The sequence below is a fragment of the Nomascus leucogenys genome, chromosome X (genome assembly GCF_006542625.1).
Source record: "Nomascus leucogenys isolate Asia chromosome X, Asia_NLE_v1, whole genome shotgun sequence".
NCBI lineage: Eukaryota > Metazoa > Chordata > Mammalia > Primates > Hylobatidae > Nomascus > Nomascus leucogenys.
The window spans coordinates 136,689,568-136,823,447 of record NC_044406.1 but is presented as its reverse complement, the minus strand read 5'-3'; the positions used below and the strand labels follow the sequence as shown (position 1 = coordinate 136,823,447).

General features: G+C 40.8%; 1 protein-coding gene across 1 annotated transcript; it reads right to left on the bottom strand.

Annotated features, from left to right (window-relative positions):
- Positions 1-12,989: 12,989 nt before the first annotated feature.
- On the bottom strand, positions 12,990-118,517 carry PASD1 (PAS domain containing repressor 1). Its single transcript, XM_012498767.2, has 16 exons — positions 118,284-118,517; positions 82,739-82,794; positions 77,191-77,279; positions 70,185-70,274; positions 60,207-60,306; positions 59,645-59,755; positions 58,180-58,310; positions 55,605-55,687; positions 32,997-33,084; positions 29,930-30,053; positions 25,397-25,608; positions 18,513-18,671; positions 17,929-18,135; positions 17,056-17,525; positions 15,535-15,793; positions 12,990-13,718 (listed from the first exon to the last, which is right to left on the bottom strand). Exons 2-16 carry the CDS (start codon positions 82,764-82,766, stop codon positions 13,587-13,589), a joined length of 2,283 nt encoding a protein of 760 aa, XP_012354221.1. The 5' UTR covers positions 82,767-82,794; positions 118,284-118,517; the 3' UTR covers positions 12,990-13,586.
- Between the last annotated feature and the right edge of the window lie 15,363 nt (positions 118,518-133,880).

Here is a 133,880-nt window from a genome sequence, read left to right as displayed (position 1 = left end):
ATCTTGAATTTCTTCGGGTTTCCTCAAAACAGTTATTTTGAATTCTCAATCTGAAAAGTCACATATCTCTGTCTCTCTGGGATTGATCCCTGGTGCCTTATTTAGTTCATTTGGTTAAGTCATGTTTTCCTGGAAGGTCTTGATGCTTATGGATGTTAGTCAGTGTCTGGGCATTGAAGAGTTAAGTATTTATTCTAGTCTTTGCAATCTGGGCTTGTTTGTACCCATCCTTCTTGGGAAGGCTTTCCAGGTATTCAAAGGGATTTGGGTGTTATGATCTAAGTGTTTGGTTACTGCAGCCATATCTGCATCAGGGGGCACCTCAAGCCCAGTAACACTGTGGCTCTTTCAGACTTGTAAAGGTACCACCTTGGTGGTCTTGGGTAAGATCCAAAAGAATTCTCTGGATAACCAGGCGGAGACTCTTGTTTTCTTTCCTTAATTTCTCCCAAAGATATGAAATCTCTCAGTCTCTCTCTCTCTCTCTCTCTCTGTGTGTGTGTGTGTGTGTGTGTGTGTATGTGTGTGTGTGTGTAGATATGTATCTGTGCTGAGCTGCCTGGAACTGGGGGAGAGATGACACAAGCACCCCTGTGGCCACCACAATTGGGACTGCACTGGATCACACCTGAAGCCAGAATGGCACTGGTGCCTCACTCAAGGCTTGTGATAACCACTGTCTGTCTACTACCTATGTTTGCTCAAGGCCCTAGGACTCTGCAATCAGCAGGTGGTGAAGCCAGCCAGGCTTGTATCCTTCCCTTCAGGGCAGCAAGTCCCCACAGTCCCAGGTGGGTCCAGAGATGCCATCAGGGAGCCAGGGCCTGGACTCAGAAACTTTAGGAATCTACCTGGTGCTCTATTCTACTGTGGATGAGCTGGCACCCAAGCCACAAGACAAAGTCCTTCCCATTCTTGCCTCCTCTTTCCCCAAGCAGAGGTCATGCCTTCCCCACGGCTACCACCACCCAAGGCCCACGACAAGTACAGTCTGGCTACCACTGATGTTCCTTCAAGGTCCAAGGGCTGTTTAATCATCTGATGTTGAATACTGCCAGGCCTGGGACTCTCCCTTCATGGCAGTGGGCTCCCCTCTGGCTCAGGGCAGGTCCAGAAATGCTATCCAACAACTAAGGCCTGAAATTGGTAATCTCATGAGCCTCTTTGGTGCTCTACCCCATTGTGGCTGAGTTGGTACATAAGCTGCAAAACAAAGTCTGCTTTACTCTTCCCTCTCCTTTTCTCAAGCAAAAGTAGTCCCTCCTCATAGTCACCACAGCTGGGGATGTTCTGGGTCACACCTAAAGCCAGCATGGTACTGTGCTTTGCCAAAGGTCTGTGGTGACTGCTGCCTGGCTGCTGTTGATGTTTATTCAAGAACCAAGGGCTATTTAGTCAGAAGCTGTTGAATTCTGCCAGGACTGGGTCCTTCCCTTCAGGGCAGTGGGTTCCCTTCTAGCCCAGGGTGGGTCGAGAAATGTTGTCCAGGAGCTATGACCCACAGGGGCTTCAGGACTCTGCTTGGTACTTTAATTTGCTGTGGCTGAGCTGGTATACCAGTTTCAAGAAAAAGTCCTCTTTACTCTTCCCTCTCCTCCTGGAGCTGCAAGCTGTGCTGCCTGGGGTTAGTGGAGGGATGACATAAGCACTCCTTAGGCCACGTCAGCTGGCATCTCACTAGGTCACGTGCACTCCAAGTTCACTGATTCTGGGCCTCGTTCAGCACCAGGCCTTGCCCAGGAATTGCAGTCCTTGTGGCCTAGACTGCCTTTCAAGTTTATTTAGAACCCCAGAATGTTAGCCCAGAGTGGTGGGGCTTGCCAGAACTCAGGTTCTAACTGTTGGGATGCGTTATTCCCCTCTGGCTAGGGCTGGTCTAAATGCTCCTTACATAGGTGCCAGCTGAGCTGTGCCCGGTGTTGCTTTCCACTTGACAAGGCAGCACTGAGTTTCAATGTAAAATCTCACAATCACTGCACTCTCCCTCTACCAGGTTCAGAGATTCCTTCTCCATGCCAGACTACTGGCCACTGCCAGGGGATGGGAGAGAAGTGGCATTGGTGACTCAAGACTGTCTTTCCTACCCTCTTCAGTGCCTCTTTCAGTGATATCAAGTTAAAACTAGGAACAATAATTACTCACCTGATTTTTGGTTCTTATCAAACCAGGACCTGTGATTGCTCACTTGATTTTCAGTTATTATGAAGGTGCTTTTTTTGTGTGGACAGTTGTTCATTTCAGTGTTCCTGCAGAGAGGATGATCAGTAGAGTTTTCTATTTGGCCCTCTTGCTCTGCCTCTGGATTGCAGTTTTAAACTAGTTGGTCAGGGAAGGACTCACTGAGAAGTAACATTTGAGAAGCATTTAAAGGAATAACGGTGATAGCTGTGTAGATAACTGGGAGAAGAGTATTCTTGTAAAAGGAAATGGCACGTGCAAAGGCCCTGGGACAAAAGTGTGGTTGGCATGTATGAGGCACAAGGAGTGCAAGGGAAAGATTTCACACAGGCCACAGAGGCAAGGCTCAACCACAGTCTGAGTTCAGTCTTGGCGGAGTGCCTGATGATCCTCCCAGGAATGTCAGAAGATGGGAAGTCTTGTGAGGAGCTGCCACAAGACCCTTTTCCACTCTCCTTTCTATTATGCAAGGCTACCATGAAGCAATTCTTCACCCACTTCCCTGGTTCTAGTGAGGGATGGGACCTTCCACCTAGCCCCCTGCTTTGATCTGAATATTTATGTCCCTCAGAAAATTCATATGTTGAAACCTGATTAACAATATGATGTGATAGTACTAAGAGATGGGACTTTAAGGGATGATCAGGCCATGAAAACAGAGCCATCCGAAGACAGCCCTCACCAGACACTGAATCTCCTGGTGCCTTGATCTTGGGTTTTCCAGCCCCCAGAACTGTGAGCAATAAATTTGTGCTGTGTATAAGTTACCCAGTCTAAGGTGTTTTGTTATAGCAGCCCAAATGGACTAAGACACCTCCCTCCCTACCTTAGAGTATAGTTTTTAGTATGGTATTGGCTCCTTAGCAACAGAGCACCCACCTCTTGTGTTACCCATAATCTGATCTTTGGTTTGGCACTGTCCTGTGGAACTAGGGACACAGGAATCTGACAGAAGCTCAGTGTGTCTACATCAAATATCACCATAAAAGAGTGATAGATTAGCTCAGATGATTCTCCCTTAAATTTTCTATAGCTGGCTCCCTCTTGCCTTTTAGCTTTTTGCTCTAATGTCACAACCTCAAAGGAGCCTTCCCAGATATACTCTGCAAATAGCTCATCCCCTTCTACATTGTATCTCAGATCCTGTTTTCTTTCCTCCAGAGCATTTGCCCTCCGACATTTTTCTGATTCACTCATATTTCCTTGTGATTGGTCTGTCTTTCCCACCAGATTATTGGTCTCATGAGGGCAGGGACATGTCTGTCTTGTACATTTCTGTAACCCCAGCTCCCTTCCGCCTTTCTCATATCATTCCACACCATGTAGCACAGGAATTATATATGTATCTTTTTGTTCTGATTCTAAAAATAATATGCTCTCATGGTGGCAATTTTGAAAACGACCACTCACAATTCCACCAGCCAGAGAAAGCCATTATTAAAATGTTTACATATCACTTTACTTTTCACTCTACAAATTCAATTTTACATCATTTATTTCATACACTGTAAAAAGTTTTTTAATTTCCTTTTTTATCTAACTATAAAATTCATAAAGTATACATTATAAAATATTCAGGCAAAACACAAATACATGAAATAGAAAGTTAAAATTCACCCATAATCCCCTGATCTGTTGAGAATCACTTTAGTACTTTCCTATCTATCCTTCTGTATGTTTTCTACCCTTCTGTATGTTTTCTTTCACGTACATTTTTTTCACACACACAAAGGAATTGTGAACTGCCTTTTTGCCCTTAACAATATCTCGCGATCTCATGGGCGTCTCTCGTTGTCACGGCAGTACAGAGTATGGCTGAACTAATACTTCTTTACCTATTTCCTTTTTTTTAACCATTGTACACAATGCTGTTATGGACCTGCTTGTACATGCAACTTGGACATTTCACCACTTTCTCCCTTTGCTTTCATGCTTTGGTTTTCTCCACTTTCAACATTTAAAATATTTGTTATTTTCACCTACCTTTTTATGTTTTCATTAGATAATGTGTAAATTTTTAATCCCTGTATGAAATTGAATTTGGCTTAAGATTTAAGCTAGGGATTAACTGTATTTTTCTAAGTGTTTATTCTGTTTGGGAACTGTTATTTCTCCACCACTGTTGGAGAGAAGGGGTAGCTTGGGAGACTTAATATCCATTAACCACCTTCTCAGTGTCTCTTTCATATGGACAATTAATATTTCCTCAGCCTTTAAGAAACTTCTCCCCTCCCTACTGACCAGAGAGCCACCATTCAGATCTGTCTTTAAAGCTATTTTGAAGCCACAATTCTTCCACACTGATGGAAGCACTAGTTTTACCAGGTATTTCTTTTTTGTATATTATTGGTTCTGTTTCTGGTCTAGTCCATTGCTATAGCCCGTCTCTTCCTATGTCAGTAATACACTGTTGAAACCAGTGTAGCTTTAGCACAACTTTTATTATCTAGTGGATCAATTACCTTCTCTCCTCTTGTCCCTAATCATTTCTGCTTCTTTCTCTCCAATTTTCTTGTTCATTACTGCTTATTCATTATTGCTTTTTTATTCTGTTATCTAACCTCTAGAATAGTTTCATAAAGTTACAAAAGAAGAAATACCATTGATATCTTGGTTGCAATTGTATTAAATTTTTGGATTAAAATTGGGAAAAACTGGTATCTTTACAATATAGATCTTTTCAATCAGTCTCTTGGTGTTCTTAATATTTTCCTATATCTTGTTTAATATTCCTAGGTAAGTTTTCTAGTTTTCTTCTTATAGATTAGATGTTGCACATTTTAAAATATTTCATGCACAGTTGTTGTATATATATATATTTTTTTTTGTTGTTGTTGTTGCAATTGTGATTTCCATTATAGTTGCCAACTGGTTATTGCTAGTTTGTGAGAAAGATGCTGATTTTTGTAAAATTACCTGTATCTATCAGCTTTGCTTAAAAACGTTTCTTAGTTAAACATATTTAGTTTTCTAAAGGATGAGTATACAATTTGCAAATAATGACGAACGTGTCTCGTCCATTTCAGTATGTATGCTATTTGTTTCTTGACATAATCTTACTACATGATCCTGTCCCTAGCTTTCAGGGCAATGCCTCTTGTGATTCGATTTACACCAACGTTTACCATTGGTTACGATACACTGAATGCATCATATTGAGAAAGAATCATTTGATTCCTAGTTCACTACTATTTGTCATTTTAATCAGAAATAGAAGTTAAATTTTATTAAATGACTTTTGTTTATTTGCAGTATTTTTAATGGATGCAAAGTATTCCATTTTATGGAGGTTTCAAAATTTATCTAAGAATTCCTCAGGTAATTGGGGGCTCATGCTGTTTCTACTTTTTATTACTGTAATTGATGCTGAAAATGAATATCTTTTTATAAATATTTACCCACTTTTAAAAGTAGAATTATAGATCTCTAGCAATAAAATTACTGGTTTAAAGAATATGAGCCTTTAAGAGGCTTTACTCTGTAGATCTGATTTGCTATACAACAAGGTTGTACCACATCCCAGTGCATAAAAGTGTTCATTTCACTTCACCCTTGCCAGCAGGAAATATCACGATTTAATAGTCCTTGCAAAATTTATTAGTATTTCATTGTTTTAGTTTGCATTTTTAATCAAGCTTATATTTTCTCATGTTCATTCACCATTTTCCTTTTATTTTCTGTGCATTAACTGTGTGGCCTCATTTTTCTGTTGCAATCTTAGTGTTTTTAAATTAATTCTCATATGTTCTTTGCACATTATATAGCACATATTTATGCTTTGGTTTGCCTCTTATTGGTGCTTATATGTTTGACATGCAGAAGTTTACTATTTTAATGTAGATAAACGTATTGCTTTGTATTTCCTTCGTGATTCTTTCCATTTCTTTTAAACGTAGAAAGCCCCATCCACCCATCCACCTATCCATACAGGGATCAGAAAGATAATTCACACACTTTGTTTCTTAGTTTTCTTGTGGTTTTAGAGTTAGAGGAAACAGGAAATCCAGAGGCCCACAGGTGTGGCAGCCCATCTGGCCAGGTGGGCTTTATAAGGCTTTGCCATGGCTGCTTCCTCTCCCTGTAATGTGCACCCCGCTTCTCTACCTGGCGACATCCATTTAGAGTTGAGATCCGGTAGAAACCTGTGCTGACACTCCCCTTTCACCTGGAAATGGTCTTGTTGTCATGTTTTACCTCCACTCAACAAGCCATTACATGCTTCTATTAAAGCATCTTCATTTATTTCCCTCTTTTTTTTTCAATAGACATCGAATGACTGTCCACCTTGTTGCCTGAACTCAATCACTGTCCCCACTTTATGATACTTGTAGTTCAGAAGGGAGAGCAAAAGCCACACAGTTACTCATTCAATCTGTTTCAGTGCATGTATTCACTTACCTATTAGACACAACAGCATATAAGTACAGATTAAGATGTTAAGATGTGCTGTGTTGTTAGGAGCACTTATGACAAGGAAGGGGATCTTATTTAAAACGAGGAAGGGGATCTTACTTAAAACAGGGAAGGGGATCTTACTTAAAGTGATGCAGTAAGATTTGGACAAGAAACAAGATGCAAACCTATTAGAAATGCCCCACTATAAAAATGTATTATTACTTACAAATTATATGATTAGCTGCTTAGAAAGCTAAAGATGATTAACTAAGAACTGTGTTTAGCAAGGCAGATGGAATCAAGCCAATTTTACAAAACTCAGCACCTTTCCTACAAATCAACAATAACAAGTTAGGAAATAAGATGAGAAAAAATCCATTTTTGGATCTCACAATTGCAACTTCCCCTTTGAAGAAGTGACAATTAAGCTGATACCTAAAGGGAAAGAGTCAGTCATGTGACGTGAGTTTGAGGCTCGATGTCCAGAAAGGAGGCCAATGTGGCTGGGACGTAGTGAGCAAGGGTGGGGGTAGTAGTGGGAGATGGTTTGGAGAGGAGCCCTAGAGAACTTTTCGAGGGGTTGACTCTCTTTCTGAGAATAATGTAATGCACTGGAGAGTTTTAAGCAAGAGAATGACATGATCAGCTTTATACTTTGTAAAGATCACTGTGATATTGTGTGGGGAACGCACTCTAAGGAGCAAAGATGGAAATAAGGAGACCAGCTAAAAGAGTTTTACCAGCAATACATGTGACAGATGATCATGGGAGCTTTGGGGATGGATAGCAATAGACGGATTCCAGATGGATTTTGGAGGCACAGCCAACAAAATGTGAACATTAATTGGATATTTGGAGTCTAAGAAAAGGATGTAGTTAAGGATGATCCCAGTAGTATTAGTTTGCTAGGGCCACCTAAGAAAGTACCACAAACTAGGTGGCTGCATTAGTCAGCTTAAGCTGCCACATCCAGGTACCACAGACTAGGTGATGTAAACAACAAGCATCCATTTTTCTCACAGTTCTGGTGGCTAAAAGTCTATGGTCAAGGTGTCTGCAAATTTGGTTCTTGGTGAGGGCTCTCTTCCTGGCTTGCAGATGGCTGCCTTCTTGCTGTGTCCTCATATGACCTTTCCTCTGTGCATGTGTGGAGAGAGAGAGAAAGAGAGAGAGAGAGAGAGAGACTTCTTAAAAGGACACAAGCTGAGCTTGTTGGGTATACTGGGAAGACGAGATGAGGAGACAGTACATGCAGACAAGTGCCTTGAACACAGGCAGAGAAATGTGACGCTTACTGGAGAGGGATGTGGGAGTCAAGGATTGGTTTTTTTGTAAAGACAGAAAATATCGCAAGTTTCTATGGTGATGGGACTGGTCAAGTAGAAAGGGGGGATTCATTGATGGTGGAGGGAGGGGCAAGTGGCACGGGATGGGATCCAGAACACAAATGAAGACATCAGCCTTAGAAAGGAGAAGGGATACTTCTGCCATTTTAGCTTGCGGAAAGCTGAGTTCAGTCGGAGGAAAGCATAGGAAGGATTAGTGATGGGAGGATGAGGGAATTTCTATTCCGTATCTTGTAACATCTAAATTGAGTATTAACAAAGAAAGCAAGAGGGAAATGGAAAGACATGGGGAGTTTGAGGAAAGGGCGAATCACCATTCTGAGAACCGGACTGGAAAGACACCAAACACGGAAGTCCTGAGCAGCGAGATGTGCCTTGGTGAGGCTGAGGATCATGAGCCTATAGCGGTACACAGTCTGCCGACGTGTGTGATTTTCTCTAGAAGCATGGGGATGCATAAGTGCAGACACACAGAGGGCATAGTTGAGTTCATCCAAGGGTGGGAATTTGTCAGTCAGTTGTGACAGAGGCAAAAAAGAGAAAGAAGATGATTATATGATGGATCATGGCCTCGGGGTGCTTGAGGAGAATAGAGAAGGAAGATTCATCAGAAAGTTGACCAAGGGCTGGACTGAAACCTTGGGAACAGAATTCTGTATGGCTTAGGGCCTGACCTGGAATAGGTAGTCAGAAAATGTTAACCGAATTGGTCACAAGGGAGGACCCTGGAGAGCTGCAATACTGTGACCATGCACCAGGGGGCAAGAGATGACAAGAAATGAGTTTGACCACACCCAACCTAGGGCTTGAGGGCTGTGTGTCCTGAGCGCCACTGGCCTACCTGACTGCTCCTAGGGCTTTGGGGTGCAGGTTGCTGCCGACCTGAGCTGGAGCCGGCTGTATCTACCACCAAATTGGTGGCGGTGGGGTGTGTGGGGCAAGGACAGATGAAGCCATGAATCTAAGACACAGATACAGGAACTTCCTTTGTTTCCACCCATCCTGTGCTCTTGTCCATGTCTGGGCGCTGGGCAATGCCCCAGCCCTCAGCAACCCCAGGAAGCTGACTCTGAGTGTTATGGGAGCACCCTGAGATATGGTACCAAGAATCCCAATCTATGTGCTGGCCCTGAAGAACCATCGAACATCTTTCCCAAGGCTGGTACCATAGGTTATAGTCTTAGGGGCTGGCCCTAACCTAGAGGTCTCCTAGAGCTAAGAGCCCTGAGCCTGGAAAAAGTGTCCGTGCCTAAGGAGGGGCATGGGAAGGCTCTGGTGGAGAGAACCCATTGACCACCAGATCTCCCCTGATGCCTCCTGTAAGCCCAGCCCATGCTGAACCTGGGAACAGAAAAGAATGGAGACTGGACAGTCATCTGTTCATTTATTTACTTCCTCATTAATTCACACTTTCATGCTCCCTTCCCCGTGCTAGTGGAAGACACAGACAATTATGTCTAAGGTGATAGATGGAAGAAAGGGAGGATTCAGGCAGAGTCTGCGTGTTAGCTTGGGTGACTCAGAGGATGGAGGTGCCTATCCAAAAGAGGAGGCAGTGCAGGAATTAAAGGAGGGGAACAGCGTGCTGATAAAGACCAGAAGAGAAGTCGCAACTGGCCCGAGAAGAGAGAGGGGGAGGTGAATGCAATAAGGGTGGAGATGCACTCTGTGGTATGGCCATCTTCCAGGAACCCATGTTGTATCTTCATCAGAGCTGAGAAGGAGGACATAGGGCTCAGAATGGCAGGGAGACAGGCTGACATTTGTTCTCTCACTCATTCACTGGTTCCTTGATCCAGGAGGGCCTCTGGATTCTAGCCTCACTCTCAAGCAAGTGTCTTGTCTTAGTCCCTATGTTCCAGTGAGTCAGCAGAGACAGGGAGCGGTACAGTGATTTGCCCAGAGTTTCACAGCAGGTGGGTAGCAGGTAGAAGCCTAAACATTCAATGCCTTGCCTCCATTGGCACCACATCCCACATGGAAACTGGGGGGCACTGCCTACTGACAAGTGAGGGGAACAATAAAAGAGCAGCACTGAACTCAGTTCAAGACCCCCGTTTTGAGTCTTCTGCTGTCCCATTACCCCTTTCGCAGGCAGTTCTAGGTTGCCTTTCCTAGCAGACGGCATGTCCAAGGTTTGGGGCGTAAATGGCCTCAAGAGCATGGCTCTTACCTAGAGCCCTGAGCCTCTGTCTCTGCTGAAGTCCGCCCCACTCCTAGTCAGCCAGATTTCCAGCCCCTCTCCCACCTACTTTCCCCACATGGTAGAACTGGAAATAGATTGCACAAACACTTGACTGCACCATTCCAAATACTGCAATTTGTCTGTCCTGTCTGCCGACCTTTGCCTCTCTGTAATTGACATGTTTTGATTCTGCAGGGTTGTGGGTTTTGTTTCATCAACAAGGTGACCAGGTGGTTAATTACCCTTCGACCTTTGGGGTCAGGGCCTCCATCTGGGCAGGAAACATCCATGGCTCCAGGAGTTTTGGACCTCTTGGCATTTAATTGTCACCGTCAATTCCCGCTACACTTCCCCACAGCCCCCATCTGACTTCCGTGTGCCACAAAGGGATTTGCAGAGGCTAATTGGAGCCACCACCATGGATGCTCACCAACTTGTGTGCAGTGCTTTGCACTTCATGACTTACACCCTGCTGTCTCATCTACCAAGTTCCCTTGTGCCCCCAGACCCATAGGAAAGTTGTAGTCCCAGGGCCAGAACTGCATCCCCACTGCAGGGCATGCCCACAGGTCTGACAGACTCTCATCGAGGAGCTCCTCCCTGAGGAAGAGCTGCAAGGTTTCTGGTTAATGTTCAGAAGCTTAAGAAGGGCTCTACCTAAATAGAGAATGAGCACTGGAGGAAGTCTTTCCTGGGGCCTGGGAGCTGCGAACATTCATAGAGGGAAGGCTTACCTGCAAGGTACTGTGTTACGGGGGCATCCAAGATCTCTCCCAATCTCTGCCCACTGTAGCTCAGTCTAGAAAGGCAATGGCATGTGTGCTCCAAGTGAGGTAGAGGCAGGGGTAGAGGCACATGGAGCAGGGCTCCTTCCCAGCCAGGCTCTGCATGGTGGTGGGCAAGGGTTGAAAATATAGAGCTGGGAGGCAAGGGCATAAGAGAATACGGAATAGTGACAAATGTACGAGGGCAGAAAGGCCCAGGACTTCTATGAAACCCAAGGGCTCAGGGGACTGGGGGCAGAGTGCATGACTGGAGGAGAGAAATGCAGCTGCAGAGGAAGGGCGAGGCCAGGCCAGATGGAGAATCTGGATTCTATTTGATAGGCGATGGAGAAGCACTCAATGCTGTCTTCCCCACCCATTAAAACAAACCAAACAAAAATCCCAATTATTTAATATCCCCTAGGGAATATTTAATTTGGCCCTAGCTGTAAACCAGAGTCTTCATTAAGGTTGATGTGGCCCATTTTAAGAGATGCAGGTGAAGTTTACTGCAGTCTTCTTTGAGGCTAGAGACGCATTCCAAGGCCTTGGAGGACCAGCTCCCTCCTTTCACCTCACAAGCAGTTTGGCCTGAAGCTGCAGTTCCCAGTTCCCATGTTTGCCTGGCCCACTTCCTGTCACTCCAGCCCTTCTTCCCCAACCTTTCCTTCCCGGTGATTTTGGCAGAGATGAACAAAAGTCATACCCAAGAACATTCTATAGCTACCTTCCTTTTCATTGTCTCCAAAATACGCATCAAAACACACTAAAGACACCACAGTGGGCATCAGCCCATGCTGTGGTGTGTGCTGCAAACATGAACTGGAGCTGGTAGTTTTAATAACTCTTCCTTCTTTATTAGAAAATGCGCTCGGGAATAGGAACATTTATGAATGTTTGATGTGTTTAGAAAACATGAATATTCAGCTTTAAGTCTGTGCACGCAATGTTCTATTACGTACATACAGACTGAGCACTGCTCAGTGAGGATTGCTGTACTGCCCACCTGGGAATGAACTGATGTGGAGGTTGCGGTGGCTGTTTCTGGAAGCTCTGCCATGTGTGGTGGCTTGATCTTGAAACCCAAGATCAAGTCTTTGGCAAGGTAGGTTTTGTCCTGGACCCGCTTCCCTTGGCTTGCAGGCAACCACAATCTTGCTGTGTGCTCACATGACCTCTTGTGTGTGTGTGTGTGTGCGTACGTGTGTGTGCATGCGCCCATGTACACGTGAAGGGGCTTGGTGGGCACAGCAAGCTTCCTGGTGTTTCTTCTTTTAAGGGCACTAATCCTGTCATGACAGTCTCACCCTAGTGACCTCATCTAACCTTAATCACCCCTGTCAAAGGCATCATCTTCAAACACTCTGACACTGGGTAGTTACAGCTTCAATATATGAATTTGGGGTGGGGCACAAACATTCAGTCCATAAAACCATAGTGGAGATCACACTTCCTAAAGAATCTCTGGCTCCTCCTGTGATGTGAGGCCTAATGTGCCTCCTTTATTTTAACTTGTCACTAGAGACTGGGGTCTCCTTTGCTTTCTCCAATCAATGGTTCATTACCTTAAGAAAGGCACACAATGACGTCTGGTTTGGCTATCCGAACCTCTCTCTGCACCATGCAGACAACTGCGAAGATGTCCTTCTTGGTGCTTGACTTGTAACCAAAATCATTTTCCCTCTAGGAGGTACTGCTGTCCATTAAAAAGTCTACTGATGGGAGAGAAAGAACCCACATGTAAAGGGTGTGGGTACACTGTCCTTTAGTGTCCAGGCTTACTTCTGAAGTAATATGTGAGGCACAAACACCATCCACCCTGAGAAGGTAGCCCCTAGGCCAACTGTTTCAGAGTTCAGTGGGCCTGTGGCTGCCCTTGGTGTCAATGAAGGAGCCAGCATGCCTGAGCTACACGAAGAAAAGCTACACAGCGGGCCTGGGCACACGGCCATGTGGGAAGGCCGCAGTCGCTGGCCTCTGCAAATGTGGCATGGAGCTGAGGTGTCAACAAGAGACTGAGGGGAGCAGGGTCCGCAAAAGGGGCCTAACTGTAGGGAACGAGCCCTTCACCAGGGACCTTGGCACGGTCGGGTTCCAAATGTCACTCATCAATTCACAAAGTTGCAGCGAACGAAAATGTTTATTAAGCAAGAAAGCCATAATTATTTTAGCTCTGAAGTGCCTCCCCATTGAGCTGATTTCAGGTTCCCTTAGTTGGAGTCCCATTCTCTCTGGGCTTCTCCAACAAGACTATGGAGGGGAGGCAGGGCTTGATCATCAGGGTCAAGACCTCAGAATTCTTGTGGCTAAGACGAAACACCCTCTAGATTTACTAGATTGAAAAGCACTCTGGCATTTTTTTTTCTTTTTTCTTTATGTTGAAAACTTTGAGCAGACTCTTGGCAGGCCCCCTTCCTGTGGTAGAACATGGATATGCAAAGCTGGGCAGGGCAGACAAGACATCAGATCCAGCTGTGGCTGGCTGCTGTCACACCCTAGCATACTACGGATCATAGGCTGCCTCTGCAGCATAACTTTCAGGAAACAGGCTGTGCTTAACAAACAATTACAAACAACCTATCAGGAAACAAGTAAGTCTCCACCTACTAACCCCTACCCTAAGGGACTTTATGCACCTTGAAGGTCCCCTGGCCATGCAGACCTCATTGGCCTGGCCCCTCCCCCCATTTCCCCTCATCGCTGGTCATGAAAGTACTGTTAGCGCTGGTTATTTGAGTCACGTTGCTCCGCAGGCATCAAGTATCTCATCTCATCTGGCTGGTATGCAGCAGGGCCTTGGAAAGCCTGTGGATTGGGAGGCCCCTCGGCTCCTATCTCAGACACTTGCACCTGCCAGGAAAAAGTGAAACAAGGTGGAATGTTTTGCTAGAGTCTGTGGGCCCATTTTTTGGCGGTGGGAGGAATCCTTTAGTTCAAATACACAAGCTGCTGAGAAATACTTCTTTGGAACATGAGCCTGCAAAGTGATGGTAGACGGAGGAGCTACAGAAGATAAGGTTCCTCTCGTCTTCTCTCTCCCAGCAGCACCTTGGCTTAAAGAGCAGCAGAAGCAGACCCGGGCTTTCTCAAAGTTGCCTTAAGGCTCCTGGGTCTGTGTCTGGCCCTCCCTTGTCCAGCTTCTCTGCCAGCCATGGCCAGCCAAGGCCACCAGCCTTGGGTCCTGGGCTCAGTCATTTCCATGCTGACTGATTTGCAGCTATTTGGCCCACTTTAAGAAAGTGACAGGAGAGGTACCAACCCACACTGGAGTGTGGAGGAGGGAGAAGGAATAGATACAAAGATGGTGTTACAAAGTATGGCCTGAGGGGGTCTTTTCTGGTTAAGGAGGAGGGATTCCTTGGGTTATGTTGCAAAGTGATGCAAGATTTCAAGGAGTGGAACCCAAGGGAGCGAAGAAGACACAGGGAGCAAGAGGAGCAGGGCTGGGCTCTGGACAGGCAGCTGGAGGTGTCTGGGGACCTGCAGGCAGAAAGGTCCCAGAAGGCAGTAAGGATAAGCCAGGGCAGGCAGTGAGGGCTGGGAAGCTAAGAAGAGGAGCTCGGGCTTCATCCTGAGGATAGCAGGGAGCCCCTGAGGATTTGTGGACAGCAAAGCTCCGACTTGGTCCTGCCCTGCTTTCTCCCAGCTGAGCAACCTTGCAGAATCTGACCTTTCCCATTTCCCTGGGCAACGTGCTCAGCCTTGTGCTGGCTTGGTCTCTCAGGAGCCCTCTAGGAGGGAAAGTGCCTCAAAAATAGGCATGAAAAATGTTCTCAACAAAGTCTGGCTTGGTAATGGAACCATAGGAACCATAGGACCTACTGCCCACTCTGATCTCTCCGTGTGAGCAGTCCCTCTAGGTGACCAAGTTTCTAGCAGTACTGGTGGCACAGTTAGTCAAGGGGTATATGTGAAAATAATCATACATTTGCTTGCCTAAAGTATTTAAACTCCTTTCTGCCTTAGCTTACTGTTTGTTCTGGTTATTTTTGTTTGGTTTTGTTGTTTGAAAAAAAAAAAAAGGTTGGGCTATAATAAGATTTTTAAAGCTAGAATGAAAACACCTTTTGTAAGTTCCATTCATTAGTGAAATTGTGTGTGTAGGGGGGGCCTGCGGGGAGCAAAACCTGCTACATAACTGCCATCTGGACTAGCTTCCATCCTGGAAACATGGCCACTGCAGATAATCCACAAGGTAGGCCTGCCCTTCCAAATACGGGGTACCCCATAAATGGATACCAAGCACATTCAACAGAGGGGCCCTAAGTTTATTCTTAGTACAAGGAAACATACCTACACTAGGTCTTAGATTTTGTAGCAGAACTAAAGATCCCTAAGTCTGGAAGGAGGCTTGGGATCAGACGATGAGCTCAGATTAAAAACATGGCATGGCTCACTTTGCCCATGAAACATAGTTTTGAGAGAAGTTTCAGTCAGATTGCATCTGAGTTTCACTAGGCCAGCTCACTTTTTTGAGGAACCCCGTAGAGAATATTTTTACTCAGCAATGAGTGCTACCATCATGTGACTGACTGCCATCAAATGTACTGAGTTTGAAGTCTGGCTCTCACACACTGCATGCACTTGGGGTGTGTGCCTTATGTAGAAGGGGCCCAGAATCCCTCTTGACCTGCGCTGGAAGGAAAAGGAGGGGGCTGTCCCATACCTGATGGTAGGTGGGTTGGCCGTGCAGGGTGCCCTGCTCATTGCAAGACCAGGTATTCACTTGGACAACAGGACCAAGTGAATCAGACAACTCTTGCCAAAGCCGGATGTAATCCTGTGGGGTCTCCAGGGTGCTTAAGGTTGAGTTTGAAGTTACGGGAAACTGAGGAATGCTGGAAGAATAAACTGCCTCAGAGTTTGAGGTATCCATCAATGGCAGCTGGTTCATGGGGGGCCCTTGATATGCCTCAGGATAAAACCTGTAAAGAGAAGAAAGCTGTTGCAGTGACGTGGATCTGGACATGGTAACCGATGAGACACTCACGTGGTCATCAGTAGGTGCTTCAGGCACATTTGGTTTTGGTGGCTACACCACAGGATTCACTTGTTTGTATTCTCACTTTGGCCTGACTAAGATTCAACTTGTCAAAGTAAAGTGAATGTAGACACTGAGAGAAATTACAATCCCTTGTCTCACCTGGTTTTATTTATATTACTTGGACAGTCTTGTTCCTGCTACAACTATGCTCTCTGTGGCCTTGGAAAGTCGTTTCAGCTACTTTGAAAGCACTCAGGGAGCTAATGGCTGAGCGGAGACTGTAAGGCAGATTTCCAAACTCCAAATCCAGTGCTCTCTCCACAACCCTAAGCCTGGGAGTCTTGTGATCAATATAGGTTCTTGAACCCCATCCCAGACTCTGAATCTATAGTTTCCAAACCCTCCTCAGGTGGATTCTGACGATCAGGTCAGGTGGGCAATATGGCCCTAAAGCAGTCTGCATGTCAAAGTCACTGATTCTAAAGCAAGGCCCAGAAGGAAGTCCAGAGAGCTTTGGGAGGCCCATCTCAGAAAGCTAGCATTCATTCAAAACTATTTAGTGGGCCCCAACTATGTGCTAAGCAATCCTTTCATTGCTGGGCAGAACCTTCTCTTTCTAGCATTTGGAACTGAAGACCTTATTATTGAGCAGAAATGTGTTCGTGTCCTTATATTGCCACTCAGGACTTAGCCTTCATGTGTTCTTGGCTGATCTTAGCGATCTAGCAATTGTTTCACACTCGCTTCCCTCCTACTGTTCATAAATGCCAGGGAGATACCTGCACTTGGCCTACTGCCATCACCAGATTCCAGGAAAGTTGGGGAATGAAACTGGAAGCCCAGAAGTTATTCAGCTGTGGGCACTTGTCCATAGACACCCTGTGCAAGAGACTGGGCTTGGGGAATCCAACCAAGTGATTTCAAGGTTTGTGGGCTAATTCCCTAGCATGGAGGCTTCCTTATCTAGTCCTCTCTTCATGGGTACCCCTTTGTTCCATCAATGGATGCTCATCCATGAACCACACATGCAGAAGGATGATGGCAGTGGCCACAGAGAAGGCAAGTTGAGAGCAAGTTGCTATTGATGAGAGGCATGCTGGTGCCACATGGACAGGTCATCTGTCTGTGATCTCAGGCATGGGATCCAGCCATGAGGGAAAAGCAATAATCACAGCCACTATCACCATTCTATGCATGTCTTACCTTTGACTCTCATCTTCCTGTTGCCCCCAGTTTTCATCTTGATAGAAGCCAGAGGGCTGTTGTTCAGCTACTATCTGGATAGGAACAATGGGTTGGGTCTGCAAATATCTAACAGGGTTATTGCAGAGGGGCACAGATACGTCACTTGGGTTTTGCAGGCATATCTGCGCCCTCTGATTCCCCACGATGACATTATGCTTCAGTGGCTGCTCTTGCAACTGCTGCTTCTCCTCTGGCTCTTTCTGTGGCATCTGCCCCTGCCACGTCTTCCGCTCCAGCAGCTTCTTCTTCTTTTGCCGCCTCTGTTCCTGCAGCTTCTTCTTCTCCTGCATTTTCTGCTCCTGCAGCTTCTTCTTCTCCTGCATCTTCTTCTGCTTCTGCACCCTTCTTTGCTCCCTCAGCTGTTGCAGCTGCTTTCGCAGCTGCCGCTGCTGCTCCTTCAGGCGTTCTTCTTGCTGCGCCAGTTGCTGCTGCATCAAAAGGCAACAGATAAAAGCACCCTGGTGTCTGCAAGAGCCTCCTAGAAATTTATTTAACACTCCCATTCAATTCTCGCAAAGCAAAAGGCAACAACAGTTGAGCCTCTCTGCACATAGTGATCTGTGTGACTGTCTACCTTAGTTAGACTGGATACTAGTTGCAGCCATGCACCTGGCAGCAAGAGTCTGCTAATCCAGCACATATGTACGTGTAGGTATACATGGTGTAGCGTGTGCATTCAGGTCTAGGTAGCCCAGGATTTTTTACTATCTTGGGCAAATAAATTGCAGCCAAGTGGATAGTCACTATCCCCTAAGGAGAACCAAGTGAGTCAAAGTCCTCAGGAAAACAAAATCCCCTTTCAGATACACAGTTAAAACAGCCTTTCCATACCTGGTTGAAGGCAACACAAGGCTCCTGAAGCTCCCCAGTGTTTTCGAGAGAGTTGCATAAAGATAAACCACAGAAACACTTGACCTCCTTGGGATGTGGGAGAGGCTGCTTCACTTGCCCAGCGTGTTGTTTCTGTTGTTCCTTGGGCACTGCCTCCGAAGACTGGAGATCAGGAATGACAATGTGGTGTAATGTGTTTGGCAGCTTCTGTAAGGACACAGTATCACAAAGGTCTTATTCACAGTCCACACCTTTCCTTAGGGCATAAGACAAGCTGGGCATGGAGCAGGACTGCCCACAGGCAAGCCTACGGGAAGCCTTGGCTATATATAAGCCACATCTACCATTGCCAAGGCCTGGCTGGGCCAATCTCAGCTCTTGTAGCCAGGAGAAAAAGGGCAAAACTCTTAAGTCCCTGCTGGAGATCACATTAGATATCCCATATCACCCTGTGGGCAGCAGCTGTCACTACCGGCAGGCACCATTGACTAACTCCTTAAGGCTTGCTAAGGTCCCTCTCTCCTCTTCCTTCTTCTACTTATATAGAACTGGTATCTGACCTGAAACCTAGCATCCTGACTGACCTGAAGCTGATCCATCATCAATTCCACTGCATTCTGCTGGTTTTGGATGGCATCATGCAGCAACCGAGTCCTCTTTTTTAGCTGCTCCTTCAACTTCTTCATCAGTTCCAGTTCCCGGCTAATGATGTTATATGCAACCAGTGATGATGGCTGTGATGGCTGTAATGGCTGTGGGGAGGGATTACTTATGGTTCATGTATAGCAACACTGGTTTCTCCAAGTCTTGCCATCCTGTTTCACTTCAAAATTTCTGAAAGACTGAGAATGCAAACGGTAGCTCTCAAATCCTAATTTCATTCATTACTAGAAAGTTTGAAAAAATGGTTAGAGAATTTAGGAATTCTAGATAAGAAATGGACCACGGAGATCATTTAGCCTGACTCTTTTCCCAAAAAGAAAGAAGTGGAATTGGCCCAGAGACATGAAGCAACCTGCCCAAGGTCCTTAGTGGAAGAGTCGTGGGCCAGTGCCAAAGTATTCTGCGCCTGGGTCAAATCACAAATGACAGTCCACCAATAGGGCCCCTGTTAGCAATGCAATAATGAAAACCATCAACTGGCACTTCCTTTGTTCCAGGCACTCTTCTAAGCACCGTACGAAAACTCACAGGTCTGATCTTCACAGAGCCCTGAAAAGCAGGTACTATTATTGTTCTCATATAGTACTTAGATGGACTCTCCTCTAGGTCCTGGAACTCTAATTTTAACTTGGATAACAGCTTCACATCTGGAAAGAAGCAAATGTACAGGTTTATAAAAGTAGAGAGTGTGCTATGGGGCAAACGATGCTCCAAACTGGCTGGAATGGAAGGAGTAAGGCAGGTCACATGCAGAGGAGAAACCAGAGTTTTGTACAGGTTCAGGCAGCCGAGGAACTTGGATTTTATTCATCAGTCACCTGGCACTGCTGCTAGAAGATGTGTTCTACAACCCAGATCTTATCAGGGATGTAACATGCTCAGATCTCAGTTGTAAAACATGCCTTCTGGCAGCTGTGCAGAAGATCAAGTGGTGGCAGAAATGAAGCGTGGAGTTTGGGACAAGTCAATTTGAAGGCTGTGGGAGTAATTCAAGGTAGAGATAATAGGGGCATGGAACAATCCAGAGGTAGACGACATAAAAAGGAAGAGACACATTTGAGAGAAATTAAGAAAATAACAAATGCTGGTGAGGATGTGGAGAAAGAAGAACGCTCATACACTGTTGGTAAGAATGTAAATTAGTACAGCCACTATGGAAAACAGTATGGAGGTTCCTTATAGAACTAAACATACAACTACCATATGACCCTGCAAATCCCACTGCTGAGTATACACCAAAAGAAAGGAAATCAGTAGATCAAAAAGGTATCTGCACCCCCATGTTTGTTGCAGTACTATTCACAATAGCCAAAATTTGGAATTAACCCAAGTATTCGTCAACAGACAAATGGCTAAAGAAAATGTGTTATATATACACAATGGAATATTATTCAGCCATAAAAAGAATTCACGTCACGTGCAGCAACACGGATGGAACTGGAGGTCATTATGTTAAGTGAAATAAGCCAGGTACAGAAAGACAAATATCACATGTTCTCACTCATATGTGAAAGTTAAAAATGTTCATCTCATGGAGGTGGAGAGTAGAATGGTGGTTACCAGAGGCTAGGAAGGGAATGTGGCAGACGGGGATGAAGAGAAGTTGATTACTGGGTACAAAAATACAGTTAAACATCAGGAACAAGTTCTAGTACTCAAGTAGGAAAATTAGAGTTAAAACAATCTATTGTATATTTTAAAATAGTTAGAAGAATTGTAATGCTCCCAACACAAAGAAAAAACAAATATTTGAAGTGATGGGTGTCCTGATTACCCTGACTTGATCATTACACATTGTGTACATGTATCCAAATATGTACATGTGTCCAAAACTATGTACAGCATAATATATATAGTGTGTATATACATACACTATATATAGTGTATATATAATATGAAAACCATCAATTGGCACTATACTATGTATACTATATACATAGTATATATATATATACACACATACACGTATAGTATATATAATATGTACAACTGTAATATATAAAAAATAAATAAACAAAATTCTAAGAAAAAGATTAACAGCCACAATATCTTAAAGTAAAATAAAGTTTGAAAAACAGTAATAAAAAAGAAGCTGAGCTGGGTGTGGTGGCTTGCATCTGTAAACCCAGGTACTCAGGAGGCTGACGTGGGAGAACTGCTTGAGGCTTGAGACCAGCCTGGGCAACAAAGCAAAAACTCCATCTCTGGAAAAAAAAATTCTCTCTTTTTTTTTTTTTGTTGTGTCTCTGCCAGGCTTTGGTATCAGGATGATGCTGGCCTCATAAAATGAGTTAGGGAGGATTCCCTCTTTTTCTATTGATTGGAATAGTTTCAGAAGGAATGGTACCAGCTCCTCCTTATACCTCTGGTAGAATTCGGCTGCGACTCCATCTGGTCCTGGACTCTTTTTGGTTGGTAAGCTATTAACTATTGCCTCAATTTCAGAGGCTGTTACTGGTCTATTCAGAGATTCAGCTTCTTCCTGGTTTAGTCTTGGGAGGGTGTATGTGTCGAGGAATTTATCCATTTCTTCTAGATTTTCTAGTTTATTTGTGTAGAGGTGTTTATTGTATTCTCTGATGGTAGTTTGTATTTCTGTGGGATTGGTGATGATATCCCCTTTATCATTTTTTATTGCATCTATTTGATTCTTCTCTCTTTTCTTCTTTATTAGTCTTGCTAGCGGTCTATCAATTTTGTTGATCTTTTCAAAAATCCTCAATAAAATACTGGCAAACCGAATCCAGCAGCACATCAAAAAGCTTATCCACCATGATCAAGTGGGCTTCATCCCTGGGATGCAAGGCTGGTTCAACATACGCAAATCAACAAATGTAATCCAGCATATAAACAGAACCAATGACAAAAACCACACGTTATCTCAATTGATGCAGAAAAGGCCTTTGACAAAATTCAACAACCCTTCATGCTAAAAACTCTCAGTAAATTAGGTATTGATGGGACGTATCTCAAAACAATAAGAGCTATCTATGACAAGCCCACAGCCAATATCATACTGAATGGGCAAAAACTGGAAGCATTCCCTTTGAAAACTGGCACAAGACAGGGATGCCCTCTCTCACCACTCCTATTCAACATAGTGTTGGAAGTTCTGGCCAGGGCAATCAGGCAGGAGAAAGAATCAATATCGTGAAAATGGCCATACTGCCCAAGGTAATTTATAGATTCAATGCCATCCCCATCAAGCTACCAATGACTTTCTTCACAGAATTGGAAAAAACTACTTAAAAGTTCATATGGAACCAAAAAAGAACCCACATTGCCAAGTCAATCCTAAGTCAAAAGAACAAAGCCGGAGGCATCATGCTACCTGACTTCAAACTATACTACAAGGCTACAGTAACCAAAACAGCATGGTACTGGTACCAAAACAGAGATACAGACCAATGGAACAGAACAGAGCCCTCAGAAATAATGCCACATATCTACAACTATCTGATCTTTGACAAAACCTGACAAAAACAAGAAATGGGGAAAGGATTCCCTATTTAATAAATGGTGCTGAGAAAACTGGCTAGCCATATGTAGAAAGCTGAAACTGGGTCCCTTCCTTACACCTTATAGAAAAATTAATTCAAGATGGATTAAAGACTTACATGTTAGACCTAAAACCACAAAAACCCTAGAAGAAAACCTAGGCAATACCATTCAGGACATAGGCGTGGGCAAGGACTTCATGTCTAAAACACCAAAAGCGATGGCAACAAAAGCCAAAATTGACAAATGGGATCTATTTAAACTAAAGAGCTTCTGCACAGCAAAAAAAACTACCATCAGAGTGAACAGGCAACCTACAGAATGGGAGAAAATTTTTGCAATCTACTCATCTGACAAAGGGCTAATATCCAGAATCTACAATGAACTCAAACAAATTTACAAGAAAAAAACAAACAACCCCACCAACAAGTGGGCAAAGGATATGAACAGACACTTCTCAAAAGAAGACATTTATGCAGCCAAAAGACACATGAAAAAATGCTCATCATCACTGGCCATCAGAAAAATGCAAATCAAAACCACAATGAGATACCATCTCACACCAGTTAGAATGGCGATCATTAAAAAGTCAGGAAACAGCTGGTGCTGGAGAGGATGTGGAGAAACAGGAACACTTTTACACTGTTGGTGGGACTGTAAACTAGTTCAACCATTGTGGAAGTCAGTGTGGGGATTCCTCAGGGATCTAGAACTAGAAATACCACTTGACCCAGCCATCCCATTACTGGGTATATACCCAAAGGATTATAAAGCATGCTGCTATAAAGACACATGCACATGTATGTTTATTGTGGCACTATTCACAATAGCAAAGACTTGGAACCAACTCAAATGTCCCTCAATCATAGACCGGATTAAGAAAATGTGGCATATATACACCATGGAATACTATGCAGCCATAAAAAAGGATGAGTTCATGTCCTTTGTAGGGACATGGATGAAACTGGAAACCATCATTCTCAGCAAACTATTGTGAGGACAAAAACCAAACACCACACGTTCTCACTCATAGGTGGGAATTGAACAATGAGAACACATGGACACAGGAAGGGGAACATCACACACCGGGGCCTGTTGTGGGGTGGGGGGAGGGGGGAGGGATAGCATTAGGAGATATACCTAATGTTAAATGATGAGTTAATAGGTGCAGCACACCAACATGGCACATGTATACATATGTAACAAACCTGCACATTGTGCACATGTACCCTAAATCTTAAAGTATAATAAAAAAAAATAAGGAGAAAAAAAAGGTGGATGAGACTTCTCAACTGATTGGCTGAGAGGGATAGAAAAGAGATGAGATTCTTGGAAAATAATTATCTTTCAAGGCTGGAAGTAGGGCCTGGGAACAATTGCTATTTGCCCTGAACTGTGCTGGATACCATGCATATAAACAAGGTCAGAGAGCCACAGTCCTGATCGATAAAGAATTTACAACATTAATGATAAGAAAAAGGTACCTATACTTGCAACTTCCAGAAACCAAAAATAGACTTATACTGTGGTTCATCAATACCCTTTATGAGTAACGTAAGTACATAGATGAGTTGAGAGAAAGAGAGAGAATACCCTACAAGCTGTTGTTTTCATTATTTGGAATAAAAATTATATATGTATTTTTAGTCCACTGAAAATTGTTCAACTTGTCCTTCTTTCACTATGTATTGTATGTCTCTTCCTATAAGAAAGCAGACATTCATTAGACCAAAAAAAAAAAAAAAACCAACACACACACGCACGCGCGTGTACACACCCACACAGACACACACACACACACACACACACACCTCTAAACTCAGGACCGGAAGAGACAAACCCTACAGGTTATCACATCCTCTCACCCTCTCCAAGCAGAAATCTTCTTTGCTGTTCCTGGAAAAGGAGGTGCCAAGCATTGACTCTCACCATTCCATTAAAGGAGAGAGGACTTACTATTTTGAGAGGTGACCTAATCCGTCTGAGAAGGGCTAATAGTGCCAGACTGCTTCCTTGATCCTCTGGAACCGTATCTTCCACTTTATGACCCTTCAACTGCTTGGATAAAGCTGTCCTGTCCCTTCCCATTCTTCCCTTCTCAGTGTCTTCGGCAACTGATTAAGATGCTTTCCAGCCCCTTCCTCGTCCTGATCTCCATCTTCTGGATACACTCCAGGTTGCTGATACATGGCACCCAGAAATAAGCCTAATACACTAGCACATGCAGAGCCAGATGACACACATTCATTGCTGGTTATTTTGGTGATTTTTTAAAAGTTATACTTAATTTAATTACAAGTTAATTCAAAAGAGAAGATAAACCTGTCAACAGTGAAAGGGGGACCACAAGTTTTTGGCATGATAAGGACATAAATCAGGCCACAGCAGATTTTCACAGAAATTTCCTTTTAAATAGCTCAAAGAATTTTCACAGCAGTCTGCAAATCCCTGCAAGGCAAGACCATTTCAACATGGAGAAACTGAGGATCAGTAATTTGCCAAGGCCACACTGCTGGGGCCAAACTCAAACAATTGTGTTCTAGCCCTTAATTATTTTCATTAGATGAGGATCCTTTTGAAACGGAGTCACTCATCTTAGGCTCAGTGATGAACGCATACAATTCCAGGTAACTGACCATAAACTCATTAGCTTGGCTTCTAATCCTGATTTTAATAATCCTGTCTAATATAAAAGATGATCGTCGAAATCTGTGGTTATGTACACACATTTCGGGGTAGAGGAACTACACAGTAGTTAATCCAACCATTTTGGTTTGGCCTTGGACTGTACATTGGTACTGATGTTTCAAGGTTGGGTATATCTAACGACTCTGAAATGTATGTTCTAACCTAATAAAAATTCCACTGGGAAAACCTAGCTTGTGGTGCAGGGAGAGGGTTGGTATGGGTAGGCCAGAAGGTTGTCTTCCCTCTAGATGGTTAGCATGCTCTCACAGGTGATTAAAAGCAGGGCTCTTAAAAATACCATCTTTTCTTAGTAGCTAAGCTTCTTATTTGGCTCAAACTTTCCCTCAAGTACAAAGTGTCCATGGGATTTCATATTAAGAAGAGCACAGGGATTTGGTCTTACTTAGAGAACCTCCAATCTCCCTGTTTGTGAGGGTCCATTGAGTTCTCAGCGGCATCTGAAAATCCAGTATAACAGAAATAGTGATATAGTTTTGAAAAAGTAGCAAACATACTTTCTGTGAAGTGAAACTGGTCACAAGAGTGTAAATTTGGACTTTGCAAGGTTAGCTGTCTAGACAAACATGTGAAGCGAGTGAAGCGAGACTTTCAGAGGTACCTGAGCACTTGCGCCAGCAGCCCCCAGGTCCACTGGATCCATCAGGCCTGCCTTGTCCAACAGGTCCACTGGGTTCTCTGGGTCCTGCTGGTCCATTGGGCCTTCCTGGTCCACTGAGTCCACCTGATCCACTGAGAACTCCAGGTCCACTGGGTCTGCCCTGTACAATGGATTCACCTCAAGATCACCTTGAAAGTCTTGCAAGGCTAAGGCTGAGGAAGAAAGCACAGGGGAGTTATGACTTAAAAAGCAAAAGTACTAATGTTATCAAAAAGACTGTACGAGGGTCATTTTAGCCCATGTTAAGGATGAGACGTGTCAGGTGCCAGGAATCATTCAGAATATTATGTTTAAAATCTGTTCATATTTGAAAATGAAGAAAAGGGAGAGAGTGTTTGAAGTTAGCACTGCCTACCCTCCAGCTTAAGCTACTGCCTAAACCCACTGCATTTGTTAGTGTCACTTCATTCATTATAAAATTATTTTGGCTCTGCTTTTGGAGATTTAGTACCATCCAACTGATAAAACCAAATCAAATCTAGTCATAAATCACTTCTGCACAATTGGGTTACCCAGAATGTGGGACCTCGGGAGTGCTCAAAGTGCTCTGGGAGGTGTTATGACATGACTTGGTTTCAACAGCCCTGAAAAGCACAGTGGAGAACATTATTTGAATAATGCAAAACGGTACAGACATTTTTGAAAACATTTTGTCAGTTTCTAATAAAGTTAAACACATACTTCCCAAATGACCCAGCAGTCCCACAACCAGGAGTTGAAAACTTATATTCATACAACACAAAAACTTCTATGCAAATGTTTAATGTAGCTTTATTCATGATCAAAAAACACTTGGAAACAACCCAGATGTTCTTTTACAGGTGAATGAAGTTTTAAAACCTGATATATTCATAAGATGTAGTACTACTCAGCAATAAAAGGGAATGAACCGTTGATTCATGCAAACATGGATGATTCCTAAATGCATTTTGCTAAGTGAAAGGGGCTAGACCAAAAAGGCTAGATGTCGTATGATTCCTCTTACATGACATTCTGGAAAAGGGAAACCTGCAGAGGTGAAATACAGATCAATGGTTGTCAGGGGATGGGAGACAAAGGTTGAGTACAAAGAGGGAGCACAAAGGAATTTCAGGGGTGATGGAACTATTCTGTTTGGTACTGTGGTAATGGATACATGACTCTTAACATTTGTCAAAATCCATAGAACTGTATATATCAAAGAGTGAATTTTACTGTATATAAATTTGAAAATAAATTGATCAGGAGGTAGGAAAACCTAGGCGAAAATACAGACTGTAACAAATGAATCTAATTCTATTACAGATAAATGACATACCCACAGTGACGGGGGAGAGAAATAAAGAAGCTAACACAGGAACTTCAGAAAAGAGATGTTTGCCTGGATACTGCAAAGCTAAAGACAAAAAAAATGCACACACAAAGTAATTCCAAATGGTAAATTTGTTCCTTAAGGGGTACAGGTTAGCAATTGTGAAACTACTTTTTATGAATGTTTATGTATTGGAAAAATCAATAAATATACTATAGATAATGAAAGCCAGATTTCTCACTGCCAGAAATACAAATTACAAATAAGCAGACAGAAAAGGCTAGAATGAACCCTATGATACTGGGCTGGAGTGGGAACTATCACTGAACTCCTGTTGTTGTTGTTGTTGTTGCTGGTTGTTACATGCTGAAATAAATACAGATGGTTGTATATGGTTGCATGGGTTAGTATGAATAGACATCTTTCCTAGTCCACTGAGAGGGTTTAGAAGTAGTGACACACCTGTAACAATGAGTACAACTAGCACCCAGATCTTTGTTTCTAAATACCACTCTCGAAATAAAGGACCTAAATAAGGTTCCTTAAAGAAGGGGTTGATTTCAATGACAACATGTAATAATGGAAATAAGGAAGTGAAGGGAAAAAAAAGATACAGACATGAAAAAGGACAAGGGGGCCAACCTAAAAGAGCCCCATGAGCCAAAGCTGGAACAATTTTTTTTTAATGACGGTATTGGATCGCAAACCAAATAATAAAAAAATGCCCATGGATTCATCCTGATGTAAATGAATGTATGAATAAATGAATGAAAGAGAGACAAGGAGCAAGTCTTTCTTACAGCAAGATTGCAGTTAATAAATATACAAAAAACAAGGGAAATAAAAAATTGGCATTAGAAGTAATTGCTGTAGGCCAGTTTCACTGATGATGCTACAATGTGAAGGAGAGCTTAAGGAGAAACAGAAAACATTATTTGCATGTTCTCAACGTAGCTCCCCTCAAATATTTGGTAAGTACAAAGGGGAAAACAGTACCACCTTAACCAAACAATCAAGTTAACACTACCAGCAATAAAATATACCACCATGTATATTCTGATATGATGCACTGAGGAAGGCACATCACATCTGTGGTATTCTTCCCCAAAATGCAAGACCTCAATCTCATCTTGAAAAATCATCAGACGAACCCAAATTGAGGGACATTCTGTCAAATGCCTGGCCCATATCCTTCAAAAGTATCAGATGACAAAAGAAAAAAGGCAAGAATGAGACACTGTCAAAGACTGGAAGAAACTAAAAACACGTATTATTTAAATTCAATGAGGGATCCTGGATTAGTTATTAGAACAGAAAAACAACTTTCTGGGAAAACTGAATAAAGGCTGAAGCTCACTTAAAAGTATTGCATCAATGTTAACTTCTTAGTTTTGACAGCTGTACTGTGGTTGTGTAAAATGTTACATGAGGGGAAGCTAAATGAAGGTTATCCTAAATGGTATCTTTCCCTTATTTTTCTATTTTTTTCTTTGTGCTATTTTTGAAACTCTTCTTTAAGTCCAAAATTATGTCAGGATTAAATAATCTTGAAATAATTTTGGAATCTGGAAAAGAGAAACATCTGGATTAGGCAGAATGAACCACTCTGTCACTTCCTATCTGCTCTTTGCAGCCCGGGGTTGCAGGGTTGCATACCTTACCATGCTACGGTCATGAGCAAACTGTCCTTCAATCATAGCATGAGTTTGGGATGACCATTGAAAATATTTTGAAAAATTCTGGTTTCTGGATACTTCCAGTGTTTAGACCGTTGGCTAAATTCTTCTGCTTAACTCTTTTTTCCACTAAAAGCAATTTTCCAAATCAGTTCAGCATCTTTTTTTTTTTTTTTTTGAGACGGAGTCTTGTTCTGTCACCCAGGCTGGAGTGCAGTGGCAAGATCTTGGCTCACTGCAAGCCCCGCCTCCCAAGTTCACGCCATTCTCCTGCCCCAGCCTCCCGAATAGCTGGGACTAAAGGTGCCCGCCACCACGCCCAGCTAATTTGTTGTATTTTTAGTAGAGACGGGGTTTCACCGTGTTAGCCAGGATGGTCTCGATCTCCTGACCTCATGATCCACCCACCTCAGCCTCCCAAAGTGCTGGGATTACAGGCGTGAGCCACCGTGGCCGGCCCAGTTTAGCATCTTTTAATTTTCTGATTCCAAGTAAACAAAGCTACTAAATTATCTGTAAGTGATAGCGAGAAACCTAGGAGTTACTTGACTTCTACCATATCAGCCATAAGCTGCTAGCCATTTCGATATGCTCATTTTGTTGAAACAGTCATCTGTGGAAGGTTATAAGGATTTCTCCATCATTGGCTTAACAGTAGTGAATACAAGTAATTCTCTATAGCAAAGTTACAATGGTAGGTCCAGATAAATAGGTTTAAAGCAATCAATGCTCTTATAAATTTTAGAAATCAGAATTATGAGTTCACGGAGTTTGACCTCTCCTGCCAAAAATCCATTGTTTTGGAAGGGATTTTTTAAACATAGCTTTGAGATCGACAGCAACAATGGAAAAGTTGTTAACTAAGAATTTTAAAAGTGGAGATATTAAAATTGGATTTAAAAACTGAAAAAGAGTGAAATAAAAATTAAAATAGAGCTTATTGCTTCTATATAAGAAGATTCCACATACCAATTATTTATGATAAGATTAATTAGGAGATATAATTTGCGTTATGCATCCACCATTTCCTGAAGTTTTGTACTTTTTAAACAATTACGGTTACGAAATATCTTTAATATTGAAACTCATGAAAGAAATATCACTGTTTCTGAGAGACTCTCACTTTCCCCCTTTATTGGCATGAAAACTCAATAACAAGAGGTTTCTTTGGAATCCAAATACTGTGTGATAGCAGAAGAGACTACACGAGTATAAAAAGATAAAACGCTATTCCTTCAAGGACTGAGATCCAGCGCCCATTTTTAGAAGATTAAAATTAAATAGGAGAAGAGACCGTTTCCAAGCACGTGAATCTGTGATGAAATACTCATTTTTATTATTCTCAAATCATCACCTCAAATATTTACAGAAGATGAAGAAAGTTGGAATTCACTCTGTGATTTCACACTATTATAGAGCATTATATTCATCTGAAAAACTGTAACTACCCTGTAGGTCACTGTTTTTCTTCTAATAGTCCCTATCCAAATGCATAAATGTACCTACCTGGAGATTCAGGAATAGCATCCAGGAAAACTGTGCTGGAGCAATAAGTTGAATCAGAATCTTCAAACATATCAACGTTTTCTTGTGGTCCATGCTGCTTAACCTCTGCAGTATCGATTTGGTCCTGTACATTTCCAAAAGAGAAAGATAGGACATTGCATTTTGGAGTTAGAAAGAATAGGAAACACAGGCAGAATACAAACTTTGATGCATTTCACATCACAATTTCTAACACTGCTGCAATCAACTGAAAACATAACAAAAATCATCATCAAATACCTCCTTAAAAATATTGCTGGAAGATAACAAGCAGAGATTATAGATGCCACAAGGTATACATTGACAAACTCAAGAAGAGAAACACAGTATACATAACACTAAACATAAAGGCATCAAAAAATGTTTATAGATCAAAAGGCATGGCAAAAACAATTCTGCCTTTCAGTGGTGTCAGCAGGATGCTGTCATGATAGTAGCCAAGGATGGTAGTCACCTCATCTCCCATTCCTCATGATTAGACCCAAACACACTGGTTCACAGAGAAATGGGACAGCAGTGGGAGACCTGCACCACCACTGATAAGGCCATTTTCCCAGAGTTCCTGCACTTGCATCCTAGGCTTAGAGCAAGAAAAGGCCAACTCTAAAACTTAAAGTATAATAATAAAAAAGAACTATTACCAACCCTTTGTGAGTACTAGTATTGTTCTCTGTAATCCTCTGGAATGGTTTTCCCCTAGCCCCACTTCAAGTAGCTTCCTCAAGTGAATATGCCAATCAATATGCTGCTGAATACTAGAAGGGGCCCCTCACAGATCTGTGGCATTCTTTCTCCATGCAGCTCTCTCTTCTCTAGGACTCCACTAGCAAACTTAGTCTCCCTATACTCTCACCTCAATCTCAACTCGGGCAGTCCACTGGGCTCCGTATGTGTTCTCCCTCTCTGCAATGTGGCCTAGAAACTTGCTATGTAGTAAGCTCTGGTGACTGTGGAGTTCCTCTCATTGATTTCCAATTGCTCAAGAATCCGTGGCTTTTGCTGCCTGCTGGCCATTATCATGAAAACCGTTGTGTCATATATTTTGTCTGTTTTATTTTTGCCCGTTTCAGGTAGGCAAGTTAACCTGGCCCCCTCACTCCATCTTGGCTGGAAGCAGGTCTCACAATTTCATGGAATATTATACAGTTTTAAAAAATGATCAATGTGACTGTAGAAAAAAATGGAACTTAGTGATAAGTGGAAGCCAAGGGTATGCAGTAGAGTGTGAGCTCTATTTTTCATTGTAACTACATGAAAAATATGTATGTTGGTGGACTAAGACTGAATGGGAATAAGCAAAATTAAATAGCAGCTGTGCCATAGCAGTGGGATTATGTGTTTCTTCTTTTTTAAAAAAAGCCTACTTTTCTCTAAATATTGTAATTACTTAGGCATTATATATTTTGTAAAATGAGAATATTTTAATCCAGCTTTCTTCAACACATACTAAGTTTAAGGACTCTGGATTCTTCACACACAGTACAGTATAAACCCTGGGTAAATATTTTTTTACTGACGGGCTGATGAAGCAAGCCTGACAGCTGTGTAGATGTTACACTGATGGCTAGAGCTATACGGTTGGCTTGGCCCCTTTTCCTAGCATACCTGTAATTAGTTTGTGTGTAAACAGAACATTGCTGTGTCTAAATTAGCATTCTTCTACCTTATTTCCTCTTTGTTTCATACTTCTTTGAACAGAATATTAGGTTAAGCAGAGGTACTTATTCAGAATGGAGAAAGTTTATTCACATAGACATACTTTGTTAAATGAGCAATACTTGGACAATTCAATACAAAATCAGCACTTCATGTTTAAAATATGTGCTCATGGCATCTCCATGTTACAGGAGAACTTAAATACTGAAAAGACCTGCTGTCTGCACTGATCCCAGTACAAATTCATTCAGGCAAAACACATGGAGGCCTGAAAACCAAAGTTAGAGTCTGTGCATGCAGCCTGTCTATACTGCTCTTGAAATCCCTTTACCAAATATTTGAAGAGTTCTATAAAAATAAGAGTGCTTTAACATAGAGTACTCATTTGTGCATCTAATATTTATGACTGCCTACTATGTGTAACAAGCCTTGTTCAAAATACTGGGGATATGCTGACCAACAAGACAGCCAATGGTCTCTCCTCTCACAGAGGTTTCATTCTATTATAGGAGTAAAATAAATATCCCGATAAGATTCCTTTGGGCGTTATTATATCCCTATGAGGTAGCCTGGCAGAGATTATTATTACTACTTCCATTTTACAGATGAGGAAACTGAGGCTGTCTGAGGTAAAATAACTTTCCCCAGGCTACGTAACTGGTAAGTGGCAGAATCAGGAATCAAACCCTTGTCTTCTGATGTCTCGGTCATGTTTTCTCTCTGTAGCACTGTTACCACTGTGGTGATCCAGCCTATCAGCTGTGGTACATATACCCATGGAGTGGCATGTAAGGTGAGGAACCACCCTGTCACTTTTTAACGTGGGAAATGCTTTCTGGGATACCTCTTCTGTTCTTCTCTACCTTTCTCCTTGCAGTTTGATTTCATGTCCCAGTCTAGAGTTTCATCAGATCACTGAGGGTAGACCCAGGTAGGTTTCTATTAATGTATGTCCCTTAAGGATTCTTTCTAGTGATATCTGGTCAATGAATAAATTGATGATACATTCATTGTCTTAGAGAACGGACGCAGACAACCTAGGCTAATTAGGCGCTAGGTTCTGGCCTTCATGGCTTTCTACACCAGGCAGGTCAGTAAACTTCCATTATGAAATGCACTCACAAGGCAAAAAGACCCCGAACAACATCTGAGATAGCGCTTAGCTTAATTCTTTTTCAAGCACTACAGGGACCATTCCAAGTCTGGCAGTTACTGGCTCCTAATAAGAAATGTCTACAAGATGGCAACTGTGGAACACTGCTCATGTGTCACATCCATATGACATACTTCTTAGTAACACACATTAACTAAATAATCAACATCACATGGATAAGGGTCTAAGATTGTAGTCTATGGTCCTCAATGTACATACGTCTGAGATAGCAGCAGCAGCAGCAGCAGCAGCAGGTTCAACATACGTGACTTCCATGCTAGTATGTCCTCTTTGACCTTGAGAGCTACTATGAATAGGTAAAAAGAGAGATGGTAAGTATATCTCACTTGCCATTTAAATCAACACTTTCTATCATACAATAAAAAGGTTCAAATAAAAACTATTTGTTTTATTTTTCCTACTACAGAACATCATTAATCTTTGAGGTATCAATTTTCCCGCAAAGTTGTTCTGCACATCTACAAAAAAAAATCATCTGGGCCCTCATTAGAATGAAGTTTGCTGCAGGTCTCAATGCCTTTTTAACAGTGGGGAGCAAACCAATATTTTTAAAGCCAAGGTGTATGAGTGAATATTCTTTTTCAATTTTTAAATCAACTGCAATTACAAAAAAAATGCCTTTAGGCCCAATTTAATTTTGTTTCCTGTAATTAGAGAAACTCTCCATTCTCGGGGCTCATTAACAATTCATTTCTATCAAAATTAGAATTTCGATGCCCAAGGTGAGATGCAGCTTCATGGCACACTAGAGTCTAAATACTAGCTTACTTTTCACGAATTAAGTATGGGGGGGAGAAAATATGAATGAATGAGAATCTTATTTTTAATATTGATAATAGTGTTTCAAGCCTTAAAAATTTCATAACTGAGAGTCTGTTATTGAAATGTATTTTGTTTTCACGAGTTTTTCTTTAGAAAAGCCCCTATTACTCCACAAAATGAGAAATTAAAGTCTGATAATAAATATTATAAAAAACAAGACCTCAGAGCAGCAAGACAGTGGCAAAATGATACCTATAAAACTTTCCAAGCATATTCAGAAGACACATAATTAAGAGAAAACCTGGGTTATGCCACATGGTTTCAAAAAGTGAATTCTGATCCAACGGAGATAAATTTTCCATTCTGTATTTCAGAGGACCCTGACAAAAAGCCATTTTATTTATATCATTTATTTCTAAGACTAAAAAATTAAGAGCTTGAAAAATGTATTTCGGATATCCAAAATGTGTAATATTTAGGAAGTATTGCTTTACACAGCATAAAACAACTAGTTAATGAGTTAAGTCAGTCATTTGCATGTATAACTGGCCTATATCGAATATAGAATGTTTAAAATATATAAAAAGTATATATTGAAATATATTTATTAAAATTTTATGTTGTTAACATTAATTTAATTAAAATAAATATGAAATATGTAAAATATAAAATATTTCTTACTGATTTGATTTTCAGTGTCATGAAACAAACATAAATGGAGTCACTTGTAAATCTGCCCACATATTATTTAAAAACAAAATTACTATATTATATATTTTTAAAATAATTTTTCAATCTCCGACTAAATTTATAAGCCACGTTAGTCTAATAGAATGTTTTCTCACATCATAAATGCTGGTACCTCTTCACGGCCGCTCTTGGAGTTCTGTTATTTCTTTATATTACCTGCCTTGCAGACCGTGTCGTATCCCTTGGCTTCAACTATGCGTAACTCCCACAGCTCTACCTCAAGACCTCTTCCCAGGCTGTGGACGCACATATCCAACTGCCTTTAGCACATGCATGTGGATATCTAACCTCAATTCAACATGGTATAGACTCCTGTTCCCCCCTCCAGTGTCTCCTACTTGGTGAATAGTGCAACCCTCCACCCAGTCACTCAAGACTGAAATCTACAGTCATCCTAGACTCTTCCCTCTTTCTCAACTCTCTTCTGCCTTATACGAATGTTTCTTATTACTTTCGTTTTTTTTTTATTATTATACTTTGGGTTTTAGGGTACATATGCACAATGTGCAGGTTTGTTACATATGTATACATGTGCCATGTTGGTTTGCTGCACCCATTAACTCGTCATTTAGCATTAGGTATATCTCCTAATGCTGTCCCTCCCCCCACCCCACAACAGTCCCCGGAGTCTGATGTTCCCCTTCCTGTGTCCATGAGTTCTCATTGTTCAATTCCCACCTATGAGTGAGAACATGCGGTGTTTGGTTTTTTGTCCTTACGACAGTTTGCTGAGAATGATGGTTTCCAGTTTCATCCATGTCCCTACAAAGGACATGAACTCATCCTTTTTTTATGGCTGCATAGTATTCCCTGGTGTATATGTGCCACATTTTCTTAATCCAGTCTATCGTTGTTGGACATTTGGGTTGGTTCCAACTCTTTGCTATTGTGAATAGTGCCGCAATAAACATACGTGTGCATGTGTCTTTATAGCAGCATGATTTATAGTCCCTTGGGTATATACCCAGTAATGGGATGTCTGGGTCAAATGGTATTTCTAGTTCTAGATCCCTGAGGAATCACCACACTGACTTCCACAATGGTTGAACTAGTTTACAGTCCCACCAACAGTGTAAAAGTGTTCCTATTTCTCCACATCCTCTCCAGCACCTGTTGTTTCCTGACTTTTTAATGATGGCCATTCTAACTGGTGTGAGATGGTATCTCATTGTGGTTTTGATTTGCATTTCTCTGATGGCCAGTGATGATGAGCATTTTTTCATGTGTCTTTTGGCTGCATAAATGTCTTCTTTTGAGAAGTGTCTGTTCATGTCCTTCGCCCACTTTTTGATGGGGTTGTTTGTTTTTTTCTTGTAAATCTGTTTGAGTTCATTGTAGATTCTGGATATTAGCCCTTTGTCAGATAAGTAGATTGCAAAAATTTTCTCCCATTCTGTAGGTTGCCTGTTCACTCTGATGGTAGTTTCTTTTGCTGTGCAGAAGCTCTTTAGCTTAATTAGAACCCATTTGTCAATTTTGGCTTTTGTTGCCATTGCTTTTGGTGTTTTAGACATGAAGTCCTTGCCCATGCCTATGTCCTGAATGGTATTGCCTAGGTTTTCTTCTAGGGTTTTTATGGTTTTAGGTCTAACATGTAAGTCTTTAATCCATCTTGAATTAACGTCACAATTGAAAGAACTAGAAAAGCAAGAGCAAACACATTCAAAAGCTAGCAGAAGGCTAGAAACAACTAAAATCAGAGCAGAACTGAAGGAAATAGAGTCACAAAAAACCCTTCAAAAAATTAATGAATCCAGGAGCTGGTTTTTTGAAAAGATCAACAAAATTGATAGACCGCTAGCAAGACTAATAAAGAAGAAAAGAGAGAAGAATCAAATAGATGCAATAAAAAATGAAAAAGGGGATATCACCACCGATCCCACAGAAATACAAACTACCATCAGAGAATACTACAAACACCTCTATGCAAATAAACTAGAAAATCTAGAAGAAATGGATAAATTCCTCGACAAATACACCCTCCCAAGACTAAACCAGGAAGAAGTTGAATCTCTGAATAGACCAATAACAGGCTCTGAAATTGTGGCAATAATCAATAGCTTACCAACCAAAAAGAGTCCAGGACCAGATGGATTCACAGCCGAATTCTACCAGAGTTACAAGGAGGAGCCGGTACCATTCCTTCTGAAGCTATTCCAATCGATAGAAAAAGAGGGAACCCTCCCTAACTCATTTTATGAGGCCAGCATCATCCTGATACCAAAGCCTGGCAGAGACACAACCAAAAAAGAGAATTTCAGACCAATATCCTTGATGAACATTGATGCAAAAATCCTCAATAAAATACTGGCAAACTGAATCCAGCAGCACATCAAAAAGCTTATCCACCATGATCAAGTGGGCTTCATCCCTGGGATGCAAGGCTGGTTCAACATACACAAATCAATAAATGTAATCTAGCATATAAACAGAACCAAAGACAAAAACCACATGATTATCTCAATAGATGCAGAAAAGGCCTTTGACAAAATTCAACAACGCTTCATGCTAAAAACTCTCAATAAATTAGGTATTGATGGGACGTATCTCAAAATAATAAGAGCTGTCTATGACAAACCCACAGCCAATATCATACTGAATGGGCAAAAACTGGAAGCATTCCCTTTGAAAACCGGCACAAGACAGGGATGCCCTCTCTCACCACTCCTATTCAACATAGTGCTGCAAGTTCTGGCCAGGGCAATCAGGTAGGACAAGGAAATAAAGGGTATTCAATTAGGAAAAGAGGAAGTCAAATTGTCCCTGTTTGCAGATGACATGATTGTATATCTAGAATACCCCATTGTCTCAGCCCAAAATCTCCTTAAGCTGATAAGCAACTTCAGCAAAGTCTCAGGATACAAAATCAATGTACAAAAATCACAAGCATTCTTGTACACCAATCACAGACAAACAGAGAGCCACATCATGAGTGAACTCCCATTCACAATTGCTTCAAAGAGAATAAAATACCTAGGAATCCAACTTACAAAGGATGTGAAGGACCTCTTCAAGGAGAACTACAAACCACTGCTCAATGAAATAAAAGAGGATACAAACAAATGGAAGAGCATTCCATGCTCATGGGTAGGAAGAATCAATATCATGAAAATGGCCATACTGCCCAAGGTAATTTATAGATTCAATGCCATCCCCATCAAGCTACCAATGACTTTCTTCACAGAATTGGAAAAAACTACTTTAAAGTTCATATGGAACCAAAAAAGAGCCCGCATCGCCAAGTCAATCCTAAGCCAAAAGAACAAAGCTGGAGGCATCACGCTACCTGACTGCAAACTATACTACAAGGCTACAGTAACCAAAACAGCATGGTACTGGTACCACAACAGAGACATAGATCAATGGAACAGAACAGAGCCCTCAGAAACAATGTCGCGTATCTACAACTATCTGATCTTTGACAAAAACAAGAAATGGGGAAAGGATTCCCTATTTAATAAATGGTGCTGGGAAAACTGGCTAGCCATATGTAGAAAGCTGAAACTGGATCCCTTCCTTACATCTTATTACTTTCTATCTACTTTTTCTACCTGGTGAATTTCTTCAAGGCAACGAACATGCTTTAAACTTCTTGTATCCCAGGCACTTCACACAATGGAGAGCAATTGCTATGTGCTTAATGGATATTTGCTAAGTAAATAAAGGAATAAACAGATAAAACTTAGTAGTCAATTCAATCAAAATGTTTTCACATCCTTCATCCCAAGTCTGCTTAGATTGACAAAATTATTTTAATGGACAAGCTGGAGCTTCTATTTGTTCCTTAAAAGCAATCTAATACCTTTATATTGGCTTCTAAATAGTGCATAACTTTATATCTGAGATAAACAACATAAGAATGTATTGCTTGCTGCATTGTCCAATATGGCAGTCACTAGGCACATGTGGCTAAATCAAACTTTAAGTTAATTTAAATTAAATACAATTTAAAATATAGTCTTCAGTCACAGTAGCCACATTTCAAGTGCTCCGTAGCTAGTGGCTACTGTGTTGGATGAAGCAGATTATAGGCCACTGCAATCATCACAGAAAGTTCTACTGGACAGTGCTGTATTAAAGGATGCAGTAAGTTTTACTGGACAAAACTCTTTGACAGCAATATATTGTGAAGCAAATATGTTTTGTTTAAAATCCACCGACTTAAATATCAAGAATATAAATAAAAGTAAATATTTTCCAAATTATTCAGTGAATTTACATTTTGTGCCTCTCCATAAGCCAATATAAATGGCAAATATTTGAAGTAGAACATAAAAGTCACAGGCACTCTGGGAGGCCAAGGTGGGAGGATCACTTGAGCCCAGGAGTTTGAGACCAGCCAGGACAACACAGTGAGATCCCATCTCTAGAAAAAATAAAAAATAAGTCAGATGTGGTGGTGCACACCAGTGGTCACAGTTATTCAGGAGGCTGAAGTGGGAGGATCACTTGAGCCGGGGAGGTCAAGGCTGCAGTGAGCTGTGATCACGCCAATGCACTCCAGCCTAGACGACAGAGGGAGACCTGAAAACAAAATAAAACAAAACAAAACACCTCACAATTAAAAGTCACAGAGAAGCACTTACAATTTTAAATAAAAACATTAGGGAATATTTAATACCTAACTAGCTTGTGCATGTAAATAATGAGTTCGGGCTCAGGATATGGGATATAACATGTAACAGAGGGTTTGCAGCCATATCTACTGCTGGCCTTTGGTTAGGAACAGATACAAGCACAACTTTCTTTTTCCAAATTGTATCACTTAATTTTTAAAAATAAGGAGAAAGATCAAAGAACACTTTGCCAGTTGTAGTTACATAAAAAGAACACCTAATTCTACAAAGAAAAGTACCTCTGTCTCATTATGTAAAATCTCAAAATATTACTCTTAAATTGAGCCCTTCATGTTTCTTCTCTCTTCATTTTAAATATTTCACTGAGGTTTGATATCCATTGGTAAAGTGCTCAACACTGTTGAATTACTTTAATGCAAGGTTGTTTTTGGCTTAAAATATCATCTACTTCTACTTGCTGTATAAATGAAACTGTAAATATGAAAAAGATGTCAAATGAATACTGTCCTTTCATACGTCAATGGAGTACAAATTAAGGCGTGTTTTGAACAGTTGTGGCAGAGAGTCAGGAAACTGATGACAGTAAAAATATAATCCTAAATGTCTCTCCCTATTTAATTTACAGCTGAGATGATATAATCTGAAGTGATGGAAGGAAAGAAAACCAGATTTCCCTTCTTGGTTGCAGGTTATGAACAAAGTTTATGGAGCTAATTTTTAAGGTTACTCTAACCAAGGCTAGTCTACAGGCTCTCAGAGGAAGCCCACTACCATGCCCTGTCTGAAATGTAAAATCTTGAGTCAAGGATCAGGTATCAACTTTTCCTTCAAATCCAACTGCATCTCAGCCATCCTTGATAACTAGATACTAGCAGCTCCAAAGCATACCTCGCCTCAAGAGTCATTATGTTCTTAGAAGAGGATTCCTGTTAAGTGTCTCCCTGGGAATTAAGCCTGAAACAGCCTCTCTTTGCCCCAGCCTCCCACTATTTTATTCAGTATTCTAGGCATGCCGTGGAAGGTGAACAGAAGCTGGGGTCACATACCCTCAATATTGGTCAATTATACCTAAATAAAGCTGGAAAAAATATTTTTCTCAACTCCACATGCAAAAAGTGAAAACAAAATTCTGAAAAATTAAAAAAAAAAGAAAAAGTACGTTGTAATCTGTAGAGTCCCCATAAGTGTAGTCAGTTCAAATGCCCTCATTAGCCATTCTTTCATTGACCACCCTATGTCTCTAAGTTTCTATTCCACTTAACTATAGATTTGAGAGGTATAATACTGTAATTTGCTTTACAATTGTTGTTTTGTAATTTTAATTCTCTCTCCTAGGAAACGTCTTCCCGCAAGATGAGTTCTGCATGCGCTATCATTTCTCTATTCCTTTGGAGCCAAGAAGCAGGTGCTCTACTGTTAAGATGAGCAGACTAGGGATCAAGAGCTTGGGTTTTGTGACTTGAAACTGCACTGAGAGAGCTGGGAATGTTGCTATTGCTGTAGATCATCTAGACCAATACCCTCCTTTGAGGGGGAGAAGAGAAGCGTGTTCTGTGGCTACAGGGCTCTGCATACAATGTACACTTGTAAATATCTTCTGAATCAATGTACAAATCCTGATCCTTCCGAATACAAAATAACTACACTGCCCTCTAAATATTTGATAGGTCCTTCTCTTTCAATATAGCCACCTTTTACTAAATAAATAATTGGAGATAGTCGTCTTAATAGATTTACATTATTTGAAGATGAATTTAGTTCATTTTAGGAACCTTGGCTAAAGGCAGATAGTCAATGGATGTAATTTTGATTGGTTCAGAATATCAGTAACTTGAAGTGAATGCTTCATCATCACCCTCAGTAATCTTAAGGTAATTGCTAACTAACCATATTCCCTACCCACAACCAATCTCATCTCTGACTGACAGAAAAGACACTATCATTTACCAAGTTCTTACCATGGGGTCTGTATCTTACACATATTACCTTTCTGAGTCCTACAATAACTCAATGACATATGTTCTGTTATAATCTCCACTTTATAGATGAGGAAAATAAAGCTTTATAACGTGAATAACATATAAGTTCACAACTAGTAAGTGACAAAGCCAGAATATGAACCCAGTCTGCTAACTCCTTAAACCAGTAAGGGCAATAGTTGTGTCACCACTAGGGAGTAGTAAAATAATCTCTAGTTTTGTTTAATTCCAGCCAGAAATGCCTTGATTTTGTCATGCCACATGTCCAATATGCCCTAATTTGTTTATTTTTATTTTTTATTTTGATTTTTGTGTGTGCACAGTAGGTGTATATATTTATGGGGTACATGAAATGTTTTGATAGAGGCATGCGATGCCTCCATTTGTCTCTATTACCAAAATGTGTATGTCTTTGAAATTGATAGGCTCATATGTTAAGATCAGTTCCATCACTTTATATTCACACCACAAGTTAATCCACTAACATCCTCCACAGAATGAACTGCAGATAACTATGAGCTATTACCAACTTTACCAGGTAGTTTGTGCACACTATTGTTTCTAGAAAGGATGCAATCTTGACCCACTCCTGGCTCATTCTTAGTTTTGCTTCTGGAAAGCCACTGCTTTTCAGTATGGAAGCATACCAACTTCCCAAGTCAATCTACTAATATGAAATTTTCCAAAAGCCAACTTGCCAGGAGACAAATGGACTGAATGAACGTGAATCAAAGTATCAATTTGTCAAATTATCCAAATATACTGATTTACCAAAAACCTGTTTCTTTAAGCTATTCATAAAATTTGCAGTATGCTGAGTTGGCAGATTTTAAGACTATTGTAGGAAGGAAGGATTTCAGAGTCCTGAGGGCTTCAGACACCTGCTTAGCTCCTCATCTCCTTCTCTCATGGACTCCAGTTTCCTCCCAACCCAACTTCGGGGGTTGGTAGCCCAAGCTGTGCTGGATGCTGGCTCTCCTTTGTTTATTTCCCCCATCGCAAGTTCCCCTCTCTTGTCCCCTGCTCAATTCAGCTGCAGCAGTAAGGGACCCGGGGTACAGACAAATGGAACCTTTCTTAAAATGTTAATAGAAAAACTGGCCAAGCATAATATATCCTAAGTATCTTCAAAAACTGTTAAAATATTTCAATCCACTCTAAGTCATTAAGCTTTATCAGAGTTCAAAGATATAAGTTTGGGGAAAATGGTAAATTTGGCAAATGAGTCATTTGATGATATTGGTGATAAAATCTGAAAACATGCTAAATCACTGAAAAATTAGAAAATGAATTCTTTAAAAGTGTATTATTAAATTAGCATAAACTAAAAACATTCATATGAAATCATGAAATTCTGTTTTTATTCATAAAAATGGTAAACCATTCTGTGACTTTTAACTTTTTACAAATTAAACATTCCTTAAAATGTTGAAAATAAGAATATATCCATTGACTATAATCAAGAATGTAGTCATTGCATATAATCAAGAATAATATATTGATATGAACAGATACTTAGTATACTGAATAGATAAGGGATCCAAACTATGGCCTGTGAGCCAAAATCAGCAGCAGCCTGTTTTTTTACAACGTAAGAATGGATTTTGTAATTTGGAAAAACACGAGCAGGTGATTGGTTTCTTTCTCTCCAGTGACAGCAGAGGCAATTGACAACTTACAGCCAGAGAAGCCCATTGCATTCTCACTTGGGAAAGATCTTGATGGACCTGAAGCTGCTCAAGATCATGCTTTCCTGCTAACAAAGGGACAACAAATCCCATCATTTACCATCTTAGCATATGAATGTTTTAGGAAACTCTTGCTGAGTGACTGCTTCCAGAAATTTTCTTTTGGCTTAAGAAATTAACTTTTAGTCACAAAAAGTTCTGTCTTTTTTGATGTGAGGGGAAAAGTATGATATTTCTTTCAGATATTCTGAATGGAAGGAGTGGGCTATTTGAATTTACCAGTCCTCTCCAGCAGAGTAATTTATTACTCCAGGGCCTAAAAGGATGGGGAAGGAAAATGTCTAGTATACATGTGTGTGTGTGTGTGTGTGTGTGTGTACGCGTGTGCACACGCCTATGGTGTGTGTTGGGATTGAGAGCTAGGCAGAAAGTGAAACAAGATGACTCAGGAAATAATGCACCTTTCTCCTCTCCAATTCCCTACCCTGAGCACCACAACCCTCACTGCTCCCTGGCCACAGCATGAAGAGGACTGACTTTCATGAGACAATGAGTTAGGGTCTATAAGCATCTTTCCATTTCAGCCTTCCTGTCTTCCTGTACAAGACACAGATACGGATTCTTATGGCTTTCAAAATCATATTCTTTTTGTGGGTTAACATATATACAACTGATATGTCTGAAGCTGAGACATAACTGAACCTACACCATACAGATTAGTTCAGATAATTCCACGTATTAGAAAATGAAGATTTAAAACAAAGTGTTGAAGCTTCAACTATTTATAACATGAGGTCCCTTTTATCTGGCAGGTAATTACTTTTATGGCATAGCTAAGAAAATTCAATTCTTCTTTTAGCCGTACGGTAAAGGATTGCTTCAAATCACTACTAATACACAACAAAAAAGAAGTCAAATGCAGTGACTCTCATATATTTAGGTGTTTTACAAAGGATGAAGTCAAAATGGGAAAATTTCCACTAAAATCATAATCTATCCATTTCATAGAAACCATCACTCTCTAAAGGGCCATTTTGAACTCCTCTAATGTGCTTTTCTGGTTACACCAGTTTTCCACAAACACATCAAAAGAGGAAAAACACCGAACAGCACTTGGTGGTATTTCCTCACCAGAATTAAAAAAAACAAGTAATACACAATATTCATTACACTTAAAAAGTAAACACGAATCATCAACATGGTAGAAATCTTAGTCTGATGTACCCTGAAGAGCAGTTAATCTATGGTAAGAGTTGCCCTAATGTCAAATAAGAAAGAGAAAACAGAAAAATCAACACTAAGTAAACAAAAACTCTATTGCTATAAAAATAACCAAAAAAGTTTCAAGGTTTTGTCATCTCAAAAAGAATATTGCTGATATTGGCTTCCTCTGAGCAGTGTAGAAATATTAAGTAAACATGAAGGCAACTTTAGAATCTGATTAGTGTTCTGTGGTCCACCCCCTGCCCCTTTTCAAACGCAGAGAAGGCAACATATAGCTTTGGTTGGTGAGTCACTGGAATATGCCTGGATGCCAGCTGCTAACACTAAAGACATTCATGGGCAGAATGAATGTCAAGGCTACACAGTTCTCCATCATATATTTGTGGAAAATTCATTCCAGGAGAAATTCATAAATCAGACACAAGACTATACTAAGACCAGCACTGTGTGGTAAGATATAAAGAAAGTTTGCTCTGTTCCCACTAACTAATAAGCCCTTAAGGCCAAGCCTTCCAACTGAGGACAGGATGTTCTATAGGGATGCATCTCTCACTCAAAGAGGACAGGGTTTTTGAAGGACTAGAACTGACAGCTCAGATATAATTTCTACAGTTTATAAGGTACTACGTTGACTTTTATATTTCATTATTTTCATATTTGGATCCATTATCAAATATTTTTCCAGTCTAAAAACTATTTTATGAATTAATATTTGTCACTATTCAGTCAAAATGATTTGCTTTCACTTCAATGAAACAAGACACACGCAAACACACACACAGCTTTACATCATAAAACAGGGCAGGACCAACTTCTTTTTAATACAGCCAGTAACTTTAGAGCACCTGGACTAGGTACATATGTTCATGCTAAGGTTTTGCCAAACATCCCATGTTTTATTTGGCATCTGAGTCTTCCTATTTTTGTAACCGTCTCAGTCATCCCTCTAAGGTAACATGGTATATGGTTTTTCTGTCACTTTTATAGGACTATTATATTGAGCCAGTTGGGGAAATAAAGCAACAGAGACCAGTCGAGTCCCAGCATATGTTAAAAGAAAACGTTTTATGTCTTTGCTATTTATTAAAACGCTAATGGCCTGTGTTGGCTGTGCAAATATGAGATATGATTTGAAGTTTGGCCTTTTTTTCTTTTTTTGTTCTGAAAATCAGCTCTGTTAGTTTCCAATGGTAAGATGGACCCATAGCTAAACACGTGACTGTATTCTAGAAATCAGAAAATGAGTTAATTGAATAAAACGAGCTAGTCTGTGTACTGAGGGAGACACAAGCTGAATGCAATTTGGATCCCACTCTCAGCAAGCTTTTAATTTTCCAGGAGAAGAGCTAAGTCAGTCTGTGATCTCCAGGCAAAGTGGAGAGTGTCAGTATGAGAGTAGAAAGCAGGGAGGAAGAGCTCTTCCGAACTGGGCACCAGGAGGAGCTTCTCAGAGAGGGAAGATGGAACTGTTTCTTGAGTGGTGAGAAGGAGTCAAGTATACAAAATACAGAGGGGAAAAACATTTTAGTCCATGCAGAAATAGTGAATGAACTTAAATGGCATTTATGCAGAATGGTGCAGTTTCTTGTAGTATTGTAGTTTCTCGTTTAGTTGTACATCTCAGCACTAGACAGCAAGTTTTATGATAGGCACAGTACTGGACACTGCAAACACAGCCTCACGGATCTTACAGTTTCATGGGAAATCCAGACAATGAATGATTAGTTTAGAGATAACTATAAAGTTAAAAATTGTAATAAGTATGATTAAGGAAAAGGGCAGAATGCCAGAGGAGAGAATAAATAATAAACTTAGGGGAACCAGTATAAGGCAACTATTGAACAACATAATGGAAAAACATTTCAGGTTGAGGACACAAACTTGTGCAAAGGCTCTACATTGGAAAAGAGTGTTGAGAATTCACAGAAAAGAGAAGCCAGGGAGGCTGAAGTCTGACAGACAAAAGGGAATACAACACAAAATGAGGTTTCAGAAATAAGTAGGCATGAGAGCAGTATGCTTTACAGACCATACAAAAGGAGTTTGGATTTTATTCTAAGTGCAATGGGGAAAGCACTGAAAGTTTTTGAGCAGGACAGTAACAAGATCATATTTCAACAAATGATACTGGAACAACTGGACATCCATATACCAAAAACAATGAACTTTGACCTAAATCTCACAGCTTATAAAAATATTAACTAAAAGTAGATTGTAGATACAAACTTAAAATCCAGAATGGTAAAACTTTTGGGAAAAAAAAAGTTTATGTGGTCTTGGTTTGGTAATGAATTCTTAAGACATGACACCAAAAGCAATCCATCAGAGAAAAAAAAGTGACAAAATATTCCTTTCTTAAAATAAAAACGCTTTGTTCTGCAAAATACACTGTTAAGAGAATGAAAATAGAAGGCCCAGACTTGAGAAAGTACTTGCACATCAAATATTGAACAAAGAACTTGTATCTAGAATGTATAAAGAATTCTCAAAACTCATAGACTGTGGTGAGGATGAAATGAGTTAAGATGTGTTTAAAATACTCTGAACCATGCCTGATACATAGTAAGCACTCAGCAAGTGTTGTTATGTTTTTTTCTTTCTTTTTTTTTTTAAGTTCTAGGGTACACGTGCACAACGTGCAGGTTTGTTACATACGTATACATGTGCCATGTTGGTTTGCTGCACCCATCAACTCATCATTTACATTAGGTATTTCTCCTAATGTTATCTCTCCCCCAGCCCCCCACTCCCCGAAAGGCCCCAGTGTGTGATGTTCCCTGCCTTGTGTCCAAGCGTTCCCATTTTTCAATTCCACCTATGAGTGAGAACATGCGGTGTTCAGTATTCTGTCCTTGTGATAATTTGCTGAGAATTATGGTTTTATATGAGTATGATTTCATAGTTGAGGATATCAAGGTTCAGGGAAGTCAAGCTGCTAAAGTTAATACGGCAAATAAGTGACAAACCCAGAATTTGAACCCAGACTGTTAGCTCTGGAGACTACATTTTTAATTTTTACTGCTCTGACTTTGTAAAATTAATATTACAACAATGTTTGCAGGATGTTGCAAAGATTAAAGACAATGAATATGAGAAAATATTTTGTGAATAAAAAATGAAACTGAAAAAAGAATTCTCAAAATTCAATAAGAAAACAAACAACAAGAGGGTGGAGCCAAGATGGCCGAATAGGAACAGCTCTGGTCTACAGCTCCCAGCGTGAGCGACGCAGAAGACGGTGATTTTCTGCATTTCCATCTGAGGTACTGGGTTCATCTCACTAGGGAGTGCCAGACAGTGGGTGCAGGACAGAGGGTGCAGCGCACCGTGAGCGAGCCGAAGCAGGGCGAGGCATTGCCTCACTCGGGAAGCGCAAGGGGTCAAGGAGTTCCCTTTCCTAATCAAAGAAAGGGGTGACACCTGGAAAATCGGGTCACTCCCACCCTAATACTGTGCTTTTCCAACAGGCTTAAAAAATGGCACACCAGGAGATTATATCCTGCACCTGGCTTGGAGGGTCCTACACCCACAGAGTCTCACTGATTGCTAGCACAGCAGTCTGAGATCAAACTGCAAGGCGGCAGTGAGGCTGGGGGAGGGGCACCCACCATTGCCCAGGCTTGATTAGGTAAACTAAGCAGCCGGGAAGCCTGAACTGGGTGGAGCCCACCACAGCTCAAGGAGGCCTGCCTGCCTCTGTAGGCTCCACCTCTAGGGGCAGGGCACAGACAAACAAAAAGACAGCAGTAACCTCTGCAGACTTAAATGTCCCTGTCTGACAGCTTTGAAGAGAGTAGTGGTTCTCCCAGCACACAGCTGGAGATCTGAGAACGGGCAGACTGCCTCCTCAAGTGGGTCCCTGACCCCCGAGCAGTGTAACTGGGAGGCGCCCCCCAGGAGGGGCAGACTGACACCTCACATGGCCGGGTACTCCTCTGAGACAAAACTTCCAGAGGAACAAACAGGCAGCAGCATTTGCGGGTCACCAATATCCGCTGTTCTACAGCCACCACTGTTCTGCAGCCACTGCTGCTGATACCCAGGCAAACAGGGTCTGGAGTGGACCTCTAGCAAACTCCAACAGACTTGCAGCTGAGGGTTCTGTCTATTAGAAGGAAAACTAACAAACAGAAAGGTCATCCACACCAAAAACCCATCTGTACGTCACCATCATCAAAGACCAAAAGTAGATAAAACCACAAAGATGGGGAAAAAACAGAGCAGAAAAACTGGAAACTCTAAAAAGCAGAGTGCCTCTCCTCCTCCAAAGGAACGCAGCTCCTCACCAGCAATGGAACAAAGCTGCACGGAGAATGACTTTGACGAGTTGAGAGAAGAAGGCTTCAGATGATCAAACTACACCGAGCTACAGGAGGAAATTCAAACCAATGGCAAAGAAGTTAAAAACTTTGAAAAAAAATTAGACGAATGGATAACTAGAATAACCAATGCAGAGAAGTCCTTAAAGGAGCTGATGGAGCTGAAAGCCAAGGCTCGAGAACTACGTGAAGAATGCAGAAGCCTCAGGAGCCAATATGATCAACTGGAAGAAAGGGTATCAGTGATGGAAGATGAAATGAATGAAATGAAGCAAGAAGGGAAGTTTAGAGAAAAAAGAATAAAAAGAAATGAACAAAGCCTCCAAGAAATATGGGACTATGTGAAAAGACCAAATCTACGTCCGACTGCTGTACCTGAAAGTGACGGGGAGAATGGAACCAAGTTGGAAAACACTCTGCAGGATATTATCCAGGAGAACTTCCCCAATCTAGCAAGGCAGGCCAACATTCAGATTCAGGAAATACAGAGAATGCCACAAAGATACTCCTCGAGAAGAGCAACTCCAAGACACATAATTGTCAGATTCACCAAAGTTTAAATGAAGGAAAAAATGTAAAGCACAGCCAGAGAGAAAGGTCGGGTTACCCACAAAGGGAAGCCCATCAGACTAACAGCGGATCTTCTGAGCAGAAACTCTGCAAGCCAGAAGAGAGTGGGGGCGAATATTCAACATTCTTAAAGAAAAGAATTTTCAACCCAGAATTTCATATCCAGCCAAACTAAGCTTCATAAGTGAAGGAGAAATAAAATACTTTACAGACAAGCAAATGCTGAGAGATTTTGTCACCACCAGGCCTGCCCTAAAAGAGCTCCCGAAGGAAGCACTAAACATGGAAAGGAACAACCAATACCAGCCACTGCAAAAACATGCCAAAATGTAAAGACCATCAAGGCTAGGAAGCAACTGCAGCAACTAACGAGCAAAATAACCAGCTAACATCATAATGACAGGACCAAATTCACACATAACAATATTAACTTTAAATGTAAATGGGCTAAATGCTCCAATTAAAAGACACAAACTGGCAAACTGGATAAAGAGTCAAGACCCATCAGTGTGCTGTATTCAGGAAACTCATCTCATGTGCAGAGACACACATAGGCTCAAAATAAAGGGATGGAGGAAGATCTACCAAGCAAATGGGAAACAAAAGAGGGAGGGGTTGCAATCCTAGTCTCTGATAAAACAGACTTTAAACCAACAAAGATCAAAAGAGACAAAGAAGGCCATTACATAATGGTAAAGGGATCAATTCAACAAGAAGAGCTAACTATCCTAAATATATATGCACCCAACACAGGAGCACCCAGATTCATAAAGCAAGTCCTTAGTGACCTACAAAGAGACTTAGACTCCTACACAATAATAATGGGAGACTTTAACACCACTCTGTCAACATTAGACAGATCAACAAGACAGAAAGTTAACAACGATACCCAGGAATTGAACTCAGCTCTGCACCAAGCAGACCTAATAGACATCTACAGAACTCTCCACCCCAAATCAACAGAATATACATTTTTTTCAGCACCACACCACACCTATTCCAAAACTGACCACACAGTTGGAAGTAAAGCTCTCCTCAGCAAATGTAAAAGAACAGAAATTATAACAAACTGTCTCTCAAACCACAGTGCAATCAAACTTGAACTCAGGATTAAGAAACTCACTCAAAACCGCTCAATTACATGGAAACTGAACAACCTGCTCCTGAGTGACTACTGGGTACATAACGAAATGAAGGCAGAAATAAAGATGTTCTTTGAAACCAACGAGAACAAAGACACAACATACCAGAATCTCTGGGACACATTCAAAGCAGTGTGTAGAGGGAAATTTATAGCACTAAATGCCCACAAGAGAAAGCAGGAAAGATCTGAAATTGACACCCTAACATCACAATTAAAAGAACTAGAAAAGCAAAAGCAAACACATTCAAAAGCTAGCAGAAGGCCAGAAATAACTAAAATCAGAGCAGAGCTGAAGGAAATAGAGACACAAAATCCCTTCAAAAAATTAATGAATCCAGGAGCTGGTTTTTTGAAAAGATCAACAAAATTGATAGACCGCTAGCAAGACTAATAAAGAAGAAAAGAGAGAAGAATCAAATAGACACAATAAAAAATGATAAAGGGGATATCACCACCAATCCCACAGAAATACAAACTACCATCAGAGAATACTACAAGCACCGCTACGCAAATAAACTAGAAAATCTAGAAGAAATGGATAAATTCCTGGACACATATACCCTCCCAAGACTAAACCACGAAGAAGTTGAATCTCTGAATAGACCAATAACAGGCTCTGAAATTGTGGCAATAATCAATAGCTTACCAACCAAAAAAAGTTCAGGACCTGATGGATTCACAGCCGAATTCTACCAGAGTTACAAGGAGGAGCTGGTACCATTCCTTCTGAAACTATTCCAATCGATAGAAAAAGAGGGAACCCTCCCTAACTCATTTTATGAGGCCAGCATCATCCTGATACCAAAGCCTGGCAGAGACACAACCAAAAAAGAGAATTTCAGACCAATATCCTTGATGAATATTGATGCAAAAATCCTCAATAAAATACTGGCAAACTGAATCCAGCAGCACATCAAAAAGCTTATCCACCATGATCAAGTGGGCTTCATCCCTGGGATGCAAGGCTAGTTCAACATACACAAATCAATAAGTGTAATCCAGCATGTAAACAGAACCAATGACAAAAACCACATGATTATCTCAGTAGATGCAGAAAAGGCCTTTGATAAAATTCAACAACCCTTCCTGCTAAAAACCCTCAATAAACTAGGTATTGATGGGACATATCTCAAAATAATAAGAGCTATCTATGACAAACCCACAGCCAATATCATACTGAATGGGCAAAAACTGGAAGCATTCCCTTTGAAAACTGGCACAAGACAGGGATGCCCTCTCTCACCACTCCTGTTCAACACAGTGTTGGAAGTTCCGGCCAGGGCAATCAGTCAGGAGAAGGAAATAAAGAGTATTCAGTCAGGAAAAGAGGAAGTCAAATTGTCCCTGTTTGCAGATGACATGATTGTATATCTAGAAAACCCCATTGTCTCAGCCCAAAATCTTCTTAAGCTGATAAGCAACTTCAGCAAAGTCTCAGGATACAAAATCAATGTGCAAAAATCACAAGCATTCTTGTACACCAATCACAGACAGACAGAGAGCCACATCATGGGTGAACTCCCATTCACAATTGCTTCAAAGAGAATAAAATACCTAGGAATCCAACTTACAAGGGATGTGAAGGACCTCTTCAAGGAGAACTACAAACCACTGCTCAGTGAAATAAAAGAGGATACAAACAAATGGAAGAACATTCCACGCTCATGGGTAGGAAGAAATCAATATTGTGAAAATGGCCATACTGCCCAAGGTAATTTATAGATTCAATGCCATCCCCATCAAGCTACCAATGACTTTCTTCACAGAATTGGAAAAAACTAAAGTTCATATGGAACCAAAAAAGGGCCTGCATTGCCAAGTCAATCCTAAGCCAAAAGAACAAAGCTGGAGGCATCACGTTACCTGACTTCAAACTATACTACGAGGCTACAGTAACCAAAACAGCATGGTACTGGTACCAAAACAGACATATAGATCAATGGAACAGAACAGAGCCCTCAGAAATAATGCCACATATCTACAACCATCTGACCTTTGGCAAACCTGACAAAAACAAGCAATGGGGAAAGGATTCCCTATTTAATAAATGGTGCTGGGAAAACTGGCTGGCCATATGTAGAAAGCTGAAACTGGATCCCTTCCTTACACCTTATACAAAAATTAGTTCAAGATGGATTAAAGACTTAAATGTTAGACCTAAAACCACAAAAACCCTAGAAAAAAACCTAGGCAATACCATTCAGGACATAGGCGTGGGCAAGGACTTCATGTCTAAAACACCAAAAGCAATGGCAACAAAAGCCAAAATTGACAAATGGCATCTAATTAAACTAAAGAGCTTCTGCACAGCAAAAGAAACTACCATCAGAGTGAACAGGCAACCTACAGAATGGGAGAAAATTTTTGCAATCTACTTATCTGACAAAGGGCTAATATCCAGAATCTACAATGAACTCAAACAAATTTACAAGAAAAAAACAAACAACCCCATCAACAAGTGGGCGAAGGATATGAACAGACACTTCTCAAAAGAAGACATTTATGCAGCCAAAAGACACATGAAAAAATGCTCATCATCACTGGCCATCAGAGAAATGCAAATCAAAACCACAATGAGATACCATCTCACACCAGTTAGAATGGCCGTCATTAAAAAGTCAGGAAAAAACAGGTGCTGGAGAGGATGTGGAGAAATAGGAACACTTTTACACTGTTGGTGGGACTGTAAACTAGTTCAACCATTGTGGAAGTCAGTGTGGTGATTCCTCAGGGATCTAGAACTAGAAATACCATTTGACCCAGCCATCCCATTACTGGGTATATACCCAAAGGATTATAAAGCATGCTGCTATAAAGACACATGCACACGTATGTTTATTGCAGCACTATTCACAATAGCAAAGACTTGGAACCAACCCAAATGTCCAACAACGATAGACTGGATTAAGAAAATGTGGCACATATACACCAGGAATACTATGCAGCCATAAAAAAGGATGAGTTCATGTCCTTTGTAGGGACATGGATGAAACTGGAAACCATCATTCTCAGGAAACTATCGCAAGGACAAAAAACCAAACACCGCATGTTCTCACTCATAGGTGGGAATTGAACAATGAGAACACATGGACACAGGAAGGGGAACATCACACTCTGGGGACTGTCGTAGGGTGGGGGAAAGGGGGAGGGACAGCATTAGGAGATATACCTAATGCTAAATGACGAGTTAATGGGTGCAGCACACCAACGTGGCACATGCATACATATGTAACAAACCTGCACGTTGTGCACATGTACCCTAAAACTTAAAGTATAATAAATAAATAAATAATAAATAAAAATAAAAAATAAATAAATAGAAATAAAAATTAGATTCCATAAAAACAGCATGCTGGTACAAATAAATGTGATCATGGCATGAGCAGACATGTCACACTGTCACATTCAACACATAATTACACAATTATTAATACAAATGCAGCTTTATGTTAGCAAGAATTTTTAACCAAGCAAAGGGGATGTAAATAGCTAGCCATGATGAGTTCTGTTTCTCATCCCATTGCTCTGTGTGTAGCATCAGATAATGGTGGACAACCAATCACCTCTGTACTCTTCTGATGGGAATGGAAGATTCTCCCTGCCTTCTCTTAAATCCAGATGAGCCTCAAATATTTCCTGTTTAACTCATTCCTTCACCAGCTCTGGCTTCCTTACCTCCTCCTGCCCCCGAATAGTAACAGTGACCACAGCTTCCAGGTCACTCTTCTCACCATCAGACCTCATACAAGCATGCGTTTGATTCCAAGAAACCTCCTGCAAAGTTCTCGTTTGCTTATTTTATTTTGCTAAATATTACTGGCATACAGTGCACATATTTAATATATTTAATATATTACTTCATTATTTATTTACCAGTATATGTACACTGCAATGTAGAAGGAAAATGTAATCCCCTCCCAATACTAGACACTGTATAGTGTATGCTATTGTGGCTTATTACATACAAACGTGCCTAACAATGAGTTTATCGAATGCTGAATAACTATATAGTATTATAAATAATTTATGTTTTATAGACATCCTTTGTGGGTTGTTAAATAAGTTTATAAAGGGGTTTTAGTGGTATCTGGCAAATTAATCAGCATTTTTCTGGGGGTTAGGAATATATTTTTACTTTTCTTACGTAAAATAGTGGAGCATTGGCTTCTTTTCTCTGAAAATGTGTTAGTAAACAAATTTTAAAGAACACATTAGATTCACAAAAGAGAGATGCCTGTATAATTAGCAGTAACCACAATGCATACTTGCTCTTCTACCATTTAAAAGTGTCTAAAGCACTTCTCAAAAGAAGACATTTATGCAGCCAAAAAACACATGAAGAAATGCTCATCATCACTGGCCATCAGAGAAATGCAAATCAAAACCACAGTGAGATACCATCTCACACCAGTTAGAATGGCCATCATTAAAAAATCAGGAAACAACAGGTGCTGGAGAGGATGTGGAGAAATAGGAACACTTTTACACTGTTGGTGGGACTGTAAACTAGTTCAACCATTGTGGAAGTCAGTGTGGCGATTCCTCAGGGATCTAGAACTAGAAATACCATTTGACCCAGCCATCCCATTACTGGGTATATACCCAAAGGACTATAAATCACGCTGCTAAAAAGACACATGCACACGTATGTTTATTGTGGCACTATTCACAATAGCAAAGAGTTGGAACCAACCCAAATGTCCAACAACGATAGACTGGATTAAGAAAATGTGGCACATATACACCATGGAATACTATGCAGCCATAAAAAATGATGAGTTCATGTCCTTTATAGGGACATGGATGAAACTGGAAACCATCATTCTCAGGAAACTATCGCAAGGACAAAAAACCAAACACCGCACGTTCTCACTCATGGGTGGGAATTGAACAATGAGAACTCATGGACACAGGAAAGGGAACATCACACTCCGGGGACTGTTGTGGGGTGGGGGGAGGGGGGAGGGACAGCATTAGGAGATATACCTAACGCTAAATGACGAGTTAATGGGTGCAGCACACCAACATGGCACATGGATACATATGTAACAAACCTGCACATTGTGCACATGTACTCTAAAACCTAAAGTATAATAAAAAAAATAAATAAAAGTGTCTGAACATTACCTTTCTTTTCAAGAAATAAAGTAATGAAGTAGTATATTAAAATGCATTACCTTAATTTGAAAGTCATTACATGCCTGGGTCAGTTAAGTTTTCTCTATTTATTGCTTTAATGCTTTTTTAAAAAATAAAAAATAAAAAGCCAATCACCTGTATTTACATTCTGTTGGAAAAACATGTGAATTATACGAGCTGGGAAAGGAAGTTCAGACTAGTAGACTGCTATTCTGGTTTTATTTATTTATTTAGAGACAGGATCTCACTCTGTTGCCCAGGCTGGAGTGCAGTGGCACGATCACTGCTCACTGCAGACCTGATATCCCGGGCTCAACTGATCCTCCCACATCAGTCTCCCAAATAGCTAGGACTACAAGCACATGCCACCATGCTTGGCTAATTTTTTTTTGTATTTTTTGTAGAAATAGGGTCTCACTATGTTGCTCAAGCTGGTCTCAAACTCTTGGGCTCAAGGGATCCTCCTGCCTCAGCCTCCCAAAGTTCTGGGACTACAGGCATGAGCCACCATCCCCGGCCCATTTGTTTCTTTTTTCTTTTTCTTTTCATTTTGATGGGAAAAAAATATCTGTAGGTGTTATTTCTCTTGTTTTAGTTTTGCTTAGTAAAATTGTATTCTAGATCTTTATTACCTTTATCAATACTACCTCTCACCTGAGCTCTCCCACAAAAGGTTCCTCATCTGAATCTTCTGTAAGTACAGCTTCATCACTGACTGCCTTTGAAGTGTAAAGTTGCTGCAGAAAAATTCAAACATTTAGATATTTAATATGTAGCTAAATAGTAAAAGTGCATAGCACATATATCCAATGTTACGAATAATTGGCATATCAATGTGAGAAATGCACTGGAGTTTCACAGATTTGAAAACTGAGGATTATAGAGATATAATGATTTGACCCAAGAAATAGAGCTAGTAGATCCAGGAGCAGAATTTTCAAAGTTTGAACTGTGAGTGCATCACCCTTCCCACTGCACTACACAGTCACGCTGTGAAAAAAATCTTCCTCCAAAAAGCCGCCTGTTTGCACAAGATTTTTTCTCCAAAATGTCCACTAATATGGAACAAACATCCTATAAACCTAGAGAGAAACTGGACTAGAACACAAATAGAGTTCCCTGTGCTGTAAGGGCAAGCAAGGTATTGGGCCAAATCAGATTTTTTTCTCTTTCTCAGAAAAGGAAGTAGGTACTGGGGCTGACTTCCAAAATGGGATGTCTGTATTCTCATGGCAGATGTGACAGTTCATATCCCAGAAGGCTACAAAGACGGAATAATGAGTGCGGCAACTGAATTAGGCAACCTCCTTAAACTGTCCTTCTTCTATACTACTTTTCCTACCATCTTAAATTTGAAGAAATGATGACATATATTACTTGTTCTCAAATTGAATGTAAAGGTCCCCTCCACAGTTTCTAAAATGCGGTCTGAAAAGGCCACGTTTTAAACCACAGATGAAAAGTAAAGCAAGTATGTTGCCTTCTCTGGATCATGGCAGTAATAATGACAGTAATAACACTGATCACAACAACTGTAACAGCTCACATTTACTGAGTGCTTACCATATAGGAGAAGCTGTCTTATTTACTCCTTACAACCCTAATAGAAGGTATATGACTCCCATTTATAGAAAAAGAAACTGAGGCTAAAGGATGTGACTTGGCCAAGGTCACGTAGCTGGTAGGGAAAGGATTTGAACACAGGAAATCTGGATCAGAGCCTTCCCTTATAAGGTAATGAGTTGGATATGTTGTATGTTGTAATGTCAACACAATATTAACATGGCCCAAACAGTGCTCTTGATTTTAGCCTCCCACACTGCCTGATCCACATTGTCCCAGTCTTGCTAAAATCAGTTAATGGCACCTCCATTTGCTGAGTTCCACAAGCCAAAAAGCTAAGAATCCTCCATGAGATGCTTCTCTCCCTTCTCCTAGACACTTCTAACTCATCACCAAGGGCACTATCTCCAAAATACATCCCAAGTCAGAACACTTTTATCTCCATTACTACAATCATAGTCCAAGCCCCTATCATCTTCCACTTAGGTATTCTTGCTTCCATTCTTGTTTCTCTATACTCCATTTCTCACCCAATATTCAGCCTGACCTTTAAAAAAGAAAATCAGATCATGTCATCTTCCTGCTTTCCAACGCACTTGAAATAAAACCCAAACTGATCAGGAGAATGGCGTGAACCCGGGAGGCGGAGCTTGCAGTGAGCCGAGATTGCGCCACTGCACTCCAGCCTGGGCGACAGAGAAAGACTCCGTCTCAAAAAAAAAAAAAAAACCAAAAAAAAAAAAAAAAAAAAAACACAAACTGATTACCATGGATCTCAAAGTTCTACATAATCTGTCCCCTGCCTATCTATTGGATCTTATTTTCTGCTGCTCCTTCCCCCTTTCACCTTATTCTGGTCACATAACTTACTTTGTCACTTGGAACCCTCCAAGCTAGTTACTACTTTAGGTCTTTTACAGATGTTGAACCATCTACCTGCATTGCCTTCCTTTCTTAGCATCCCTAGGGGTCTCTGCTCAAAAGACAAATTATCCGAAAAGGATCTTCCCTGACCACTCTGTCTGAACTCCCCACCCGCACTAGTCATTAGCACATTATTCTGTCATCCTTCATGGCACCTTCCAATATTATTTAGCTATTGTCTGTCTCCCCTAATGTCTCTCTGGCACCTAGCATAGTACCTGCAACACAGTAGGTGCTTACTAAATATGTTACTGAATGGATAAATTAATGGATGCTGAATCTATCAGATGAATCCCAAAGTGAATTCTTTTTAGAGCTAGAATTTGTGAATGCTATATTAGAGAACACAAAGAGAGCAGAAGCCTTTACAATCAGCTACCCAATGGGGTTGTGGTGGAGCTGCCTCAAAACTCAGCTGGTATCAGAAGCCTTCCTTTATCTACCTGCCAAAATGCTCATTTCTCTTAATGTGTTCCAGTCCCCAGCACCTACATTTTATAATATTTTATATTATGTCAAGACTACTTGTAAATGATTGCACATCTCTTTCGAGTGTGTCTAAATTTTCACTGAGATGTTCACCTTCTGAAACATAGGAGCTGATTTTCCTTATTTACATATCTCTGCACACACTGAGTAATTTCGCAATGTTGTCCAGTGGCTGAGACACCAAAGGGGAGGTGACCTTTCAAAGGAAGCCCACATCGCCACAATGGGGGAAGCACAAACACAGTATACCCACCTGCAGGAGCCGAGTCCTGAGAATGCAAGCATTTCCCACAAGATAAAACCGATCCTCCTGAGGAATACATGCAGCAGACAAGCCAGCACGGAGGTGGTTGGAAAAGAAGCCACTAAAGACCACAGGAGACTCTAAGGAAGATAGACACACACGTGACAACAGAAAAGTGGATCAGTTAAACAAGAAGACAAATACTTGACACATCTATGTGCTGTTTGCTAACCCACTGACAATTTTCAAAATTCTGAGCCATGGGGTTTTTCCTGTCTTCTTTCCTTTTCAGCCACTCTCCCCAACAAAACATAAAGAATTCATTACTGAGAATCAAATGTTGAGAGTTAAGGTTGGTTTTCAGTCTTCCATTATTGCCCTGTGGATGGACATTTTAGTCTCCAAAAGAGATGTGGCTCCTCTCTTTTATATAGACCATATGGGTACAGTGTGTGGGAGTGTGTGTATGTGTGTGTGTGTAATCTGTGGACACAGAGTCAAGTAAGATTTTTTCAAAAGGTATGACTTTTAATTTCCAAGAATCGTGACAAATGTATCAGCCAGCTGTTGCGTGAGTTAATTTCATTTATTTATTTATTCATTTCTCACATGTTCATCAATATTTGGTATTATTCACACTTCTAATTTTTCCCATTCTGATGGGTGTAGAGTGCTAATGTCACTGGTTTTTAAATGTTTCATTCTTTGCTTATTAGTGAGTTGGAGTACCTTTTCATATATTTGTTAGCTATTTGGGCTATTTACCTCTGATTCAAGTCTCAGATATTTTAATGGCTCCAAACCAGTTAATATTAATTAATTTATGTTAATTTCTCAGCTTGCAGTTTCTGAAACCTCAAAATTTGTAAAATGGACCCTATATCCACACGCAACAAAAATTTGGGTTTTGGTTTCCTGTAAATGGCACATTTTGTCCATTCAAATTCCCAGAGAGCTGCTAAACCTACTCGCTATTCCTCTGGGCCAATGGGCAGAACTTTATTGATCACTTTATTGATCTCTAGGTTTTATATATTGGTGCCTGACTGGGTGTTAGAATTCCTGACCCCAGCCAATGGAGCCTATGCATGACTTAAAATCCACCAAGGCCACCACAAAATCAGCTTCTTCTTACCACTGTCATACTGCTTTAAACTTTAATTTCTGGTACACATAGACCCATAGAGTCCCCTTTGTTTTAAGCTTGGATATGCATTAAACTTCTTTTGTTATATTTTTGCAATCATTTCCTTGTTTTACAAAAAGAAAGAGCCATCCTTAACAACTCAGTGTCCCCTACCTTGTAAATTTCACTGTTAATTTTTAAAAGTCTAATTAATGTGAGTAGTCAGAAACTGTGGCCATAGGGATATCAGACAGTTTGCAAGTACCAAGCAGAAGAGCATTTATGTTAGTAATGAGAGGCTACGTAACTCATAAATGTCATATAGATAAGATAAACAGAATTGCTTACCATTACAAATATCTCTTACATTCACAATAAATTTCACGGTTTCGTAAGCAGAACTATCACCATGTTCAACATTTCCTCTTTTTAAATGACAGCAAAATTCAATATGTGTTTCTAATAAAAAGAGGACAAATACAAAACAAGTCTACATTTGTACTTTACCATATTCTACTGGATTATTTCATATGATCAATGTCTTACTTAGATTAGATTTTACAAAAGTATTATCTTCTTTCCACGAACATTAGCACTTACATAGCTATCTATGTTGTATCAGTAGAGTAGGGCACCAGCTAGAACACTATACACAATGGTCCATTATTTATATAGCACTAAGGCAATTGTACAAATGCTACAATACTCAGGATCTGTGGTGAAGAATAAGATTTAATGGAGGAGAGATTTTTTAACCCTAGAAATATAGTTTGTGATATTATATAAAAGTAAATTAATATATGATCAACAGCCGTATATGCTCTAATATCTTTTTAGAAATTAATCCATTGAGCGATTGTTACTTGTCCCTTAAAACCTAAGAATTTATTACTTTTAAAAATATACATACCTGAGTTTAGTAAAGGAAATTTGAGAACAGTCTTTTGGTAGACTTCATCTTTCTCTTCATCAGGCAGAAGGCTTAATAATTTTTTGCCCACAATCTCAGCCTGGCGGGAGAGGAGAGGAGGTGGTGAAGGGAAAAAGGAGGGGAAGAGGGAGAGAGTAAACTTTTTTATCTGTGTTAATACTGTTCAGTTCCTTTTTTATCTGTGTTAATACTGTTCAGTTCCTCTATCTCCTTACCTCCAGTGAGCTTATGCTCTGCCCCACCTCAGCCATATACAGTTGTAGCTGTTGTACCTCTAAAAAATACAATTCACATTATCCTACTTTATGACCACCACCTCCTACCTTTCCAGTGCACTCATACAAGCACCCCTCTTGTATGTACCAGCTCTCCAGCAATGATTCCATCCACTGAGACCTCTAATCCATTCCTATCACATTTTTACTGTGCATTATCTTCCTCAAATCATCACATCTTTCCCTATCCAGCTCAGATTCCATAGTCAGTGTAATCATTCCTATGTGCTCTTTCCCTCTACCATATTTGCCTGGGAAAATTTTAACTCTAGTTACTTCCAACCTTTCGTTTATCTACACCTTCACCCAAGCAATCGAATGTAAATGAAGAAAAACCCGTAACTAAGCAGTATATTATTTGAAATAAGTATTCAAGTCTGCCCCAAAATCATTTATTTAGACAATTTGCTCCCCTACTCTTTTTCCTCCTTCAAACCTCCAACCCCCGAGCCTTCCTTCATTTTCAGCTGACCTAATTTCTTGTTTCAGTGAAAAAAAATGGGAAATGTCAACATCTGACACCAAATCTACCAACCTATCCGTTCCTGTGCCTAGCCCTGCTTTCCCTCCTCTTCCAATGAATAAGCTCCTACCTGAATTTAACTCCTTCACCTGTGCACTGCATCCCATTTTCTGTAGACTATGATAAGACATTGTTCTAGAAAGTCTCACCCTACCCCACACATCAAGTTTTCTTTCCCTCTCAACTGAGTGTTCCCATAAGCATACAAAATGCTATACTATACATGCTATGATATCTGTCATCTATTTGGTCATTACACACTCTATGCATGTATTGAAATATCACATGTAGCCATACATATGTACAAATATTACATATCAATAAGAAACTTTAAAAATAATCAGGAAAACAAAAACAACAACACAAAATTCTTTTTTTTATTTATTTGATTTATTTATTTATTTTTTTATTATTATACTTTAGGTTTTAGGGTACATGTGCACAATGTGCAGGTTTGTTACATATGTATCCATGTGCTGTGTTGGTTTGCTGCACCCATTAACTCATCATTTAGCATTAGGTATATCTCCTAATGCTGTCCCTCCCCCGTCCCCCCACCCCACAACAGTCCCCGGAGTGTGATGTTCCCCTTCCTGTGTCCATGAGTTCTCATTGTTCAATTCCTACCTATGAGTGAGAACATGCAGTGTTTGGTTTTTTGTCCTTGCGATAGTTTACTGAGAATGATGTTTTCCAGTTTCATCCATGTCCCTACAAAGGACATGAACTCATCATTTTTTATGGCTGCCTAGTATTCCATGGTGTATATGTGCCACATTTTCTTAATCCAGTCTATTGAACAACACAAAATTCTAAAAACGCATACCTTCCTTTACATTACCGCCTCTCCCTTCAATTATAATTCTACTTATCTGGAGTTATGTGCAAATTTATACGTCAATAAGAAATTTTAAAAATAATCAGGAAAACAAAAACAACACAAAATTCTAAAAAAAAAAAAGAATCAGGAAAACAAAAACAACACAAAATCCTAAACATGCATAACCTTCCTTTACATGACCTCCTCTCACTTCAATTATAACTCTACTTATCAGGTCCACTTTGGAACAAAAATTCCTGAAACGAAACGACACTTTTTACCTCCCCTTTCTTCACTTCTCGCTCTTTCTTGAAACCACACTAATGAAGTTTATATCTAACCACTCCACTCCACTGAAACTGCTTTTGTCAAGGTAACTAATGCCCTCCATATTGCAAGATCAATTCATCACTTCTCAGCCCTCATCTTACCAAGCATCTCAGCATTTGATGCAATTGATCCTTCCTTTTCCCTAGATACATTTACTTGACTTCCAGGACACCACACACATTAGGATATACTTCTACCTCAAAGGCTACTCCTTCACCATTTGCTAGATCTTAGTCTTGCTTCCTGAATACTAGGCATCAGAGTGCCAGGGCTTAATCATTAGGCCTGTTTCCCTACGTGGTCTCTTCCACTTCCATCTCATTAAATACCACCTATCTGTTAATGACTCACAGATACTCGTCTCTTGCTCCCATGATAACTCAGATTGGATGTCTACTCGGATTTCAACTTTAAGATATCCAAAAAGAACTGATCTTTTCTTTGACAAAATATGTTCCTCCCTCAATCTTCCTAATATCAGTAATGGCAACCACCATTTACCCATTTACTTGTTCTCGACTTGCCTTTTATCTCCCAAACTCAATATCCAGTCCATCAGCAATCTCTAATGGATCAATTTTCAAAACACATACAGACTCAGTTCACTTTTCACCACTTGGTCCAAGTCTCATTTCCAGTTTGGATTACTGCAGTAGCCGTAACTGCTCTCCCTGCATCTATTCTTGCCATGCCCCTGCCACCACTCCATTCTCTATAGAACAGCCAGCATGATTCTTTCCAAACATGAGCCACATCATGCTATTCCTATGCTCACTCCAAATTTTCTACTGATTATCCAAGTCATTCTGAATAAAAGCCAAAGTCTTTATAAGCGCTTTCATCACTCTATATTCTGGTTCCTTGCTGCTATTGATCTTATCTGCTCTCTCTCTCTCTCTCTCTCTCTCACTGCACTCCAAGTACACCTAACTCCTCATTCACATCCAAACACAACGAGAGCAAATACTCATCTCAGAGCCCTTAAACTAACTCCTCCTTAAATGTGAAGCACTCATTCCCAAATATTTGCAATGGCTTTCTCCCTCGCTTAATACAGGTCTTTACTCAAAAGTATTTTACATAGCACCAACTCCTTGACATTCTCTTATTGCCTTTTTTGTTATCTGTTTATTATCTGCCTTCCCCATTAAAATGTAAATTGCAGTATAAAAGAGACCTTGCCTGTCTTATTCATTGCTACATCCTCAACACCTAGAACAGAGCTTGGCACTGGTAGGCACTCAGTAAATACTGGTTGAATGAATGAATAATACTGTATCATGTAGCTGAAATACGGTGACACATGGATAAGTTGAATATCAGATATAAAAGTAATGAACTTTTAATGTGATAGCAACAAAGTAATAAAGTATTCCTTGTAGCTGAATAATGGCTTTGTGTGATGAACCACAAATTCCAATGATTTTTTCACTGATCAGCATTAATAATCTACAGTCACTATTTAGAAATATATCTTTATGGCCCATTTGTAGAAGCCAGCCTATGAACTGGTCAATGATCAAATTAGCAGACAGATGCTGTCTCAATCAAGCTTGGCTTGATTAAGGATAGAAATATTACCTTAATCTAGCAAACAAAACATTATGAAATTAACAGGCAATACATCTTGACAGTGAAAGTCACACAGTAAAATACTGACTTCCCAAAAGAAATGTAGATATTTTTCACTAAATTTAACTTTTTCAATAAAAACGCTTTTGTTGGTTTAGTTATAAAATAGACTTTAGATGCCAAACTAGGTTACCTCTGTGGAGACCACTCATTCATTCATTCATCTAACACGTGATAAGCAATTGCTCCATGCCAGTCACTGTTCTAGGTATGTTCACGTATACAAGCTCACTTAATCCCCTGAGAGAGTAAGAATTATCCCTTGTTTTATTCATCAGGAAATTAAGGCTTCTCCAATTGTTGAGAGTTCAGAAATGCAGAAATGAAATTGACATGAAAGCTCCATCCAATTCCATGTCTATTGTTCCTTCTACTACACCATAGCTGCCTCAAGTCCAGTTTGCATCAGGAACAGAAAACTTGCTACTGGACCAGCTCCTGTATTTTGGACATTCTACATGAAGCAATTCACTGAATAAGATTTTATACTTATTTCTTGTAAGGGTTACAAAAGATGAATCTGACAACGAATTCCAATGGGCACATAGTCTAGTAGGGCAGATTAAATATGCACAATCAATTATGATGTAGAGTATAAAATAATACCCTAACAAGAGGTACAAAGTGCTATGTCTCATAAGTTCTTTCATTAGTTGAAAAATGAAGAGATAGCATTGTCACTTAAAAGAGGTCAAAGTGAGCTATCTTTTGATAGTCTACATTCTCTTGGATGTGACTAGTGGTAATGAGTTTCTTACTGCTTCTCTAGGGATAGGAATAGTGACAATAAGCCTTATAATTAACCACTAATTGAAACAGTGGATCTGTTCCAGTGGCCTTGTTCCTTAATTAGAAAAAGGGCGGAGACCTGAAAGCATGATCGACCTCATGTTATTTTTGTAAATTTTTAGCATTTGCTCTTCCTATTACACAAGGTAGAAAGATCAAGGTACTTAGAGCTCAATGAAGCAAGGATAAATACCAGCGAAAAATTAAGTGGTTTTTCAAAAGCCAAGTTTGTAAATATCTATTAGTTGTCACCACAAATATTAGTGTGGTGAGTCTCAGTCACGTCAAAAAAAAAAAGAATTAAGAAATTTACTGGGGACTTCATGACATTTACTGAGAATCTGGGCAAGAAGCATCTTTTTTACTGCCAAAGACATTCATATTATACATGCATTAGAAAACTATTCAACTGTATAGGGCACAGGGAAGGATAAGATCCTCTGCAGGAGATTTAGGCCGCATCTTGAATCAAATGAGACTCATCACTACTAAATCTCTACTATGCTGTAAGCTTCTCAGGGAAAATAGAGCAAATCTCATCACAGTTATCACAAACTAACCATGTACCTATGTTCAAAACCTGCTAAGTTCTAATCTCTTAAAGATTCAATGCTGAGAATCTTTTCAGATGTAGTGTATGTTTTAAAAGTTTCATTTGCTTTAGAACTGCAAAAGAGAATAAATATATGTAAACTCCCAGATTTGATTTTATTTTGGGGGGAATGACAGAGTAGGGTGAGTAGGAGGGCAGGCTGCTAAGAACAGGGGGCAGTGACTAGAACTTACTACTACAAATGACTAAGAGTTTTTTCAAAGGAAAAAAAAACTGTCAATGAAATCAATGACTGGGAAAATATGATGGCAGGTTTCAGATAAAAGTTTAATACCATGACGATGATGATAATGGGCATCATTTTATTCATGGTATGTGTTGTAACAGCATAACTTGGACACATCTTATCTCTGTCATACCCCTCTTCCAATACATTAGCAAAACAACTTATTTTACCTACAAAATACTTCCACTGCCACATTAATCCAACCCACTACCATCTATGGCCCTCCAAGTGGACTCTGTACTTCCATGCCTGCCCCTCATAGCCAATTCTTGACATAACAGCCAAAGCAATCCTGATAAAACTTAAGTTAGATCATTTCTTTCATCTGCTCCAACCTCCCCAATGGCTTCCTCCCATCTCAGAGGAAAAGGGATGTTACTTCTCCTGGTACTGCTCTGACTTTGTCATCTCTATTTTCCTTTTTCTCACAGCACTCCAGTCACACTGTCCTCTTTGCTGTACCTTTTCCTGCTTTCAGGCTCTTACACAAGCTTTCTCCTCTGTCTGAAAGACACTTGCTCCAATTACCTGCATATCACACATACTCCATTCAGGTCTCTGTATAAATGTCACTGATCAGACGGACCTTAGCCAATCACGATGTTTATAATAATTCATCTCCCAGCACTCTCTAAGTAATATTATTTCCCCACTTATAGAAGAGAAACCAAAGGTCACGTAGTTAGAAACAAAGCTAAATTTTAATCTCTAGATTATTTGATTCCAAAGACCAAGTTCTTTCCATCCCACCATGCTATTAGTTTGGAGTTGCTCCATAGACAGAGGTGCCTTGATGTGCAATGAAACTGAAGATTCCTGGAGCCACGCAGACACTCTAGAAATGGTTCAGTCTCCATTTTATAATATAAGTTGGATGACTTATAAAATGAAATTTTTAATCAAAGCCTGAGAAAAAGATTGCCTGTTTTGAAAAATTAAGAACAGTTAGGATTCAATGAGGAAGTGTGAAACTATGCCTCAGGTGTAGTCATTTTTAACCTTGTTTTATAGGAATATATAACTTAATTCCCATTTAATGTTTATGTACAAATGTAATAGTTATACATTTATTTTTAAGTACACTGATCTCAGGTAAATCAAGTCTATTGTTTAAGGCTGGCAGTTCAAAGCACATGTCCCAGACACCTCTCTAGACCTTGTGGTTTTGGGGGGCGTGTGTGTGTGTGGTACCTCAAATGTTGAAGGGTGAAAGAGCTTCTTGACAGTGAAAACTTTGAACCAAATACATAAAGAAGCAAGATGATATCATAACTAACACCATCACTATAATAAATCCTCCCATAATAAGAAAAAGTCACCAGTCTCAGCCAATGACCAATTTGGTTTAAGCAATATCTGATGCCACAAGAATTTGGGTAGTTTTCTGGTCTTCATTATAATAAAATTTAAGCTGTAATGGATCATACTTGCACATTCCTTCTTTTAATATATATTTTTAAAGACTCTTTTCCTTCTATGATTTAAATATACTAAAGTGCAATCCAACAAATATCTCTACTATTTCATTTAGCTGTTTTGGTATCCTACAAATATAAGCTGAATTTGGAAATGTAAACTGTTTTTTTAAAAAATGAAAGTGAATGAGAAATAAAAGAGATCAATTCTAGCATCTGTAATTTTTTTTAAAAGGGTATAAGGACTCTGAGCTTCCAAGAAGGCCACGGAACATGCCAACTGGCCGGGCTAAACTAGTGAAATGTTTTTAATCCACTTCCAACCTAACTACAAGATAATCTAACCTAGCTTCTATTAATTTCCATGTTCCAAATTTGAGTACTATAGATCCCTGGATTAGGGTTTGTCAAGTTCTTGAGACAACTCTGTGGAATAAGGAATATGTAATGAAAACAACAACAGAGATATGATTGTTTTACACTACTACCAATAGTGAATAGGGGTTTCAATTTCTTCATATCCTCTCCCAAAACTTTTTGTTAACACAACCATGCCAATGGCAGACAGTTTGTGTGGGAGGGTTGTTGGTAAATGTATTCTAGGTAACCCCTCTTCAAACACATGTATAAGTGGAATATGAAGGCCTTGCTACAGACTGAATGTTTATGTCCCCCAAAACTTTATATATTGAAATAATCTAACTGTCAATGTGATGGTATTATATTAAGAGGTGGGGCCTTTGGAGATGATTAATGGGATTAGTATCCTTATAAAAGAGACCCCTAGGCTGGGCATGGTGGCTCACACCTTTAATTCCAGCACTTTGGGAGGCCGAGATGGGCGGATCACTTGAGGTCAGGAGTTCGAGACCAGCTTGGCCAACATGGTGAAACCCCGTCTCTATTAGAAATACAAAAATTAGCCAGGCCTGCTGATGTGTGCCTATAATCCCTGCTACTCAGGAGGCTGAGGCAGGAGAATCACTTGAACCCAGGAGGCAGAGGTTGCAGTGAGCCAAGATCGCACCACTGCACTCCAGCCTGGGTGACAGAGCGAGACTCCACCTCAAAAAAAAAAAAAAAAAAAAAAAAAAAAAGAGCTCCCTTGCTTCTTCTACTATAGGAAGTTATAGTAAGAATAAAGATGTCTATGAAGCAGAGAGTGGGCCCTCACTAGACACCAAATCTCTTGGCACCTTAATCTTGGACTTCTCAGACTCTAAAACTGTAAAATATAAATTCGTGTTGTTTACAAAGACACCCAATCTATAGTATTCTGAAACCAATGGAAATGACAATAAAACAGGGGAACTTTTGACAACATTGAAAACATCTCCTCTGATGAGCGTTATGCTCCTGAAAATACCCCAAAATCTCCTTAAGCTGATAAGCAACTTCAGCAAAGTCTCAGGATACAAAATCAATGTGCAAAAATCACAAGCATTCTTATACACCAATCACAGACAAACAGAGCGCCACATCATGAGTGAACTCCCATTCACAATTGCTTCAAAGAGAATAAAATACCTAGGAATCCAACTTATAAGGGACGTGAAGGACCTCTTAAGGAGAACTACAAACCACTGCTCAATGAAATAAAAGAGGATACAAACAAATGGAAGAACATTCCGTGCTCATGGGCAGGAAGAATCAATATCGTGAAAATGGCCATACCGCCCAAGGTAATTTAGGGATTCAGTGCCATCCCCATCAAGCTACCAATGACTTTCTTCACAGAATTGGAAAAAACTACTTTAAAGTTCATATGGAACCAAAAAAGAGCCCACATTGCCAAGTCAATCCTAAGCCAAAAGAACAAAGCTGGAGGCATCACACTACCTGACTTCAAACTATACTACAAGGCTACAGTAACCAAAACAGCATGGTACTGGTACCAAAACAGAGATATAGACCAATGGAACAGAACAGAGCCCTCAGAAATAATGCCACATATCTACAACTATCTGATCTTTGACAAACCTGACAAAAACAAGAAATGGGGAAAGGATTCTCTATTTAACAAATAGTGCTGGGAAAGCTGGCTAGCCACATGTAGAAAGCTGAAACTGGATCCCTTCCTTACACCTTATACAAAAATTAATTCAAGATGGAATAAAGACTTAAATGTTAGACCTAGAACCATAAAAACCCTAGAAGAAAACCTAGGCAATACCATTCAGGACATAGGCGTGGGCAAGGACTTCATGTCTAAAACACCAAAAGCAATGGCAACAGAAGCCAAAATTGACAAATGGGATCTAATTAAACTAAAGAGCTTCTGCACAGCAAAAGAAACTACCATCAGAGTGAACAGGCAACCTACAGAATGGGAGAAAATTTTTGCAATCTACTTATCTGACAAAGGGCTAATATCCAGAATCTACAATGAACTCAAACAAATTTACAAGAAAAAAACAAACAACCCCATCAACAAGTGGGCGAAGGATATGAACAGACACTTCTCAAAAGAAGACATTTATGCAGCCAAAAGACACATGAAAAAATGCTCATCATCACTGGCCATCAGAGAAATGCAAATCAAAACCACAATGAGATACCATCTCACACCAGTTAGAATGGCGATCATTAAAAAGACAGGAAACAACAGGTGCTGGAGAGGATGTGGAGAAATAGGAACACTTTTACACTGTTGGTGGGACTGCAAACTAGTTCAACCATTGTGGAAATCAGTGTGGCGATTCCTCAGGGATCTAGAACTAGAAATACCACTTGACCCAGCCATCCCATTACTGGATATATACCCAAAGGATTATAAACCATGCTGCTATAAAGACACATGCACACGTATGTTTATTGCAGCACTATTCACAATAGCAAAGACTTGGAGCCAACCCAAATGTCCAACAATGATAGACTGGATTAAGAAAATGTGGCACATATACACCATGGAATACTATGCAGCCATAAAAAAGGATGAGTTCATGTCCTTTGTAGGGACATGGATGAAGCTGAAAACCATCATTCTCAGCAAACTATGGCAAGGACAAAAAACCAAACACCGCATGTTCTCACTCATAGGTGGGAATTGAACAATGAGAACACATGGACACAGAAAGAGGAACATCACACACCAGGGACTGTTGTGGGGTGGGGGGAGGGGGGAGGGACAGCATTAGGAGATATACCTAATGTTAAATGAAGAGTTAATGGGTGCAGCACACCAACATGGCACATGTATACATATGTAACAAACCTGCACGTTGTGCACATGTACCCTAAAACTTAAAGTATAGTAAAAAAAAGAAAATTAAATAATGAACCCCTAAACAACAAACCAAAATGATCCACTTTCCCAAAAGTAGAAAGAACTTACTGGCAAATGTCCAAGAAGCGAAGAGATGTTTTCAGCCACATAAATGATCACTCCATCTGCGCTCAGTGTAATCATAAAGCCATCTAATAACTAATGACGAGAGAATAATAATGTAATTAAATAGTGGCACAATAATAAAATGATAACTTTATTGCTAAATGCATAGATAATTATAATAGCACACTGAAATGCACTGCAGTCCTTAAATATCAATAAAGTAGGCACAGACTTAATTAAAATTCCATTATTCTGCCTCCTACACAGAATCTACTTAACCTTAAGCATGAAATGTTTATCAAATGATGTGTCACTTAAACAAATTTCAATGTACACCCAATTAAAATGAAATTCTCTAACGCAAGCTACGAAGATTCATTTCCATGTGTAGGTTGTTTCACTTTAACAACACTTAATTTCAAAAATGTTAAAAATATTTTAAGGACACTCTCATTTGTGGTTAGGTTAGTCATCTCCTTATAAATATGGATATTGCCATCACTTTCCTGCTGTATAATGGATTCAACAGCCAGAGAAATGCCTCCTGGTAGAGAATATCTAAAATGATGAATAAAATATATTAAAACTTATTTTTCAAAACAGGACCAAGCTATTGGTAAAGTAAGGGAAATAACCTGATATCAGAAATGACTAGATTGTGAGAATTAAGACATTAGAGAATATGAGACCCTGTATTTGCCTTGAGACTATCTTCCAACACTGATAGCCTAGAGCTTGGGGGACAAAAGCAAAGCCGAGGTCTGTACAAGTTAGGAGGTGAAATCAAATACCACAGTATAAAGCCAGGTCTCCAAAAGGGTGACACTTTCAACAGGTGAAACAGAAAAATGTTATCCAGTGAAAGGAGACAGGGAATGTGCATGTCTGCCTCAGCCTCCATCCTGGGAAGAGTAGGAAAAGAGAAAACAGTCAACTTTAGGAGGTACTAAGCAGAAGCCCACCTTCACACCAACTTGGAGCTACAATCCATATAGTACCTGTGTGGCCCTCAACAACCAAAGTCTAATATTTAGTTTAAAGTGATCCTGACCCCATATGTCTAATAAAAGGAAATCAAAATCACACCTAGAGAATTATTTTAAAATGAGGGTTCAAAGAATTCATGTAGATAAAACTACAAATAATATGAGCTTATAATAAAAATAAAACACAGGAAGAGCTGAAGCATTACAAATAAGAGGCAATAGACATAATAAAATAAAGAATCATATTTGAAAATAACATATTGGAATTATCAGATACAGAATACAAAACAAGTGTGCTTAATAGGCTTAAATAAATAACAAAGGGCACTAGAAATATGAAGAAACAAGAGACTCAAGACTGACTCGTGAGATATAAAACATAATCAAACAAAATGTCTATAGATGATACTGTCATCAAAATTAGAAACGTAATGTGTAGGTTAAATAGCATGTTAGAACACAGCCAGAAATAAAATTTTTGAGCTGGAAAGAGCTGGGGAAAGGACTCAGAATGTAACACAAGGAGACATACAAATGGAAAAATTAGATAAATTCATTTCATGGAGAAGAGAATGAGAAAGTCCAACATATGTCTGATCAGTGTTCCAGAAAGAGATAATATAACAGAGAAGAGGAAATACTCAGTGAGATATAGGTTGAAAATTATCCAGAAGTAATAAAATACACCAATCTTAAGATTCAGGAAGCCCAAATAATTGAAGCAGGATTCTCTATGTGTATAAAGTCATGAAATCCTCAAACCCCTTAGGATGGGCTATGATTAAAACAAAACAGTTTTGGGACAAGATATGAAGAAATTGAAACCCCTATGCACTATTGATGGTAATAGAAAATGACAACGCTGCTATAGAAAACTCTATGGCAGTCGCTCAAATAACTAAACATAGAACTATCATGTGATTCAGCATTTCCACTTCTGGGTGTATAGTGAAAAAAAAAACACCTTGAAAGCAGGGACTCAAACAGGTATGTGTACACCTATGCTCACAGAAGCATTCTTCATAATGGTCAAAAGGTGTAAACAATCTAAGTGTCCAGCAGATGAATGTATAACCAAAATGTGTAACAAACAACAAAGTATTATTCAGCCTTAAAAGGAAAGAGAATTTTGCCACATACTACAACATGGATGAAACATGAAGATATTATACTAAGTGAAACACGTCACAGAAGGACATTACTGTATGATTCCATTTATATGAAGTTCCTAGGATAGCCCAATTGATAGATGCAGAAAGTAGAATGGTGGTTACCAGGAACTGGGAGAAAGTGAGAAGGGGGAGTTATTGTTTGAGTACAGAGTTTCGGTTACGCAAGATTTTAAAAGCTGGAAATGGATGGTGGTGATGGTTGCACAATAATGTGAATGTACTTAATGCCACTGAATTCTATATTTAAAACTGATTAATGGTAAATTCATGTTATATACATTTTACCATAATAAAAAAAGGCCAAATAATAAGTTATCATGGAGATTAGAAAGTATTTATAATAGAATAATTTTTTAAACACTATTTATGGAGACCTGTGAAATGCAGCTAAAACAACACTTGGGAATCTTTGCCTAAATGTATATATTAGAAAAGAAAATTGGTTACAAATCAATGAATTAAATAATCTAAAATTGTTAGAGAACAAAAAATGAACCCCAAAAAGTAGAAAAAAGTAAATAATAAAAATAAGAGCAGAAATCAATAAAATAAAAAATAATGACACAATGGAGAGAATCAAGAAAGTTAAAAGTCAATTCTTTGAAAAGAACATTAAAATCGACAAACCTCTGGTAAGATGAATCATGGGGCAAAAAACACAAACAACATTAGGAGTGAAAAGTGGATATCATTACAGAAGCTTCAGGCATGATGAAGATAAGAGAATATTATGAACAACTTTATGCCAATAAATTTGAAAGCAAGTCTTAAAAAAATATAAATTGCAAAAAGTGACTTGGGAAGAAGTAAAAAATATAACCACATCATCGTTAAAGAATGAAATCACTAGTTTAAAATATTCTCTTATCTATGTAATGTTTCTCCTTCATAGCATACACGAAAAATAACTCAAAAAGTATGAACACATTAAACATAATAGGTAAAACGTTAAAGCTTTTAAAATAAAATATAAGAGAATATATTTATTACCTTGTGGTAGGTAAGGATTTTTTAAACAGGAAAGTAAACACCCTTTGATTGGTAAATTTGATTACTTTAAAATTAATAATTTGTCAAAAGTCACCTTAAATTGTGAAAAGGCAAGGTACAAACTAGAACAAGAATTTTGCAACACATAACTAGCAAGTGATTCATTTCCAGAATCTATTTTAAAAATCTCCAACATATGAATAATTAGAAAGAACAATACCATAAGAAACTGAGCAAAGGCTAGAAACAAGCATCTCTTAGAAAAGGAAACACAAATGGCCTCAAAATTTGTGAACAGAGGCTCATTGTCATTTGTAATGAAACAAGACACCATTCCATTCGCACCCAATTGGCAAAGATTTAAAAATTAGACAATAAATTGTTAGCAAGGATGTGGAGCAATAAGAACTTTCATCCACTACTACTAAGAATATAAATGAACAGTAAAATACACAGTGAAACACAGCCACTTAAAAGCACTGTCATTTTCATGTAGAGGGGAGGTACCCTACCACTCCACCCTACCCTCCAGCAATCTCACTCTTAGATGTACACCTAGAAACACTCTTGCTTATATGGAAGAGGATATATGAACAAAAATGTTCAAACCAAACTTGCTCACAATAACAAAAACCTACAGCTATACCAGACCCAGTTTATGCGCCTCCTCACGATTCATACCCCATCCCACCCTCAATCAAGCCAGGGATGTTAGCTTTGCTTTTGCAGTCCCAACCTAGTCTCCTAACTCTGCCGGCACTAGGTGCTTCAGTATCCACCCAAAGTGACTGGACTCATGAAGGCAATAACTTCATCCACCTCGGAGCATGGGATCTGGGTACCCCATTGGGTTTCCAGAAAAGCCAGGTAACCCAAAGGACAGAATTGCTAACATCCTGGGTGTGACTTTTGACTAATGACAGGAGAAAGAAAGGAACTGGTAGATGCAGTATTTTCCCTTCCTCCCCTATACAGACTATTCCAAATTGTGGTGCCTTTTACATAGTTTTAAGAGTGACTGAACAACACGCTGTGTGTTCTTGTGAAGCTCTATCCAGCTTGGTAATAAACTACCCTATATTTCAGTTCCCTTCTTCCCTGCCTTACTTTTCTTTTCCCCTCACCCTCGCTATCCTGAGATTGCATATCCCACTAAAACCTTAGCATATAAATTTTGCTTCAGCCTCTACTTCCTAAGAAGCATGAGCTAAAGCAGATTTCTAGTGCCCATCAACAGCAAAATGGGTAAGTAATTGTGTAGTATGTTCTAACAAGAATACAGAAGTAAAAATGAATGCACTAGAGTTACATACAATATCATGGATGAATTGAAAAAGAAAGGTTGAGCAAAAATATCAAGTCAGAGAAGAACACATACAATATAATTCCATTACATAAAGGTGAAAATCATGCAAAAGAAAACAACATATCACTTAGAGATGCATACACATGTCCTAAAAATACAAAGCAAAGCAAAGGAATATTGATACAGAACTCAGGAAATGGTAGGGAAGAAGTGGTGTGGAAGAGGAAGATTATGACAAAGGGATTTCAAAGGATCTGGTAATGCTCTATTTCTTAAGCTCAGTGTTACCTGTACTATTTTTTTAACTGTTAATACATGTTATATACATTTTTGTAAGATAAAATTTTAAGTAAAAACTTTTAAAACTGAGTGTTTGCTATTTCCTATTAGACATCAAAAGATGACATCCAAAATTGCCACATGCCTGAAGTGACCTTCCAAACACATAGGTTCAGAAAAGAGTCTAGGCAGATCTGGTAAGGCACTTTGCTTCTCTACTCATTTTCTGTATGTCTGCTTGCTTTTGGCATTTTGATTACCACATTCTCTACTGAGATGGTTTGCTCTGAGTTAGTCTGGACCCCCATGGGCTGGAGTGTAAGTGAGAAAACATGGTGTGCTACTCGGCTGTGCTACTTAACAAGTCTTGGATTTGGGCAAGGTGCAAGCTCTCCCAGCTTTGGTCTCCTCTTTCCTGCAGTAAAAGGGATCAACATCATTATTAAGTTAATCATAGGCTTCTTATGAGGATGAAATCGGCTACTCTACATTACAGCACAGTGTAGGTTGTTATGCAGATGTCAGGAGGCTGTTAGGTTTGACCAACAGTAGGGCAAACAGGAAGGAAACATCCAAAGCTAAGTCATTGCTCTGAAATACAAGCCATAAGAAACAAAGTCACCTTGCTCTCTTGCCCTCCAAACTCCGCTTTCTTTCATGCTTCAAAAGAATGGCCAAAGCTGTAATGAAACTAGAAAGTGAAGAGAAAGAGCCCTCTACTGTCCCTCTTCTCAGATTCCCTGATGCTTGCATCTCTCTGGTTGAAGTCGGCTCTGATTAGCCAGACTGAGCTTGTTTATTTCAAGAAAAAACTTCATGAATAAAGAGCAGACTTTTCTAGGGAAGTTATTAAAGCCTAATGGAGGGGAAAAAAGTGGAAAGGAGGGAATTACCCAAGATATTCTGATCCTTCCAGTTGAATGCCATATGTTCTGTAGTTGTGAACATAATTATCCCTCTAGGGTGTAGTTATACCTTGTCTAGCTTCTAAAATATTTCAAATAAGCATCTGGTTTCATAAAATTGGTAACAGGATTTCACATAACACATTTTAAGTCCTCTATTTAGCAAATATTTGTGTATAGGATCCCTAAAACAAAACCTCTAATAAAATTGAGAGGGTCAGGTGCAGTGGCTCACGCCTGTAATCCCAGCACTTTGGGAGGCCAAGGTGGATCGCCTGAGCCCAGGAGCTTGGGAGACCAGCCTGGGTGACAGAGTGAGACGTAATGAAACATAATTAGCTGAACATGGTAGTGTGCACCTCTGGTCCCAGCTACTTTGGGGGCTGAGGTGGGAGAATTGCTTGGGCCCAGAAGTTTGAGGCTGCAGTGAGCCACAATCATACAACTGCACTCCAACCTGGATGACAGAGTGAGACCCTGTGTCAAAAAAAAAAAAAAGTGAGAGTCTGTTTCTTAAAAGGAAGAAAAATGAAGTAGAATATTAAAATATGGCTCCATTCATTCACAGTCAGAAATTTGCCCCTAACATTGGGATAGGTTTGAAAAGATTCACTCACACAATGCCTTTCTCAGACACCATTATGACCACTAATGGTCATAGTGCTGGGTGGTCAGCCAGTACTGAAGGAGAAAAGGGACTGGACTGTTAATTTCCAGGGGTCTAATATTGCCAAACACTGTACTATATATTTTACACATGTTCACTTTATTTTATTCTCACATCATCTCAATGAGATAAAGATAATTTTTACCCATTTTAAAGAGAAAGAAATCAAGGCTCAGAGATGGTAATTCAGTCAAGACACACAGCAAGTAAGTGACAAAGGCAAAATCTGTATCCTTATCTGTCCGACTCAAAGGAATATGGTCCTTCGGAGTGCAGTTTGTGGCTTGTGAAACTAACCAGTTCTCTTGGAGATAGAAATTATAAACACCTTACATTCTTGGCGGGGGGGAAATACTACTTGAAGGCTAATTCATTAGAGTATAACCATCTATGTTGAACGAGTCTACCAGATAACCACTTAACTTGCCACTAACCTATGCAAAGACTTGTTTGTGTTTGTTGTCACTCAAAATCAGTGGTTCTCAAAACTCAGCTGGCATAGGAAGCATCCAGGGAGCTTGAGAGAAATGCAAACTCCCGGCCCTAACAGGTTTGAGAGTCTGATTCAGACGATTTAAGTTATCAAGCTCCCTGGTTGATTCTAATACATATGATCTCCTAATCACACTTTGACAAACACTATTCTTTGTCTTCTATTACATGTATTCAACATATGAAGTAATCAAAGAACAAAAGCCCCTTACCTGTAGCATCACTTGGTTGAAGTAATCATAGGTATGAAATGGTGGAATCGAATTTAATTTCCTTTCAGGGCTTTCTGGATTGACTTTGTCTTTTTAGAAAAAAAGAAGAAAGTACAGAACAGTGTCACATTAAAATGATTAGCTACGGGTATTAGATTTTTCAAAGTTACACTTAATTTATAGAAAAGACTCTTATGAGAAAATGCTGAGTGCTAATGAAGGATCTGATGTTGGCTAACTAATTGTATATAAATGATCATAAACACAGAAGTGTTTGGAATTGAAAAAGACTTTGAAGATCATCCAACTCAATTTCTACCACACAATTTATGACCTGTCCAACAATTTTATGATTTTTCAACTTCTAGTTCTTTTTTTCCTCTTGAATTCTACCAAAACCCAGTATCCATAATCTGCCAGGTAAGTCAAGGGGCTCTAAGCAGATCCAGACCCCCAAAGCCCTTCCCTAGTCTTGACTAAAGTATGAAATTCTACTCTTTAGCTTCATCTATTTAAGCTTTACGCAAGGTTCCTTAACTAGAATATCTTCAAGCCTTATCTTTTATTTCTTCAAAGCTACTGGTACTGTCCTCTCCCCCATCCGTCCTATCACATTCTTCAGGGTTTTCTGGTTTCCTCAATGAGAAGTGTGTTTCTGCTCCTGTGCTTAGTCTTTGCTGTCAACATGTGCCCCTCTCTACCTCCCCAACTCCACCCTACTCCACTAACTTCACTAGCAAAGGGACTTCACTAACACAGCCCTCCAATCTCAAGTGATTTTAACGGTTCATGTCAATAAACATTAGTTCCTTCTCCTCACAGAAAAATGAGACTCATAGCATACAACTTTGATCTCTATTAAAAATGTAAAATCCTATGACAAGGATAATGTTGACAGTGGCTATTGCTTTCTTGACAGGCATGAGTCTCTGACTCTTTCCTAGGAGTAGAGTTGGGTAAGAGGGAGGCCATGCATAAGGAGAGCTTTAGAGCCCTCACTGATGAGGGAATGAAAATAGGGTGTGTAACTGGGTGTGAAATAGGAGTAACATGAAAAGTAAACCATGCCAACTGCATAAATGCCTCAAGATCAGTGATCCTGACCACTGTCCCAGCTTGGAAACTCAATTCTAGGCATAGCTCTTCAAACTCAAGAAACAACCCATGACACTCTTCTATAGTCAATTTCTGAAGAAATTTCTCCATTGCCTTCCAGTTCCATCTAATAACTTTCATCTCCTATACTTCATTCAAAGAAATATAAAAGAGAGGGGAGTTCATATATTGCCAAGAAAGGACAACCACTGTATTTTATAAATAAATCATAAATGACTTTTCTACTTTACCATTACCCATGAACTTGTTTTTGTTTATTCTCTAAGGTGTGCATCATATCCAATTCTTCATCATATCCCCAATGTCTAACATGGTACTTAAGTCATGGCAGGGATTCAGGACTTGTTGTTAAACTGAACCTCTTTTATTCATTTATTTAACAGATGTTTACAGAGCTTCTGCTATGGGTCATATTCTGCTTTACAGGTTCAGGATATAGCATAAACAAGAAAAATAAGGTGACTGTTCTTTTGTATCTTACAGACTGATGGGGCAGCGTAGACAGATAGTCGACACATAGACAACAGAACAGACAGTTTCAGGTATCTGCAAGTACAATAATTCGTAAGATCGGGTGACCAAGAAAAGCCTTACTAGGAAGGTACTAGGAAGGCAACATCTGAGCTAAGATTTGATTGACAAGAAAGCAACCATATGAAGACATGGGACCAAACCGTCTCAGGGAGATGAAACAGTAAGTGCAACATGAAACAGGAAATCATTTTGCCTATTTAAAGAGATGACAGGATCCCAGAGTGGCTGCAGGGGGATGACCAAGGGGTAAAGCAGTAGGAAATGAAGCCTGAGAGACAGGAAGGGTCAGATCACGTAGGGTATATGGTAAGAAGTTGGTATTTTATGCTGAGTAAAACATGAAGTGCTTTTAATTACTATTATTATTATTATTATTATTATTTTGAGATGGAGTCTTGCTCTGTCTCCCAGGCTGGAGTGCAGTGGCATGACCTCAGCTCACTGCAACCTCTGCCTTCCGGGTTCAAGCCATTGTCCTGCCTCAGCCTCCCAAGTAGCCAGGACTACAGGTACCTGCCATCACACCCAGTTAATTTCTTGTATTTTTAGTAGAGACGGGGTTTCACCATGTTGGCCAGGCTGGTCTTGAACTCCTGATCTCAGGTGATCCACCCACCTCGGCCTCCCAAAGTGCCAAGATGACAGGTGTGAGCCAGTGCGCCCAGCCCATGAAGTGCTTTTAAGCAGGAGAGTGACAGAATCTAGCTATGAACCATCGTCAAAAGTCAGAGACGAAGGAGTGGGGAGATGTTGGACAAAGTATATAAGATTTCAGTTAGAATAAGTTCAAGAGTTCTATTGCACATCATGGTGACTACAGTAAATAACAGTATATTGTACACTTGAGAATTGCTAAGAGAGTAGATTTTATGTGGTCTCATCAGAAAAAGGTAAGTATGTGAGGTAATGCATACATCAATTAGCTGGATTTAGCCATTCCACAGTGTATACATATATCAAAATACTGTGTTCTATGTCATAAATCCACACAATTTTTATTGGTCAATTTAAAAAAGAAAAAGAAAGAAAGAGATGATGGTGGCCTGGATTTGGGTGGTACATCAAGGCTACGCAAATGGTGAGAAATGTATAGATATGAAACATATTGTGGAGGTAGAAAACAAAAAAATTTCAGAGGAATTGGATAGGATGGTGAATGAAGTGGAGGAAACAAGAATGACTTCTAAACTTTTTGCTTGTGCGGCTGGCAGAATGACTGGTGGTTGCTAGTTACTGATATGAAGAGATCTGGAGGTGGGGATGAGAGGCAATGCAGTGGAGGGGTATCAAGAGTTCCTTTATGGCCATGTTAACCTTTCTATTGAATATGCAATTGAAGACATCACGTAGAAAACTCTTTTGCTGATTTTATAATAAGTATGATTCTCAGGGAAGGAGCTCAGGTAGGAGTTCAGGGCTGGAGATAGATTTTAAAAGTGGTGGTCACTGATATCTACATAACACTTCAAATCAAGGGAACAGATGAGATAACCTGGAAAATGAGTACTGTGTAAACATAAAAGAGAAAAAAGTCCAAGGACTGAGCCATGGGCACACCCATGTTTAGAAGTTGAAAGGGGAGGAAGAAGTAAAAAAACACAGATAAAGAGTGGTCAATTCGTATGGTTTGGCTCTGTGTCCCCGCCAAAATACCATCTTGAATTGTACTCCCATAATTCCCACGCGTTTGTGGGAGGGGCCTGGTGGGAGATAACTAACTCCTCTCGTGGTAGTGAATAAGTCTCACGAGAGCTGATGGTTTGATAACGGGAAACCCATTTCGCTTAGCTCTCATTCTCTCTCTTGCCTGCTGCAATGTAACATGTGCCTTTCGCCTTCCGTAATGATTGTGAGGCTTCCCCAGCCATGTGGAACTGTGAGTCCGATTAAACCTTTTTCTTTTGTAAATTGCCCAGGCTCGGGTATGTCTTCAGCAGCAGTGTGAAAGTGGACTAATACTCCAATGAACCAGAAAAGAAACTTGGTGATTGTGCTGTCCCGGAAGCTGAGAGAAAAGTGTTTCAAAAAGGAGGGAGTGGTCACATGTCCAACGTTTTTGAAAAGTCAAGAAAGATGAGGACAGTTAAACCAAATAATTCAGCAATGTGAAGGTCACTGGTATTCCTGACAAAAGTAGTTGTAGTGGAATGGTAGGAGCTAAAGCCTCATTGAAGTGGGTTGAAGAAAGAATGGGATGTGAGCCAGTGGAGACAGGGCCCATAAAATCATTTCAGTAAGTTTTTCTGTGAAGGAGGAGAGCACAGAAATAGGGCAATACCTGGAGGTATCATGGGGTCAAAAATTATTTTAAGGTTAAGAGATTATTACAACCTAATTACATATTTATGGGCATGACCCACTCAGATGTTTTGAGTCAAACCTACTGAGTTAAACCTTAAAATATTGTAGGTAATATTTTACAGCCTTGGGGCCATGTTTCCCTCAGCAACATTTACCACATGCCTTTAAGTGCTTAAGATACAGAAATTTGCATTATTTCCCACATATGCTTCCATTAATTTTCATTTCCTTGGCCCACTTTTGCATGAATCTCAATCACGTTTTAAGTGTCAACCATGTACAAACTTGTGAATGGAAAGAAACAAACTATCTGTGTATTAGAAGGTACTTCAAGAGTTCTTCCAATCATTAATTCCTCCCAAAGAATGTCTGAGGTAAAGTGAGAGACCAAGTTGTCCCACGCACAGCTAATTTTCAATGTGGCTAATCGAAAACCTATAAGGATGGCGGAGGCTGAAAAAATCAAACCTTTTTCCTTTTGTGAAAGGCCAGTGGTGCTCTGTGATGTTTCAGATTTGACTCCTTTTACAGGATAGCCATGAATTTGCAGTATTTGGCGCAGTCTTGCCAAGACGGCAGTTAATTGGGCCTTCTTTGACTTTTCGGATTCATCAGATTTATCCCTAATTGAGAAGAAGAAAACCAATCAGGGTTACTAATGGCAAGGGTGGGGCAGGGAATTCAGATGACAGAACAACAGAAGGTAAGAAGAGAGAAAGGGAGAAGTTAGTGTCAATATTTGAGCAAAAATCCAGTCCTGTGATTACCCATAAAGCAACAATAATAATCATTATTAAAATAAGGAAATGAAAGCCAACTTCATCTTCCTTTGCTGTGGCGCCCTTGAGGGTAGGGAGCATATCTGTCTCCTTGTCTCTTCCAGAACAAAGCCCAGCACAGTACCTGGCACAGTGACCTAAGAATTATATAAAATAAGTCCAAATTAATTTGAATTTAACGATGGGTCTTTGTTCCACCATATATTATTACCTCCTTTAACAAGTGTTTATGATAAAATTAAATTCTTTCTAAGTGGTCTATAATCACTCAAGCGCCTCTTTCAAAGCCAATTCTGCTTCTCAGAGAGAAGACTGAACCATAAAATGCTAATTGATTTTTTTTTTTACTTTTAAAAACCACAGATCATACTGCAAACTTTTGACAAAAACTTTTTGATCAGTGTACTTGAATTTATTTTAGAAGTTTGATCTGGAAAAATAAGTTAATTTATCTTCTCAAACACAAGTGAATTTAAGCTGGAGGCAAGCCAAGGCTCAAAAACTGTCTTCTAAAAATATCAGGGACCGTATACTTGTCAGTCATTTGACAACCATTAGAGTCAGCTCTGGGCAGGCACTATGCAAGGCATGGAGGACACAGTTTGAGGAAGAGGGCTGTCAGGTAAATAGGTAATGTGCTAAGTATTATAATAGAGTTGGGGCTGAGAGTTATGAAAAAAAAAAAACACTGGAGAAACCACATTTCTCTGAGTGAATTAGGCTTCCCTGAGGAAGTGGCATTTTGCTAGATGTGAAATGGGAACAGAGGACAAGGGAGAGGGCTTTGACAGAAATGTCAGTCAGTTATGAATGCATACCTCTTCTCTTTTTCTCTCTCATCCTCATTCATTATTCAGTGATGTAAGGAAGACTCCTGAAATCAAAGTGAAGCAACATTTTACTAAGAGATCAGTCTATGATGAATCACAGTAAAGCAATAAGACTAATCAAAATTCTCAATCGCGTAACACTTTTCCCTCAAGGAATGTCTACTTCTTTTAAAGATAGGCTTTCATTAAGTACCAGTAACACTCTCATATGTTCTGTAGATGTTGAAGACTTGCTTTGTTGCGTAATCCCCAATGAATATTTTTGATAATAACATTACAAATGAATATATTTGTAAAAGTTACAAAAACATTCTGTGGTTACACCCTTAATAAAAAAAAAACCCCAGATATTTGTAGTTTTAATTCCATACCCTTAAATTCATTTAACTTTCACTAACTTTGAGAAAATTTAAGGAAATGAAGACAGATGCAGTTTGAAAGCTTCATGCCAAGCATGTACATGCCACAAAAGGGAAAAATTTGTATTATTGTTGATGTTCACAGAAATCCTTGACATATAAAACAATAGCCCTGAAATCACTGAAGTCCTCTGCTTTGAGCTGTACAATTAGACTCATACATCACCTCAAGGCCAAAGCCTCAAGGTAGATGTCAATGGCATCCCAATACATATGTGTTACAAAAAAGTGATTAAAATACAGCAAACATCCTTTAAATGTTCTCTAAGTAAGGGAAAGCTCAGGGAGTCAAACACTGGAAAGGTACTGAGCACAAAATATGAACCCGTGCTTGGTGTTAATGCTCTCCTAGGTAAAAAATAACCCGAACAGGGAAGTGAAACTAAAAATCACCACCTCTCCCTATGTATAGCCAGAACTCCCAGAGGCTAACATTACATTGAAAAGAAAAATTGGATAAAAAAATAACCCAAACAGGGAAGTGGAATTAAAACTCACCACCTCTCCCTACATGTAGCCAGGACTCCCAGAGGCTAACATTACATTAAAAAAAAAAAATCCTCCCACCAACAAAAGAAGAAAACAGGAAGCTTGTCTGTCTCGGCATGTTCTCTGGGTACAGGAGAAAAGACACCACCATACTGAATTAACCTTGGGGTTCCAGAGAAAGCAAACATAAACCCCTTCTGGAGAGATACTTTCTAAAGACAGATTCCACAGAATTTCCACAGATAAGGCACTGTTGAAGATGAGTTCACCATTCAAAATTAGAAAATACATAAGGAAATAATCTATCAATCCCCAAAATAAGGGACACACACACACATACCCCAACAGTATGAAACCCCCAAAAACTTCAAATGGATGTGGAGAAAGATGAATTAGAAATTATACAGATAGATATATTCAATGAAACTAATTTTTAAAAGATGGATTGAACAATGTATTAGAAACATCAGATAGGGAAATTAGTAAGTGGAACAGAGCTATGAGGAAACTTGCCATACAGTAGGAGAAATGGGTTGGAAAATATGAAACAAGAGGTTATGAGACATGAAGGACAAAATGGGAAGGCACAGTATATATCTAAGAAGGGTTCCAGATGGGCATAATAGCAAGGGGAGATGAGCAGTAAGGAGATAATTTTAAATTTTCCAGAATGGAAAATGTGACCCAATCTGGATAAATCAAAATAAAACCACACCTATAAATATCACAGTGAAATCTCAGAGCACAAAAAACAACTAAGCCATTCTAAGCCATAAAAAAGATCAATACATACCAAAGAATATTATCATATAGACCGTATTTTCTGGCCCAAATACAATTAAATTAGAAATCAATAATAAAAAGACAATGCAAAACCTGATCGATTTGAACATTCAAAATAACAAAACTTCCTAAATAGCTCTGAAAAGCAGAAAATACTCAGAACTAAAGTATTACAAGTATAGCACATGTTATAAATATATTAAAGTAAAATGCAGCTAAAGCAGTACCAAAGCATTTAGTCTTAAATGCCTTTTAGGAAAAAAAGTAAACAAAAGCTAGTAAACAAATTAGTAAGCAAAATTAGTAAGTTGGCCGGGCGCAGTGGCTCACGCCTGTAATCTCAGCACTTTGGGAGTCCGAGGCGGGCAGATTACCTGAAGTCAGGAGTTCGAGACTAGCCTAGGCAAAATGGTTAAACCCTCTCTCTACTAAAATACAAAAATTAGCTGGGCGTGGTGGCAGGCACCTATAATCCCAGCTACTCTGGAGGCTGAGGCAGGAGAATTGCTTGAACCTGGGAGGCAGAGATTGCAGTTAGCTGACATCGCACCACTGCACTCCAGCCTAGGCGACTGAGTGAGACTCCATTTCAAACAAACAAACAAACAAAATTAATAAGTTAGTAAACAAAATAATTTAAAAATAAAAGTAAAGCTAAAGAAAGGAGAAGAAAATAATAGATAGGACCAGAAAATAATGCAATAAAAATAAAGATAGAACAGAAATCTTAAAATGGTTTTTTAAAATAAAAACTAGTGAAATAAACAAAGCATTTTTTTTTTTTTTTTTTGAGATGGAGTCTCACTCTGTCGCCCAGGCTGGAGTGCAGTGGCGCAATCTCGGCTCACTGCAAGCTCCGCCTCCCGGGTTCACGCCATTCTCCTGCCTCAGCCTCTCCGAGTAGCTGGGACTACAGGCGCCCGCCACCACGCCCGGCTAATTTTTTTTTTGTATTTTTAGCAGAGACGGGGTTTCACCGTGGTCTCGATCTCCTGACCTCGTGATCTGCCCGCCTCGGCCTCCCAAAGTGCTGGGATTACAAGTGTGAGCCACCGTGCCTGGCCAGCATTGTTACACAAGATTAATCAAGAAACATGGGAGAGGACACATTTTGGAATGAAAGGGCGTATTATAAATACAACATAGTAAAAAGCAGTATGATCAACTTTATACCCATAAATTTGAAAACAGAGAAACAGATAAAATGGGATACTGCCTTGGAAAATGAATTTTACCCAAACCTATTTAAGGATACAAAGAAAACCTGAATAAACTCTACAAATCTAAATAAATAAATTCGGTAGTTAAAAATCCATCCACAGAAAATAACCTAAACAAATCTAAACAAAACTTGATGATTTTGCAAATGGATGCTTCTAAACATTTAGAAAACTGATAGGTATCTCCCATCTCATGCAGATTACACTAGAAAACACATAAAAAGAGAAATTACCCCATCTATTTTATAATGCTAGTATATTCTTCATACCAAACCAGAGAAAGGCAGCATCAAAAAGAGAAATTTTATGTCAGTTTTGTTTATGATCCACATGAAAAAATTCTAAATAAATTGTACAAACTCAAACCAGCAGGGTATTAAGAAAGTGGAGTTAATCCAGAAATATCAGGATACTTTCATATTAGAAAAAATATATAATTCAACATCCCAGTTAAAAAGAGAAAAAGCATGTGATCATCTCAGTAGATTCAGAAAAACACATTTGATGTAATTTAATACACACATATGATTTTTGAAAATATTCTTAACAGACTAGGAATAGACAAGAGGTTCCTTAACCTGATAAAATATATCAACCAGAAACATACAAACCTCCTAAAGGTAGAACATTAAAGCAATTTTTTAGTTTCAAGAAAAAAAAGAGTGGTTGCTAAAACACTTAACACAGTGCTAAAGGTGCTAACCAATGCCTTAAGGCAAGAAAGGTAAATACAATGGATAATTATTGGAAAGGAAAAATAAAACTGTCTGCATTCATGAACACTCTGATTATCTACATAGAAAACCTAAGAAATTCTGCAAATTATTAGAAATAAAATAGTCCAGCAAGGTTGCTGTGTACAAGATTAATATTTAAAAATTAATTTGTTCCTACATAACAGCAACCAAAATTAGGAAATATTCTTAAAACATACAATAGCAACAAAAAGTTACAGAGGTCTGCCATGGCTTCGTTGTGGTTTCCTGTCTCCACCAAAACTCATGTTGAAATTTGATCCTTAAAAAGAGGCAGTGCTGGAAGGTGGAGCCTAGTGAGAAGGTTTGGGTTATGAATGGCTTGGTGCCATTCTCCTGGTAGTGAGTTCTCACTGTCCTGATGCAGGATTACTTCTCAGGGGGAATGGATTAGTTTCTGAGAGACTGGGTTGTTAGAAGCTGAAGTTCCTCCTCCTGCTTGCCTCACTTTTTGCACATGTCCCCATCCCCTTAGACTTTCTCTGCCATGTTGTGATGTAGCGCAAAATCCCTTGCCAGAAGCTAGGGCCATGCCCTTGAACTTCTCATCCTGCAGAACCTTGAGTTAAATAAACCTCTTTTCTTTATAAATTACCCAGTCTCAGGTATTCTGTTATAACAACAGAAAACAGACTAAGACAGGATTGCTGCTTATCACTCTAGAATAACTGATGTGGGAACAGTCCTCCTGCCATGAACAACTAGGAAACTGGACAAATTATAGGAAATGCCCATTCTAAGACACTGGAAAGCAGGTAGCACATGCCTGTGATCTTTGAGATAAGAGCAAAAATGAGAAGAGCTCCACAGAAATCCCAGATTTCTACCTGAGGGCACTTCCAGACCATGATTGAGGGAAAAGGATCTCAACCAGAATAAAGTGGTCTCATTAAGTTTTAGGAGACAGACACAAGAGTTCAGAAAACCAAGAAAGATGGTTACAATTTGTGGAGCAGAGTATCAGAAAGAAGGGAGCTCTGGGGGAAAAAAGAGTTCCAGAAATCTGCATACATGTTTTTTGTTTTTTGTTTTTTTCTGAGACAGAGTCTCACTCTGTCGCCAGGGCTGGAGTACAGTGGCACGATCTTGGCTCACTGCAAGCTCTGCCTCCCGGGTTCATGCCATTCTCCTGCCTCAACCTCCCGAGTAGCCGGGACTACAGGCACCTGCCACAATGCCTGGTACTTTTTTTTTTGTATTTTTAGTAGAGACGGGGGTTTCACCGTGTTAGCCAGGATGGTCTCCATCTCCTGACTTCATGATCCGCCTGCCTCAGCCTCCCAAAGTGCTGGGATCACAGGCGTGAGCCACCGCGCCCGGACTGCAAGGTGACATTCTACAAGACCAGTCAAAGATCAATTGCCAGGGAGAGAACAAATGGTATGAATACAAAACTAAATAACCACCACAATAGGTGCATATGTGGAAGACATTTGAGTTGTATCCAGCCAGAGTAGAGGAAAAGGAGCAGAGTCTCTCTCAGTGTGGGATGGTATCAGGCAATCTAAAATATAAGTAAGTAGATTCCCAGAAGAGGGAGGCAAAAATATTTTTTGTAAAAATAATTACCAATTTTTTTGCCATACTGGATGAAAAATATAAACTCATATATCCAAGAATATTGGTGAACCCAATAAAATAAACACAAAGAAAAACTAAAACAAATTGCTGAAAACCAATTTTAAACAGAAATCTTAAAAGCAAACAGAAATAAAAGATACATTTAGTACAGGAGGAAAAATAATGTTTTCTGTCTGGCTTCCCATCAGAACAACTCAAACCAAAAGATAATGAAACATCTTTAAAGTGCTGGGAAGGGGGGGCTGGAAAATCAACCTAGAATTCTACATCCAGCAAAAATACACCCTTTGAGAAAACTAAAGATATTTTCAGGTGAACAAAATCTGAAAGAAGTCAATGAGAAGCATACCAGCTTTAATAGAAATGTTAAAGGAAGTACTTCAGGTAGAAGGAAAATGATCCCAGGTGGAATCTCAGATCTACACAAAGGAATGAAAAGCACTGGCAAGAATATATATGTCCATAAATATAAAAGAATGTTTCTCTTCCTTAATTTCTTTAAAAGATAATTGATGTAAAAGCAAAATATTCTAGAGTTTATAATATATGCTGAAGTAAAACCTGTGACAATGATAGCACAGAGGACGGGAGGGCGGAAAATAGAAATCTGCTGTTGTAAGCTTCTTACATTATACATGAAGTGGCACAATATTAATCCATGGCAGACTGTAACAAATTAAAGATGTATATGACAAACTGCCTACAGCAACAAATAAAAGGCACAGATATAGATTATAGATTATAAATCAAAAAAGAGATAAAATGGAATACTAATTAAAAGCTCATTTAATCCAAAAGAAAGCAGAAAAAAGAAGACAATGGAAACAGCGATCAAATAGGACAAACAGAAAACATATAGTAAGATGGTAGACTTAAATCAAAACATACTCATAATAATATAAATTATCAGCTGGGCGCAGTGGCTCACGCCTGTAATCCTAGCACTTTGGGAGGCTGAGGTGGGCGGATCACGAGGCCAGGAGATCGAGACCATCCTGGCTAACACGGTGAAACCCAATCTCTACTAAAAATACAAAAAATTGGCCAGGTGTGGTGGCGGGCGCCTGTAGTCCCAGCTGCTCAGGAGGCTGAGGCAGGAGAATGGCATGAACCCGGGAGGCGGAGCTTGCAGTGAGCCGAGATTGCGCCACTGCACTCCAGCCTGGGCGACAGAGCGAGACTCCATCTCAAAATAATAATAATAATAATAATAATATAAATTGTCAATGGACTAAACACACAAATGTAGTTTAGGATTGTTGATTAGGTTTTTAAAAAGCAAGACCAAACTATATCTATAGTCTATAAGAAACTCAATTTAATTATAAAGACACAAGTTAAAAGTGGGATTAACCATTGTGGAAGACAGTGTGACGATTCCTCAAGGATCTAGAACTAGAAATACCATTTGACCCAGCCATCCCATTACTGGGTATATACCCAAAGGATTATAAATCATGCTACTATAAGGACACATGCACACATATGTTTATTGCGGCACTATTCACAATAGCAAAGACTTGGAACCAACCCAAATGTCTATCAATGATAGACTGGATTAAGAAACTATGGCACATATACACCATGGAATAGTATGCAGCCATAAAAAAGGATGAGTTCATGTCCTTTGCGGGGACATGGAGGAAGCTGGGAACCATCATTCTCAGCAAACTATCACAAGGACAGAAAACCAAACACTGCATGTTCTCACTCATAGGTGGGAATCAAACAATGAGAACGCTTGGACACAGGGCAGGGAATATCACACACTGGGGCCTGTCGGGGGGTGGGGGGTTGGGGGAGGGATAGCATTAGGGGAAATACCTAATGTAAATGATGAGTTGATGGGTGCAGCAAACCAATATGACACATGTATACCTATATATCAAACCTGCACGTTGTGCACATGTACCCTAGAACTTACAGTATAATAATAAAATTTTAAAAAATAAAATAAAAAAAAACTTAAATAACTACAAAAAAGTGGGATAAAAACATATATACCACTCAGCCCTAATAATAAAAGATTAGGGTGACTATATTAATATTACACAAAGTAGACTCTAGGATAAATATATCACTAGGGAAAAGGAGGGACATTTCATAATGATAAAGGAAGTCAATCAAGAAAACTTAACAACCCTAAATATGTTTACATCTAACTACAAAGCTTTACAGTGAAGTAAAAACAGACAGAAATGAAAGAAGAAGTAAATAAATCCACAATTAAGAGTGGGTAATTTAAATACTCCCCTTAGTAATCAATAGAATAAATAAAGAGAAATTAAGTAAGGATATCGAAGACTTAACATTACCAGCAATAATATTTACAGAACACCACATCCAGGCAGCTATGGAACGTACATTATCTTCCACTGTATATGGAACATTCAATAAGATTCAATATCTACTGTTTCAATAAATTTAAAGCATTAAAATCACACAGATTTTATTCTCTGACCACAACAGGATTAAATTAGTAATCAATACTAAACAAACAAATATCTGGAAACCCCTCAAATATTTGGAAGTTAAATGTCATACTTCTAAACAATCTGTGGGTCAAAGAAGAAACCCCAAAGAAAATTGGAAAATATTTCAAAATGATTTACTATAAAAATTAATTTTAAATTCCAAAAACTTCAATAACTTAATTGTAATTTATTAAAATTACATTATACATCTTTATGGTATATATTTCCATCAAGAAAAGTTCTCTCTCTACAATTATTCAAACCCGTTTTTCATGTTCTTAAATAACATTTACAGGTTTCTTCATATAGAAAGGAAACTATACAGTGCTTAGTAGCTAATTTAACAAAAATGCACAGAAATACTACACTAGAAATAATAAGGCTTTATTGAATCACATAAAATAAATAAATGCAGTGACAATGCCAAGTCTGTGTAAGGGATATCTCAATATTATCAATTTATCAGATCTTCCCAACTAATGTACAAATTAACATAATTCTGATCAACCCAGTAAGTTTTTTGTTTTGCTTTGCTTTGTTTTTCTACGTAACTTCACAAGTTAATTACAAAATTCCTGTGGAAAGTAAAGGGCCAAAATACCTACAATCACTTTGAAGAGCAACAGCAATATAAAGGGTGTGCCTATTAGACATCAAAGCTTATTATAAAGGTACTATATTTAGGCTCATCAATCATGGTGAAACACGCACATCCAGTAGAGAAGAGACAACATTGGAACAGATCCATGCATAAACTGAAATTTGATTTATGATAAAAGAGGCATTCAAATTTTGAAGTTTTACCATGGAGCGAGACGAAAAGAGAGAGAGAGAGTATGTGTGTGTTTAATATAGCCCCTTCTGTGTTTTGGGGCAACAAAATTTGTTTACAAGTTCTTTGAAGTCAGGAGCCATGCTTTACATATCTTTGATATCTCCAACAGCACACAGCTTCACACAGAGCACACACTCAAAATACACAGATAAATACCTGACCACTCTCCTTACCTACTGGACAAGGTAGGCTGAAACACCTAACTGCTAACGGACTTTGCACCTTCTCCACTCAGTAATTCATTCTATAACAACAGATTCAGAAACTTACGTCGGTGAAAGAACATGGAAAGATTGAAAAAGAGTAAGGCTAAGTAAAAGCTCTCAGGCCAAGAATAGTCAGCCCTCCTATGCAAAATAATAATTAATTGGTTGGAAATAGCTGTTTACATAAGTACGTTTTTCCAAAATCAATGGGAAATAATCTAAAATCCCATCAAATTGTATTACTGAAGTATAATATGAAGGTCAAGAGGGTCAGACTTGCAAACATTTCTTCTAAGAGGTTTTGGGGGGAGTGTTGTTCTCATCCATTTTTAATTTTCTGAAAAAATGTATGGTAGATGTGTGTGTACATAGATATTTGTTTTAGTTTACAAGAAAACACACTGAATAGGTGGATTTAATTCATCATTGGCTCTCTGTAGTTGAGAATCACTTAGACATATACTTTCCGGCGTGACTACTATGATAATACAGATTTATCAGTGTCTAATTGGGATAAGGCCCACAGTCAAAAGAATCCTCAGTCTAACTCTTTGTCTCAAAACTTCCAAGACCCAAATATCAGACTTCCAGCTCAAGCGCCACAGCAATACCAACCTTTTCTAGAGAAAAGCGACTTGCTGATCAAAATCTGGGCTCCTGTTGCTAATGTTCCTGAAACATGTTGCAGGAGTTCTATCTGGGACCTATGTGACATGCATGTCATGTGCCATATCTCCCAGAACAAATATTTCAGGACTAAATGACACTAAAGTTGTAATCCTGAATTAGAATCAAAGTGAAGCATGTCCTGGCTGGGTGCAGTGGCTCACACCTGCAATCCCGGCACTTTGGGAGGTCAAGGCAGGAGGATAGCTTGAGCCCAGGAGTTCAAGACCAGCCTGGGCAACATGGTGAAGATATAAGGAATAAGCTGGGCATGATGGTGCACACCTGTAGACCCAGCTACTGTGGAGGCTGAGGTGGGAGGATCGCTTGAGCCTGGGAGGCGGAGGTTGCAGTGAGATGACATGGCACCACCGCACTCCAGCCTGGGCGACAGAGTGAGACCATCTCAAATAAAAGTAAAAATAAAACTAAAAAGTGAAAGTGAAAGTGGAACATGTCCTGAGAATGAGTCCAGGACCCATTTACTATGGGGTCAGGTTCAAGGTATTAAATCTTCCACCCTCCATGGACTACTTTACAATGCCGAACTTTTACTACACCTGACAGCCGTGGAAGGAGAGAAACCAGGCTGAGGAGCAAGAATTGCAAGATCGTGACTTTCTGAATGCAAACCTAGGGGACTAGGAAAGAGTTTTAGAATGAAGACTAACGCACTGTAATTCATGAGTTTACTTACGTATCTCAGGGCTGATGTCCTTTCCAACAAATCCTTCACAAATTCAGATGAATACTTGTACTCTTCCACCTTTGCCTGTTCTGCCTTTTAAAGTTGAATTTTAGTGCAGTTCCATGTGAAATGTCTCTATTTGTGGCATTCTTCATTTTCAAATAGAGTAACATTTGCCCAGGACTGGGAGTCCAAGCTCCCTTTATCCTCCCACCCCAGATTACATTTCTTATTTCATGGAATATCTCATTTGTGACACCCCCCAGTAGATTTTTCACGTTTTGTAATCAATGCAGAGGCTAGTGAAAAGCATGTTTTCAGCGAATCTGTATTATGAATAATATTTCTTATAATGTTGTCTGGAAAAGGTTACAGGATTGTATGTGCTATATGAACCCAATCATGTTAAGCAAATGATCAAATGAAATATTGTGTAGAAAACAGAATGAGAAATAAAAGCAAAGCATTCACAAGGTGTCCTTTAGTGATAGAACAATGAGCAAGTCAATTTTTTTTTTATATTTTTAAAGTTTGTTACAATTAGTATGTGTGCCATCCAGAATTAAGAAACTCCTCTCAAAAATAATGTGGACACCAGTGTTGAAGAGTGAAGAGACTGGGCTCTGGAATCAATTGGACCTGGGTTTAAATCCCAACTCTCTACCTGTTTATAGATGTGTGACCTTTGGTCCTTAACTTCTATGATTCTCAATTATCTCAACTTTAAAACGGGGGTTATAATACCTACATGCCAAGGTTTTTATGAGAATTCAGTTAATGTGTATGAAGTGGCTAGCACTATGACTGACTCATAGCAACCACCCAATAAATTATGGCTTTAATTAGAGATTGCTAATAGCAGTATAAAGTCTAAAAGACTGTGAGAAGGATGCAGTCTTCTCAGAGGGGGCAGTGATGGCAAAAATTTGGCAATACAGAGAGGTTTCTTCACATCACCTGTTGTGGCAACGAGAGAACTGTGTGGAGACCGATCTCCATGCAGTGGGCCTACCAGGTAAGTCTAACATGTCATGAATAAGTGCTGTCTCAGGTCTAGGTGCAGAGTCAGGGTATCATGGCACCTAATGTATGCCCTCGTAATGTGCAACATGTGGCAGAAGAGGATAACTCTGTAGTGGTAATGATCTGCACAGAAGTGACATTGTCGCCAACAACACACAGCAGCCCACATGGAGGAATGCGGAAGGGGGGTGATCACATCAGTCCTTGCTCCGAGTGTTTCTGAGCACCAAGGAGAACAAGAGACACTAAGAATATTAGCCACAGTACTTGAAGTGTAGAACTGTGATGTAAAGATTGACTAAGTGAAGAAGTTGGGGCAGGGGTGCGGGGAAAGCTCACCGAGAAAAAAAGTAGACAAGTCAAGGGGCTGGAATGAATCTTCAGCAGGCAATGGGCAGGTGTATTAAAAGTCCCAGAGAAAGAGCAATGCAAGGATTGGAGTTTCTGGGCCTAACTGAGCAGAATTAAGTTGAAAATGTTAGCAGTAATTTCTAATGATGCAAAAAGTATGATCATGAACAATATTCTATATTTCATAAAGAGAGACTAAGAGAGAAGATATCCTCACTCGTCCACATCCGAAGAGGTTAAAGTTAACTAGTTAGTGCTCTAGAACCCAGGAATAACTGCCCTCTCTGTGGGGTTGCCTAAATCACAGGCAGTTCCTGGCAGGCCTCATCAGCGATTTGTCAGAATGAGTACTATTTCAGCAGCACCCAGAAATGTGCTCTGCAGATCAGTCTGTCCTCCCTCACCCAGTCTGTCAGTCAGCTTAGCCAGACTGACAGAGAGAAGGAAAACTCTGTGGCCTCCCAGTGCAGTAATGGCCAGAAAGTGTTTGACTCATGTAAACATCATTTAAACTGTTTACATGGAATTTTAAAGAAAACCAGAGAAGGTCAGAAGAAAGGCAGAATGCAGAGACTAATACATCTTTGGATATTACTTTGGTTACAATATTTGTTTATTTTAAAGTAAAAACCTCAAAGTATTTAAAATGCTATTGTGGAAGATAATCACATCATATATTTGTAGTTATAAAAATTGCTGTGCACTATCAGGGATCAACTCTGTCTTTATACAGAGAGAGACACGTACACACTCTTCATAAACAATTGCTCAAGCAAAGGAAAATGGTCTTTCAAATCTCAATACGGTTCCAGGAATTTAAGTTTATAGGGGAAAATGCATCATGGCACATTTCATCAATGTCAGTGAAGTCATCTTCTCATGTGAGGTTTATTAAAGGCATGTAATCAGTGAGAAAGAATGAAATATTTACAATTCCCAAGTAGACAGTAATGATGTTAAATGTGTACGATATAAATATATCAACCAAGTCAGTGGAAATTTCCAATTTATTTTCAATCAAAATTCCTTCAAAAATTACAACTCATAAGACAATATTTTATCAGTTACTCATCCATCTTAAGGGAACATAACTTTCCAACGGATAAAATCAAGAATGTAAATTAATCTATCCTGGATTATGTAATATGCGTGCCATACACCACTCAATATGCCAGGAAAGGCAGGTGGCAAAGTCATGCTCCAAAAGAGATCCAGGAACAGAATCAGGCGTCCTGGTTTTTTTTGAGGTATCCCTACTGACTGGCTGTGCTTTTCTCTAACCTTAGTTCTTTCAGTAAAGCTCTCACTGCACAAGCATAGACCCTGACCTGAGCAACGTTGGGAAGGAATCCAAGCAATGAAGAAAATGAACTCAATTCCACAGAAGCACGCACACGCACATACACACACACACACACGCACACACACGCACATACACACACGTGCACACACACATATGCACACATGCACATACACACACGCACACGCACACATGCACATACACACACATGCACACACACGCACACACACACGCACGCACACGCACATACACACATACCTGCACAGGTAAAATGCCCAATCTTCCCTAGACCAAAGCTGAGGTGCATTCTGAGCACAGGTGCATATTTTGTGGCCCCTTCTGAGAACAGGGTCAGGCCAATTTTGTCACTTATTGTATTCCTAGCACCCTAAACTGTGCCTGGTAGAAAACCCATGTTGAATAAATGTTTGGTGGATGAATAAATGAATGAGGGAACGCTGAGTCCTACCTGGAAAAATGCAAACGGTCAGCCAAAGTTTGCTGAACACCTCCTCTCACCCAGCTAATCCTAATCCTGTTCCTAAAAGATAGATACAAAAAAAAAAAAAAAAGGCAAACCCAGATCTGTAAAGAAACGAAGTCAGATTAAAAAGGGTATTTCTTACTGATTTCCCCCTTTTGGGAATTCATATGCCATGTTCTCTTAGTCTGAGACAATAAGGAATACTAGAGAAACAGAAGATTTCTTGCATCCCTGAACGGATTCCGGCAGAATATTTCAAGTTTCTAGATGGTCCAGCAAAAATTTCTGCAGGCTCTAAAACAGATCAGCAATCCACTAAACGATTAATCCTAGTCTTATTCCAATTAAGTCCATAAAACCCTTCTGTGCTCCTGCCAGTTCTGAAATCTCAGCAATTCAACCCCTGTCTCTGCCACACCCTGGCAGTACACAGGCTTGTGGGGAAGACTGGCACCTATATAAATCCACTGATTCAGGGCAACAGGCAAGAGAGTAATCAATACTGCACTAGAAGCTTCACAGAAGATGGCAAGTTCTAGGGATGCCCCAGACATGTAGAATGAGAATCATCACGGCATCAAGTCCTCTAAGCCATGTTTATGCACACTAACCTTTGAGAAGCACTTAAGTTAGAAGACCCAAGGAGTTCAGCTGGGAGAGGTTGGGACCTTGAAGTAGGGCAGTGGCAGCAGAGGTAGAGCCATAATAAACAACATTTACTGAGATTACTACATACATACTAGGTCCTGTGTATTTCACAAGTCACAATTTAATCCTTACAACAGCCCCGTTCGATAGGTGCTATTACTCCCATTTCCCACGTGAGGGTAATGAGACTCACAGTGTAAGTAGCTTGTCTGAAGTTACATAGCTAGTACCTGACAGCACTGGAAAATCAGTCTGTAAACATTTGCTTCACCATCTCCTCTGTAGTGCTTTTTGACTCTCAAGGAAGGTGATCTTTCCCTGTCTTGCTACACTACCCACCTTCTTTCTCTTTTACTAAACTCTGAAGTGATTACTCTAAAAGCTCTCTAAACTATTTTGGAAGCCCAACTGATGTGAAAGTGAGTATATGAGTAAGTGGGAAACTTTAGAATTCAGTTTATAACCACTACATTCTCTGGACAACACCACCTAAGCTTTTCTAACAGCCTTCACATTCACTCTAGCCCAGGAAAGCTCTCTAGCTACCCTCTCAGATGCAGTCTTCTACATCCTGTCCCCCAGCATTTTCCTGGGTTGTACATGAAGCCCCAAAGCAATCTGCTTCCTCTTCCATGGTCAAACTGAGTGCCCTTCCCACAACCCTTTCCTCCAGAATCCCTAAGCCATGTAAGAATTCTGCTGATCAGTATCAGGCAGGTGATTAAATGTTTGTTACTTTCCCTCCCTTATTTATCAACAGAATGCAACATTCTCCTTCCTTGGTTGAAAGAACAAAAATTCGGTAGAATTAAATTTCTACATTTATTGTATAACAATCCTCTGAAAGGAGTAGAAAGCCAGGTATTCATATTTACCTGGATATTAGCAGAGAAAATCCCAGTTATATGACAAAATACTCAAGCATGAATATCATCAATCTATTCTTGCAAATGATGACTGCCAAGTCAATTTTCATAACAGCTCTTCCTTCTCTGCCCTGGTTTGGGCCCATCTGACCTGCATCCATAGGCTGTCCTTGGATCCCATCTCTGTACTATCGCTCACACTTGCCTGCTCCTACCAATCCTCAATGCCAGACCTCAAGCTCAGGCCCTTTCATCTCAATTCCTGCAACCACCTCTTCCTCCATGGTCTCCATTTTTGCCCCCTCTAAGTCCATCCTCAGCCAGCGGCCAATATGATTTTATACACTGACTTGATCTGTCCTTCCACTTAAAGCCCTCCCCTGGGTCCCCCATTATCCCAGACTACTGGAAAGGCCCTGCTTGAAGCCCTCTGCAGCAAGTAATTTATTTGATTCTCACACCTTTTTGAGGTATGATCTGACGTTATCTTCACTTTATAGATGAAAAAACTGAGTCACAGAAAGGTAGCCCAAGATCAACCAGCTAGTAAGTAGTAGATCAAAGATTTGAATCCAGAGACTCTGGTACAAGGGTTAAAAAGTACACTGGATTTCCTTATATACCTATGCCACTGTTTCCAAGAAGTCTACCTGGATTACCCCAAGTCTTTCCTTTGAAGACCTCTTTTCCAAACCTTGCCCTTTATGTGCATTTTTCTTATTCTTCCACTAGAATGTAAGCTTCCTCGGGACAGGGAAGGCTTATTCCACTTTCTATATCCTCAAACACCTAGAACTGGGCACCACAGACACAAAGCGTTGGGTATTTGTTCAATCAAATTAAATGTATATAAGTACAAAAGATGACATAGAAAACTTGATACAAACTATGTTACCTTAACAGCTCACCCTTCTCTTTGCAAAGTGCAGTGACAGAATATGGTCCTATACAATGAGATGACAAAATAGAGGAAATGAGAATTTAGAATACCAAAATCAAAGAGATGTGGTCCCTAGGAGTCCTAGGATTTTACAGAATCAATAATTCCAGAGAAATCCAGCATATTTAATTTCCATAGTGAATTCTGTGTGAGGTTTACCAACCCCATCATGTCTAAAGACGTTTCAAAGGGTTAGAGAATGGGTAATGGCCTGTGGAAGCATTTACAAGACAAATCAATTCCAAGTTTCTTGCATCTAGTGGTTAAAGTGCTGTCTCACACTATCTATAACTGTCCAGGGCTACCTCCACCCCCAATAGGCAAAGGGAAGTTCATCATCCCTTTGATTTCCAGTAAAAGAACAAGACATCCTTGCAGGACTTTACCTCCTGAAAAAGGAAAATTAATCTGAAGTCTGCTACTCAAATGTACACATTATCACAGCTAGTTACAGTAGCTGGACAATAAAACCTAGTGAATAAGACCTATAGATATCCAGGTGACAAATACGAATTGTAAGATTTTAAGTGGAATTCAATCAGCCTGTAGAACTTAATGTTTTTCATTATTCCCAAAGCATGTCCTAATATTAAACATAGGAATCAATCTGTATAGGAAGCAATAAACCCCTGATACGAAGAAAAGAAAAGCTTCTGCTTTTCTTCTGGATGTATTGTCTGGTGCTATCTTTCCCTGATTGATTTCTTCAATCTCTATTTCAAAGGCTAGCCTTAATTTCCCAATGAGAGTGGTCTACTGTGGGATTCAGAGGGGAATTGCAAAGTTATTGTTAATGGTCCTTACATTTCTAGCTATGGCACAATTTCCATCCATTTGTGACCTTCTGCTCACTAGGAATGTGCCTATATACCAACCTTGATGTTCTATTAACCCATTAAATTCATACTCTTCTCCAAATTGACATCTTATAAAAATCTAGCTGAGAACTGATAGAACTATCAGTAAATTTTTATCTCTTTTAGATCTTCTTTTGATTTCCCTTAGACTTAGCCTGAATTCTTCTAGGACTGGGACACATGAAAGCACCTTAAGTTGAAAAGCTGAAGCACTGCATTTATTTCCAATACATTCACAAAGTGCATCCTCCGAGCCAGCCTTAGCAATACCAAGTGTGACAATCCAGAGATGAAGATGCCACAATCTCTTTCCTCACAAAGTTCACAGTCAATAAGGAGAGGCATTTAAGTCAATCATTATAACTCCACAATTAGAAAGGATTTTATCAAGATTAAAACAGTCTGTGAAATCTAAAAGACAGATAGAACTGAAAAATACTTCCAATTTTTGAATTAATTATGAAGAATATGTTACTATCATTCTTCTTCAAAATCACAAAAAAAAAACTACGCTGGGACTTGACAGGGAATCTGTCCTCAGGTCCCTTGTTATAAGCGTTCCTTGGAGATGAAACCATCCTCCTTATGTTACTTTTATATTTAAGCAATAAACCTCCCTTGGAATGGGGCTCATATTCAACCATAGTTAGTGAATTTAGATTTACAGCAGTAGAAAAGTATAAGATTTTAGAATAATTAAAGATAGTAATAACATTAAGTGATATTTATTACACATGAGGAAAATGGGTTCCAAATATTTTTGCTAACTTTCCCAAGGCCATCCTGAGAGTCCATGGCAGTGCCTGAGCACTCGCTTGCTGTAGTGTACTGCCTTTTCATTACTTAGCATTGGCCCTTTTTCAACGCTCTTGCCCATCTGCAAGTGTCACGTGTTGTTTCCTGACCACCCTCCTTACACCCACCGCCAATTTCCATCTGTGACCTTCAGCTCACTAGGACGAAGCATGAACATCCCGCATTTCTCCCAATTCTGGTTCCCTTGCCTATCAACAAATTACTTTGATGTTCTGTAGCAATTACATTTATGTCCAATAACTTTTCAGCAATTGATCTTGCTCTTGAAACTCACAAAAAATAATAAATATGCTGACAAAGTGTCTGTAAACACATCAGTGTTGTTCGTTGAAAAAAAAAAATAGGAGAGAGTTTGGTTTCCATCATGTTAAGAGCTCAGTCCCTTGACAGTGATTGCTAAGACACGGGATTTGAATATTTGAGAATTCCTGGTCTATAGCAAGGAGTGACAGTCCAGTGCACTTCAAACCTCTAGACAGTATCAAAGCTGAAGTGCAGCAGCATTTTAGGCTTCGGAGGAGGTAAGAATCTTGAAGTGCATTCCATCCTTGTCTCTTCCTCATCACTTCCCCCTCCAGTATTTGAGTTCTAGGCCCCTGCTACACCTCTCTCCCACCTGGAGGTCTCCTAAAGCCCCTTTGGGTGTTTGTTGCTGTCATATCCGAGTGGACCATGACACTGAACCAAGGCTGATACTCTTAGATGCACTCAAGATCCAAAGACAGGCCAGGCATGGTGGTACAGGTCTGTAGTCCCAGCTACTCAGGAGGCTGAGGCAGGAAGATCACTTGAGCCCGGGAGGTCAAGGCTGCAGGGAGCCATGATTATGCCACTCACTGTACTCCAGCCTAGGTGACAGAGTGAGACTTTGTCTCAAAAAAAGGAGGGGGGCAGGTGCGGTGGCTCACGCCTGTAATCCCAGCACTTTGGAAAGCCAAGGTGGTGGATCACGAGGTCAGTAGAGAGGCCACCCCGGCTAACACGGTGAAACCCCGTCTCTACTAAAAATACAAAAAATTAGCCGGGGGTGGTGACACACACGTGTAATCCCAGCTATTCAGAAGGCTGAGGCAGGTGAATCACTTGAACCCAGGAGGCGGAGGTTGCTGTGAGCCGAGATCGTGCCACTGCACACTCCAGCCCGGGCAACAGAGCGAGACTCCGTCTCAAAAAAATAAAAATAAAAAAAAAAGGAAAAAGAAAAAGAAAAGATTCAAGGACATATTATTGGGAATATTGCCCCTGAACACCTCCTAGAGAAATTTTCCTGTCTACTCTTCACACACTGTGACTCTATCCTATTTCAGCTACTCATTGAATTGAGAGCTACGCAAAATTGAGCTGACAGAGCTGGCTGTTCATGGCCTCTCTTGCTGGGGCTCATTAGTGGACACTTTATTCCTGTATCCTGCTCTTTCCCTCTCTCCTTTTTCATCATTTTGTCCCCAAGTTCTAATATGGGTTCCTCTCCAAAAAAAAATCAACCAAAGAATTTACCAAAAATGAAGAATGAGAAACTCAAAACGTGTAACTGATAGTTCATCTATAAGAAAAGATGTAAAGGGAGCATGTTCAAAGGAAAAGGTCAACAGGAGAAAATCCCATATTCTAATATCCTGGTTCTCTTTACCAGATAGCTCTTATATAAAAAGTAGAGACTCGTTTGTGGAAATAAAGATAACACACATCATGTAACACATCTTTCCGGAAGAGTCTTCCGTAAATAAAATTCCACTTATTCATTTAACATTAACTCATTTTATAGCCATTTTCTAAGTGTGGACTCTGTGGCTGACTCTGGAGAATAAAGGGATGAAGTCAATTTGTTCTGCTCCTTGGAGATTAGACTTGTAAATAGATAACTAGAATACAAGATCAAAATTTATAAATTCCATGAAAAAGTCATACATAAAGTGTTCTGGAAGCTAAGGGGGAGAAATAAAAATGAAGAGCACAGATGGAATACAGAAACAGAAGCACAGAGAGTCAGCATCTGGGGTTATGGACAGTAGGGAAGTGCCTGGGTTAAAGTAATCATACTTTTTCTTAAATGCCCTGAACTCTGCTAGAGTGAAGCTCAGGGTTCCCTGGCTAATGAAAAGCTCAGGTTGTCATTCTTAGACTCACAGAGAAAATAGACTGCACTGCTACTGAGATAAAGAGAGCAAACCATTATAGAAGAAAAACTACTTTCACCCATTATATTTCAATAGAATTTCCATTTCAATCCACTGAGGCAATCCAATATGTGTAATCTTGTCTAACAAGAAAAATAATGTGAAGTACTAAATGACAGCCTCCAACACCCCCAGAATAGAGGCTCTTTCTTTCCTGCACATCTCCCATCTTCACTTTCTCCAAATAATTTTTATTCAATGAATAAATGAATGAAGTAATCATGTTTTAATATTAAAGCACTGGAGTTTGCAAATGATTGCTTAAAAAGTTAAAATTCAGTCAAGATTACATTAGTCTCATGTCCATTTCACTATGCCTCTTTCCCTAAAATGTCTACAGCTTTTAAGCTTCCTACAGTTATTCCTTTGCTCCTTACAAAAGCTGAATAACAACTTATCCTTTGACTTGGATTCTACAGATCTGCATAACACTTTTAAAACTTCTATTATTACTCATGTAAGGGTAAAACTTCATTTTATATACATTTTCTCACTTGAGTTTATTAAAATTTATAGAAACTAGGGTTTTTCTAGTCACTCAGCTCATCAAAAAATTTTGCAAAGTTAGTAACAGGCTTAAGTTAAACTTGAAGCCTTTACTGGCTTGTAAGATTAACATTTTATATGACATTGTCCACACTGGATCTACCTTATATACAATATAAACAGATGCCGACTTTTACAAATTATGTATTAAACAGAATTCCAATCACACACACTAAAAATAAAACTCACCGAAACTTGATGCAAAGAATTTCAAAGTTTTGCTGAAAGGGAAAATCACATTTTGCTGTTTCCTTAAAGAAAAGTTAATTTGTCAAACTACAGGCAAACCCATTTTTCTACAGTATTTTAAAGGATGGGTTCTCAGAAACATGGAATGGGATTTGGTCTGTGACTTAAATGCCCAACAGATGATCCTGAAAAAAGAAAAAAAAACAAATAATATATTCTAAAACTCTTTTCTTTAACTCTTCAATGAAACAATCCACCTTCCCAGCTTCCTTGGAAGGGAAGGAGCCTTTTTGTTCTCCACAGCTGTGATGCTGGTGTCCACACTTTCTCTCCAACGAGGTGAACTCAGTTATCAAAACCCATCATCTCAAAGCCACTCAGAGAAGAGAGAGATGGGAGAAATCTCTGGCAAATGTCATCCCCGTGCAACAGCATCTAAGATCAGAGGGGACTGAGTCAACAGATTCATTCTGGATTTGGGGAGTTAGGCTTGTTTCTGTTGTCTCTGCAGCAGAGAAAGTTCTTAAGCCTGCAAGGCCAGTTTTTGAACCTACTGGAGATATCTCAGGAGTTTTTGATGCCTTCAAACCTGCCAGAGCCTTAATCAACACATCAGAGAATTTGACACAAAAACATTCATGACCAGTTGTCATAAGAAGTTTGACACTGCAATTAGCTGATGGTCTTCTGGCTCAGAAATAGCTGGTCAATATTATTCCTGGGGAATTCAATATAGCTAAGCCAAATACCACTGATCATATATATACAATGGTATCATACAGGTGACAACAACTTTCCTAAAGGTCACTGGTCCTGCAGAACACGAATACCAAAAGATGTTAATAGGATTAAGCAAAAATAAAAACAGGTATTAAGTGTTCCTTAGCAGAGAACATTTGAAAAATGCTGGTTAAATATACTGAAGCAGATTGCTTGACACAAGACGTCTCAGCACTTTTCATAGATCCAGGAGCACAGAGAATCTCCAAGATGACTTCAATGTGTCTTTGTCTTGTTTTATTTTCTATCCTCAAACACCTATGCATGCATTTTGGCTTATGCATGACAAAATGGAAACTTTGAAAGCCTAACAAATATGGAATGGTCTCTGTGACAAAAATACTAGTCTTAGGATCCCCTCCAAGGTTTATGAATGGTCCAGGGAAAGATGAATGTGGTAATAGCAGAGATCCTTTTTAACTGGTTTACTGGTTGCAGTTCAAAGTGCTCCCATAAAGGTCTCCAGCATAGCCTGCCCAAATACCTGGGAAACAACTCTAAGAATAAAGGACTCTCAGGGCGGGGCGCAGTGGCTCACGCCTATAATCACAGCACTTTGGGAGGCCGAGGCGGGCAGATCACGAGGTCAAGAGATCGAGACCATCCTGGCTAACATAGTGAAACCCTGTCTCTACTAAAAATACAAAAAAATTAGCTGGGCGTGGTGGCGGATGCCTGTAGTCCCAGCTACTCGGGAGGCTGAGGCAGGAGAATCACTTGAACCCAGGAGGTGGAGGTTTTGGTGAGTCGAGATCGCACCACTGCACTCCAGCCTGGGCGACAGAGCAAGATTCCATCTCATAAATAAATAAATAAAGACTCTGACCTAACCTTTCTTTTACAAAACAATTGCAATGACTGTGCATTATGGTATATGTCTCCGTCAGAATTATCTGTGTAAGATAAGTCTCCTTCAGGCAAACAGTATGAGCCATAAATTAATATGCTATTAATCCCTGCCATTGAAATAACTTTGAAGACAGAAACAAGGTAAAATCTGTTCACTATATGTACCACCACAGTAGAATTCCTATACTAAGGAAATGGACCCAAAATGGAATTTCAAGGCTGCGCAAGGATAATTTGTGTTTCTATTGAGAACTTTTTATTAAATGAGCAACTTAGCATAACAGAAATGTAAATCTCATTCTCTCACTCTCTTTGTCTCTTTCAAGACGAGGTCTCACTATATTGCCCAGCTGGCTTCTATTAATGATTCCTGGGTTCAAGCGATCCTCCCACCTGAGCCTCCTGTATAACTAAGACTACAAGTGCGCAACCACTGCACTGGGCTGTCTCATGTAATTTCAAAACATATATTTACAGAATTGACCAGCCGCATAGGTGGAAAAATGCCCCCTTTGAAAGAATTGGGTGAGAATGAGCTGTAATTGTTATATCTTAAGATTTATAAATCTATTTTCTATATCTATTTACTTTTTAATTACAGAAGTATCAAATTACATTTATGGCAAATCATGGAAAAAAACAAATTACATTTATGGCAATAAATATATGCTATGTTTTGAGAGAATACAATCATATAATAGCTATATAAACATAACATTACAGGAGTTGGCGAAAATTAACATTAAAGTTCACTTCTGTTTGCACCTGTTCTACAACTGAGTACACATACACACGTGTGCACACACACACATACACACACACACTTCTTATTGATCTACAGTCACCAATTTATCAAAACTAAGACATCTTCTTTCCTTCACTTGATTTTATAATTCTCTGAGGGAAATTAGAAGAGTGCTACATTTAAAGTGATCAAGTAGAATCTCAAGATAAAATATGATTTGCACTTTAAATCTGTAGTTGTCATTGGTGAAAATCAAGAACATCCATAAACAGATATTTTTATTATTGATGCTACACAATTTCACATGTAATCAATTCACTAGGATAAGAGTTGATTTTGACTATTTGAATGATGTTACATCTTGGCCTATGCTTTAAGCCTGACTGAGCAGTGGATGAATTACTAACTCAGGTGTTATTATTTTAAAATGCAGCTTATTGCTAGGCATGGTGGCTCACGCCTACAATCCCAACACTTTTGGAGGCTGAGGCAGGAGGATCGCTTGAGCCCAGGAGTTCAAGACCAGCCTGGAGAATACAGGGAGACACTGTCTCTACAAAAAAATCAAAAAATTAGGACTGGGCGCCGTGGCTCACATCTGTAATCCTAGCACTTTGAGAAGCCAAGGTGGACGGATCACTTGAGGTCAGGAGTTCGAAACCAGCCTGGCCAACATGGTGAAACCCTATCCCTTCTAAAATACAAAAATATATATATATATAGGCATGGTGGCAGGTGCCTGTAATCCCAGCTACTTGGGAGGCTGAGGCAGGAGAATCACTTGAACCTGGGAGGTGGAGGTTGCAGTGAGCCAAGATTGTGCCACTGTACTCCAGCTTGGGTGACAGGGTGAGACTCTGTCTCAAAAGAATAAATAAATAAAAATAAAAATAATTTTAAAAATAAAAAATAAATTAGCTGGGCATGGCACTACATGTCTGTAGTCCCAGCTACTCACTGGCTACTGATGAGGCTGAGGTGGGATAATTGCTTGAGCCCTGGAAGTTGAGGCTGTAGTGAGCCATGATTGTGCCACTGCACTCCAGCCTGGGTGACACACAGAGAGAGACCTTGTCTCAAAAAAGAAAAAAAATTCCAGCTCATTACTTAGATTTTCCCCACTTACAACTTGATGATCCGTTTCAAAAAACAGAGGAATCTTACTTCCATTACAAGTACATAGTAAAATATAAAAAGGTAAGTACAAAAGTAAAGTCTGAAAGACAAAAATCGTTTTCTTACCTGAGAATGAGAGATTGAAAAACTGATGAATGTTGTGTATGGGCACTGGATAGTCTATCCAGACCATCTTAGAAAAAAGAGATGTTTTTAAATAAAAAATAGCCTGTCTAGCAACACCAGGGAATTCAATAATCACATAACTGAAAATAAAGGTAAGAGAAACTTTTCAACCACCAAGACTTTCCAGATTAGAAATGACTTTTCATAGTGTTACAATTCTCACAGAAATGCTATCGATTGGAGAAACTGGGAATGTTCATCACCTCCCCCCACCCCCGCCAAAAAAAAATGTTCTTAAACTGCTTTTAGCTTTTGCACGAAGCCAAATGTCTTTAGTCTCCTCCCAATTCCAGCCCCCTGCAATCACCACGATGGTTTACTTGACCAAAGGGACTGAGCTTTCTGATGCTATTTTGTCCAGTGGTCTTTGATACAAGCCCTAGAGATGGTGTTTAGATCTGCCTCTAAGGGAATTCTCCTTTTTCTGCAATGTAAAGACTCTTACTTGTAATCTTTAACTTGGTTTATAGATACAAAAGTGCGTGATGGCTGGGAGCAGTGGCTCACACCTGTAATCCCAACACTTTGGGAAGCCTGAGACAGGAGGATTCCTTGAGCCCAGGAGTTCAAGACAAGCCTAGGCAACATAACAAGACCTCGTCTCTATTTTTTAATAATAAAAGAAGAAAATGTAAGTGTTGATGTTCCAAAACTTCTTTTAACAGATTCTATGGACTTGCTTCACTTTAGGCAAATAGCATTCTTGCCTTTTCTGAGGGACACACCATTTTTGCCTCTGGAGCACACCAACGCCAAAGCCAAAGAGTGTAGTCCCCAAAGAGCAATCTGTTTCTGATGTTTGGCAAAATATACCCCCACAGCATCTACTGGGTGTAAAGGTAAGTGGAACCTGGATGTATGGACTTGAATCCCAAAGTACGTCATTGTTTTTCAAGTTTTTCCAGATTCAGGTAGAATGCACTCTCACAAATGTTTTCCTCAGCTTCCTTCTCCCTGAACCCTCTAGAATTCATTGTCCGCTACTGTCTCAGGGCACTTGTCACTTTCTAAGACGTATGATCACTATTTGACCCCTTGTCTGTCTCCCCCAGTGGAGTATGAGCACAAGGCCAGAATGCGGTCTGATTTCTCCCTGTCTGCAGCACCTAGCACAGGGCAGAAGCTCAAGAATCATCCGGTGACATGAACTGGAGCCACTCCTCCACAGATGACTTTCATTCACATCAGCCAAGGAGCATCTGGCAAGCACCTGGCTAGGTGCCCACAGTTGGCACTTATGCCCAGTGCTTAACTTCACTAGTGACTGGCACTTGGGACTACCTGTTTGGCATAATTGTGATCTCAAGGAAGATCCCCTCACAAGGTTTGTCGCTTGAAGCCATTGTGAAGCAAGCAAGAGTAGTCATGTGGACTTTGGAACCCACTTAGTTAGACAGGTTTGAGTTTGGTTTGGTTTATTAAATTCATGTCTACCTTGCCTCATTACAGACAACATGTTAGTAAAGGGGAAATACAAGAAGTTCAATATATGATTTCTCCACAAATATTTATTGAATGTGCTCTCCTATTACAATCACATGTGTTCTTGTCTGGAGATTTTAAGTATCACCACAATAAAACTGTCTCGGCCTGTCACCCAAGGCTCTCTATAATACAACCCAATTCACCTTTCCAATCACACCATTCCTGAATTCCAGGAAGTACCCACTATTATCCAGACACTCACTCTTCATTCATACTGCCCAGCCTTTGCTCATGATCATCTCCTTGCCTAAAATGTCCTTCCCTATATCTTTACTTAATGAAGTAATATAAATCTTTCAAAGCACTTCCCCCAAAGCATCTTCTCCAATAAGCCTTTTCTGATCCTCTCTCCTCCATCTCCACAGCACCTTGCCTGTACCCCTTATGGCACCTGCCTTACTTGGTACTGTATCAAAGTCCTGTATTGTCAGTCTCTCCCCGATCAGTGCAGCGAATAGGGCAAGTTTCTCTCAGCAACACAAGGCTATCTAAACATAGTCTGTAAAACTATGAAGAATAACATTCAGCTAGTTGAAAATTGTGAAAAATCAAGAACTCTTTACTTCTCCAGAGATCATGAGACGCAGGAACAGAACGACCTAAGACATAGAAAAAAATGTAGGAAAACGTGCAGGACAGATGATGATATAGTTTGAATATTTGTCCTTGTCCAAATCTCATGTTGAATTGTAATCCCTGAGGTTGGAGGTGGGGCCTGGTAGGAGGTGACTGGATCATGGGGGTGGATCCCTCATGGCTTGGTGCTGTCTTCTCCATAGTGAGTGAGTTCTTGGGAGATTTGGTCATTTAAAAGTATGTGGCACCTTCCCCCAATCCCACCCCCAGCCCCCACCCCACCCCAAAACTTCCCCTCCCTCACCCCCCACCCCAAACCTCTACCCCCAGCATGCCCTTTCCCCATCCCCCATCACCACCCCATCTTCCTGCACCCCCTTTTGCTCTAGCCACATGATGTGTAAGCTCCCGCTTCACTTTCCACCCTGAGTAAAAGCTCCATCCAGAAGCCAATACCATGCTTCCTGTAAAACCTAAAGAACTGTTAGTTAATTAAATCTCTTTTCTTTATAAATTACCCAGTCTCAGGCATTTCTTTGTAGCAATGCAAGAACGAACTAATACGGATGACTCAAAATGGAGATAGCCATTTCTGTTCATATAAAGGTATATTTCAAGTGAACCATTTAAAAGACATCTTCATGAATCATTTAATTAAGAATTTGATAGGTGAGTTTTTCTCTGTCTCCAGTCCATTTTCAATTTAAAATATTGACAGCCAATCAGTAAAACAATCTAGAGAAAATGATACTGGAACACTTCATTAAAGGACTTTTTAAACAGAAAGATTTACATATATAAACGAACAGAAAAATTTAAACCGTAGAGAACCTGAAAGTATTACAGATTATAGTGGAATATTTTAGGCCACTCCCAGTCCATATTTATTACGGTTTCCTCTACTTGATGCCATAGGAATTTACCAAGGAAGAAAGAATACAGTTTCTAGGACAGCGGGTTCTACATTTCTGGCTTCTGGGCAAATCAAGTTATCTACAGTGATTTCAAATACTTTTATTTATTTATTCATCATTCATGCCCCCAAACATACTATGGGCAAGGCACTGTGCCTGCTGTTTTCATTGCTATTGTTATTATTGTTGTTGTTGTGGGGGGTTTTCGTAAATCAAAAGGACCTAAAGAAAAATTAAAATATTATTATTTCAAAGAAGAGCTATAGCTCTTATAACTTACAACTGTCAAAATAATTCTCTAAAAATCGAGCAGCTGGAACGTTAAAAGGTGTTAAGAAAAATCAAATGAGAAAATCAAAGCGGTCAAGTCAGGCTAGATTCTCTAACTGAAGATGCTAACATTTTTATTTACTATGCAAGGTATCTGGGCACTACTCAAATTTTCTGAGAATTGACTCACAAGATCAAACTAATTTTAAAAGAGGACGCAAGGGGAGCTCAAGCAGACAGGCTGAGAAGAGGTTCGAGGTTAGCTGTTGCAGAAAGAAGAGAAAAAGGTTGCAAGAGAGGATGACTCCCAGACATGCTATGAAGGAGGCAGACTAATATGAGAAGGAACAAAGATTAAGAATTAGATGTGTCGCTACTGTTATGGGCCTGGGGCAGTGGGAGCTAAAGTAGCTGAAGGTCAAAAGGGGAGAGTGTTTTTTCCTAAAGAAAAACTGAATCGTGGAAAAGTACTGAGAGAAAAGTCATCAACTTTAGGTTCTCTTGCATGCTTAGGCATCAATGAGACATGGAAGAAACTCCAACCTCTATTTGACAAGAATTGTCAATTTGACCACATAGACATGAGTCGAACAGATGACTTGGAAGTCTCTTTCAGCTTGGGGAATCCATGACTCTACAAGACATGTTCACGGAGAATATTTGAAATTAGACGAATCACTTGAGCGCCCCAAGGGAGTGACATGGGGAAAAGAAGATAAGACCTTGGAAATATTCTATTAGATGGGTGGAGGGAAAACACAGCAGCAAGGAGAGAGAAAAGAGCCAAAGCAACTAAGGAGGAGATGAGCACAGATAGGAGCAGCCTCTCCACTTTGGACAAAAACGAAGCAGCTCAGGATCCCGGAGGAAACTAGAAATGAACTGGAAAAGACAGATAAAGACATAACGTTGTTTTGCATAATGCCAAAGGACAACAATTTCAGCACTCTAGAACTCTATGGCACCTCAGTCTGTTCCATTTTAATAATCTGTTCTTCCCAAGTAACGTCTTAAGTGCAAGTTTTGCCAATGTTCAATTTATTAGCAATGACATTTACAAAATCGCCTCAATCCACTTTTCTTCCTGGAAACACCTAACCTGAGTGATCCCCCAGCATTGCACAAAGCCTATCTGTCCATAAAGGCTTAGCTGGCCTCTGTCGTGAGGGGGCCTTTGGACAAAGGAGAGAGATTTGCATAAAGGTGGTCAGCTTAATACAGCCCCTGTTTGAGGCTGTACAGCATTGAAAGGGCCATTCTCCAACCTGGCAGTGTAATCCTAATGGAGAGCTTTTCTCCCTGAGGCTGTGGTGGGCCGCTTTATTTAGCTGACAATCCACGGTAAAACAATGAATCAACCACCTCCTTTTAGTAAAGCTAAGGCAGCTGGCAGCCCACAGTCCTGACAGCTTACCACATAAGAAGCAGGACAATTACCAGCCTCAGACCCAAAAGGTGCTCCATGAGGGAGTGACCACAGCCAGGGCTCCTGGCGGCATGCTGGGCATTTACCACTCAAGACAAAGGTCCCACAGCCCAATCTCCACACAGGAAAGGGGCTGTGGGAGTGCCAGCAAAGCTGTTCCCTACAATACTTCCCAAAGAGATCAAACCCTTTCATCACTACGTAGCTCCTTGGCCAGTTTTGTGGAGCTCTACAATCATTCCCCTTTAGAATTCTGGGAACGAGCCAGGCTTCTTGTTTCTTTTTACAATTTCATTTTTTAAAAGGAAATTTATTTTAGGTTTCTTTTTTAAAGAGTGCCAAATTTACAAAATAGAAAGGAGAGACAACACAAGCATAATTCTACCACTCTGAGGGAAACATTGCCATATTAGAGTATTTCTTTCCAGTCTATTTTACATGGCTGTGAACATTCTGTAAATACAGTTTTTAAATCAGGGCAAGTCTGAGTAGAGAAACAAACCCTTTAGCAATTAGGTTTCTAATTAGGTTTCTCCTAATTTATTTTACTTTATTTCAACTTTGAGAAGAGGAACAGAATCCTAACTTCCTTTAAATCCCTTATCTTCAAGTAATCCCCAGCCTAACCCCCAGTTCTCCTGAATCCTACCCCACTGTTCTGCCTACTGCAGGGATGCCTTATCCCAAAAAGCAGAGAAGTTGTCTCCTAGAAGCCGTTGAATCATTTTTTAAAAAGGGCCATGTCCATACATAAAAATCTATACCCAACAAAATTAATTTAAGATGGATATATAAATTAAGCATCAATATCACTTAAAAGGTCAAAAAATATATACCACTGAGTGAAAAGGTTGACAATGTATGAGCCACATTGTTCTCAAATTAGAAAAAGGGGCCAAGGAAACCTTTCACTTCCTGAAAGAAATGCTATGGACCTCCTCACTTAAAATTATCTCTGTAATTGTTGCTGACTCTTGGCTACCTGATGCCAGAGCCCCTCTCCCCACCCCACCCTCAGCCCCCACTCCTGTGCCATTCCTTTTCTCAATGCTGATGGTTAAGACACTTGCCCATTAACATGAAGCTCTGCAAATGCCCTGGCTGCCAGCTACAATATACTCTCTGTTCCATACACTTCAAATGCCTTCTCTAATCACAAGTTAGAACTTTACACGAAAGCTCTACCTTGTTTCTTGTGGAATGTATAAAAAAACAAAACAACTCTCAATGAGAGTTTCCAGATTCTTCATGTTGATTGACTTTGTTTGTGAATTTCACCTTAAAGTACAATCATTTTGTGCAGAAAGACTTCAATTTCCCCCTCAAATTCCTGCCTGTTACTTTAAAGCTTTCTCATTTCAAAGTGCTGTGTGGTTCATGTCTTACAGCACAGCTTACACCTATATTTCTGAAGATGATTGGCAAAGGAGGCTGATATGGGAGACGGAAAACAGTAAACAGCCCTAAGTCCTCTGTGAGGAATACCCAGGAATGTTTCAAAGTGATCTTGACGCAGCCCAAGGAAGAGAGTGAAACTGCCACAATTTATTGTCTATACTAAGGAATGTATTTATTGCTTTCTACTAGGAACTATTAACCTACAAGTTCATTCTCCCAACTGGGAGACCTAAAGTTAGAGGAGAGCAAGCCAACAAAATATACTTGCCTTAATCCACACTTTAAAATTAATAATCCAGTGACTTAAGTAGGGGGAACTGCAAAATCAATGGAAATCAACACCCCTCTTGAGATCAGAATTCTTGGGATCTAGTCCCAGCTCTGCACTAGCTGTGTGATCTCGGGCAAGTCACCTAGCCTGTCTGAGTACCTGTAAAATGGTGCTAAGCCCTGGCCTCCCTACCGCATATGGCCACTCTCAGGAGGATCAGATACCACACGGGTGGAGAAGTTCACTGAAAAGTCTAAGGTGCATTGCTCACCCACATATTTGGTGAAATGTCTCAAATGATAAGGATCACCTTAACCTTGAATGTTAAGGTTCACCTTAACAAGGAGACAAGCTTAAAGAAAGACACACTAGGAGTTCAACACTTCTTGGATCCTTTCCCTAAATATCAGTAGTATTCATGAAATCAACAAATATTGCAGCAAGTGAAACATACATCATCAAAAAAATAAAAACAAAAAGGAGAAATCTTGGAACATTGTGTGCATACATACATTATGGTTAAATATCAACGCAGAAAGAAGAACAGTATTCACATTCATGAATTTAGGCTTTAATTTCCAAAGCTAAATATTAGCTTGATTGAGTAATATCGTGCGCCTTGATCTCAGGTATTAGCATATAAAAGAGCTGATGGCCCTTAGCTCCCTGCCATCCCAAAGGTACAACTTGTATATTTAAATATGGGGGACATTTATTAGTGGTCATGAACACTCTATAATCAAGGAACAACCAGTTACCTAAACAGTGTGCTTAATTGTTAGAAATAGAATCAGAAGAAAAACTCACAAACGTCCAAAACATCCTACCCTACTGCGACATTAGCTAGACTCAAGTCAGAACACACGCACTCCATAAATACATATCAAATAACAAGAACGGTATTCCAGTTCTCATAAACAACATTTGGAAGTCAATTTAATATTTATATAGTGTTTGGAGAAAGCCTTGCCGAAATCTTAAGCCCTTGATAAAGGACAAGGGGCAAATGTAAAGTTTCAGTGTAAACTGGGACGTCAAAGGTAGTTTGTATTTTCCATTAAAAAATATGACAATTGTTCGGGCATGGTGGCTCACACCTGTAATCCCAGAACTTTGGGAGGCCGAGGCGGGCAGATCGCTTGAGCTCAGGAGCTCAAGACCAGCCTGGACAACATAGCAAAACCCTGCAGTCTCTACAAAAAATACAAAAATTAGCCGGGCATAGTGGCATATGCCTGTGGTCCCAGCTACTCAGGAGGGTGAGGTGAGAGGATCGCTTGAGCCCGGGAGGCAGAGGTTGCAGTGAGCCAAGATCATGCCACTGTACTCCAGACTGGGTGACAGAGTGAGACCCTGTCTCAAACAAACAAAACAAAACAAAACAAAAAGACAATTGCTTAGATCTTGTCTTTTAAGAGACTGACTTTCGGGGAGTACCTCCTTGAAAATCTAGTGGAAGCCTCTGTCACACAGACCTTTGCCTATCAACATTCAGACAGAATCTAAGTTACATCAGCATGACTAGACACAGCAGCTGTTTATGGCTAGAGCAGGGTAGGCATTGACTCATTTCCCTGACACCAGAGCCACAAAGAGGTGCTAGTAGTCCCCAGAAGCCTCTGCCAAAAAGAAACCTTGAGGACACTGCATCTTTATTTCCAGCTATGACTACTCCTTTGAGCTCTGGCTCTAGAAGCATATGCAGTGCCTTCCTAGATGCTTCACCAGCACCTTATGCTCAGGTCCAAAACTAAACTTACCCAAATTGCTCCTGGTCCCAGTGCTCCTCATCTCATTGAGTGGAATCAGTTGTATAAAACAAAAACTTGTAGGATCACTGCTAACAGCTCCCTCTCCTTCACTCTGCCTCCAAACAATCCAGCCCAGCAAATCCTGATGAGTCCACCTCTAAATCAGGTGTGGTACGTATGGCTGAGCATCCCTGACTCGAAAATCGAAAATCCAAAACCTGAAATGCTCTAAAATCTGAAACTTTATTTTATTTATTTATTTATTTATTTTGAGACAGATTTCACTCTTGTTGCCCAGGCTGGAATGCAGTGGTGCAATCTCGGCTCACCACAACCTCCACCTCCCAGGTTCAAGCAATTCTTCTGTCTCAGCAACCTGAGTGGCTGGGATTACAGGCGCGCGCCAGGCTTAGCAGAGACAGGGTTTTCCCATGTTGGTCAGGCTGGTCTCGAACTCCCGACCTCAGGTGATCCACCTGCCTCAGCCTCCCAAAGTGCTGGGATTACAGGCGTGAGCCACCGCGTCCGGACAAAATCTGAAACTTTTTAAGTGTAAATATGACACTCAAAGGAAATGCTCACTGGAACATTTTTGGACTTCAGATTTTCAGATTAGGGATGCTCACCCAGTAAGCATAATGCAAATACGTGTATTCCAAAATCTGAAATCTGATACACTTTTGGTCCCAAGCATTTTGGATAAAGGATATCAACCTGTATAGGGAATCACTTTCTTAAAATCCTGCCATGGCTCCCTACTGTCCAAGAAATGAAAGGCAACCCCTCAAACTGATCCCTCCTCTTTCAAAGGCCACAAGGGTAGCCACCCTCACCTGGTCACCTCCTGCTTCGGAAAATGCTAGGCATTTTTGCTCCTCCATCATTTTGTTAGTATGTGTGTCTCCCTCTGCCTTCTCCTTCCAGAGTTATTAATCTCATAATTCAAAACCCAATCTAAATCTTCCTCTTTGGGGAAGATGGGCTGAGGCCCTAACCCAGGATAAATTGATCACTCCCTTCTCTTTGAAGTCCAGTGTCTGGGTTTCTTATTCACATATTATAGCTCAAAGCAAATAATGGGATATAATAATTTGTTTGCACGTTTCTCTGCTCCACTAGCCTATGGACTCCCTAAAAGCTTGCATCTTTATTCTCAGTTGCTTTGCCCTATATCTTAGCTCAAAACGTGCCTCTAACAGAACTTTTGAATATGTGTTGAATGAAATGTTGCGACTAAAACCAGGAGAGTTAAACTACACTTTTATCACAAATTTTCGTTTTACTACCAACAACCAAATGCTCTCCCCATAATCCTAATTACCCTATCAACCCTATCAGCTTTCAGTTAAGAGTAGGAGGATTTCTAGTCTAATTCTTATCACCCAAGAAACTGGGTATCTGTGAATTACTTTGCAAAGAAATCTGCACATAAAGGCCAGCCATTAGAAAACCACTTCCGGCCGGGCGCGGTGGCTCACGCCTGTAATCCCAGCACTTTGGGAGGCGAAGGCGCGCGGATCACGAGGTCAGGAGATGGAGACCATCCTGGCTAACATGGTGAAACCCCGTCTCTACTAAAAATACAAAAAAATTAGCCGGGCATGGTAGCGGGTGCCTGTAGTCCCAGCTACTTGGCAGGCTGAGGCAGGGGAGGCAGAGCTTGCAGTGAGCCGAGATCGCGCCAGTTGCACTCCAGCCTGGGCCAGAGCGAGACTCTATCTCAAAAAAAAAAAAAAAAAAAAGAAAAAAGAAAAAAGAAAGCCACTTCCCACTGGCTCCTGACTTGCTGGGAAAAGAAAAGAGGAACAGCCCTCACGCCTGTTCTTTGCTGATGGAAGAAAGGTCCAATTCCCGCCCCCACATCCTCCCTCCATCACTGCCAACTCTCCCAAGGAAGTGCTAGGCTAATTTCAAAGACAGATGTCTCTCTAAGTAAGTACTGACAGATTGGAGGGCATCTACTGGCTACATTGGCCTGAATACTTTCAAAGTCATGAGTCCAATGCTTTCTGCCCATTCTCTTTAGTTTGGTGGAAAGGATTTTCTTTTGCTGCCTGAGTGCCTTTACCCCTCAGTACTCTCTGTTCTAGAACTGGCAGAGAAATAAGCACAATCAATCTACTTGAGATACAACTGAGCTTACTGAAAGAACTAAGGTTAGAGAAAAGCACAGCCAGTCAGTAGGGATACCTCAAAAAAACCAGGACGCCTGATTCTGTTCCTGGATCCCTTTTGGAGTATGACTTTGCCACCTGCCTTTCCTGCATATTGAGTGGTGTATGGCACGCATATTACATAATCCAGGATAGATTAATTTACATTCTTGATTTTATACATTGGAAAGTTATGTTCCCTTAAGATGGATGAGTAACTGATAAAATATTGTCTTATGAGTTGTAATTTTTGAAGGAAGTTTTGACTGAAAATACAGGGTCTTGCTCTGTTGCTCAGGCTGGGGTGCCATGGTTCATTCATGACTCACTGCAACCTCGAACTCCCAGGCTCAAGCAATCCCTCCCACCTCTGCCTCCTGACTAGTTGGGCACCACACGCCCAGCTAATTTTTTTTTTTTTTATTTTTGTAGAGAACAGGTCTCGCTAAGTCCGCCCTAGCTGGTCTCAAACTCAGCCTTACGAGTAGCTGAGACTAAGGTGCCTGCCACCGCACCCACGTTCGCCTCCATTATAGGTCTTCAGATATATGGCTGCTGCCACTTTCACGCTAATCTGACTCCATTTTGTAAAAACACATTTTCTAAGGTAGCCACAACTTCTGTGCTCTCCGTCTAAGTGTGACCAAATACACATCCTGACATAAACTCCTCATCATTTGAAATCCAAAAAAGCAAAAAACAAACCCAAACAACAACAAAAACTTCAAGCAGATCCTTTGAAAAGCCGCTACTGCCTTGAAAATTGTTAAATCTGAGATTTCACGCGCACAAACTGCTCAGTCTGCTAAAAGCCGGGCAAACCTCTCGATATGTGCGCCCACCCCAGCACACCATCCTCGACTGTGATGTAATGGAGACGTGCCCCAGCCCTACCGGACAGCGCCTGGCGTTCTCACCCGAACCGCCCGCTCAGGCCGGCCTATTCGCAACACCACACGCTTTCCTTTCTTCCCAACTCTGCTTCAATTTCTCGAACTGTCCAAAGAAAAATCAATGGGTGCCTCCTATGGTGCACCAGCGATGGTGCCCAATGCAGGAGGAGGTTCAGAATGTCGGGGTCTTCCTCGTGAAACCCCCAGCTACCCACCGCCACCCCTCCCCCTCTGCCTCATCCCAACCAACCTTCCCAGGATGACCAGGAAAACGAGGGTCCTGCAGGGAATGTCTCTGACGGAGTAGCTTGGGCTCCTCAGCCACCGAGGGACAAAGGGCCTGGCTCCCCGCCGCCACCCCAAGGCATTTTACTTTGGAGTAGCTTTCATTAACAGACTTCACTCACCCTTGTGGAAGTCTTCACTGCTGGAGGCTGTAGGGACTTGGGGTGCCTTGAAGCTCCTCCCTGTGGTCTCCGGTGAGAGCCCGGGAGCCTGGTGGGCACCCGGAAAGTCTGCAAATGAGGAGCAGCTTCTAACTGACTCCTCAAGCAGTGAGCTCCCCACGGAAGTGCGCGGGCGCCAAAGTGCAAAGCTCGTGGTGGGGGCGTGGCAGAGGGCGGGGTGGGCACGGAGGCAGCATGGCGGCAGAAGTGGGGGGAGGAGTGGTAGCATTTTTCCCTAGACCTCGCGATGTTAAGGTCCGAGATAACTACTGCCTCTGGAACTGGGGGTGCAGATAAGCCACTTCAACGTAGCCCTTACATTGTCGAGTCAAAAGGTTCCACCCCAATCCAGGCTCTCCACCCTCCCTGCAACCCTGAGCACTACCCGAGCAGCACCTAATGGAGCCCAGAAAACATATGGATCCCAGAAAAGAGGGGTCTTTTTGAATCCAATCATGGCTCTATTGTGGAACTGAGAGGTGACAGCGTGCTGGCAGCCCTCGCAGCCCTCACTCGCTCTCCGCACCTCCTCAGCCTTGGCGCCCACTCTGGCCGCCCTTGAGGAGCCCTTCAGCCCATCGCTGCACTGTGGGAGCCACTTTCTGGGCTGGCTAAGGCCGGAAGCGGCTCCCTCAGCTTGCGGGGAGGTGTGGCGGGAGAGGCACCGGCGGGAACTGGGGCTGCGCATGGCACTTGTGGGCCAGCGTGAGTTCCGGGTGGGGGTGGGCTCAGCGGCCCCCCACTCAGAGCAGCCGGCCGGCAAGCCCCAGGCAGTGAAGGGCTTAGTACCTGGGCCAGCAGCTGCTGTGCTCAATTTCTCGCCCGGCCTTAGCTGCCTCCCCATGAGGCAGGGCTTGGGACCTGCAGGCCGCCATGCCTGAGCCTCCCCCCGCCCCCCCGCCCCCCCCCCCCCCCGCCCCCCCCCGCCCCCCCCGCCTCCCCCCGCCCCCCCCGCCCCCCGCCTCCCCCCGCCCCCCCCGCCCCCCGCCTCCCCCGCCCCCCCGCCCCCGCCTCCCCCCGCCCCCCGCCTCCCCCCCCCCCCCGCCTCCCCCATCCCCCTGCCCAAGCCCCAGCCCCCCCTCCCCTGGCCCCACCTCCACCGCCTGCCCTGCGCTGTCGGCTCCTGCGCCGACGGAGCCTTGCCGAGGAGTGCCGCTCCCTGCTCCACTGCGCCCAGTCCCATCCACCGCCCAAGGGCTGAGTGCGGGGGCACAGGGCGGAACTGGCAGGCAGCTCCACCTGCGGCCCCCTGTGGGATCCACTGGGTGAAGCCAGCTGGGCTCCTGAGTCTGGTGGAGACTTGGAGAGTCTTTATGTCTAGCTAAGGGATTGTAAATACACCAATCAGCACTCTGTATATAGCTCAAGGTTTGTAAACACACCAGTCAGCACCCTGTGTCTAGCTCAGGGTTTGTGAATGCACCAGTTGGCACTCTATCTAGTTAATCTGGTGGGGACTTGGAGAACCTTTACGTCTAGCTAAGGGATTGTAAATGCACCAATCGGCACTCTGTATCTAGCTCAAGGTTTGTAAACACACCAATCAGCACTCTGTGTCTAGCTCAGGGTTTGTCAATACACCAATCGACACTCTGTATCTAGCTAATCTAGTGGGGATGTGGAGAACTTTTGTGTCTAGCTCAGGGACTGTAAACACACCAATCAGCACCCTGTCAAAATGGACCGATCGGTTCTCTGTAAAATGGACCAATCAGCAGGATACGGGTGGGGCCAGATAAGGGGATAAAAGCAGGCTGCCTGAGCCAGCAGTGGCAATCTGCCCGGGTCCCCTTCCACACTGTGGAAGCTTTGTTTTTTCGCTCTTTGCAATAAATCTTGCTGCTGCTCACTCTTTGGGTCCACACTGCCTTTATGAGCTGTAACACTCACTGCAAAGGTCTGTAGCTTCACTCCTGAAGCCAGCGAGACCATGAACCCACCAGGAGGAACAAACTCCAGACGCACCGCCTTAAGAGCTGTAACACTCACCGTGGAGGTCTGCAGCTTCACTCCTGAGCCAGCGAGACCATGGACCCACCAGAAGGAAGAAACTCTGAACACATCTGAACATCACAAGGAACAAACTCTGGACACGCCACCTTTAAGAACTGTAACACTCACTGCAAGGGCCTGGGGCTTCATTCTTGAAGTCAGTGAGACCAAAACCCACCAATTCTGGACACATTTTGGCAACCACGAAGGGACCATCGCCTATTGCCAAGCAGTGAGACTATCGCCTAGCGATGAGACCATCGCCTATCGCCAAGCAGTGAGTACCATCGGACCCCTTTCGCTTCCTATTCTGTCCTATTTTTCCTTAGAATTCGGGGGCTAAATACCAGGCACCTGTCGGCCAGTTAAAAGCGACTAGCGCAGCCACTGGACTAAAGACACGGGTGTCAGGCTTTCTGGGAAGGGCTCTCTAACAACCCCCAACTCTTAGGAGTTGGGAGCGTTGGTTTGCCTAGAAACAGCTTCCGCTTTTCCTGTACTTCTGGGCTGAGCCAAGGGTCGACAGAGAGGAAAGCCATGAAGCTCCAGGGTCCCGACAACAAGTTGGTTGACCCTGCGGCCATGAGTGGAACTCTCAAAGGCATGTCGCCCAAGCGAGACTCACCCATCTATCCTATCTATCCTGACCCTTGCCCCCTGGGTCCTAATGCCTGCCATACAAACTTCCTCTTGCCTCTCTTCTCCGAGGTTAGTCCCGCTTCTAAAAATTGTTACCTGTCTCTGGTGCTTTTCTAGTTTCTCCTATAAGAATGATTTCTAGTATAAACTCCAAGACTCTGTTACCTTGTTTAGGCACCTGGGCTCACCAATCAGAAAGACATAACTTTTGCCCAAAGACCCGTGATAGTGGGGACTACCTGGAATTTTAGGATCCCTCCTCTCCTCAGACTAATAAGCCTAACAAAAGCTATTCCTGAAGCTAGGATATGGGGAGCCTCATAAATTGTATCCTTCCTATTCATATAAGTGAGGACAAAAGGTGTTACTCTTCCAACCCTGGAGATCCCTTCCCTCCCTCAGGGTATGGCCCTCCACTTCATTTTTGGGGCATAACATCTTTATAGGACATGGGTAAAGTCCCAATACTAACAGGAGAATGCTTAGGACTCTAACAGGTTTTCAAGAATGCATCGGTAAGGGCCACTAAATCCGATTTTTCTTGGTTGGTCCTACTTGTGGTCTAGGAGGACAGGCAATGGTGCAGGTTTTCGAGAATGTGTCAGTAAGGGCCACTAAATCTGACCTTCCTCGGTCCTCCATGTGGTCTGGGAGGAAAACTAGTGTTTCTGCTGCTGCATCGGTGAGTGCAACTATTCCGATCAGCAGGGTCCAGGGACTGTTGCAGGTTCTTGGGCAGGGGTTGTTTCTGCTTCAGCATTGGTGAGCGCAACTATTCCAATCAGCAGGGTCCAGGGACCGTTGCGGGTTCTTGGGCAAGGGGAGAAACAAAACAAACAAAAACCGTGGGCGGTTTTGTCTTTTAGATGGGAAACACTCAGGCATCAACAGGTTCACCCTTGAAATGCATTCTAAGCCACTGGGACCAATTTGACCCACAAACCCTGAAAAAGAGGTGGCTCATTTTTTTCTGCAGTACGGCTTGGTCCCAGTATTCTCTCTCTGATGGGGATAAATGGCCACCTGAGGGAAGTACAAATTACAATACTATCCTGCAGCTTGACCTTTTCTGTAAGAGAGAAGGCAAATGGAGTGAAATACCTTATGTCCAAGCTTTCTTTTCATTGAGGGAGAATACACAACTATGCAAAGCTTACAATTTGCATCCCACAGGAGGACCTCTCAGCTTACCCCCATATCCTAGCCTCCCTATAGCTCCCCTTCCTATTAATGATAATCCTCCTCTAATCTCCCCTTCCCAGAAGGAAATAAGCAAAGAAATCTCCAAAGGACCACAAAAACCCCCGGGCTATCGGTTATGTCCCCTTCAAGCTGTAGGGGGAGGGGAATTTGGTCCAACCTGGGTACATGTCCCCTTCTCCCTCTCTGATTTAAAGCAGATCAAGGCAGACCTGAGGAAGTTTTCAGATGATCCTGATAGGTACATAGATGTCCTACAGGGTCTAGGGCAAACCTTCGACCTCGCTTGGAGAGATGTCATGCTACTGTTAGATCAAACCCTGGCCTTTAATGAAAAGAATGCAACTTTAGCTGCAGCCCTAGAGTTTGGAGATACCTGGTATCTTACTCAAGTAAGTGATAGAATGACAGCTGAAGAAAGGGACAAATTCCCTACCGGTCAGCAAGCCATCCCCAGTATGGATCCCCACTGGGACCTTGACTCAGATCATGGGGACTGGAGTCATAAACATCTGTTGTCCTGTATTCTAGAAGGACTAAGGAGAATTAGAAAGAAGCCCATGAATTATTCAATGATGTCCACCATAACTCAGGGAAAGGAAGAAAAACCTTCTTCCTTCCTCAAGCGGCTACGAGAGGCCTCAAGAAAATATACTCCCCTGTCACCTGAATCACTTGAGGGTCAATAGATTCTAAAAGATAAGTTTATTACCCAATCAGCTGCAGATATCAGGAGAAAGCTCCAAAAGCAAGCCCTGGGCCCTGAACAAAATCTAGAGGCATTATTAAACCTCGCAACCTTGGTGTTCTATAATAGGGACCAAGAGGAACAGGCCCAAAAGGAAAAGCGAGATCAGAGAAAGGCTGCAGCCTTAGTCACGGCCCTCAGACAATCAAACCTTGGTGGTTCAGAGAGGACAGAAAATGGAGCAGGCCAATCACCTGGTAGGGCTTGTTATCAGTGTGGTTTACTAGGACACTTTAAAAAAGATTGTCCAATGAGAAACAAGCTGCCCCCTCATCCATGTCCACTATGCTGAGGCAATCACTGGAAGGTGCACTGCCCCAGAGGATGAAGATTCCCTGGGTCAGAAGCCCCCAACCAGATGACCCAACAACAGGACTGAGGGTGCCCAGGGCAAGCGCCAGCTCATGTCATCACCCTCACTAAGCCCCGGGTATGTTTAACTATTGAGGGCCAGGAAATTGACTTCCTCCTGGACACTGGCGCGGCCTTCTCAGTGTTAATCTTCTATCCTGGACGAATGTCCTCAAGGTCCGTTACCATCCAAGGAATCCTGGGACAGCCTGTAACCAGGTATTTCTCCCACCTCCTCAGTTGTAATTGGGAGAATTTGCTCTTTTCACATGCCTTTCTTGTTATGCCTGAAAGTCCCACACCCTTATTAGGGAGGGACATATTAGCCAAGGCTGGAGCTATTATCTACATGAATATGGGAAACAAGTTACCCATTTGTTGTCCCCTACTTGAGGAGGGAATCAACCCTGAAGTCTGGGTATTGGAAGGACAATTTGGAAGGGCAAAAAATGCTGGCTCAGTCCAAATCAGGTGAAAAGATCCCACCACTTTTCCTTATCAAAGACAATAACCCTTAGGGCCTGAAGCTAATAAAGGATTACAGAATATTGTTAAACATTTGAAAGCTCAAGGCTTAGTAAGGAAATGCAGCAGTCCCTACAACACCCCAATTCTAGGAGTACAAAAACCGAATGATCAGTGGAGACTAGTGCAAGATCTTAGACTCATCAATGAGGCAGTAATTCCTCTATATCCAGTTGTAGCCAACCCCTATACCCTGCTCTCTCAAATACCAGAGGAAGCAGAATGGTTCACGGCTCTGGACCTCAAGGATGCCTTCTTCTGTATTCTCCTGCACTCTCACTCCCAGTTCCTCTTTGCCTTTGAGGATCCCACAGATCACATGTCCCAACTTACGTGGACGGTCTTGCCCCAAGGGTTTAGGGATAGCCCTCATCTGTTTGCTCAGGCACTGGCCCAAGATCTAGGCCACTTCTCAAGTCCAGGCACTCTGGTCCTTCAATATGTGGATGATTTATTTTTGGCTACCAGTTCGGAAGCCTCATGCCAGCAGGCTACTCTAGATCTCTTGAACTTTCTAGCTAATCAAGGGTACAAGGTGTCTAGGTCGAAGGCCCAGCTTTGCCTACAGCAGGTCAAATATCTAGGCCTAATCTTAGCCAGAGGGACCAGGGCCCTCAGCAAGGAATGAATACAGCCTATACTGGCTTATCCTCGCCCTAAGACATTAAAACAGTTGCAGGGGTTCCTTGGAATCACCGGCTTTTGCCGACTATGGATCCCCGGATACGGCGAGATAGCCAGGCCCCTCTATACTCTAATCAAGGAAACCCAGAAGGCAAATACTCATCTAGTAGAATGGGAACCAGAGGCAGAAAGCACTTTCAAAACTTAAAGCAGGCCCTAGTACAAGCTGCAGCTTTAAGCCTTCCCACAGGAAAAAAACTTCTCTTTATATGTCACAGAGAGAGCCGGGATAGCTCTTGGAGTCCTTACTCAGACTCGTGGGACAACTCCACAACCAGTGGCATACTACACTAAGAAAGGAAATTGATGTAGTAGCAAAAGGCTGGCCTCACTGTTTAAGGGTAGTTGCAGCAGTGGCCATCTTAGCGTCAGAGGCTATCAAAATAATACAAGGAAAGGATCTCACTGTCTGGACTACTCATGATGTAAGTGGCATACTAGGTGCCAAAGGAAGTTTATGGCTATCAGACAACCGCCTACTTAGATACCAGGCACTACTCCTTGAGGGACTGGTGCTTCAAATCTGCACGTGCGTGGCCCTCAACCCTGCCACTTTTCTCCCAGAGGATGGGGAACCAATCGAGCATGACTGCCAACAAATTATAGTCCAGACTTATGCTGCCCGAGATGATCTCTTAGAAGACCCCTTAACAAATCCTGACCTTAACCTATATACTGACAGAAGTTCATTTGTGGAGAATGGGATACGAAGGGCAGGTTACGCCATAGTTAGTGATGTAACCATACTTGAAAGTAAGCCTCTTCCCCCAGGGACCAGTACCCAGTTAGCAGAACTAGTGGCACTTACCCGAGGCTTAGAACTGGGAAAGGGAAAAAGAATAAATGTGGCTGCTATAAAGACACATGCACACGTATGTTTATTGCGGCACTATTCACAATAGCAAAGAGTTGGAACCAACCCAAATGTCCAACAATGATAGACTGGATTAAGAAAATGTGGCACATATACACCATGGAATACTATGCAGCCATAAAAAATGATGAGTTCGTGTCCTTTGTAGGGACATGGATGAAACTGGAAAACATCATTCTCAGTAAACTATCGCAAGGACAAAAAACCAAACACCGCATGTTCTCTCTCATAGGTGGGAATTGAACAATGAGAACTCATGGACACAGGAAGGGGAACATCACACTCCGGGGACTGTTGTGGGGTGGGGGGAGGGGGGAGGGACAGCATTAGGAGATACACCTAATGCTAAATGACGAGTTAATGGGTGCAGGAAATCAACATGGCACATGGATACATATGTAACAAACCTGCACATTGTGCACATGTACCCTAAAACCCTAAAGTATAATTAAAAAAAAAAAAAAAAAAAAGAATAAATGTGTATACAGATAGCAAGTATGCTTATCTAATCCTACATGCCCATGCTGCAATATGGAAAGAGAGGGAGTTCCTAACCTCTGGGGGAACGCCCATTAAATACCACAAGGAAATTATAGAGTTATTGCACGCAATGCAAAAACACAAGGAGGTGGCACTCTTACACTGCCAAAGCCATCAAAATGGGAAGAAGAGGGGAGAACAGCAGCATAAGCTGCTGGCAGAGGTAGGGAAGGACCAGCAAGAAGAAAAGAGATAAAAAGAAAGTCAGAGAAAGAGAGAGAGAGGAAGAAACAGAGAGACAAAGAGAAGGAGTCAGAGAGAAAGAGGGACAGACACAGAAAGTCAAAGAGAGAGTTAAAAAGAGAGGAAGAGACAAAGAAGAAGTTGAAGAGAGAAAGAGAGAGAAAGAAATAGTAAAGAAAAAAACAGTGTACCTTATTCCTTTAAAAGCCAGGGTAAAGTTCTGTTGACCCAGCCAAGGCATATTCTTCGTATGTGGAACATCAAGCTATATCTGCCTCCCCACTAACTGGACAGGCACCTGCACCTTAGTCTTTCTAAGTACCAACATTAACATTGCCCCAGGAAATCAGACTCTATCAGTATCCCTTAAAGCTCAAGTCCGTCAGCGCAGAGCCATAAAACTAATACCCCTACTTATAGGGTTAGGAATGGCTACTGCTACAGGAACCAGAATAGCCGGTTTATCTACTTCATTATCCTACTACCACACACTCTCAAAGGATTTCTCAGACAGTTTGCAAGAAATAACGAAATCTATTCTTACTCTACAATCCCAAATAGACTCTTTGGCAGCAGTGACTCTCCAAAACCGCTGAGGCCTAGTCCTCCTCACTGCTGAGAAAGGAGGACTCTGCACCTTCTTAGGGGAAGAGTGTTGTTTTTACACTAACCAGTCAGGGATAGTACGAGATGCCACCCGGCGTTTACAGGAAAAGGCTTCTGAAATCAGACAACGCCTTTCAAATTTTTATACCAACCTCTGGAATTGGGCAACATGGCTTCTCCCCTTTCTAAGTCCTGTGGCAGCCATCTTGCTGTTACTTGCCTTTGGGCCCTGTATTTTAACCTTCTTGTCAAATTTGTTTCCTCTAGAATCGAGGCCTTCAAGCTACAGATGGTCTTACAAATGGAACCCCAAATGAGTTCAACTAACAACTTCTACTGAGGACCCCTGGACTGACCTGCTGGCACTTCCCCTGGCCTAGAGAGTTCCCCTCTGGAGGACAGTACAACTGCAGGGCCCCTTCTTTGCCCCTATCCAGCAGGAAGTAGCTAGAGCAGTCATCAGCCAAATTCCCAACAGCAGCTGGGGTGTCCTGTTTAGAGGGGGGATTGAGAGGTGACAGCATGCTGGCAGCCCTCACAGCCCTTGCTCGCTCTTGGTGCCTCCTCGGCCTCGGCACCCATTTTGGCTGCACTTGAGGAGTCCTTCCACCTGCCGCTGCACTGTGGGAGCCCTTCTCTGGGCTGGTCCAGGCCGGAGCCGGCTCCCTCGGCTTGCAGGGAGGTGTGGAGGGAGAGGTGAGGGCGGGAACTGGGGCTGCACGTGGTGCTGGCGGGCCAGCGTGAGTTCCGGATGGGTGTGGGCTCAGCAGGCCTTGCACTCAGAGCGACCAGCTGGTCTGCAAGCCTTGGGCAGTGAGGGGCTTAGCACCTGGGCCAGAAGCTGCTGTGCTGAATTTCTCACCAGGCCTTAGCTGCCTCCCCGCAGGGCAGGGCTTGGGACCTGCAGCCCACCATGCCTGAGCCTCCCCTCCCACCCTGGCGTGGGCTCCTGCATGGCCCAAGCCTCCCTAACAAGCACCGCTCCCTGCTCCATGGCAGCCAGTCCCATCGACCACCCAAGGGCTGAGGAGTGTGGGCGCATGGCGCAGGACTGGCAGGCAGCTCCACCTGCGGCCCCAGTGCAGGATCCACTGGGTGAAGCCAGCTGGGCTCCTGAGTCTGGTGGAGACTTGGAGAACTTTTATGTCTAGCTAAGGGATTGTGAATGCACCGATTGGCACTCTGTATCTAGCTCAAGGTTTGTAAATGCACCAATCAGCACTCTGTGTCTAGCTCAAGGCTTGCAAATACACCAATTGACACTCTGTATCTAGCTAATCTAGTTGGGACGTGGAGAACTTTTGTGTCTAGCTCAGGGATTGTAAACACACCAATCAGCACCCTGTCAAAACAGACCAATCAGCTCTCTATAAAACAGACCAATCGGCTCTCTGTAAAATGGACCAATCAGCAGGACGTGGGTGGGGCCAGATAAGAGAATAAAAGCAGGCTGCCCGAGCCAGCAGTGGCAACCTGCTCGGGTCCCCTTCCACACTGTGGAAGCTTTGTTCTTTCGCTCTTTGCAATAAATCTTGCTACTGCTCACTCTTTGGGTCCACGCCGCCTTTATGAGGTGTAACACTCACCACAAAGGTCTGCAGCTTCACTCCTGAAGCCAGCAAGACCACGAACCCACCAGAAGGAAGAAACTCCGAACACATCTGGATATCAGAAGGAACAACTCGGGAGGAACGAACAACTCCAGATGCAACGCCTTTAGAGCTGTAACACTCACCGCGAGGGTCCACAGCTTCATTCTTGAAGCCAGTGAGACCAAGAACCCACCAATTCCAGACACAGAACTAAAGAAGGTAGGACCCCATCCTGATCTAAAGGGCCTTTGTAGCCTGACAGAGCAAAATGTGACCCTTGTTGAGTATCAAGTCCAGCTTAGCAGGGCATCAGTGGGTATCTGGAACCCCAGAGGTCAGAGGGAGGGCAACAACCGCACAGTGTTCCCCTTGACCTGTGGCCTCATTTAGTATGGTGGTCTCAATCACAAGGCCAGCCTTTTTTTCACGCCTCCCAATCCGCCTTCCTCTCTGGCCTTTTCCAGGAGACACACCCACTGAGCTTTGCAGGATTGCCCTATATTATACCATTTGATTTCTCCAGTCTGTTTCTAAACACTCACGGGGAAAATGATCTCACAACCTCCCTCACCACTCATTCCAGAGTTGAATAAATCCTCAGTGAGGAATAGATTTAACACTACTTGTTATTTTCGTAAACTGACCAATTTTGAGACAAGTTAAAAAGACATTCAAAGAGTTAAAAGATCAAAAACCAACTTTAATTCTGCTCTATCACTAAGCACAGGAAGAACAAAGCAAATATTAATTTAACATCATTAATATTAAACTCTATTCATAATAGTGATAACCCCTGCCCCTCTGACAAGGAGGATATGTCACAGAAAGGGCCCTAGAGCGTTCAACCTCCTACTCAGTCCTTGTAACGTCAAAAGTTGACCACTCTGAAAGGTGGTCTTTGGATGTATTATTTTCTCCATATCAAAATTGAAGATCAATGAACTTCAGAAACAAGCTCCTAAACCCCGTTTCAGAAGGGACTCATTTTAAAACAGCATCGGTCTTCCTGATGGCATTTTAAATAAAACATTCTGACTCGCAGCTGTGTCTGCAACCTTCGGGTACTGCAAACAAACTCTAATTATTTTTCAGCATGACATGACATCTGACATAACCAGGAGATGATAGAACAAAAAGTTGTTTAGTGAGGCAGGCATTTATGTAATACTTCTAGTAACCTAAATCACAATGCTCTGCTAGGGGCAGAGAAATCAGGTCTCTTCTTCTCCAACACACATGCAATTCTTGTCCTTAAGCAAATCACTTCCCTTCTTTAAGTGCCATATTACATGCAAAGGGATGATAACAACATGTATGTATGTAATGCTTGTCATTTGTAGAGTATATTGTCTGCATAAATTAACTTTAATTGTAAATTTAGTAGTGAGTTGTCAGAAACAACGTTCAGAAAGGATTTTTACATGCTTTTCTCCTGATACCATCTCAACCAAGCTTCCTCAGAAAGGAGGCATGACTCCCGCCACAAAAGCAGAGAGATTAGCGGCAGCAAAGAACAGGAAGAGTTTGGGCTTAAGTATAAATCCTGGCCAGTCTTAGAGAACATAATTAGTATCTCTGAAGTCATGGTGTCCTTCTCCTGACGATGGGCCCAGTAATACATAGCACTTGCCTCACAAAATTGGGATGATTCAGTGCGATGATGCATGCAAAGCACTTAGCAAAGGGCCTGGCAGGGAGGTGGTCCTGTCAGTGAGGCTGTAATTACCACCGGGAACCACAATAGAATACTCACCAAAGGCAAGAAGGGCTTCCAGATGTCCATCCCACCTGAACATGGGGTGCAGGATGTGGGGGACTTCGACCTGAGACTCTAGTGGTCTTTCTTGGAAGTATCATCTTACCTCTGCTCTTTCTCACAGGGGGACTGGTCAATATCAAAGACTAGGCACTTGTCTGCAAAGAAAAGACAGTTGTGAGTAGCCTGTACAGCAAGCCCCGAAATTTCATAGAAATCTCTGGAGGAATTCCTTGGAAGATATAAAGCCAAGTGAGGTAAGCTTTTATTTCTATGTGGTCATCAAACTGCCATTTTTTTGGTTCATCCTCAGAGGAGATAAGTATCTCATTTTCACATCTCTCAAGGCAAACAGAGCAAACTTGTACAAAATCAGCACGAAGTCACTCTTGGCTTGTAAGAATACTCACACTTTTGTTCATCTCCAGTTTATTTGAATGCAATTTTGTGAAGCCTTGGTAATATTTCCGTTACATCTGAAATACACTGATCAATGTGTGATTTGAGTTTTCCTCAAAAGCCCTCCATTTTTCTGGGGGGGAAGTATGATGTTAATACATAGTGGTGTATCTTAAAGACGTCTGCTGTATTTTACTTGTGGAAAAACTGAATGATAAATACATGAAAGGAATTTAAGTAGTGCTATTTTAATTCATTTGGAATTTTTAAAAAATCAACCAATGAATTCTAGAAGGATCATCGTTTTATGTCTATACAGTTTTCAGCTCTATTCATCAAACATACAGTGGGTGACTTCTATTTCGTTATCTACTACAGTCTTCATAATTCCAAGAGTACAAACTGGATATAAGATCCATTTCTAGATGTCAAGCCTCTCCTATATAGCACGATTATTGCTCTCTGACAGAAATCTCAAAAACAGTCATGCTTTCTGGTGCTAAAAATGTTCTTTAGGCACAAGAATTGCCATATGAACTGTCCTCTCCCTCATCACTAGCACTGTTTTAGTTCACATCTCCATCAACTCTAGTCTGCACTCTTGACTGGAGTTCTTGCTGCTTCCAATCTTGACCCCTCCAAATTGTTCTCCACCGAGCAGCCATTGTGATCTCTAAAACGAAGTTCATGTCACATCACTTCCATAATGGGAATACTGTCAGCTCCCCTACCGCCACCACCACCATTTTTGCTTGTTGAGAAAGGCCCAATGCCAGCCTCACTTCCTCTAATACCCGTCCCAATTATAATGACAGCTTTTCTCTCCTGACTCCACAACAGGTAAATATATATAACTTTGCTAGAGTTTTTTATTGTTTTGATTTTTATTTCTTAAATATTATCATTAGGGTTGAACATCTTTTTATAGAGTAATAGATCATTTATTTCATTTATTTTTCTTGGTGAATTGCCAATTAATTTCCCTTTTTTTTCTTTTACTTTAAGTTCTGGGATACATGTGCAGAACGTGCAGGTTTGTTACATTGGTATACATGTGCCATGGTGGTTTGCTGCACCTATCAACCCGTCATCTAACGTCATCTAGGTTTTAAGCCCCACATGCATTAGGTATTTGTCCTAATGCTCTCCTTCTCCTTGCCCCCCACCCCCCAACAGGCCCCGTGTGTGATGTCTTTCACCTTGTGTCCATGTGTTCTCATTGTTCAACTCCCACTTATGAGTGAGAACATGTAGTGGCTCTTGTTTTGTTGTGTCTCTGCCAGGTTTTGGTATCAGGATGATGCTGGCCTCATAAAACAAGTTAGGGAGGAGTCCCTCTTTTTCTATTGCTTGGAATAGTTTCAAAATGAATGGTACCAGCTCCTCTTTGTATCTCTGGTAGAATTCGGCTGTGAATCCATCTGGTCCTGGGCTGTTTTTGGCTGGTAGGCTATTAATTACTGCCTCAATTATAGAACTTGTTATTAGTCTATTCAGGGATTCGACTTCTTCCTGGTTTAATCTTGGGAGGGTGTATTTGTCCAGGAATTTATCCATTTCTCCTAAATTTTCTAGCTTATTTGCATATGGATGTTTATAGTATTCTTTGATGGTAGTTTGTATTTCTGTGGTATCAGTGGTGATATCCCCTCTATCATTTTTTATTGTGCCTATTTGATTCTTCTCTCTTTTCTTCTTTATTAGTCTGGCTAGTGGTCTATTTTGTTAATCTTTTCAAAAAACCAGCTTCTGGATTCAATGATTTTTTGAAGGGTTTTTCGTGTCTTTATCTCCTTCAGTTCTGCTGTGATCTTAGTTATTTCTTGTCTTCTGCTAGCTTTTGAATTTGTTTGCTCTTACTTCTCTAGTTCTTTTAATTGTGATGTTAGGGTGTCGATTTCAGATCTTTCCAGCTTTCCAATGCAGGCATTTAGTGCTTTAAGTTTCCCTCTTACCACTGCTTTAGCTGTGTCCCAGAGATTCTGATACGTTGTTGTCTCTTTGTTCTTGTCGTTTCAACGAACTTCTTTATTTCTGCGTTAATTTCGTTATTTACCCAGGAGTCACTCAGGAGCAGATTGTTCCATTTCCATGTAGTTGTGCGGTTTTGAGTGAGTTTCTTAATCTTGAGTTCTAATTTCATCGCACTGCTGTCTGAGAGACTGTTTGTTATGATTTCAGGTCTTTTGCATTTGCTGAGAGGTGTTTTACTTCCAATTATGTGGACATTTTAAAGTAAGTGCTATGTGGCACTGAGAAGAATGTATATTCTGTTGATTTGGGGTGGAGAGTTCTGTAGATGTCTATTAGGTCCACTTGGTCCAGAGCTGAGTTCAAGTCCTGAATATCCTTGTTAATTTTCTGTCTCATTGATCTGTCTAATATTGACAGTGGGGTGTTAAAGGCTCCCAATATTATTGTGTGTGAGTCTAAGTCTCTTTGTAGGTCTTAAGAACTTTTTTTTTTTTATGAATCTGGTTGCTCCTGTATTGGGTGCATATATATTTAGGATAGTTAGCTCTTCTTGTTGCATTGATCGCTTTACAATTATGTAACACCCTTCTTTGTCTCTTTTGAGCTTTGTTGGTTTAAAGTCTGTTTCATCAGAGACTAGGACTGCAATCCCTGCTTTTTTCGCTTTCCATTTGCTTGGTAAATATTCCTCCATCCCTTTATTTTGAGCCTATGTGAGTGTTTGCACATGAGATGGGTCTCCTGAATACCACACACAGATGGATCTTGACTCTTTATCCTATTTGCCAGTCAGTGTTTTTTAATTGGGGCATTTAGCCCATTTACATTTAAGGTTAATATTGTTAGGTGTGAATTGGATCCTGTCATCATGATGCTAGCTGGTTATTTTGCACATTAGTTGATGCAGTTTCTTCATAATGTCATTATTCTTTATATTTTGGTGTGTTTTTGCAGGGGCTGGTACCGGTTTTTCTTTCCATATTCACTGCCTCCTTCAAGAGCTCTTATAAGGCAGGCCTGGTGGTGACAAAATCCCTTGGCATTTGCTTGTCTGTAAAGGATTTTATTTCTCCTTAGCTTATGAAGCTTAGTTTGGCTAGATATGAAATTCTGGGTTGAAAATTCTTTTCTTTAAGAATGTTGAATATTGGCCCCTACTCTCTTCTGGCTTGTAGGGTTTCTGTATAGAGATCCGCTATTAGTCTCATGGGCTTCCCTTTGTGGGTGACCTGACCTTTCTCTTTCACATCCCTTAACGTTTTTTCCTTCATTTCAACCTTGGAGAATCTGACAATTATGTGTCTTGGAGTTGCTCTTCTATAGGAGTATCTGAGTGGTGTTCTCTGTATTTCCTGAATTTGAGTGTTGGCCTGCCTTGCTAGGTTGGGGAAGTTCTCCTGGATAATATCCTGAAGAGGGTTTTCCAACTTGATTCCATTCTCCCCATCACTTTCGGGTACACCAATCAATCATAGGTTTGGTCTTTTCACATAGT

Coding starts and splice junctions, on each gene's coding strand:
- PASD1 (XM_012498767.2), bottom strand. CDS start 82,766: ATGAGGATGAGAGAGAAAAAGAGAAGAG. Junction 25,609..29,929: donor TGCTATTCCTGAATCTCCAG/GTAGGTACATTT, acceptor TTTCTTCCTCAG/CCTTAGCCTTGCAAGACTTT. Junction 18,136..18,512: donor TGATGATGGATCAGCTTCAG/GTCAGTCAGGAT, acceptor GTGTCCTTACAG/AAGCTGCCAAACACATTACA.